This window comes from Pelophylax lessonae (assembly GCF_965119305.1).
Source record: "Pelophylax lessonae genome assembly, chromosome: 4".
Taxonomy (NCBI): domain Eukaryota; kingdom Metazoa; phylum Chordata; class Amphibia; order Anura; family Ranidae; genus Pelophylax; species Pelophylax lessonae.
The window spans coordinates 660,416,108-660,560,286 of NC_138771.1; the positions used below are offsets into that span (position 1 = coordinate 660,416,108).

Consider the following 144,179-nt stretch of genomic DNA (forward strand, 5'->3'; position numbering starts at 1 on the left):
TGCGTTTACTAACTAAGGGAAAGATTTTTGTCATTTTTGGTGTTTTTTTTTAACGAGTAATGGCGGCGATCTGCGATTTTTTTTTGCGGGACTGCGACATTGCGGCAGACAGATCGGACCCTTGACTGACTTTTTTGACACTTTTGGGGGTACCAGTGACATTTCTACAGTAATCAGTGCCATAAATATGCACTGTTACTGTAAACATGACACTGGCAGGGAAGGGGTTAATTTTCTTGGAGAGGGAGGGGTTAATGTATGCCTGGTGCTTACTAACGTGTGGGGGGGGGAGGGGACTGAGTGACACAGGGACAGATCGCAGGTTGAGCTATGCTGAACCCTGCAATCTGTCACTGTCTGTCACTTAGGAGATCCGCCCGCTTTGTTTACACAAGCTGGCGGATCTCCACACTCGATCCCTGACGATCGGGGTAGAGCTGCGGTGATCACCGCCGCTCCTCCCCTTGCCCGACTCCCGCTGTGACTGAATACAGCAGGAGTGAGCCTCTGGCGGCGCGCGAGCGCCGCCCACAAGGGGAGGAGCCCAGCGACGTAGGTCTACGCCGCTGGACGGGAACGAGCCACTGTGCCGCAGTAGAGGCACAGTGAGCGGGGGTAAAGTGGTTAAAAAGGGGCAGGATTTCCCAGTGACATCAGCAGTTTCTAGGAACACCACAGGTGCAAGCGCCCAACACTTCCTCCAGTGACAGTGGGAAGCTGTCATACAAAGACAAGGTGGAAATACCCCTTCTATATAGTGCTTATGCCGTTGTACAGAACACTGGTGAGACCTCACTTGGAGTATTGTGCGCAGTACTGGAGGCCATATCTCCAGAAGGATATAGATACTCTAGAGAGAGTTCAGAGAAGAGTTACTAAACTAGTACATGGATTGCAGGAAAAAACTTACCAGGAAAGGTTAAAGGACCTTAACATGTATAGCTTGGAAGAAAGAAGAGACAGAGGGGATATGATAGAAACTTTTAAATACATAAAGGGAATCAACTCGGTAAAGGAGGAGAGCATATTTAAAAGAAGAAAAACTACCACAAGAGGACACAGTTTTAAATTAGAGGGGCAAAGGTTTAAAAGTAATATGAGGAAGTATTACTTTACTGAGAGAGTAGTGGATGCATGGAATAACCTTCCTGCAGAAGTGGTAGCTGCAAATACAGTGAAGGAGTTTAAGCATGCATGGGATAGGCATAAGGCTATCCTTCATATAAGATAGGGCCAGGGACTATTCATAGGATTCAGATATATTGGGCAGACTAGATGGGCCAAATGGTTCTTATCTGCCGACACATTCTATGTTTCTATGTTTCTATGTTTACATCTCCCGCCACGCCAGGGGCCAATCCAAGGAGTAGTTTGTGCATTGTTCAAATACCCGAACATCCGAAGTTCGGTGTGAACCGACCAAATAGTCAAATAGTCGGCTCATCCCTATTAGACAAAATGCCGGGATAATTCTTTCTGGCTGGGTGAATTCTGAGTCCAGCAAATATTTAATAAATAGACCCCTTAGTATCTTTTTTGATGGAACCAGTTATAGAGCTGATTTACAAGTGCATCTCATAAAATTAGAATATCATCAAAAAGTTTATTTATTTCATGAATTCAATTCAAAAAGTGAAACTCATATATTTTCTATAGATGTGTTACACACAGAGTGATATATTTCAAGTATTTCCTTCTTTTCATTTCGATGATTATGGCTTACAGCGAGTGACACCCCAAAATTCAGTTTGTCAGAAAATTAGAATATTACATAAAAACAATAAAAAAAAAGGATTTTTAATACAGAAATGTTGGCTTAGTGAAAAGTCTGGCCATCAGTGCTTTAAGTGGGCCGGTATGCACTGGTACTCAGTACCGCCACTTCCAAATATGGCTCTTGAGTAGTGTTGAGCGAACACGGACTGTATTATTCGTGTTCGTACCGAATAATTGGATTTTTGTTACCCGAACATGGATCCGAAAACTTTACTGTATATTCGGGTAAAAATCCGTGTTCGGTCGTTTTATTTCCGGGTTTTGCATGCATTGGCGCGCTTTTCATGGCGGGCTTTCAACAGCCAATCAACAAGCGTTTAACTGGTGTGCCTAAGCCATCCCAGCCATGCCTACAAATGTATTAGTAGCTGTGATTGGCCGTCTGAAGCATGTGACCAAGTCTTTATAAGTGCGAGGCAGCGCCGCTGCGGCGTCATTCTGCTGTTTAGTTCAGGGACAGAGCACACATCAACGTGCTGGCTGCTGATTAGGGACAGACAGGAAAAAAAAAACATTTGTGTCCGGATAGAATTGAGGGACAGGTCGGAGTGTGTTAGGCAGGGCGAGTTGTAGGCATTTTAGGGCGAGGCTGCTGCTGATTTTTAGGGTCAGTGTGTTCTACAAACTACAATCGATATTGCTGTGTGGGGTGGGGTTTGCAGTCACCCGATCTACGATCATCATCTTATCAATCCTTTTAGGGAGAGAGTCTGCTGATTTTTAGGGTCAGACAGTGTGTTCTACAAACTACAATCGATATTGCTGTGTGGGGTGGGATAGGAGATGGTGTCAGTGGTCCACATCCATTTTGCTGTGTGTGGGCTGCTGTGAACACAATCTTTTTGGGGTGCAGTGAACACAATCTTTTTGGGGTGCAGTGAACACAATCTTTTTGGGGTGCAGTGAACACAATCTTTTTTGCCCACTGAGGAGGAGGGAGAAAAGTATTTTTCTATCAGTCACTGTGTGCAGCCTTTTTCCTTCAGCTGTGCTGTGCTGAGTGACTGATCATACACTGCTGTGTTCAGTTCACATGTGCTATTATTGAGTGGTTTCAAAAATCATACACTTTTTTTCTATTCCACTATTCAATATACAGCCTTGGGTTAAAAAAAATTAAATTGTGGCCTGCAGCAGAGCTGAATGATATTTGGGGTTTTTGGGGTTCATCTCATACTTCTGAAGATTTGAGGGTGCTGCCTGTTCCATACTCCTCCTACTCCTAATCCAGCCTTTTAGGGGTACAAACAATAGTAATTGGGGCCTAGTGTGCTTCTGTACGTGTGAGATACATACACTTTTTTTGATCATATTTTCTATTCCGCTACTCAATAAAAACCTTTGGGGATCAGTTAAATTGCGGAATAGTCTGCGTTGGTACGTGTGAGATCCACCTTTCCAAGTTTTTGGGGTTCATCTCATACTTCTGAAGATTTGAGGGTGCTGCCTGTTCCAAACTCCTCCTACTCCTCATCCTGCCTTTAGGGGTACAAACAATAGTAATTGGGGCCTAGTGTGCTTCTGTACGTGTGAGATACATACACTTTTTTTGATCATATTTCCTATTCCGCTATTCAATAAAAACCTTTGGGGATCAATTAAATTGCGGGATAGTCTGTGTTGGTATGTGTGAGATCCACCTTTCCAAGTTTTTGGGGTTCATCTCATACTTCTGAAGATTTGAGGGTGCTGCCTGTTCCAAACTCCTCCTACTCCTCATCCTGCCTTTAGGGGTACAAACAGTAGTAATTGGAGCCTAGTGTGGTTCTGTACGTGTGAGATACATACACTTTTTTTAATCATATTTTCTATTCCGCTATTTATTTAAAACCTTTGGGTATAAACAATTAAATTGCGGGATAGTCTGTGTCGGTACGTGTGAGATACACCTTTCCAATTTTTGGGGCACATCTCATACTGCCGAGGATTTGAGGGTGCTTCAGTCTGCCTCCTGCCTTTTCCAAACTCCTGCTACTCCTCATCCTGCCTTTAGGATACAAAAAATTGTAATCAGGGCCTAGATTGTGTTTGTACGTGTGAGATACACCGTTTTGTAAAATTTGTCCTATTCCGCTATTCAATATACACCCTGTTTGAGTGTAAAAAATTAAATTGCGGGATAGTCTGTATCGGTACATGTGAGATACACCTTTTTAAATTTGTTTGGCGCATCTCCTTCTACCGCCGAGGATTGCAGGGCGCTTCAGTTTTGCTCCTGTTCCCAACTCCTCCTACTCCTCTTCCTAATCCTGCCTTTAGGGTACAAAAAATTGTAATCGGGGCCTAGTCTGTGTTTGTACGTGTGAGATACACCGTATTATAACATTTTTCCTATTCCGCTATTCAATATACACCCTTTTGGAGTGTAAGAAAATTAAATTACGGCATAGTCTGTATCAGTACGTGTGAGATACACCTTTTAAATTTGTTAAAGGGGCAATGATCTGGTTCCCACCGAAACACTCCTCCATCCCAAAATATATACAAACAAAAGAAATTGGCCCACGGGACTTTGTATGAGGTACGTGTTTGGTGGCTAAAGAAATTTGAAATACACAATTGATAAAAGCAATACAATTTTATTGCATATATAAATGCACAGGTTGTAGAAATACAAATGATTGCATGTGCTCAATGGCGCATGCTTTAGCTCAAAGGCTGTAATATACATAGTATTCAACACAGGCAATATAAAATCAACAATTGACAGATAACTTGGTGTGGCCACTCATTTACAGGCATAGTATGGATGAGATAGTATGGCATTGGAATAATACTTTAAGATCTGACGCGTTTCGGGAGCACTATCTCCCTTCTTCAGAGATCAGTATATTCGGAATATCTATAAAAAGAACACTTTAATTTAGATATGCAATACCATTAAGATTGGGTTAAAAAGTCCAATGATGAGTATGAATACTCACAACTCCATGAGAATTAAATGGGAAATTGGATTTCCTTGTGGCAATGGCGTCTTGTGTCTAACCCGGGAGCTGAAGGATCCCAAATGTGACAGTCCGATATGGGGGTCCATGGTAGGTAAGTGGTAGATATATCAATGCGGAAGTAGCACCTCCCAACCTAATACATGTGAATATATATAATTTTTGTAATGATAAAGGGTAACAATTGTTGCCAATTGAAGATACCAAGCATAATATGTGTGGGATGGGAAGGGCTGGTGAGGGAAAAATTCCCAATAGATAAACATGAGCCAGGGAGAAGAAAACACCAAGAAGTGGAGGGAACAGGTGTTAGTGTAGTGTGAAAGAGGGTCAGGGATGAACAAGGAAGTGGTGAATAGCTGAAAGGAATTGTGAGGCAGCTGACCCAAAGGGAGTGAGTGAGAGGATAAAATAGATCAGAATGAGATAGTGAGAGAAAAGTGCAGTGGTGAACCTACCAATTGGATCCAGGGACGGCAGCACAGATGGGACCCTAACGTCATGCAGCGGGTTGGAAGAGATCAAAACAGAGCCGCAGCATCTGTGATCTCGTGGAGGAAAGGAACGCTCAGGGGCGGACCTCTCCGTCCCGTAGATGTAATGGCACGCATACAGCGTGGTGACGTCAGTGGATCACTGACGCACAGCGCTGGAGGTGCGGCATGACGCCGATGTACGGGTGGACCCGCTCGTCCCAAGAAAGGGGAGGAGCGGGGACAGCAAGGGAAAGAAGATGCCCTCTTTGTACATCGCAGCTCCCGGGGCTAGAACTTCAGCCATCCACCAACATGGGAAACATATTTGTGTCAAATTGGGTATAATGCATAACATAGATTGATCTCAATACATGGTAATGTATAACGTGTGAAGGAAATAGATTGATTGGAATAAACTTGCTAAAAGAAAGAGGGGCACCAAGATGAAATTTCCAGCCAAAAGGGAAACCAGATCATTAAAGGGCACAGTGGGTGTCTTCCACCCGAATATAAATGCAAAAGGGGCAATGATCTGGTTCCCACCGAAACACTCCTCCATCCCAAAATATATACAAACAAAAGAAATTGGCCCACGGGACTTTGTATGAGGTACGTGTTTGGTGGCTAAAGAAATTTGAAATACACAATTGATAAAAGCAATACAATTTTATTGCATATATAAATGCACAGGTTGTAGAAATACAAATGATTGCATGTGCTCAATGGCGCATGCTTTAGCTCAAAGGCTGTAATATACATAGTATTCAACACAGGCAATATAAAATCAACAATTGACAGATAACTTGGTGTGGCCACTCATTTACAGGCATAGTATGGATGAGATAGTATGGCATTGGAATAATACTTTAAGATCTGACGCGTTTCGGGAGCACTATCTCCCTTCTTCAGAGATCAGTATATTCGGAATATCTATAAAAAGAACACTTTAATTTAGATATGCAATACCATTAAGATTGGGTTAAAAAGTCCAATGATGAGTATGAATACTCACAACTCCATGAGAATTAAATGGGAAATTGGATTTCCTTGTGGCAATGGCGTCTTGTGTCTAACCCGGGAGCTGAAGGATCCCAAATGTGACAGTCCGATATGGGGGTCCATGGTAGGTAAGTGGTAGATATATCAATGCGGAAGTAGCACCTCCCAACCTAATACATGTGAATATATATAATTTTTGTAATGATAAAGGGTAACAATTGTTGCCAATTGAAGATACCAAGCATAATATGTGTGGGATGGGAAGGGCTGGTGAGGGAAAAATTCCCAATAGATAAACATGAGCCAGGGAGAAGAAAACACCAAGAAGTGGAGGGAACAGGTGTTAGTGTAGTGTGAAAGAGGGTCATGGGAATCCAATTTCCCATTTAATTCTCATGGAGTTGTGAGTATTCATACTCATCATTGGACTTTTTAACCCAATCTTAATGGTATTGCATATCTAAATTAAAGTGTTCTTTTTATAGATATTCCGAATATACTGATCTCTGAAGAAGGGAGATAGTGCTCCCGAAACGCGTCAGATCTTAAAGTATTATTCCAATGCCATACTATCTCATCCATACTATGCCTGTAAATGAGTGGCCACACCAAGTTATCTGTCAATTGTTGATTTTATATTGCCTGTGTTGAATACTATGTATATTACAGCCTTTGAGCTAAAGCATGCGCCATTGAGCACATGCAATCATTTGTATTTCTACAACCTGTGCATTTATATATGCAATAAAATTGTATTGCTTTTATCAATTGTGTATTTCAAATTTCTTTAGCCACCAAACACGTACCTCATACAAAGTCCCGTGGGCCAATTTCTTTTGTCTTTTAAATTTGTTTGGCGCATCTCCTTCCACCGCCAAGGATTGCAGGGCGCTTCAGTTTGCCTCCTGTTCCCAACTCCTCCTACTCCTCTTCCTCATCCTCCCTTTAGGGTACAAAAAATTTTAATCGGGGCCTAGTCCGTGTTTGTACGTGTGAGATACACAGTTTTGTAAAATTTGTCCTATTCCGCTATTCAATATACACCCTGTTTGAGTGTAAAAAATTAAATTGCGGGATAGTCTGTATCGGTACATGTGAGATACACCTTTTTAAATTTGTTTGGCGCATCTCCTTCTACCGCCGAGGATTGCAGGGCGCTTCAGTTTTGCTCCTGTTCCCAACTCCTCCTACTCCTCTTCCTAATCCTGCCTTTAGGGTACAAAAAATTGTAATCGGGGCCTAGTTTGTGTTTGTACGTGTGAGATACACCGTTTTGTAAAATTTGTCATATTCCGCTATTCAATATACACCCTGTTTGAGTGTAAAAAATTAAATTGCGGGATAGTCTGTATCGGTACATGTGAGATACACCTTTTTAAATTTGTTTGGCGCATCTCCTTCTACCGCCGAGGATTGCAGGGCGCTTCAGTTTGCCTCCTGTTCCCAACTCCTCCTACTCCTCTTCCTCATCCTGCCTTTAGGGTACAAAAATTTGTAATCGGGGCCTAGTCTGTGTTTGTACGTGTGAGATACACCGTATTATAACATTTTTCCTATTCCGCTATTCAATATACACCCTTTTGGAGTGTAAGAAAATTAAATTACGGCATAGTCTGTATCAGTACGTGTGAGATACACCTTTTAAATTTGTTTGGCGCATCTCCTTCCACTGCCAAGGATTGCAGGGCGCTTCAGTTTGCCTCCTTTTCCCAACTCCTCCTACTCCTCTTCCTCATCCTCCCTTTAGGGTACAAAAAATTTTAATCGGGGCCTAGTCCGTGTTTGTACGTGTGATATACACCATTTTTTTATCCTTTTTCCTATTCCGCTATTCAATATACACCCTTTTGGGGTAAAAAACATTAAATTGCAGCATAGTTTGCATATTTGACTGTCAGATACACCCGTGCGATACTGTTGTTGTTTTGTTCCGCTATTCAATAAACACCTTTCTAGGGCAAGATCATAAATTACAGAAATATGAGGAGACCGTCAAATAGGGGCCGTGGCCTGGGTCGTGGTGCTGCTGGTAGAGCTCCTGTTGCAAGGAGAGGACGTGGTCAATCTGTGCCAGCTACACGCACAAGTGAAATACCTTCCACAAGTGTGAGTAGGCGACAGAACCTGCAGCAGTATTTGGTAGGGCATAATGCGCCTCTAGACGTGATGAGGCCTGAAGAAGTACAGGCGATAGTAGATTGGGTTGCTGACAGTGCCTCCAGTTCCTTCACATTGTCTCCCACCCAGTCTACTGCAGAAAGGTCAGAGTTGGCACCTGCAGCCAATGTCCAACCGTCTTTCACCTCACCCCCTTGGAAATCAGGCAAGCAGTCTGAGCCCCAATCCATACAGCAGTCTCTTGTTCTTTTTGAGGACTCTGTCAGCAGGGTTTCCCAGGGCCATCCACCTAGCCCTGCCCCAGAAGTGGAAGAGATTGAGTGCAGCAATGTCCAACCACTTATTTCTCAAGATGAGTACATGCAAGGACCATCGCAGCACGTCTCCGATGATGACGAAACGCAGGTGCCAACTGCTGTGGTGTTCAGAATTGTGGAGACCGACAAGGAGGGCAGGGGTGAAGACTGGGTGGAAGATGATGTGGAGGACGATGAGGTCCTCGACCCCACATGGAATGAACGTCATGCAGGTGACCTGAGTAGTTTGGAGGAAGAGGCGGTGGTCGCACAGAGCCACCAGCACAGCAGAAGAGGGAGCAGGGTGCAGAAGCGGAGCGGCCGTGCCCTAGACACTACGCCTGCTACTGCCCAATGCAGCAAGGGAACGAGCGCACCAAAGTCAGCTCAAAGGAGTTCTCTAGCGTGGAAGTTCTTTAGAAAATGTGCTGATGACAGGACACGAGTGGTTTGCACCCTGTGCAATCAGAGCCTGAAGCGAGGCATAAACCTTCTCAACCTGAGCACAACCTGCATGATCAGGCATCTAAGTGCAAAGCACGAGCTGCAGTGGAGTAGACACCTTCAAAACCAAAAAATGTCTCTGGCTCATCCTGCTTCCTCTTCTGCTGCAGTCTCGGCCGCTCCAGCCACATCTGTAGTGATACCGGCACCTGCCATCCCGCAAACAGAGGATCTGTCAGCAACACCACCACCTGGGTCACCAACCATCTCCACAATGTCCCGTGAAAGCATTAAGCCTTCCATCTCCCAAACACTTGAGAGGAAGAGGAAGTACCCCCCTACCCACCCGCGATCCCTGGCCCTGAATGCCAGTATTTCAAAATTCTTGGCCTTTGAAATGCTGTCATTCTGTCTGGTGGAGACGCACAGTTTTAAAAACCTTATGTCGGTGGCTGTCCCACAGTACGTCGTGCCCAGCCGCCACTACTTTTCCAGGCAAGCCATCACTTCCCTGCACAACCAAGTGGGGGAAAAATCAGGTGTGCACTGCGCAACGCCATCTGTGGCAAGGTCCACCTAACTACCGATACGTGGACCAGTAAGCACGGTCAGGGGCGTTATATCTCCCTAACGGCACACTGGGTAAATGCAGTGGCGGATGGGCCTGAGATGGATAGCAATTTGGCGCATGTCCTTCCACCACCGAGGATTGCAGGGCGCTTCAGTTTGCCTCCTGTTCCTAACTCCTCCTACTCTGCTTCCTCATCCTCTACCGCCTCCTCATCCGGACAGCGTAACACCTTCACCACCAACTTCAGCACGGCCAGGGGTAAACGACAGCAGGCAGTTTTAAAACTTGCCTGTTTGGGGGAAAAAACCACACACCGCGCAGGAGTTGTGGAGGAGCATGGAACAGCAGACAAATGAGTGGTTGCTGCCAGCGAGCCTCAAGCCCGGCCTGGTGGTGTGCCATAAAGGGCGAAATTTCATAGTAGCTCTGGGCCTAGCCGGTTTGACGCACATCCCTTGCCTGTCGCATGTGCTGAATTTGGTGGTGCAGAGGTTCCTTAAAAACTACCCCGATATGTCAGAGCTGCTGCAGAAAGTGCGGGCCATCTGTGCGCACTTTCGGCGTTCTCACCCTGCTGCTGCTCGCCTGTCAGCGCTGCAGTGTAACTTCGGCCTTCCCGCTCACCGCCTCATATGTGACGTGCCCACAAGCTGGAACTCCACCTTGCACATGCTGCAAAGACTGTGCGAGCAGCAGCAGGCCATAGTGGAGTTTCAGCTGCAGCACGCACGCGTGAGTCGCTCTGCGAAACAGCACCACTTCACCACCAATAACTGGGCCTCCATGTGAGACCTGTGTGCCTTGTTGCGCTGTTTTGAGTACTCCACCAACATGGCCAGTGCCGATGACGCCGTTCTCAGCTTAACTATCCCACTTCTATGCCTCCTTGAAAAAACAATTTGGGCGATGATGGAAGAGGATGTGGCACAGGATGAGGAGGAGGATGAAGAGGTAACATTTCCAAGGCTTTCAGGGCAGTCATTCGCAAGGGGCTCCGAGGGTGGGTTCCTGCACCCACAAACGCCAGGGACACAATTGTCCAGCAGGGGCACAGTTCTGGAGGATGAGGAGGAGGAGCTGGAGGAGGAGATGGAAGCATGTTCACAGCAGGGTGGCACCCAGGCCAGCTCATGGCCATCACTGGTGAGTGGCTGGGGGGATACAGAGGACACGGACGATACACCTCCAGCAGAGGACAGCCTTTCGTTGCCTCTGGGCAGCCTGGCACACATGAGCGATTACATGCTGCAGTGTCTCCACAACGACCGCCGAGTTGCCCACATTCTAACTTGTGCTGATTACTGGGTGGCCACGCTGCTGGATCCCCTTTACAAGGACAACGTACCGTCCTTAATTCACTCACTGGAGCGCGATCGCAAGATGCGCGAGTACAAGCGCACGCTGGTAGACGCGATGCTGCTGGCATTCCCACCTGACAGCGGGGCCACAGTGGAAGCACAAGGCAGAGGAGGAGGAGGAGGAGGAGGAAGAGGTCGCCAACGCAACCAGGGCACCGCCAGCACCTCAGAAGGCAGGGTTAGCATGGCCGAAATGTGGAAAAGCTTTGTCAGCACGCCACAACAAACAGCAGCACCAGCAGCTCATATGGAACCTCTTAGCAGGAGGCAGCATTTCACCAACATGGTGGAGCAGTATGTGTGCACACGCCTACATGTAGTGAATGAGGGGTCTGCCCCCTTCAACTTCTGGGTCTCCAAGTTGGGCACATGGCCTGAGCTTGCCCTTTACGCCTTGGAGGTGCTGGCATGCCCTGCAGCCAGTGTATTATCTGAACGGGTATTTAGCACGGCTGGGGGCGTTATCACAGACAAGCGCAGCCGCCTGTCCAGAGACAATGTGGACAAGCTCACGTTCATTAAAATGAACCAGGCATGGATCCCACGGGACTTTTCCGTACCTTGTGCAGAATAGCGATGGATACCGACCTTACCCAGCCATTGTTCCATTTTTGCTCTTTCTCACTCTTTTGGGGTGTACCCTCATTTAAAATTTGTGAAAAGAAGCAGTGTTGGCTACCTCGTCCTCCTCAGGGCCAGATTAACGTAGGGGCTATTGGAGCTGCAGCTCCAGGCCCCTACCTTTTATATAGGCCCCGGGTTGGCCATATTCACTGTTTCCGCTCTTCTGTCACTTGTAAACACAGAAGTCTGGCTTCTATGCTCGCTTCCCCAGGCAGCACCCTCAGAACCTCCCCACACAGCGTGAAGGCCGGACAAGGAGGGACAGTTGCTGATGCATGGATGTGTTTATGGGCTTCAGAGACAGCATCCCATGTTGAATTAGGCATGCATGGCTGCACCCTTCCTCCTCTGGGCCCTTCAAAATTCTCAGCACCAAGCCCATGATGCTCTTAATCCGGCCCTGGTCCTCCTCCACCGCCGCTTCCACCTACACCGCCCATAGGTGTGCGCAGCCTATTGCATTAGGGTGTGCACCCCAAAGTTGAAATACACATGCATGTGTTTGCCTACATGTACATGGCCCCGATACATTACTCTCCCTGCTGGCAAAGAGAAATAGAGCAGAGCAGGTCCGAGGGAGATCTTTCCCATCTCCTCACTGGCAAACAGAGCGATAATGCTATGTGCCCTAGGTGATTAGGGTGTGCCCAGGCACATCCGGCACACCCTGTGCGCACGCCTATGAGACCGCCACATCCACCACCACCTCAACCTCCCTCCTACTCCATATGGGCCTCGTCCTTCAGAGATGAAGAACATTGTTTTATTTTTCTGTTTTTTTTTTTTTGTTGTTTTAAGTTATTTCCCTATCCACATTTGTTTGCAGAGCACTTGCCATGCTCTTAACTACGTTTTGCTGCCATTTGCAGCACTCTAGCCCTTTCCATTGGTGTTTTAGAGCCATTTTAGTGCCTGAAAGTTCGGGTCCCCATTGACTTCAATGGGGTTCGGTGTCCGGGAAAAGTTCGGCAAAAGTCCGGGACAGGGACCCGGACTTTTTTTTAAAGTTCGGCCGAACCCGCCGAACACGGACATCCAGGTGTCCGCTCAACTCTACTCTTGAGCATACCGCCACCTCTCCGTGCGCCTTAGCATACCAGTACGCTCATTTTGGACATCTGCGCCCTCAATTGCCCCCCCTCAAGAATATTTCCCACTCCAGAGCCAGACCAGTCACCACCAGTGAGTCCCCCTGCTCCGGAGTCCCAGCCCAGGCCAGGGGGGTGGTGCTCTGTGGGGACCCTGATGTGGGGTGGGGATGGCGACAAAATTTATAGGCTATAATAGAGTACCGGCACTTCTTTTGGGCCACTTAAAGCACTGCTGCCTATGTACAGTATAGGATGCACTCAATACTTGGTCGGGGCTCCTTTTGCATGAATTACTGCATCAATGCGGTTTGGCATGGAGGCGATCAGCCTGTGGCACTGCTGAGGTGTTATGGAAGCCCAGGTTGCTTTGATAGTGGCCTTCAGATCATCTGCATTGTTGGGTCTGGTGTCTCTCATCTTCCTTTTGACAATACCCTACAGATTCTCTATGGGGTTTAGGTCAGGCGAGTTTGCTGGCCAATCAAGCACAGTGATATCATGATCATGTGACCAGATATTGGTAGTTTTGGCAATGTGGGCGGTGCCAAGTCCTGCTGGAAAATGAAATCAACATCTCCATAAGACTAGTCAGTAGAGGGAACCATGAAGTGCTCTAGAATTTTCTGCTAGAGGGCTGCGCTGACTTTGGACCTGATAAAACACAAATCCAAGAGAGGACAGAAAAAGCGGGACTATATCGGCATATGTAGGTTGAAAGAATGCAAGCAAGTAAACCACTATGTAAAAAACATGTATAGCTTTATTACAAATTTAAAAGAACAAAATTAGTGACATGACATTCCGCTTTGCGGAAGCGATCGTGGGGGCCCTAGCCCAGTCACCAGCGGGAAAGCTGATCTGTGGGGCTAGCGACTCTGCGGACCTGCGAACGCTCCCCATGGACACAGAACGGCGGTCTGCTCTTGTAAACACAGCAGACCGTTGTTCTGTCAGCAATCAACACAGGGCTCCTGTGTTCCTTCTATTTAGGATCACAGGTCTCTGTGTTGATTCCATAAGCCCATCCCCCCACAGTTAGAAAACACCCTCTAGGCTCACATTTAACTCTTTGATCACCACTGGGTTAACCCCTTCCCTGCCAGTGTAATTAGTACAGTGACAGTGCATATTTGTAGCACTGATTACTGTAGTAATGTCACTGGACCCCCCAAAAGTGTCAAATATGTCAGTTAGGGGTCCAATATGTCCACCGCAATGTCGCAGTCCCGCTAAAAAACGCATTACTAGTAAGAAAATAAATAAAAATGACATAAATCTTTCCCCTGGTGTGTAGACGCGATAACTTTTGCGCAAACCGATCAAAATACGCTTATTGAGATTTTGTTTAACCAAAAAAATATGTAGCAGAATAAAAATTGGCCTAAAATGATGAAAAAAATTAGATTTTTACCTTTTTTTTTTTTTTATTGGGAATGTTTTATAGCAGAATGTGAAATATATGTATTAATTTTTTCAGAATTGTCGCTCTTTTTTTGTTTATAGCGCAAAAAAAAATAAATTTGCGCAGGTGATCAAATACCACCAAATGAAAGCTCTATTTGTGGGGAAAAAAAGACATCGATTTTATTTGGGTACAGCGTTGCAAGACTGCAAAATTGTCCGTTAAAGTAACGCAGTGCTGAATCGCAAAAATGGCCTGGTCAGTGGTCATTAAGGGGACAAATCTGGGTAAAGTGCGTGATATTTTAGTGATTGGGTGTGGATCTACTGTAGCCATGAATGGGTTTATATAGAGGAGATATTACTATGGATGATTGGTGAGCACCCCACACACATGCAGACTTATTCTCCTGTCTATGATCACTCCAGAGGTGAAGACTACATGGCATCGGGTTATGATGGTCCTGGTGATTCTCCTGGTCATGATGTTCCTTCTATTGCTCCTCCTTACCGGTCTGGTTTTGCACTGTGAGTATCAGTATTAGAATTACTGTCTTTGTTCTCTTTGTCATTGATATAGAAAAAAATGAAATAGTTATTGGCTGTGAATTGCAATGAAACTACTAATGTGCTGCTATGTGTATGACTAGACTTCCACCTAGTGAACCGCTGCAACCATTAATTGGTGACTTTGTATCTCTCTATCTCCCGTCTGATCAATGTTTATAAACAATGTTACTTTGCATCTCTCTATCTCCTGTCTGATCAATGTTTATAAACAATGTTACTTTGCATCTCTCTATCTCCTGTCTGATCAATGTTTATAAACAATGTTACTTTGCATCTCTCTATCTCCTGTCTGATCAATGTTTATAAACAATGTTACTTTGTATCTCTCTATCTCCTGTCTGATCAATATTTATAAACAATGTTACTTTGTTTTTCTCTATCTCCCGTCTGATCAATGTTTATAAACAATGTTACCTTGTATCTCTCTATCTCTGAGTCTGATCAATGTTTATAAACAATGTTACTTTGTATCTCTCTATCTCCCGTCTGATCAATGTTTATAAACAATGTTACTTTGTATCTCTCTATCTCCCGTCTGATCAATGTTTATAAACAATGTTACTTTGTATCTCTCTATCTCCCGTCTGATCAATGTTTATAAACAATGTTACTTTGTATCTCTCTATCTCCCGTCTGATCAATGTTTATAAACAATGTTACTTTGTATCTCTCTATCTCTTGTCTGATCAATGTTTATAAACAATGTTACTTTGTATCTCTCTATCTCCCGTCTGATCAATGTTTACAAACAATGTTACTTTGTATCTCTCTATCTCCTGTCTGATCAATGTTTATAAACAATGTTACTTTGTATTTCTCTATCTCCCGTCTTATCAATGTTTATAAACAATGTTACTTTGTATCTCTCTATCTCCCGTCTGATCAATGTTTATAAACAATGTTACTTTGTATCTCTCTATCTCCCGTCTGATCAATGTTTATAAACAATGTTACTTTGTATCTCTCTATCTCCCGTCTGATCAATGTTTATAAACAATGTTACTTTGTATCTCTCTATCTCCCGTCTGATCAATGTTTATAAACAATGTTACTTTGTATCTCTCTATCTCCCGTCTGATCAATGTTTATAAACAATGTTACTTTGTATCTCTCTATCTCCTGTCTGATCAATGTTTATAAACAATGTTACTTTGTATCTCTCTATCTACCGTCTGATCAATGTTTACAAACAATGTTACTTTGTATCTCTCTATCTCCTGTCTGATCAATGTTTATAAACAATGTTACTTTGTATTTCTCTATCTCCCGTCTTATCAATGTTTATAAACAATGTTACTTTGTATCTCTCTATCTCCCGTCTGATCAATGTTTATAAACAATGTTACTTTGTATCTCTCTATCTCCCGTCTGATCAATGTTTATAAACAATGTTACTTTGTATCTCTCTATCTCCTGTCTGATCAACGTTTATAAACAATGTTACTTTGTATCTCTCTATCTCCTGTCTGATCAATGTTTACAAACAATGTTACTTTGTATCTCTCTATCTCCTGTCTGATCAATGTTTACAAACAATGTTACTTTGTATCTCTCTATCTCCCGTCTGATCAATATTTATAAACAATGTTACTTTGTATCTCTCTATCTCCTGTCTGATCAATGTTTATAAACAATGTTACTTTGTATCTCTATATCTCCTGTCTGATCAATGTTTATAAACAATGTTACTTTGTATCTCTCTATCTCCCGTCTGATCAATGTTTATAAACAATGTTACTTTGTATCTCTCTATCTCCTGTCTGATCAATGTTTACAAACAATGTTACTTTGTATCTCTCTATCTCCCGTCTGATCAATATTTATAAACAATGTTACTTTGTATCTCTCTATCTCCTGTCTGATCAATGTTTATAAACAATGTTACTTTGTATCTCTATATCTCCTGTCTGATCAATGTTTATAAACAATGTTACTTTGTATCTCTCTATCTCCCGTCTGATCAATGTTTATAAACAATGTTACTTTGTATCTCTCCATTTCCCGTCTGATCAATATTTATAAACAATGTTACTTTGTATCTCTCTATCCCCTGTCTGATCAATATTTATAAACAATGTTACTTTGTATCTCTCTATCTCCCGGCTGATCAATGTTTATAAACAATAATACTTTGTATCTCTCTATCTCCCGTCTGATCAATGTTTATAAACCATGTTACTTTGTATCTCTCTATCTCCCGTCTGATCAATGTTTATAAACAATGTTACTTTGTATCTCTCTATAATCTGTCTGAGCAATGTTTATAAACAATGTTACTTTGTATTTATTTTTCAACCACCATTTTGACTGTTAGTTTAGCAGTCAAGAATTGCCAGTAAGTATGGGGGAGGAGGGGATAAGCAATTGGGCTGAAGGACAAGGCATGCTACACACTCCCTGTATACTTCCATGATGTTTTTGGATGTGTGTAGGATGTCTACAACTGGGTAAAAAGTCCCTGAGTGTCATCAAATCACACATCACTGCCAGCAAGTCATGGGACCCGGTGGTGATATCTGTGGGTGAAAAGTCCTTAGCAGACACAACCAGTCAGCGAGTCTTGAAAAAATGGAAGTTGGCTTTTTAGGATCATATTATTTGATACACTGTTTCTTTTTCTTTTTCCAAAACATAATTTTGTTTCTATTCTATTCTATATATTTAAAATCCCCGGCTTCATAATGTACGTTGTGGTTTCACATTCGTGTTTAGGAAAGATCATCGGCTTTATCTGAGAATGATGGAAGTTCCTCTTTTATCAGGAAATGTGTGGCATTGTCTCTGACGTTCTAACGTTATTCTGTAACTCTCATGAAGAATGTTATAACTCAACCGCAACCAGCGCTCCTGTCTGTCTGTGTACTGGGATGTAATGGTATGGATACATACACCAGTCATATTATACACTGCCCAAAAAAATTAAAAGGGACACTTTTTATTCAGAGTATAGCATCAAGTCAATGAACCTCCTGGGATATTGATCTGGTCAGTTAAGTAGCAGAGGGGGTTGTTAATCAGTTTCAGATGCTTTGGTGTTGATGAAATTACCAACAGGTGCACTAGATTGGCAACAATGAGATGACCTCCAAAACTGGAATGGTTTTACAGGTGGAGGCCACTTACATTTTCTTCCCTACTCATCTTTTCTAACTGTTTTTCACTAGTTATGCATTTGGCTAAGGTCAGTGTCACTACTGGTAGCAGGACAGGAGGCAATACCTGGACCCTATAGAGCAGGGGTCTTCAAACTATGGCCCTTCAGTTGTTCAGGAACTACAATTCCCATCATGTCTGTGAATGTCAGAGCATTGCTGCAGAGGTTGAAGGGTCGGGGGGTCAGCCTGTCAGTGCTCAGACCATACGCCGCACACTGCATCAAATTGGTCTGCATGGCTGTCGTCCCAGAAGGAAGTCTCTTCTAAAGATGATGCACAAGAAAGCCCGCAAACAGTTTGCTGAAGACAAGCAGATTAAGGACATGGATTACTGGAACCATCTCCTGTGCTCTGATGAGACCAAGATAAACTTATTTGGTTCAGATGGTGTCAAGCGTGTGTGGTGGCCACCAGGTGAGGAGTACAAAGACAAGTGTGTCTTCCTACCGTCAGGCATGGTGGTGGGAGTGTCATGGTCTGGGGCTGCATGAGTGCTGTCGGCACTGGGAAGCTACAGTTCATTGAGGGAACCATGAATGCCAACATGTACTGTGACATACTGAAGCAGAGCATGATCCCCTCCCTTCAGAGAGAGGGCCGCAGGACAGTATTCCAACATGATAATGACCCCAACACACCTCCAAGACGACCACTGCCTTGCTAAAGAAGCTGAGGGTAAAGGTGATGGACTGGCCAAGCATGTCTCCAGACCTAAACCCTATTGAGCATCTGTGGGGCATCCTCAAACGGAAGGTGGAGGAGCGCAAGGTCTCTAACATCAACCAGCTCTGTGATGTCATCATGGAGGAGGGGAAGAGGACTCCAGTGACAACCTGTGAAGCTCTGGTGAACTCCATGCCCAAGAGGGTTAAGGCAGTGCTGGAAAATAATGGCAGCCACACAAAATATTGACACTTTGGGCCCAATTTGGACATTGTCACTTAGGGGTGTACTCACTTTTGTTGCCAGCGGTTTAGACTTTAATGGCTGTGTGTTGAGTTATTTTGAGGGGACAGCAAATTTACACTGTTATACAAGCTGTACACTCACTACTTTACATTGTAGCAAAGTCTCATTTCTTCAGTGTTGTCTATCTATCTATCTATCTATCTATCTATCTATCTATCTATCTATCTATCTATCTATCTATCTATCTATCTATCTATCTATCTATCTATCTATCTATCTATCTATCTATCTATCTATCTATCTATCTATCTATCTATCTATCTATCTATCTATCTATCTATCTATCTATCTATCTATCTATCTATCTATCCCATATCTATCTATCCCAGTGATAATATATATGAATTTATAGAACAGTGATATACTGTGTTAACTTTGATTAAAAAAAAAAAAAAATGACACTACACTATTGCAGCATTTAAATGATAAATGATATACTGGTAAGTCCTGCAAAAAAAAATGTAAATAACTATATATGGTCTACGTATAAAGTGTTCACTGTGCAGAAGTCTTAACCACTCACGGGCACCACATGCATTGTTTGCAATATAATTCGTTTTTATGAACATCAGCTCCATCTAGTGGCCATAATTCTGTACAAATATATTTTTGTTTTGCTATATATATATATATATATATATATATATATATATATATATATATATATATATATATATACTTACACTATATTACAAAAGTATTGGTACACCTGATTTTGCACGCACGTGAACTTTAATGACACCCCAGTCTTAGTCCGTAGGGTTCAATATTGAGTTGGCCCATCCTTTGCAGCTATAACATCTTCACCTCTTCTAGGAATGGTCCAACATTCCCATAGACACACTCCAAAACCTTGTGGACAGCCTTCCCAGAAGAGTTAAAGCTGTTATAGCTGCAAAGGGTGGGCCAACTCAATATCGAACCCTTTGGGATGAAATAGAGCGGAGACTGCAAGTCAGGCATTCTCTCCAACATCAGTGCCTGACCCCACAAAGGTGCTTCTGGAAGAATGGTGAAACATTCCCATAGACACACTGTGTGTGTTGAGTTGTTTTGAGTGGACAGCAAATTTACACTGTTATACAAGCTGTACACTCACTACTTTACATTGTAGCAAAGTGTCATTTCTTCAGTGTTGTCACATGAAAAGATAGAATAAAATATTTACAAAAATGTGAGGAGTGTACTTACTTTTGTGAGATACTGTGTGTATTTTTATATATATATATATATATATATATATATATATATATATATATATATATATATATATATATATACTGTATAACATGTTTGTTATTTTAGTAGAAAAAAAACAAGACTTTATAATCACTTTAAGTATTTCAGGAAACTACAGCATTATGGCCACTAGATGGGGCTGTTCGTAAAAGACATTCATATTACAAACATTACAAAAAATATTCGTGGTGCCCAGAGGAATGGTTCAGACATCCAGACAGTGAATGTTGTATGGAGAGACCTCTTTCTAAGATCTCTTGAATCAAGAAAATTATATTTTTTCCATTGTTCTTCTTTCCTCCTCAGATAAAAGCATGGCAGAGAACGTATCACATCCCAAAAATAATGGTAAGTAGCTAAGATGTATGAATTTCCATCTACTTACTTCTGTAAGACAGCAAAATTAACCACAAGACTCTGTACTGGATCCTGTTCTATTATTCTGCTTGTAAGTGATAGACATAACTGAAGGGTTAGTGGGTAAGGTATGTCAGTGGGTAAGGTAAGGGTTGGTGGGTAAGGTATGTCTTAGTGGGTAAGGTAAGGGTTGGTGGGTAAGGTATGTCAGTGGGTAAGGTAAGGGTTGGTGGGTAAGGTATGTCTTAGTGGGTAAGGTAAGGGTTGGTGGGTAAGGTATGTCAGTGGGTAAGGTAAGGGTTAGTGGGTAAGGTATGTCAGTGGGTAAGGTAAGGGTTGGTGGGTAAGGTATGTCTTAGTGGGTAAGGTAAGGGTTGGTGGGTAAGGTATGTCAGTGGGTAAGGTAAGGGTTGGTGGGTAAGGTATGTCTTAGTGGGTAAGGTAAGGGTTGGTGGGTAAGGTATGTCTTAGTGGGTAAGGTAAGGGTTGGTGGGTAAGGTATGTCTTAGTGGGTAAGGTAAGGGTTGGTGGGTAAGGTATGTCAGTGGGTAAGGTAAGGGTTGGTGGGTAAGGTATGTCTTAGTGGGTAAAGTAAGGGTTGGTGGGTAAGGCATGTCTTAGTGGGTAAGGTAAGGGTTGGTGGGTAAGGTATGTCTTAGTGGGTAAGGTAAGGGTTGGTGGGTAAGGTATGTCTTAGTGGGTAAGGTAAGGGTTGGTGGGTAAGGTATGTCAGTGGGTAAGGTAAGGGTTGGTGGGTAAGGTATGTCTTAGTGGGTAAGGTAAGGGTTGGTGGGTAAGGTATGTCTTAGTGGGTAAGGTAAGGGTTGGTGGGTAAGGTATGTCTTAGTGGGTAAAGTAAGGGTTGGTGGGTAAGGTATGTCTTAGTGGGTAAGGTAAGGGTTGGTGGGTAAGGTATGTCTTAGTGGGTAAGGTAAGGGTTGGTGGGTAAGGTATGTCTTAGTGGGTAAAGTAAGGGTTGGTGGGTAAGGTATGTCAGTGGGTAAGGTAAGGGTTGGTGGGTAAGGTATGTCTTAGTGGGTAAAGTAAGGGTTGGTGGGTAAGGTATGTCTTAGTGGGTAAGGTAAGGGTTGGTGGGTAAGGTATGTCTTAGTGGGTAAGGTAAGGGTTGGTGGGTAAGGTATGTCTTAGTGGGTAAAGTAAGGGTTGGTGGGTAAGGTATGTCAGTGGGTAAGGTAAGGGTTGGTGGGTAAGGTATGTCAGTGGGTAAAGTAAGGGTTGGTGGGTAAGGTATGTCTTGTAAGATAAGTCATTGCCTTGATAAAGCGCATAGCGCGAAACATGTAGTCATGGCAACCATATAGCTTATGGTCCACCCTGGTTCCTAGTATTTCCCTGCAAGTTGCGCCTGTCCAGCTGATGTCACCGCTACGGAACTACAGCGGAGTCCTTTCCTCCTCGCGCCGGCTGGTTTCCGGCTTTGTGCACACAATGCTCAGCAGTCCTGGGAGACTAACCTCCTTGCACCGGTGTTGCTTGCTGCCAGGTGCCCTTGTCCACTCCAGCCCAGGGGGATGTAAGCATTTTATGTACTTTGTTTTTCGGTTATCAATACCAATACCAATAAACTGTTAACCCTTCCTATACTGGATGTTCACCTGACTTCTTTATCCATTGCATCCCGGTGTGGTTCATGCGCTGCCTTCCTCATGTACTTTTGTCATTACCGATATGTTGCCCATTGCATATCGGTATTGGCCGATATGGGCCAATATTCTGCACATTCAATCAAACAACCAATGCAGAGTGACCAGTGCCCCATCAATGCAGAGTGACCAGTGCCCCCATCGAATGCATTGTGACCAGTGCCCCCAAAAATGCAGAGTGGCCAGTGCCCCCAAGAATGCAGAGTGACCAGTGCCCCATCGAATGCATTGTGACCAGTGCCCCCAAAAATGCAGAGTGGCCAGTGCCCCCAAGAATGCAGAGTGACCAGTGCCTCCATCCAATGCAGAATGACCAGTGCCCCCATCCAATGCAGAGTGACCAGTACCCCCATCAATGCAGAGTGGCAAGTGCCCCCAACAATGCAGAGTGGCCAGTGCCCCCATCCAATGCAGAGTGGCCAGTGCCCCCAACAATGCAGAGTGACCAGTGCCCCCATCCATTGCAGAGTGACCAGTACCCCCAACAATGCAGAGTGACTAGTGCCCCCATCCAATGCAGAGTGACTAGTGCCCCCATCCAATGCAGAGTGACCAGTGCCCCCATCAATGCAGAGTGACCAGTGCCCCCATCAATGCAGAGTGACCAGTGCCCCCATCCAATGCAGAGTGGCCAGTGCCCCCATCCAATGCAGAGTGGCCAGTGCCCCCATCCAATGCAGAGTGGCCAGTGCCCCCAACAATGCAGAGTGACCAGTGCCCCCATCCATTGCAGAGTGACCAGTACCCCCAACAATGCAGAGTGACTAGTGCCCCCATCCAATGCAGAGTGACTAGTGCCCCCATCCAATGCAGAGTGACCAGTGCCCCCATCAATGCAGAGTGACCAGTGCCCCCATCAATGCAGAGTGACCAGTGCCCCCATCCAATGCAGAGTGGCCAATGCCCCCATCAATGCAGAGTGACCAGTGCCCCCATCAATGCAGAGTGACCAGTGCCCCCATCCAATGCAGAGTGGCCAGTGCCCCCAACAATGCAGAGTGACCAGTGCCCCCAACAATGCAGAGTGACCAGTGCCCCCCAACAATGCAGAGTGACCAGTGCCCCCATCCAATGCAGAGTGACCAGTGCCCCCATCCAATGCAGAGTGACCAGTGCATGGGGATTGGAGCGCCGCCTGATTACACAAAGAGCAGGGTTCTTCTGCTTACCCGGCGCGGGCGCTCTCATACGAAGTCCCGCCTCCTGTACCGGCCCCTATGATAGACGTCACCAGTGTGCTGTCTATAGGTAGGAGCCGATCCTGGAGACGGGACTTCGTATGACAGTGCCCGCGCCGGGTAAGCAGAAGAACCCTGCTCTTTGTGTAATCAGGCGGCACTCTAATCCCCATCCCCCCCTTCCCCTCCAGAGGCAGCCCTACCCTAAGAAAATATTGGTCATATCAGCCTAGTTTGTGGCCGATACTGATACTTTAAAAAAAGTGAATATCGGCCGCCACTTATGGGCCAAACCGATAATCGGTCGATCACGATTTTATTCTCCAGGGCAGTGAGTGCATGAGCATCATGGGAAATGCAGTTCTAAAACATCTGGGGTGCCAAGGTTCACCATCACTGCTCTAGGGTCTCTGCTAAAAATATATATATAATGTTTGGGGGTTCTAAGTACTTTTCTAGCAAAAAATACAGATTTTTACTTGTAAACAACTAATGTAAAAAAAAAAAGGCCCGGTCCTTAAAGGAGAAGTACAGGGAAAGCTTATTTGGTTGTACGTCTCCTGTGGATCAGGTGTGTAGTTCATTCTGCCTTCCTGTGACCCGTTTTCAGCAGACAGCGGGTTGAAGTCCACTGTCGGCTGATGTCACAGAGCCGGACCAGGCTGGGGCAAGATTGCAACAATAAAGCTGGGATCTGGCCAAATGCTTGGACTGGAAACAATCCACTGAGACCCTGAGCCGGCCGCTCCCACCCCTCTACTGCCCAGTGCTCCAGTGAGCACGGGGGTTGCAGAGCAGAGAGCGGTGACTGACCAGCTTTCTGCTCATGGAGCTCTGAGAACCGAGCAATCAGCAGTCTTTGATCGCACGGTTCTCAGTCTTGGAGCTGGCGGGGGACAGATGCTGCATCCACCTAGACACGTATGATTTTTGAAAAAAAAAAAAAAAAAGCCCAAATTAAGTGGGTAGTCTTGATCAGAAGCCCATGTGACAACTTGGGACGACAATTGGAAGACAGGGCTCGAGCATTCTATTGAAGGATGCCTATTTAAATATATTAAAATGGCTTTGGAAATGAGATTAACCGATTGCCGACCGCCGCAAGTACATATACTGCGGTGGTCAGCCCCGGCCAGGCAAAGTGACGTACTGGTACATCACTAGCATGTCACTTCCTTGTGAGCCAATAGCGGGCGAGCGCGCGCCCGCGGAGGCGCACGCCTGCCCTGGCTCGTTCCCTGGGAAGTCCGTGCGTGTGACCGGCGGACCCGATGTCCGCTGTGAAGGGAGAAAGGCAGGCGGTTGATGTAAACAAGCCGCCTGTCATTCTCCTCTGTGTAGGAATGGTGATCATACGGTTCTACTATGTAGGACCATTGATCACTGTTCCTACACCAGTAGCCATGTCCAATCACAGTTAGAAACACGCCCCTAGGGACACACTTAACCCCTCCTTCCCCAATAAAGTTAACCCCTTCCCTGCCAGTGTCATTTTGCAGTAACAGTGCATATGTATAGCACTGATTACTGTAGTAATGTCACTGGTAACCCCAAAAATGTCAAAAATGTCAGTCAAGGGTCCGATCTGTCCGCCGCAATGTCACTGTACCGCAAAAAAAATCGCAGATCGCCACCATTACGCATTAAAAAAAAAACACCAAAAATGACAGAAATCTTTCCCTTAGTTAGTAAACGCAATAACTTTTGCGCAAACCAATAAAAATACGCTTTTTGCGATTTTCTTTTACCAAACATATGTAGCAGAAAACAAATTGGCCAAAAATGTTAAAAAATTTAGATTTTTACATTTTTTTGGGGGGAATTTCATATAAAAAAAATGTGAAAAATATTGTTATTTTTGCAAAATTTACGCTCTTTTTTTGTTTATAGAGCAAAAAGTAAAAATCGCACAGGTGATCAAATACCACCAAAAGAAAGCTCTGTTTGTGGGAAAAAAAGGACGTCAAATTCGTTTAGGTACAGCGTTGCACGACCGCGCAATTGTCTGTTAAAGTCACGCAGTGCCGAATCGCAAAAAAAACCCTGGTCGGAATGGGGGTAAAATCTTCCGGGGCTTAAGTGGTTAAAGCATCTGTCAAAAAAAAAAATACCCATGCTTCTGTAAAATGAAGAAATGTTCTTGTGTCATTGGGGGAGTAGAACCTGGTGTTGGGATGCAATTGATTTCTACTGCTTTACTATAATTCCATATAAAAATGTTACCTACAAGAGTTACTACAGCTGAGATGGTTCAACATGAGACTCAATTTCTTCTCTTTTAGGCTCTTCCAATGTGATGTGTGGTGTGGACTGGACATGTTATGAGTCCAGCTGCTACTACTTTTCCTTAAATCTGAAGACATGGATGGCGGCCCAGAAAGATTGTGAGGACATGGGAGCCCACCTGTTGGTCATTAATTCCAAGGAGGAGATGGTGAGAGAACCAATGATGGGGAATAGTTGTATCTTTGAACTTATTTTGAACTTCAGCCAGAACAGAACAACAGCCCATGCTTGTCACGGTGGGATGGCTTCTTGGTAGATATGGAAAAGGGAGGTGTGACCAAGCTACAGGGGGCGGGTCGTCACAAAACTGCCATTTTGCCCCAGGAATCTATAATACACTATGGTCTCCCAAAATCATGGAAGTTTGCCAAATGTGCCCAAATGTCATGTAACTAGTCGAGGCAGAGTTGATGAGGACTTTCCATACACCTGTTGTCCTGTTTTACCTGGGGATGATGAAGGGGAATACCAAGAAGAGGGAAAAGTCCTAGAAGTCGCACATCTCTGTAAAACCCCATAAGAAGGTGTGTGACAGCCTTATGCTGGCCATACACGCACAGAATTTCGGCCGAAAATGGTCGTTTTAGGAAAGATCGTTCGAAAATCGGGCCGTTAGTGAACACAAGTTTACCCGACGATTTTGATTGTGTGCCCGGCTAATGTCGATGGATCCATAGCGAAAACTTTTATCGTTTCTACAAAAGTTGTTAAGTGTATGGTAAAATTGAAATTAAAATAATATTCTGACTAGTATTGTACATGTTATCGAATGATCATTATGATCATGAAAACGATTATGTAAAAGAGTTTATTCTGTAAGTTAGTGGCCAATTCGCTTTCGACTGACGAATAATCGTTCAGTCTGCAAATGGCCGAAATTCTGTGTGTGTATGGCCAGCATAAGTCCTACAAAATTCAGGGTCATTGCTGAGTGGTCATCAGCTCCTACTGCTTGTGACCTGATCCGGCGTGCATCCATATCCCACCTTGTTGACTCTGCTTGTTCCTTGACCTCTGTTGCTGACCCTGGCTTGTGACCTGACCTTGCTTCCTGCCTGCTGTTTTGGTACCTTCTTGCTTGGTTGATACTGACCTTTGCCTGACTCTAATTCCACTCCTGGTTCCTGACCCTGTACGCCTGCTGCCTAATTGTTGCCGACTCCTGCCCATCTGGCCATGCTCCTGCATTTGTCTGCTGCCAGTTTGCTTGCTGAACTGTCTTCAGCTCTGCTATCAGATCCTCTGAACTGGGTCTCCTGTCACTCTGTGCCACTTTATACCCTGTGACCCAGACTAAATTTACAGGTGCCCGGGCTCCAACCAGGCCATTTCCCCAGCACTTTTACTCCACCCACTGAGCTTAGTCATGACTAAGCTCTGTGGGTGGAGCGAAATGCATTGGGGGCGTGGCCTGGTTGGAGCCCGGGCTGAATCTGTGATATACTTTCTTAGGAGGTTCTGCAGAGATGTGCGACTTCCAGGTCTTTCCCTTTTTCCATTAGATATCTAGAGCTGTGAGGAGCCCTGCCCTTATCTGCACTCCAAGTGGTTCCTGCATAAGAGGACCTGGTGGAGCCTTGAGTGGCACTTGCAAATTTAGTCTGGGTCACAGGGTATAAAGTGGCACAGAGTGACAGGAGACCCAGTTCAGAAGATCTGATAGCAGAGCTGAAGACAGTTTAGCAAGCAAACTGGCAGCAGACAAATGCAGGAGCATGGCCAGATGGGCAGGAGTCGGCAACAATTAGGCAGCAGGAGTACAGGGTCAGGAACCAGGAGTGGAATTAGAGTCAGGCAGTGCTTTAAGTGGGCCGGTATACACTGGTACTCAGTACCGCCACTTCCAAATATGGCTCTTGAGCATACCGCCACCTCTCCGTGTGCCTTAGCGTACCAGTACGCTCATTTTGGACATCTGCACCCTCAATTGCCACCCCCCCAAGAATATTTCCCACTCCAGAGCCAGACCAGTCACCACCAGTGAGTCCCCCTACTCCGGAGTCCCAGCCCAGGCCAAGGGGGGGGGGGGGGGTGCTCTGTGGGGACCCTGATGTGGGGTGGGGGGGGCGACAAAATTTATAGGCTATAATAGAGTACCGGCACCTCTTTTGGGCCACTTAAAGCACTGGATTCAGGCATAGGTCATTAGACTTGGCCATTCTATGGATATGTTTATTTGTGAACCATTCCATTGTAGATTTTGCTTTATGTTTTGGATCATTGTCTTGTTGGAAGACAAATCTCCGTCCCAGTCTCAGGTCTTTTGCAGACTCCATCAGGTTTTCTTCTGGTCCTGTATTTGGCTCCATCCATCTTCCGATCAATTTTAACCATCTTCTCTGTCCCTGCTGAAGAAAAGCAGGCCAAAACCATGATGCTGCCACCACCATGTTTGACAGTGGGGATGGTGTGTTCAGGGTGATGAGCTGTGTTGCTTTTACGCCAAACATAACGTTTTGCATTGTTGCCAAAAAGTTTGATTTTGGTTTCATCTGACCAGAGCACCTTCTTCCACATGTTTGGTGTGTCTCCCAGGTGGCTTGTGGCAAAAGTTAAACGACACTTTTTATGGATATCTTTAAGAAATGGCTTTCTTAAAGGCCAGATTTGTGCAGTATACGACTGATTGTTGTCCTATGGACAGAGTCTCCCACCTCAGCTGTAGATCTCTGCAGTTCATCCAGAATGATCATCATGGGCCTCTTGGCTGCATCTCTGATCAGTCTTCTCCTTGTATGAGCTGAAAGTTTAGAGGGGCAGCCAGGTCTTCGTAGATTTGCAGTGGTCTGATACTCCTTCCATTTCAATATTATCGCTTGCACAGTGCTCCTTGGGATGTTTAAAGCTTGGGAAATCTTTTTGTATCCAAATCCGGCTTTAAACTTCTCCACAACAGTATCTCGGACCTGCCTGGTGTGTTCCATGTTATTCATGATGCTCTCTGCGCTGACCTCTGAGACTATCACAGTGCAGGTGCATTTATACGGAGACTTGATTACACACAGGTGGATTCTATTTATCATCATTAGTCATTTAGGTCAACATTGGATCATTCAGAGATCCTCACTGAACTACTGGAGAGAGTTTGCTGCACTGAAAGTAAAGGGGCTGAATAATTTTGCACGCCCAATTTTTCAGTTTTTTATTTGTTAACAAAGTTTGAAATAATCAATAAATTTCGTTCCACTTCATGATTGTGTCCCACTTGTTTTTGATTCTTCACAAAAAATTACAGTTTTATATCTGTATGTTTGAAGCCTGAAATGTGGCAAAAGGTCGAAAAGTTCAAGGGGGCCGAATACTTTCGCAAGGCTGCTTTTCTGATCAGTCTTCTCCTTGTATGAGCTGAAAGTTTAGAGGCCGGGAAGGTGCTCTGTGGGGACCCTGATGTGGGGTGGGGGGGGGGCGACAAAATTTATAGGCTGTAATAGAGTAGCGGCACCTCTTTTGGGCCACTTAAAGCACTGGAGTCAGGCAAAGGTCGGTATCAACCAAGCAAGGAGGTACTGAAACAGCAGGCAGGAAGCAAGGTCAGGTCACAAGCCAGGGTCAGCAACAGAGGTCCAGAAACAAGCAGAGTCAACAAGGTCAGGACATGGATGCACGCCGGATCAGTTCACAAGCAGTAGGAGCTGATGACCACCTAGCAATGATCCTGAATTTTGTAGGGCTTTAAATAGGCAACTAGGTGCCAAAGTCCATCAAGCATGTACACTCATGCTCATGAGCACACGCAGCATAGTAATGCTCCCATGCGCACATGCTTGTGCAGATGCACACATGATCCTAATTCTGTCCTGTGGACTGTTCTGCGAGCATGTTCTATTCTTTGAGCATGGGCTTGAGCACGGTTTTCCTGACACCAAATTAGGTACATGCGTTAGGTACATGGGTGAAACCAGATCACTAGATTTGGGGCATTAGTCTATACTCATGCAGCACGCCTAGGGGGGAGTCATACACTACCATAGTCTTGGGAGAGGACTGTATTTGATTTAGGTTTTTGGGGGTTTTTAATACTCATTGAAGTTTTTTTTTTTATAAAGGTGTCCTTGTGTTTGTGTACATATAAGCGTATAGTAAGCATATTAGAGTGTAAGCAAGTTAGGACCAAAGCCTGATGTGATTTGTTCAACCTATTCTGAAAAGAGATGTCTAAAAAATACTTGTACTGCAGAAGCTTTACCCAGAAACGCACAATCAACATTTCTAATGTTCCCTATGAGATTGCAAATCTTTACTTGAGTTTGGGTTTATATTGATGTCTCACATGAGTATTTTTTTGTGTTTTAAAGATTTTAATAGAGAAGTTTTCCTATGGCATGCTCGTATGGATCGGTCTTACTGACAAGGACAGAACCTGGAAATGGGTCGATGGGACTCCCTATGCCTCAAATGAAAAGTAAGATCATGAACTTTAAATGAAGTCTAATTTGATGAGGCTAGGTGTAACCAAAGAGCTGCGTCTTTAGATAACCAACGGTATATATGTACTGTACATATACTATATTTTTATATATCTATATTATATATATATATATATATATATATATTTATTTATTAGGGATAAACCGATCATCGGCAAGGCCGATATATCGGAGGCCGATATGCACTTTCCTCGATATATCGGTATCGGCCCCGGCCTGGCTGATATTGCCGATATTTTTGTGATGTCATTCTGCCTTCTTAGGCCACCTCCATCGCCTTGGACAGCCTCGTCTGGAGTCGGGACTAGTCTCACGGGAGTGTATTACAGCCATACACCCACCCACAGCAGCCCGGTGCCAGCCACCTACATCCACAGGCCCTGTACCAGCCAGCCACAGGCACTGTACCAGCGAGCCAGCCAGCCACCCACAGGCTCTGTACCTGCCAGCCACAGGCACTGTACCAGCCAGCCAGCCAACCACAGGCCCTGTACCAGCCAGCCACCCACAGCCCCTGTGCCAGCCAGCCACCCACCACAGGGTGCCAGACAGCCAGCCACCCAACGCCAGGGTGCCAGACAGCCATCCACCCACAGGCCCTGTCCTAGCTACCCACAGGCCCTGTACCAGCCCGCCACCCACAGCCCCTGTGCCAGCCACTCACCTACCACAGGGTGCCAGCCAGCCACCCACAACAGGGCGCAAGCCAGCCAGCCATCCATCACAGGGTGCAAGCCAGCCAGCCATCCACCACAGGGTGCAAGCCAGCCATCCACCACAGGGTGCCAGCCCCCCACGACAGGGTACCAGCAAGCCAGCCACCCACCACAGGGTGCCAGACAGCCAGCCACTCACCACAGGGTGCCAGCAAGCCAGCCGTTAAACATCAAACAAAAATGTTACATGTTCTGTACCAGATTTGGGTCAAAAATTGTCTTTATTTTTCAAAACTTTAAGTGTACAAAATATCTGCCCATATTGGCCGATGCCGATACGTTGTGACCAAAATATCAGTATCGGTATCGGCCCTGAAAAAAACATATTGGTCTACTAGGGGGCCCCTGACAGCCAACCTGACAGCCTCCCAAAATAAACACAATGGATTTAGGAAAACTTTGCATTTCATTTTGAAATCAAAGTCCCAGAGTCTGGAGGAGAAGTGGAGAGGCACAGAATCCAAGTTGCATGAGGTCCGGTGTGAGGTTTCCACAGTCAGTGATGATTTGGGGAGCCATGTCATCTGCTGGTTTTGGTCCACTGTGTTTTATCAAGTCCAAAGTCAGCGCAGCCCTCTAGCAGGAAATTCTAGAGCACTTCATGGTTCCCTCTGCTGACCAGCTTCATGGAGATGCTGATTTCATTTTCCAGCAGGACTTGGATCCTGCCCTCACTGCCAAAACTACCAATACCTGGTCACATGATCATGGTATCACTGTGCTTGATTGGCCAGCAAACTCACCTGACCTGAAACCCCATAGAGAATCTGTTTTTTTTAATTGGAATACTAAAATAAATTAATATTTTATATTAATTATTATATTAATATATTTTGATGATATTCTAATTTTATGAGATGCACCTGTATATGAACGGGGATGGGACCTTTAGGGTTCCAAACTGTCTTGGGTGGGTAGAACCTTCAATCCTGTGTCCAGGCTTTTAATGCTGTCAGGTTAGAAGCCATACTGCTTCTGCCACCATTTCCTAACAGCATTGTCAACTTTTTCACTGGATGTGTAGTGATGTCCAGGGCATTATTCTTTTAATTGGGGAAAAAGTTGGAGTTGGCAGGGTGCCAAGTGTGGACTACCATCTATTTATGAGGTACTGACAATTCTTGGACTCTGGGCAACTCACAAAGACCTGAACAAACATATCGTAAATACTTTGGACATGTGTGTACCTGAAAACTCCAAAGCGCCATCGTTGTGCTTACTGGAAAATCCCAGCTGTCATCTTGATAGCCCGGATTTCATTGCAATCACTAAAGCAGATCTTTTTTGCTTCTGTGGTAATACCTGCCTTCCTATGTAGCTACCATGGCAAAGGCAAAGAATAAATACTATAGGCCATATGTGTCAAACAAAAGACCCATGGGCCACATCCAGCCGCCTAGGCTGTGGCAGGTGGTGCTCAATATTTTGGTAGGGCGGCAAACCAACACCCCCATGGGAGATGGATGGTAAGGCGGCGATCAGAGGCATCCTTGCCTTAGGAGAGATGGTAGGGCTTCTGCTCCTTGCTCCAGGGCCGTTGCTTCTCCTCTCAGCCGAACAGGAAGTGGCTCCTAAGACCCGATTGGCTGGGAGTCTTAAGACTCCCTGGCCAATCAGATCTAAGGACTGGCCTCCTGATTGTCCAGGAGGAGAATCAATTAGACAATGGGAATATTAATTTGCTATTGTCACACAGGTGGGTGGGCTCATAACGCAGTGCTTCCAGGCCGTGGTTGCCGCTTACATGCCTCTGTGCGGCCTGATCATAAACCGGCTACGGAGCGGGTGGCCCCGTCGCACCGGGCAAATGCCTGGTCTGCCCTATGGCCAGTCTGGGCCTGCCCCCAGGCCATTTTATGTAAACCCTTGCACCTCTCCTGCAGCACCCTCCTTATCTCTGCCTTTAAACCTTGTCTCGGCAGTCGGCAGCAGAGAGGAAGATAGAATTCCTCCTCCAGATCCACGCTCCTCTGTGTATTGAAGATAGGTTTGCCAGGTTTTTTTTTAGTATACACTATAGGATAGTAATTGACCTGGGACACTTTTGACCACTTCAAAGAGTATAGTAATGCAGCGCACATATTACCCCCTCACCCTCCTTTCAGGCCTGTTCTGAGCCACATTCTTATCTGAATAATGTGTCTAGGTTTCAGGTGTAGTGATGGACCAAACACCCCCCTGTTCGGTTTGCACCAAAACATCTCAAACAGGGAAAAAGTTCTAGTGAACATGCAAACTCTATTAAAGTCTATGGGAAACAAGCATGAAAAATCAAAAGTTCTCATTTTAAAGGCTTATATGCAAGTTATTGCCATAAAAAGTGTATGGGGACCCGGGTACTGCCCTGTGGGACATGTATCAATGCAAAAAAAATGTATTTAAAACAATCATTTTTACAGGAGCAGTGATTTTAATAGTGCATAAATTGAAACCATAAAAGTGAAAAATTCCTTTAAATATTGTGCCGGGGGGGTCCCCTTAATATGCCTGTAAAGTGGCGCATCTGTACGATGTATGGAGCCTGCTGCAGCAATACTGACATTTCTAAAGGAAAAAATGTAATTTAAACCCCTTCAAGTCCCTTCGGGTCTGGTATGGATTTTAGAAAAAAAACGGCGTGCCCCCCCTCCCCCCCTGAAAATCCATACCAGACCATTATTTGAGCATGCAGCCTGCATGCAGGAAAGGTGGGAAAGAGCGAGCGCACCCCCCCCCCCAAACCATACCAGGCCACTTGCCCTCAACATGGGGAGGGTGCTATGGGGTGCCCCCAAAGCACCCTGTCCCCATGTTGATGGGGACAAGGGCCTCTTCCCAACAACCCTGGGCTGTGGTTGTGGAGGTCTGCGGGTGAGGGGCTTATCAGAATTTAACAAGGAGGCTCCCAGATACCAGCCTCCCCCCCACGTGAATGGGTATCGGGTACATTGTACCCCTACCCATTCACCAAAAAAGTGTGCAACAAAAATAAACACAAAATACAGTTTTTGACAAGTCCTTTATTAAAAAATAAATAAATAAATATTGTCCCCGATGTAATCCATCGTCAATCACGACGCTCGCCGCACCCGAAAAATAGAAAAAATCCAAAAACTCTTTGCCTCTTCTGAGGCGTCCCGCCAAATGACGCTCTTGAGCTTTGACAGCTGTTTTATAGGCAAGGGGCGGGGCCACCTGGTTACATCACCCGGTGGCAAAACCCCGCCTGACCTCATGTGACGCATTTGACGTCAGAAGGGGGCAGTGCCACCGGGTGATGTAACCGGGTGGCCCCACCCCTGTGATTGGCCAAAGCATACAGGTCAGGTGCATGCTTTGGCCAATCACAAGCACTTAATGCACTGCAATCGTGCAGTGCATTATGGGGCACTCATCAGCAGACAAACTTGCCGCCGAGAGCCTCCGGTGCTCGTGTGTTCGACTCGAACATCCAGCCCAACCCTATTCAGGTAGACTGAAACCTTGGCACATGATTCACAACCAGGGATGAATCCCGAGCAGGTGACCACTCTAATTGGAGACTGCTCAGACATGCTCTGTCTGAGAAGTCTCCAAAAAAGTTTCTTGTGGATAATATCATGATCCCACCCTTCTTTTAAACTTTAAACATCTGGTATAGAAGGGTGATTGGGCTCTGTACCAGTCTGCACCTTGCCTTCACAGCTTAAGTCTTAAGTAATTACTAATACCAGTAATAATCAAATGCAGAGGCAATTATTTTATATGATAAAGTGTTGATACAGACATAACCGGCCCCTTGAGGGCAACTATAACGCAGATGCAGCCTGTGATAAAAATTAAGTTTGGCACCCCTGCTATAGAGTGTCATCTAAGTGACATGTTCTCAGTCTGCCTGGGCTGCTGATATCACATTTTAGATGGTGGCAACCAACAACACGTTCCAGGCTTTTGGATGTCTACACAAGGGAGGTTTTTAAGGTAAATAACCCCTTATGGGAAGGCTGCTGTTGAAATAATGATCTGGTGACGGGTCTTTGAGGAGGAAAGGAATTCCTTCAAGTAAAGCACCGCATGTTTACAGAATGCTTTTATGCGGCAGTATGGCTTCACATGTATTTTGCATATATGTGCAGTGCAGACTCTAGTCTGGTCCCGCTGTTTAACCCAGATTTTGCTTATTTTAGTGAAAAGCAGCCAAACACAAGCTATTTCCATCCAAGTGCACCTAGTTTAACTCTGTCTTTCACACAGTGAGTAGGCAGATAGTGCCTTGACTGCTGGGAGCATAGGCCCAGAAACAAAGTTAACGTGGTAACAAACACCCCCTTGCCCCCTCCCCATATAAAAACCACGCTTACCACGATTAAGTTGGAAAGGGCAAGGCCACAGCTTTTATTTCGTCTCTAATACCAAACCAGTACACGTCTAGACCAGTGCCAGTCACAGTTGTACTGTGAGCACTCTTAGTCATTAACTTAACTTCTAAAAAGGGGTAAGGGGGAAGGGTCTGTCCTTACCATCAGTGCCTGACAGACAGCCTACCCCAGATTTACATACAAGGGCATAACCAATAACCGGAACTTTAGCTGCTGGCAAGGTCAAAAACAGCCATGAAAGCTGTGACAGACCGACCGTAAAACAGGGAGGGGGGGGGGTGGTCAGCTCTTCGATTCTTCTTAAAAGACCCAGAATTCCTTGGGAAGGTCCTCTTAACTGAGCTCAGGTCCAGCCCCATACCCAAGGCTCCATCCAGTCCTTTTGTCCCATGTACCCTCCTGCTTGATCCCAACTCCTGGCCATGCCCCCATCAGTCAAGGCTCTCTTTCCCTACAGGGATCAAGAGGCCTTCATTTTGTGGTTTTTATTATTTGAAGACCTGGGATGGGGGTCTAGATGAGCCTTGGGATACCCAGAACTAACAAACCTGCCTGAGGACACTATATAGTAAACTGTAACTGAGACACAAGAGTTTTCTATATAGGAACTTGAAAACAATTCAGCGCAGAAGGCTCCCACCATGGAAACAATCCTGGCTAGCAGGTCTGGAACAGTTTTTCCAAAGAAAAAAAGAAAATACGATGGCAACAGTCTTTCTCTCAGGATCTTTTTCAGGCCTACTCACTGTGTCACTGGCTATCTAGATGGGAGTCCAGTTTCAGCTGACACTGCACTCCCAACTAAAATCCTCACTGGATATTGCCCCAGCTGTTCCTGTGACTTGTGGGTGATTCTTCAGCTCCCTTCTGAGCTGGAATTATCCCGAACTCGCAGCTTTAAAGGCCCTGTAAGGTTTAACAGCACTTCCAGGCTGGGCCTTTCCAACAGGCTATTCCATGCTCCAGACATTGGCCCCCTGCTGGTCACTCCCCAGAACAGGGATTGGCTGCATTTAGGATCAGCCCAGGCTCCACCTGCTCTACCTTCTATTTTCCAGTACTTTCTGGAAATACAGAGGAGATAGCACCAAGAACAGACCAAATAACTCAATGTACCTACAACATACCTACCTATGAGCACCTAATTAGGAGGGTGAAAAAAAACAGGGGGGGGGGGGGTGTTGAGACTTTCTTATACATACAAACCAACATAAACTTCTTTAAAAATTAATTATTTATTAAAAAATTTTAGAAAAACATATCCATGTAAAACAATGTACAATCTTGACATATTTCTTGTTTTCCTTAAAGTGATACTAAAGTCTTGTTTTTTTGCCTAAAAATAACAAACATGTCATACTTACCTGAAAAGGAAACAGTGCAGCACTGATAAATACTCCAATCTTATATAGTCCATATGTGTAAAGTCCAATACGTATGTCACAATATAGGAGAGATGAAGAGGAAGACAGGAAGGCCCTTAGAAGTCACAAATCGGTGCAAAATTCACATGAAAAGTCCACAGGGTGACTGACCATCCAAAACGGTGCGATACACAACACAGAGATCCTCCACCAGGCTCATCTATATGCTCACCAGATTTGCCAGGGAGCCAAGCCTTGAATCAAACTCCTGTGGGCAAAGGGAATACCACCTTACAGGTATCGGGACATCCTTATCTTCCGAGTAGATGCACTAAATAGATTGCTTATCACATGGAGCCAGATAGATATTTCATAGTGTAGTATGATTTATTCAGGTATATAGTAAAAACATGTACACATTCATAAATAAAATCAAGAGCTAAAACTCACATCAGAAAGACCGTCGCTCCTCAGCACGGATGCGGCAGACGGACGCCAGTGTGTAGGCCCAGTCCTGGACATGTTTTCAACAGGAGTATGCCTATCACTGGCATTGTAAACTTACTTGTATTAAATAGTGGAAAGACCAGATGTTGGTAATTGCGGGACTGGAAGTAGTCACGGCGCCATTTTCCAGAAGACCGCCATTTTACTGATGACCGGAAGTGACCTCATGCCGTGATATTTCCGGTGTTCCGTGAAAAAACCTTACCCGTGAAAATTCCCTACCCTCGTCACTTCCGGTGAGGGTACATCATACATCAGCTGAGCCGCTTCCTAGTGCGCATGCTCACAGCTGCGAAGGGTAGGGAATTTTCACGGGTTAGTGTTTTTTCACGGAACACCGCCTCATTCATCAGCTGTTGCCGCGCGAAATCATCTCGGCTCCAACCCATCAGACTTCCCGTCATCTCTGTTTCAGGAAAATTACATCGGTAGCAGGTCTATGAAAATACAAATCACGGTTACAGTGTAACAGTCATTCATTTGAGACGCCGCACCTGCTGATGAGGGAAGTCTCAGAGATGATTTCATTTAGCGGCTGGGCATGGGCAGTGGGACGTGCTGCAACAGCTGATAAATGACGCGGTGTAAGGTTAAAAAACACTACCCCATGAAAATTCCCTACCCGCTGCAGCTGTGAGCATGTGCACTGGGAAGCTGCTCAGCTGTTGAATGACGTACCCTCACAGGAAGTGACGAGGGTAGGGATTTTTCACAGGGTAGGGTTTTTAACGTTACACCGGAGTTAAACATTAGCATTTTAATTCGGAACAATTCTCAATTCGACCACTAGGTGTCTTACTGATTAATTAAAGCGGAGTTCCGGCCTCGGGGGTCAAATTTAGATAAAAATACCCCCGGGACAGTCAGGGCTAGTACATTCCACAATGGAGAGCCTCTGAACTGTCCCAGGTCGCACTTACCAGTATGCCCAGAAGATGTTTAGCAGGGAATGCCATGCTTACACTGGAAGTGATGAGCGGGGCCGGTGCAGGCGCATTGACTCCTGGGAGCGAAGACGTTCAGCTCCCATGAGTCTTTGCAAACCGGAAGTGACGGCGCGGGCCACGGCCGTAGAGGGAGGAAGTGGCCCGCGTCCGGTATTTTCTTCAATATCAAGGTAGGTCTTCGTGCAATATTCGTGCACTTGCCGTAAATAGCGGTGTATACTACGGGGACTTCCGGGTTCGGCCGTAACCGGAAGTGACGTCACTTCCGGTTACGGCCGCACCCGGAACTCCCCGTAGTATACACCGCTATTTGCGCCAAGTGCGCGATTCATCTACAGCAAATGTGAGTTTTATTCTTGTTCTTCTGTGGCAATAAAGTGTTTATATACTTTACCATGGAGGTCTACCTTATATTTTTCTAATACCTATGTTAAATCGTGGGGATTTATATCGATCACCCCATCCAAAGGAAGGGATATCGAGGGACCCTTTAAATATTAGCTTTCACCTTTAAGGAGAGAAGGAGATAAAGAGGAAGTTATTATCCAGTGATACTCCAGTGGTTATATAAAAAAACGCCAATTTTGGTGTAATGTGAGGTGAGCGGCCATTGTACCTATATGTCTTTCTCTGGAGTCCCTGCTCACCCTGCATGATCACTGTTTTGGATATAACCAACAATCACAGAGATTTTTTTGGATTACCATCACCAGTCACAGTGTATATCTATTGTTTATGGTCACAGAGAAGGATCCACACCCCCTCTTGTGTCTGCACAGAATATTGCACTAAGACTTTATATATACAGTATATTTTTTTAGTGGATTTTTTGATTTTCATCTGGCACTTTATGTGATTTTAAATCTCACTTCACGTATATTTTTGATACCTTTATATATATTCTTCTATCAATATTTATCATCTATTTATATATATTAATGGCACTTTGATTCACTATCACTTTACTCACCCTGTGGATATCTTTTGTGAGATCACTTATTTATTTATTGATTTTACATTGATTGCATTTTATACTTTTGTATTTATTTTGTATTTGTTTTTTGTCACTTATGAACATGCAGTTTTATGACATCTAGTTATCTTTTGAAAATTAGAGCCGATTCATTATATACACCTTTGAATATCCAGTATTTTGGGAAAATACAGAATTGGCTGCTTCTTTTCCTCCTTCCCTCTCATCTGTATATATTATTTAGTTATTCATCTCTTGGCAGCGCACAGGCTCTTCTTCCCCCTTTTTTTAGCGATTGAATTGCATGCTAGAAAAATCCCCCATAGATATAGATCTAGATACAGAAAGGGGGCAAAGAAAAAACATTTTTTAAGGTCTTTCAAAATGAAAGGCTCGACTATAGCTTCTAGCTGTTGTCCAAAAAAACAATTGATGTCTAGATCTATGTTAAGTCCCCTGGGCACTGAACTTTTTAATTCATAGATCCATTCAGTTTCTTTCTTTGAAACCTCTAGTTTTTTATTCATCCCTCTTCAATGGTGTTGGATTACATCTATGCCCACAAATTTGAGAACACTAGCATTTTTGTTATGGAATCTATGAAAGTGAGCAGAAAGATGATTTTAAAAGTCTCTCTTAATATTATACACATGTCCCTCAGCCTATCTCGAAGGTGTCTGATGGTTCTCCCCACATACTGCTTAAAGCAAGGGCATTCAAGCACGTACACAACATGAGTAGTATTGCAAGTGATGAAGGCATCTATAGGATACGTCTTTTGTGTACCCGTTGGACTGAAAAACAGAACATTTACGTGTAGCGGTTCTGGTTTCTGTGCATATAGCACATTTTCTGCATTGAAAAAAAACTTTTTTAAGTTGGAGAAAAATGTTGTTCTGACTGGGGGATTAACAATGTTGGGTGCTATTTTGTCTCTCAATGTGGGAACTTTTCTAAAAACCATCTGAGGTTGAGCTGGTAAAATATAATTCAAAACCAGATCACTTCTGAGGATACCCCAATGTTTCTTAATGATTTTCTTGATCTGGTAATGCTGTATGGAGTACCCCGTAATAAAAGGGCAAACAGGTCCTCTTTGGACAACTTTATAATAACACATTGAACATAGAATTGACCTATGTGTGTAGCCAGGTGGAGGTAAACTTCCTGGATCTTACTCTGATTAACACTGGGTCTTCAATTGTAACAAAATCCTTTTTTAAAACTACTGATAGGAATGGGTACATCCCAATAAACAGCTGCCACCACCCCAGTTGGCTCAAAAACATCCCTAAAGGCCAATTCATCAGGATCAGGCAAAACTGTACCAACAAACTGAGCTAGATAGCAAGATATTAAAGTGCAGGTTCTTGGAGAAAGGATATGATGCCCGAAATGTACAGGATACCATCCAAATGGAAGCTAATATGGATAGAGCAGACCTACTTCACACTAGGCCCATAGAACCCCCTGCAAAAAGTTTTTCCCTTTTCATTTCAATAGTTTTTTTATTAGAAATTTTTCAAACATACAACAAGCAAGTTGCCAGAAAATACAAAGATCAGAGCATACAAACATAGCAAATAATAGCTTATACTTTAAATTAAGCAAAGTACCTCAAATCTGAAAAAAGATCGAGGAGTAGGACCCAAAGTTTAATCCAAGATCCTACGCCTAGGGCGCAGATCAAGGCCAGAGGAAACACGCCACGAGGCCCGGCACCCCACTGGGAGCATACTGTGCCCAGGCCCCATGACCCGCCCAAACCCCCTAACCAGCCCCTCCCCTGAAGACCTCCTGACCCCCCCACAGAATGATTCCCAAAAGAGTACACGTCCAATCTTTTAAACTTAAAATAGAGTAGGTGTCTCAGGGACTTGAAGTACATGTTATAAAAGAAAAGAAAAAGTTGAAACAGTCAACTTATACAACAGGTAGACTATCAACTGGACAGTCAAAACAGTGCCTCCGAATATTAGTCATCAATCAGGAAATACAAGTAACAGTCAGCAATGCTCCGGTTCAACTAGGATAGTTCAACTGCCAACGTCCCCATTGCTTCTGAAATGCAGGAAGGGAGTCCCGTGAGCTAGCAAAGAATTTTTCATAGGAGTGGATCGCTTTCACACGGTTGACAACATCATAAACGGTAGGAGTCCATGCTGACCTCCACGCCGCCGATATGGTCACCCTGGCCGCCATGAATATATGGGAGATAATGCATCTATGCTCTTTCTGGATTGCATGGATACCCAAATTAAGCAATGCCAATGCAGATGACATAGTAAGCGGGATGCCCGTTACAGATGCTATCAAGGCGTAGACTGAAACCCAGTAGCTTTTCAAGCACCTACACTCCCAAATATGTGCAAAAGAGTACCTCTGGACCCACAATCCCGCCAACATGAGTCTGAAGAGTCCTTGAACATTTTCACCAATCGAGATGGGGTGAGGTAGCTCCTATTTAGAAGTTTGAGTGCCCCTTCCCAATGATTGGTACAATGTGTATATTGATAGCTGGATTTAATGGCATCTTGCCAATCTATCAAGGAATATTCCAAGTTGAGGTCCCTTTCCCACTCCTGCATACACCTTGACTTAGTTTGACACCTGGGGTTCGTCAGTAGAACCATGAAAGCCCTTTAGACCTCATAGTCCTGGAGATGAGATATTCCCACACCTCCTGGGACACAGAAATACGTGTGGTGGGAAATTTCAGATGGTAATGGCGTAGTTGCGCTAAAAAAAATAAATTGGGGTGGAAGATAGAATTTGGGCATATGTAAATGAGCTCGGGATGGCATGGCGGGGGCAGTTTAAGAGGGAATAAGAAATTCGTATGAGGCAAGCGTTAGTTCCTTAGATATAAGTGGAGTCCCCGACAAGGCCCTCAGGGACCCCCAGCTAGCTACCGTAGCCCGAATGGACGGGACCTCAGGAATGTGGAGATCCCGACCAGTCTGCACCGCTAATAGCAAGGAGGGGAGATCCCTATTCGCCACCAAGGCCCTTTCCAAATGAACCCACAATTTATCAGAGATGGGGTTGAACCACTCCTTCACCTGATCCAATAAGGCCGCCCTGTGATAGCTGCGAAGGTCCGGCAATCCAACCCCCCCCCCCCGACACCTAGATTTGAGAAGGGTAGAGTAGGAGATCTTGGGCACCTTCCCATGCCATAGAAATTTCCGGAATAATTTCTCCATATTAGAAGAGAAGGAATTGGGTAGGATGATAGGAATTGTTCTAAAGTAATACAGGATTTTTGGTAGGACACTCATTTTAAGCGCACAATTTTCCCCATCCACGAAAGTTCGTATTGAGCTATGTGAGACAAATCTTGTTGTACTATATTAGTGAGCGCTGAAAAGTTGACTGAGTAGGTTGTGGCAGTCGGGAAGGACAAATCGATTCCTAAATATAGAAGGGATTTAGTGGCCCACTGAAAGGGATGATTCCTCCTCAGGAGCCCCAAGGCTCCCGAGGACATAAATAATGGCAAGCATTGAGATTTAGTAGTGTTTAGTTTGTAATAGGAGACAGCGCTAAAGGTGTCCAGGACCTTAGTAAGGTTTCTCAGGGAAGTTATCGGGGACCTAAGGGTAAGTATAACGTCATCCGCAAATAATCCTATTTTATGTTCTTTGTCTCCCACTCTGATACCTGAAATAGAAGGGTCACTCCAAATGGCCTCCGCCAGCAGCTCCATCACCAGGGAAAATATTAGCGGAGATAAAGGGCACCCCTGGCGGGTGCCATTCATGATATTGACGGAGTCAGACATGGCATTACTCGTATAGACTCTCGCCGAGGGTATTGTATACAAGGCCGATATGGCAGAGCAGACAGGGCCCCGAAGACCAAACTTGGAGAGGGTAGCTCTCAGGTACCCCCAGTGCACCCTGTCAAACGCTTTTTCGGTGTCGAGTGTCAGGAACACTGAGGGCACTCTACGGTCCTCCACCACTTTCAACAGATTAAACATCCATCTGGTACCATCAGGGGCCTGCCTGCCCGTAACAAATCCAACCTGGTCCGTGCGTACTAGATAGGGAGTTACCCGTGCCAGTCTCTGAGCCCATATTTTAGCGTACAATTTTAAATCTGAGTTTAATAAAGATATGGGACGAAAATTTTGTGGGATATCCGGAGTTTTCCCAGGTTTGGGTAACGCTACAATTATAGCTTGTAGCATCTCTGGGAGGAAGAAGGATCTAGTCATAGCTGCAAAGTTTTTCCCATTTATTACGGGGTACTCCATACAGCATTACCAGATCAAGAAAATCATTAAGAAACATTGGGGTATCCTCAGAAGTGATCCGGTTTTGAATTGTATTTTACCAGTTCAACCTCAGGTGGTTTTTAGAAAAGTTCCCACATTGAGAGACAAAATAGCACCCAACATTGTTAATCCCCCAGTCAGAACAACATTTTTCTCTAACTTAAAATGTTTTTTTCATACAGAAAATGTGTTATATGCTCAGAACCACTACACATAAATGTTCTGTTTTTCAGTCCAACGTTACACAAAAGACTTATCCTATAGATGCCTTCATCACCTGCAATACTACTCATGTTGTGTACATGCTCAAATGCCCTTGCCGTAAGCAGTACATGGGGAGAACCATATACCAGACCCCTTCAGGATAGGCTGAGGGAACATATGTATAACATTAAGAGAGGCTTTAAAGACCATCATCTTTCTGCTCACTTTCGTAGATTCCATAACAGAAATGCTAGTGTTCTCAAATTTGTGGGCATAGATGTAATCCAACACCACTGAAGAGGGATGAATAAAAAAACGCGAGGTTTCGAAGAAAGAAACTGAATGGATCTATGAATTAAAAAGTTCAGTGCCCAGGGGACTTAACGTAGATCTAGACATCAATTGTTTTTTAGACAACAGCTAGACGCTATAGTCGAGCCTTTCATTTTGAAAGACCTTTGCCCCCTTTCTGTATCTAGATCTATATCTATGGGGATTTTTCTAGCATGCAATTCAATTGCTAGTCACCCTATAGACATATGAGTTTTTTGCCCACACATCAGGACCTTTACATCATAGGGTGCAATACGACTAATTGGTTTGAATAGTGGATTGCCCGTCACCCACTTGGGGAGATGGATATTACCCATTTGAATTATATAGTTGTAAAGTTTCACATGATATTGTTCATAATTGTATATGATTCAGGTGACTTATTCTATACAGCTATATAATCATTTTTACTCTATGTATGGGATAGTGCATTTTTGAGATCTATATATCGCAGTATGTAAGATTTTATAATATACCTCATAGATGTTTTCTTTATGTAATTTGCTGATAAATGTTTATCATTTTTACAGTGATTATGTATGTGGAATTGTTGATCATGCATTCGATTTAATGGTCATTATGATATGAGAGAGGATAGACCAGATGAGGCTATTAACAAAATATTTTATCAAAGATATAACATTTTTTTAAATATTTTTTGTATATTCTAGAATATTTTTGGTGACTTTTTAAAAAATAATTCATTAAATCTATCTATATTTTTATTACATATTTATTTATTTTTTTATCGCATATATTTTATACTAAGCATTCATGTTATAATTCAATTGAGGACATTTTTGGTACTAGTTACAGTATATTAATTTATCAGTAAGACACCTAGTGGTCGAATTGAGAATTGTCACGAATTAAAATGCTAATGTTTGGCTCCGGAAGTATCACGGCATGAGGTCACTTCCAGTCACCAGTAAAATGGCGGTTCTTCCGCTTCCGGTCTTTCTGAAAAGGGCGCTGTGACTACTTCCAGTCCCGTAATTAATAACGTCTTTCCACTATTTAATACAAGTAAGTTTACAATGCCAGTGATAGGCATTCTCCTGTTGAAAACGTGTACTGACACTAAACGTGTCCAGACCTGGGCCTACACACTGGCATCTGTCTGCCGCATCCGTTCTGAGGAGCGGCGGACTTTCTGATGTGAGTTTTCGCTATTGATTTTATCTATGAACATGTACATGTTTTTACTATATACAGTACCTTAATAAATCATACTACACTATGAAATATCTTTCTGGCTCCATGTGATGAGCAATCTATTTAGTGCATCTACTTGGAAGATAAGGATGTCCTGATACCTGTAAGGTGGTATTCCCTTTGCCCACAGGAGTTTGATTCAAGGTTTGTCTCCCTGGCAAATCTGGGGAGCATATAGATGAACCTGGTAGAGGATCACTGTGTTGTGTATCGCACCGTTTTGGATGGTCGGTCACCCTGTGGACCTTTCATGTGAATTTTGCACCAATTTGTGACTTCTAAGGGCCTTCCTGTCTTCCTCTTCATCTTCATTCCTCCTATATTGTGACATACGTATTGGACTTTACACATATGGGCTATATATGATTGGAGTATTTATCAGTGCTGCACTGTTTCCTTTTCTTGTTGTTTAGAAGGCATATATTCACCTTTTTAGTGCCAGCAGCTTATGAACACATAGCTCTCACTCTCCATTGTTTTATATGTTTTATATGTCATATTTACTTGCTCTGTGTAGTAGTTTTGCACAGAGCAGCCCAGATCTTCCTCTTCTCAATTCCCTCTTTGTCTCTCCTGGCCCCTCCCGACTGATGAGTGCCCACATAGCAAGCTCCGTGTTTCCATTCAGACACGGCCTCGCCCCCTCTCTCCTCTAATTGGCTCATTGGGTGCTGCTTCACACAGAAGGTTTTTTTATCTTAACGCATAAAAAACCTTCTGACTTTACAATTCATTGCAGTATTATAATGAAAATTTTCAACATGTTTCCCCCACTGGGCTTCTTCAGGGGATGTTTTATCCACTAGTAGTCATAACACCTGTGATTAATCATATATAGCTTGGGTATTCAGTGTTGGCTATTCAGTAAACATTCCCAGTGATGTCAACAAATCGGGCTGTGTGTGACCACAGGAGGTATCAAGGAACCAGAAATGTCTAGTCCACATGGACGCTTGGTCCTCACAGGGGTTTAAAGTCAGGATGCAAAGGACTATGCAGTCTGTTTGTTACATCCTTCCCACGTGGCTCCGGCAAGGAGGGTGCTACATACCCATCACAAAAAGTCTGTTCAGTTGAAACAGTTTAGTGAGGTTCTTTCTTTGCTGGGTGGCTTAAAAGTGTGCCAGGGTTCCCTGTCTGTGCACACCATTCCCGTATTTGCTGGTTTTAAATTGCTCTCCTTGTTGCCACTGCTAAGGAATTAGAGGACACTAATGAAAAATGCATGTTATGTTGTGAGTTGTGTATGGTTTTATAATGTGGGGCATTTCCGGCATCTGGCAAATTGAGCATAGATACTCATAGATACTCATTCAGGACAACATATGGCAATGTAAAATTAAACACACACGAAACATGTGAAATGCAAGCGTAGGTTGGTTCTGAGAGGATTACAGAGGTCTTCCCTCTTTTGCAGGTGGTATAATCCAGTAAGCTGTTTTTCACTTTGGTTAGAGGTCATCTCTGTCTACTATCATCACCAGGGCTTTTTTCAGTGGGAACGCGGGGGAACGCAGTTCCGGCACCTCTAGCACTGAATGTTTACAATGGCAAGAGGTGCTGGGGTGTGAAGGGAGGGTTCACTGATGCTGGCTGCTGGAGTATCTATTGTTGCTGGAGGGGATCTATTTTTGCATGGCAATCAATTGTTGCTGGTGGAGGATTTTTTGTTACTGTGGGGTCAATTGTTGCTAGAAGGGATTTACTGTTTAAGAGTCTCCTGTTGCTGGCTGCTGGGGAGTCTATTGATGCTGGCTGCTGGGAGATTTGTTGTTGTTGCTGGGGGGTCTTTTGTTGCCAGGGGAGTCTATTTCTGCCGGGGGGGGGTCTATTGTTGCCGGGGAGGGGGGGTCTATTGCTGCTGGGGTGGGGTCTATTGCTGCTGGCTAGGATCTATTTTATTGCTTGTCTTGTTATCATGACCAAATTCCGTATACATTATTTAACACAACAAAATTATACTTGGCTCTATACTCTCTAAAAGGGGCCGTACTGGGAGTTGGGTAGGGGGTGGAACCAAGGAACGGTGCTCAGAGGTGGGTGGGGGTGGAACCAAGGGTCAGTGCTCGGAGGTGGGTAAGGGTGGAACCAAGGGTCAGTGCGCGGAGGTGGTTAGGGGGCGGAGATAAGAAGTGACTTAGAAAAGGGGAGTTCCTGCACCTATTCTCTGAGAAAAAAAGCACTGATCATCACTATCTCCAGCCTTTCTTGCTACAGTTTCTAACTTAACTTGTTTCTTTCAGGTTTTGGGACTACAGGCAGCCTGATAATTGGTCTGGGTATGAGAATGGACAAACGGAAGATTGTGCCACAATAGTACCAATCAGAAAATGGAACGATGACAATTGTTTCCGTAGAATCCCATACATCTGTGAGAAGAAACTTTCCTGACCTGGACATCAAAAAAGACCAGACTTCTATCTGCTAATCATTCCCTTTCCTCAACTAGACTATAGAAGAAAATATCCTGACCTGGACATTGAATACCAGATCTTCATTCAACTGCTAACTATTCCTCTTTATCTACCAGAGTATATAAGAATATATCCTGACCAGGACATCGGAGAAGACCAAAACCCCATCTGCTCATAAATATTCCTCATGTATCAGACTAAAATAAAACCTATCATGGCCTGGGCATCAAAGACGATTAGATCTCCATCTGCTAATTATTTCCTTTCTTCCACCAGACATAGAAAAAAAAAAACTTGACCTGAACATTGGAGAAGACAAGATCTCCATTTGCTAATCCTTCCCCTTCCTCAACCAAAATATAAATAAAAATATCCTCACTCAGACATTGAAGAAGACCAGATCTCCATCTGTTAAGCCGCACGACTATTTACGTCGGCAGTCAGCCCCTCACAGGCAGAGCGACATAGGGATACGTCGCTAGCCTTTGAGGGTCTAGGGAGCGAGCGTGCGCCGCCGGAGGCGCGCTCCCGCTCGGTCACGGACCCCCGCGCGCGTGACCGGCGGACCCGATGTCCACCGGTCACTCGCGATCATCCGTTAAAGCGGGAGAAAGGCAGGCGGCTAATGTAAACAAGCCGCCTGTCATTCTCCCCTGTGTATGAATGGTGATCATACGGTTCTACTATGTAGGACCGTTGACCACTGTTCATACACCTCAGGCCACAGTCAATCACAGTTAGAATCACGTCCCTAGGGACACACATAACCCCTCCCTCTAAAAAAAAGTTAACCCCTTCACTGCCAGTGTCATTTTACAGTAACAGTGCATATGTATAGCACTGATTACTGCAGTAATGTCACTGGTACCCCCAAAAGTGTCAAAAATGTCAGTCAAGGGTCCGATCTGTCCGCCACAATGTCGCAGTACCGCAAAAAAATCGCATATCGCTGCCATTACGCGTTAAAAAAAAAAAACAACAAAAATGACAAAAAACTTTCCCTTAGTTAGTAAACGCAATTACTTCTGCCATTGTAACTGTATAGATGTAAGTAAGATACCATATTTTACTATATATGTATTGATATTTATACTTTGTAATTTATAGACCTAAGTACTTTGTTCCGATTTATCCCTTAACGAAGGAACTTTCTATGTTCTGAAACATGTTGGATATGGATATATCAGTGTGAACACTATTGGGTTGGATACTTATCCTGACACCCTCCCGTTCTCCCTGATTGAACCTACGGTACACCTCTACTCATACAGATGGTTTATTGTTTTGTTTTTACCATGTGAAATTGTCACTTTTTATTATGTGAAATAAATATACTGCTTTTACTGTATTGATACTCCATTCTATTTTCTGTCTGCCTTTAAAGTCCCACTTGGGGGTTGTTTTCTCTTTCCTTTCAGAGCAAAGTCTGAAAGAGGTTCACTGGATATCAAGCCCCCTCCAACCTAGATAAGTCTCTTCTCTGCTCTCCCTTCCAGACGTCAGCCATCCTGAGAACCCCCCCTCCCCCTATTTCTAGGTATGGGGGAGCATGTGATCATTGGGACCGGTTGGTCTGCAAGTGTGAAAGGGGCCTAACACATCCACTTGATGTGCACCACCAACCCCCAGCACATCCATTGTTAAGCGGGAAGTGAATTGCTAGCTAGAGGGAGATCCCGCATGCACCACAGAGTTGATGATCGCCCCCCCCGCCCTCCTTCACTGCATAGTGAACTGCCAGCTGGAGGTACAGGGTGAGATGCCGGGTCATAGGGGCCCCCCACAGTGGTGGAACACCAGGGCCCGGTCGCAAGTGTGACTGCTGCGACTCTGGTAGTTCGGCTACTGGTCCGGAGTGGAGGTCCTTTTCCCACCCGAATGTCACTCAGGACCTTCAAAATTCTAGGTCCCAAAAAAGCCACTACTAATGCCGAAGGGAGTGAGAGTCAGTCCAGTCTTCTGTACAACTGTCCCAGAATACGTCACCCTGTATGGGTGAGTTGTGATGGGCCGAACACCTCCCTGTTCGGTTCGCACCAGAACATCTTGAACAGGGGAAATGTTCTAGTGAACATGCAAACTCTATTAAAGTCTATGGGATACGGACATGAAAAATCAAAAGTCCTAATTTTAAAGACTTATAAGCAAGTTATTGCCATAAAAAGAGTATGGTGACCCAGGTACTGCACTGGGGGACATGCATCAATGCAAACATTTTTTTTTTAAAAACAAACGTTTTTACAGGAGCGGTGATTTTAATGATGCTTAAAGTGAAATAAAAATGAAAAATTCCTTTAAATATCGTGCCTGGGGGGTCCCCTTAATGTGGCTGTAAAGTGGCGCATCTGTACGATATGTGGAGCCTGCTGCAGCAATACTGACATTTCTAAAGGAAAAAATGTCATTGTGATCGATCACAATCAAATGTGATTGATGATGAATTTACATCGAGGGACACAATTTTTTTTTCTTTTTAATAAAGGACTTGTCAAAAACTGTGATTCTGTGGTTTTTACTTTTTTACACTTTTTTTTGGTGAATGGGTAGGGGTACTATGCATTCTATATCTATTCACATAGGGGGGGGCTGGGATCTAGGGGCCCCCTTGTCCAGATTTGGATAAGCCCCCCACCCACAGACCCCGATAACCACAGCCCAGGGTTGTCGGGAAGAGGCCCTTGTTGAGGGCAAGTGGCCTGGTATGGTTCGGGGGGGGGGCTCTCGCTCGCCCCCCTTTCCTGGCCTGCCTGGCTGCATGCTCAGATAATGGTCTGGTATGGATTTTGGGCCAGACCCCACGCCGTTTTGTTTTTTTACATTTTGGTGTGGAGTTCCCCGTAAAAACTATACCAGACCCAAAGGGCCTGGTATAGATTTTGGGGTAGGCCCCATACCATTTTTTTTTAATTCTGTCATAGGGTTCCTCTTAACTACTTAAATACAGTGCACTTTCACCCCCTTCCTGCCAAGACCAATTTTCAGCTTTCAGTGCTCTTTGGCATCTATGGGAAATATTGGTCAAATTGGCATGGCACTGCTCTCTGTCTTTAACATTGGCGTCTATAGGAAATATTGGTCAGCTTGGCATGGCACTGCTCTCTGTCTTTAACATTGGCGTCTATGGGAAATATTGGTCCACTTGGCATGGCATTGCTCCTCGTCTATAACATTGGTGTGTTGTTTTGAAATATTGGCATGGCACTGCTCCCGAACCATAAGTGACAGGGACACAAAACTTGGGGAGCACTGGGAGAGGACCCAGGACTACAACATATCTATACATTAAAGTGGGGTATAACCTGTTCACTACACTGACTGCACTAAACTAACTCAACTCACTATCCACTAACTACCTCCCTAACCTCTATTATCACACACTATACATGGCTGCCGTGTAAGCAGCAGCCTTATATAGTGTGGGGCGTGGCCTTAGCCCCTGAGCCATGATTGGCTAAAGGCACCCTGCCTTTGGTCAATCATGGCTCCGACAGGACATTGTGCTATGATTGGCCAAAGTTTACGGGTCAGGTGCATGCTTTGGCCAATCATCAGCAATCAATGCACTGCAACAGCACAGTGCATCAGGGGGCAGGTGGCAGCGCTGAACAAATGGGGCAGTGCCGAGCGCCCAAATTGTTCGCATGTTCAGCGAACACATGAACAGCTTATGTTCGAGTCGAACACAGAGCCCATCCCTATGGGTGGGACCCCTGAGTACACCAACCTACCCCCCTTAAAGGGACGACAACCCAATTATGCCACATAGCACACGTCCAGGACCCAACCTTGGCGTCCTATACAATATATATATATATATATATATATATATATATATATATATATATATACACTCTCTCTTTTTAGATACGCCTCTTGATTTGCTTGGTAACACAAATTGCTAATCAGCCAATCACATGCCAGCAACTCAAACCAGTTAGGCATCTAGACATGTTGAAGACAACTTGCTGAAGTTCAAACTGAACATCAGAATGGGGAAGAAAGGGGATTTATTCTCTTCACATCACATTCTGTGGGAGGGATGTTGGAGAATTGTTTGATACCATTCTGGATCCAGCTCCCGATCTGCCGAATGGAGTTCATCTTCCTTTTTACTGAAAATTTTCTTTATGTTGTAAATTGTGGAAGTGGACCCGTCAGTAACTCTACATGAATTAAATTCCTGACATGTCACATAGAATTATTTGTTTTCATGGATGACATTCGATCTTCTGCTTTCCATATTCTCGTACAATTAACCTCTTATATACAGTGCCTTGCGAAAGTATTCAGCCCCCTTGAACTTTGCGACCTTTTGCCACATTTCAGGCTTCAAACATAAAGATATAAAACTGTAATTTTTTGTGAAGAATATCAACAAGTGAGACACAATCATGAAGTGGAATGAAATTTATTGGATATTTCAAACTTTGTTAAATAAAAAAATGAAAAATTGGCCGTGCAAAATTATTCAGCCCCTTTACTTTCAGTGCAGCAAACTCTCTCCAGAAGTTCAGTGAGGATCTCTGAATGATCCAATGTTGACCTAAATGACTAATGATGATAAATAGAATCCACCTGTGTGTAATCAAGTCTCCGTATAAATGCACCTGCACTGTGATAGTCTCAGAGGTCTGTTTAAAGCGGAGAGAGCATCATGAAGAACAAGGAACACACCAGGCAGGTCCGAGATACTGTTGTGGAGAAGTTTAAAGCCGGATTTGGATACAAAAAGATTTCCCAAGCTTTAAACATCCCAAGGAGCACTGTGCAAGCGATAATATTGAAAAGGAAGGAGTATCAGACCACTGCAAATCTACGAAGACCTGGCCGTCCCTCTAAACTTTCAGCTCATACAAGGAGAAGACTGATCAGAGATGCAGCCAAGAGGCCCATGATCACTCTGGATGAACTGCAGAGATCTACAGCTGAGGTGGGAGACTCTGTCCATAGGACAACAATCAGTCGTATACTGCACAAATCTGCCCTTTATGGAAGAGTGGCAAGAAGAAAGCCATTTCTTAAAGATATCCATAAAAAGTGTAATTTAAAGTTTGCCACAAGCCACCTGGGAGACACCAAACATGTGGAAGAAGGTGCTCTGCTCAGATGAAACCAAAATCAAACTTTTTGGCAACAATGCAAAATGTTATGTTTGGTGTAAAAGCAACACAGCTCATCAACCTGAACACACCATCCCCACTGTCAAACATGGTGGTGGTAGCATCATGGTTTGGGCCTGCTTTTCTTCAGCAGGGACAGGGAAGATGGTTAAAATTGATGGGAAGATGGATGGAGCCAAATACAGGACCATTCTGGAAGAAAACCTGATGGAGTCTGCAAAAGACCTGAGACTGGGACGGAGATTTGTCTTCCAACAAGACAATGATCCAAAACATAAAGCAAAATCTACAATGGAATGGTTCACAAATAAACATATCCAGGTGTTAGAATGGCCAAGTCAAAGTCCAGACCTGAATCCAATCGAGAATCTGTGGAAAGAACTGAAAACTACTGTTCACAAACGCTCTCCATCCAACCTCACTGAGCTCGAGCTGTTTTGCAAGGAGGAATTGGCATAAATTTAAGTCTCTCAATGTGAAAAACTGATAGAGACATACCCCAAGCCACTTACAGCTGTAATCTCAGCAAAAGGTGGCGCTACAGAGTATTAACTTAAGGGGGCTGAATAATTTTGCACGCCCAATTTTTCAGTTTTTTATTTGTTAAAAAAGTTTGAAATATCCAATAAATGTCATTCCACTTCATGATTGTGTCCCACTTGTTGTTGATTCTTCACAAAAAATAACAGTTTTATATCTTTATGTTTGAAGCCTGAAATGTGACAAAAGGTCGCAAAGTTCAAGGGGGCCGAATACTTTTGCAAGGCACTGTATATTTCACATAATTTCTCCCAGTTTCATTTCATACAGTTTCATTTCATACAGTTTCATTTCTTCCAGTTTCATTTCTCCCGGTTCCTCTTTTCTTTCCTTTGTATTTTCTCTCTTCCTCTTTCATCGAATATTATAGTTGCTTCTAGGTTTTTAGGAAATAGATCAGCAGCACTTTAGATGTTCTTCACATTTCCCACCACCAGTTTTGGGCAGAGTTGACATAAGATTTGTAATAATAAAATTAAATTGTAATAATCTTTGTAGTTCTGTTAAATGCATACAATAAATTATACATTTTTATGTGGATCCATATATCATTGGATGTGTCATTGGTGATATACGGTGCCTTGAAAAAGTATTCATACCCCTTGAAATTTTCCATGACATGACAATTTTTTTTTTTGTCATGTTACAACCAAAAACATAAATGTATTTTATTGGGATTTTATGTGATAGACCAAAAACAAAGTGGAAGGAAAATGGTAAATGGTTTTCACATTTTTTTTTACAAATAAATATGTGAAAAGGGTGGCATGCATTTGTATTCACCCCCTCCCCTTTATTCTGATACCCCTAACTAAAATCTAGTGGAACCAATTGCCTTCAGAAGTCACCTAATTAGTAAATAGAGTCCACCTGTGTGTAATTTAATCTCAGTATAAATAAAGCTGTTCTGTGAAGCCCTCAGAGTTTTTTTAGAGAGTCTTAGTGAAAAACCGGCATCATGAAGGTCAAGGAAAACACCAGACACATCATGAAGGTCAAGGAACACAGCAGACAGGTCAAGGATAAAGTTTATGGAGAAGGTTAAAGCAGGGTTAGGTTATAAAAAAATTTCCCAAGCTTTGAACATCTCACGGAGCGCTGTTCAATCCATCATGGGAAAATGGAAAGAGTATGGCACAACTGCAACCCTACCAAGACATGGCCGTCCACCTAAACTGACCAGCAAGGAGAGCATTCATCAGAGAAGCAGCCAAGAGGCCCATGGGAACTGTAGTGCTGTAGAGATCCACAGCTCAGGTGGGAGAATCTGTCCACAGGACAACTATTAGTCGTGCGCTCCACAAATCTGCCCTTTATGGAAGAGTGAGAAGAAGAAAGCCATTGTTGAAAGAAATCCATAAGAAGTCCCATTTGCAGTTTGTGAGAAGCCATGTTGGGGACACAGCAAACATGTGGAAGAAGGTGCTTTGGTCAGATGAAATTGAACTTTTTGGCCTAAAAGCTAAGCGCTATGTGTGACGGAAAACTAACACTGCACATCACCCTGAACACACCATCCCCACCGTGAAACATGGTGGTGGCAGCCTCATGCTGTGGGGATGCTTTTCTTCAGCAGGGACAGGGAAGCTGGTCAGAGTTGATGGGAAAATGGATGGAGCCAAATACAGGGCAATCCTAGAAGAAAACCTGTTGGATTCTGCAAAAAAAGTTGAGACGGTGGGGCGGAGGTTCCCCTTCCAGCAGGAAAACAACCTGAAACATACAGCCAGAGCTGCAATGGAATGGTTTACATCAAAGCATATTCATGTGTTAGAATGGCCCAGTCACAGTCCAGACCTAAATCACATTAAGATCATGTGGCAAGACTTGAAAATTGCTAATCACAGACGCTCTCCATCCAATCTGACAGAGCTTGAGATATTCTGCAGAGAAGAATGGGCAAAAATGTCCTCTCTAGATGTGCAAAGCTGGTAGAGATATCCCCAAAAAGGCTTGCAGCTGTAATTGCAGGAAAAGGGGTTTTAACAAAGTATTGGCTCGGGGGGGGGGGGGGGGGTTGAATACAAATGCATGCCACACTTTTCACAGATTTATTTGTAAAATAAAAAAATTGAAAATAAGAAAGAAAAGAGAATTGAATAAAAAAACTATTTATCATTTTCCTTTCACTTCACAATTATGTGCCACTTTGTATCGGTCTATCATATAAAATCCCATAAAATACATTTACGTTTTTTGGTTGTAACATGACAAAATGTGGAAAATTTCAAGGGGTGTGAATACTTTTTTAAGGCACTGTAATAAGGGGGAACAGATTGTAATGGAACTGACGCACACTGTGTCTGTGGGCTTCCTTCAGTATACCTCATCCTTCAGCCTTGAACATAGATATCAAATATTCCAGCTGTCCCCATACAAAGCTAGCCGACAACTTAGCTTGTATATGTTTTTGAACCTTCTCCTTTATTGAACATTCTCACACAGTTTATATACAGCATGGACCTCCCCTTCCTGATCAGATTACCACACATAGGTCAGGGGTTGCCTGATTACATTATCTTATGCAGAGGAAATTGTATACAGAAATAGAATTAACCTGAACTAATTATCTAGCCATCTGGACAGAAACAATATGTGAGTTCATTAACATTGAACAATGGGGCAGACAGGCTTAACAGAATCCACATCCCACTTCAATACACAGACAATGGGGAGAGCCTGTCTCTGACATTAAAGTTCAATACACATTATCATAAGTGTATTAGATTTTCATGAATCCATGCTGATTACTACTAATAATACCGTTTTCATTACTAAAGTCCTTTATATAGTCCCTTATCATCCCCTCCATTAGCGTGCATACTATTGATGTTAGGCTGACTGGCCTATAGTTCCCCGGCTGGTTAGCCTAGGCAAACTTTATAGCCTAGCCTATATGTTGTTTCCTTGCACAGCACATCCCTTAGTAAAAGCAGCACACACAGTACACATAAACACTGGCTAGACATACATTTAACCCTTTGATCGCCCCTGATGTTTAACCCCTTTCCAGCCAGTGTCATAAGTAAAGTGACAGTGCATATTTTTTAGCACTGATTACTGTAGTACTGTCATTGGTGCCCCCGAAAATGTCAGTTAGGTGTCTGATCTGTCCGCCGCAATGTCGCAGTCCCACTAAAAATTGCTGATCACCGTGCATATTTTTAGCACTGATCACTGTATTAGTGTCACTGGTTCCCACAAAGTGTCACAAGTGTCAGTTAGTGTCAGAATGTCTGCCGCAGTATTGCAGTCCTGCTATAAGTCTCTGATCACTGTGAATGTTAGAGATTTAGAGTTTAATATTATTTTAAGTCACGCACCTGCAGACCCCCTCTGCAGACCCCCACTACCACTGTCAGGGATGTGGTGAAGAGGTCTTTCCTTGAAAGGTACCTTCCCCATGTTGAGGGCACTTGGCCTGTTATGACAGGGAGTTCACCTTCACCCTCCCCCCCAGGCCAGGCTGATATCTCCTCTCTCTACTCCTTTGTCCACCATGATAAGAGGCTCCTCTGCTACTCACCCTGAGAAGCCCCCCCCCAAGAAGTCCAATGTAAGTGATGGTTCACTCTTGAACAAACAATTCCTGTCTAGCTCTAATGCTATTTTTGATGCACACCAATGTATTATAAACCAATCAGAGTCCAGGACTAAGTCAGGGATGTGATGAAGAGACCCTTGTCCTCATTAATATGGTAGCAAGATGCTTTGCCAGGGGGTCCTCCCTGGCAAGGTACCCTCCCCATGTTGAGAGCATTTGGCCTGTTATGAACGGGAGTTCACATTCACCCCCCCCCCCCCCTCTTCTTAGCCAGGCTGATATCTCCTCTCTCCACTCCATTGTCCACCATGATAAGTGTCTCCTCTCCTCTGCTACTCACTCTGAGAACCCCCCCCCCCCCCCACCATAAGAAGTCCAGTGTAAGTGATGGTCCACTCTTGAACAAACTTTTAATGTCAAGCTCTAATGTTATTTTTGATGCACACCAATTTATTATAAACCAATCAGAGTCCAGAACAAAGTCAGGGATGCGATGAAGAGACCCTTGTCCTCATCAACATGGGAGCAAGATGCTTTGCCAGGGGGGTCTTTCCTGGCAAGGTACCCTCCTCATGTTGAGGGCATTGGGCCTGTTATGACCAGGTGCTCACATTCACCCGCCTTCCTAGCCAGACTGATATCTCCTCTCCACTTCATTGTCCACCATGATAAGTGTCTCCTCTGCTACTCACCCTGAGAACCCCCCAAGAAGTCCAATGTAAGTGATGGTCCACTCTTGAACAAACTTTTAATGTCAAGCTCTAATGTTATTTTTGATGCACACCAATGTATTATAAACCAATTAGAGTCCAGAACTAAGTCAGGGACGCGATGAAGAGACCCTTGTCCTCATCAATATGGGGGTCCTCCCTGGCAAGGTACCCTCCCTATGTTGGGGGCATTTGGCCTAATATGATAGAAAAATAGCCTAGGCTATACACAGCGCTTGCCGCAGAAAAACAATTAACTGGCGAGCGGAGTGTTCCGGCTTGCGTTCCACGTGGTGCGTAGCGTGCTGACGTGCGTTCCACAACCTTGATGCGTTTCGTCACTTCCTGTCAAAAGTCAAAAGGCCTTTTGAAAACGTCACAGGAAGTGGCGAAACTCGTCAAGCTTGTGGAACGCACGCCAGCACGCTATGCACCACGTGGAACGCAAGCCGGAACACACCGCTCACCACTCTGCTAGGAGGTGTTTGTTAGCGGTTTCTTTGCCTGCAAACTTGGAGTTTGAGTCTTTCTTCGCTCCGATTTTTATGAATATTTGATGAATAAACTTTTAAAATGATAATGCACTATCTGGAGCCTTTCTTTTAACCCCATATCCTGAGGATCGAGATCGGGTAAGGAGGAAGCTAACCTGTATCCCACCAGGATCATCCACCAATGGGATACCCAATCCGGCCTGTACGGCCTCTTAGCGCTGTAGGTCCTAGTGCTATACAGCACATAGGACCCAACAATTCTGGTAAGTCATTTATTTCTACCACAAGCCACAGGAAAAGAGGAATCCACGTCACGAAAGTCACGAACTTTTATTTATTGAGCACGAAGCACTTTGCACCTGATCACTACTTGAAAAGACTTTATTTATTGAATTTTACATTTATTTTATTCACATATATTGATCACCACCGGAAAATACTTATTTATTTATTTATCAACTTTTTATTAATTTTCATGTGTTTAATTGATTTGTATTTTCACTTATACTGTAAAGATAAGTTTTCAACATTGTTCACATACATTAAGTTAATTGGTTTTCTGCGGCAAATGCTGTATATAGCCTAGGCTATTTTTCTATCATCCATTTTAAATCTACAGCTGTTGCCGCACAATATATATTTTTATATTTATATCTCACTAATTACACACATATTTTTATATTTCTATCTTATATTTAATCAAAACCTTTTCCGAGGCGCGGGGAGATACACTAGTATAGTGTTATCTTTTTTCTATTTGGCCTAATATGACTGAGAGTTCACATTCACAACCCCCCCCCCTCTGCCTGGCGGATATCTCCTCTCTCAGTCTCCACCCCATTGCACACCATAATAAGTGTCTCCTCCGCTACTCACCCCCTGAGAAGCCCCCCCCCCCCCCAAGAAGTCCAATGTAAGTGATGGTCCACTCTTTAACAACTCCTTTTTTTTGATGGGGAGTAATGGAAACCAATGTATTATAAACCAATCAGAACCTGCTGAGATTAACCATTCTGTTCATGATTGGGTATAAAATTCTGCACAGTAATGATATGCAGAACTCTACAGAACTCCAGACACTTCCCCTTCTTTGTGGCATTTTTAGGTTCCTAAAATCTGAACAGAGAATGAGGCAACATCTTCCTATAGGAACATTATAAATGAAGCAACAGCACATGGTGAGGACGCAGATCGCACAGCGCACAGAATCGAGCTTGTTCACAGGGTGCAATGAGGGGAACTGCAAATCTGGAGATGGAACCAGGTAGGTGGTGGACATGATAATTGATGAATATCGAGGGAATCCTGACAAAAATAATATTTTGTTTTCTTCACCATTTACCATCCCCCACCTGAAAACTACCCAATGGAACAGAGCGATTTTTATATTTCTGCTATAGACCTGATTATTCAGCAATAACTGCGTCATTATTTAGGATAACAAAGTAATAAATGTATAAAGTATATTGTTTTGAAGAAGGGCAAACACAACTTTCTTTGTGTGATATTTTCTTTAAAAAAAAATGTTATTTTGTGCAACTATTAGAACAAAAGTAAAAAAACTAAAAAAAAGCACACTTTTTTTTTTGACCAGCATTAATTTAAAAAATATATATAAATTACATAAATGGAGTAAAAGTTTTTTTTATTTTTTTTTATGTTATATGGTGGCAGCAATTGCCCATTATTAGTAGGTGCGTATATATATATATATATATATATATATATATATATTTTTTTTTTTTTTTTTTTTTTTTTGCATTAGTCCAGAGCATGGGGTTATCATAATAATTTTGTTAAAAACAAAATTGTATTACTTTAGATAAAAAGTAAAAATGTTATTCTAGAATTTTCTCTGTTTAAAAAGACAGAAAATTATTGTTCTGCTACAGGGAATGGCAAAGTAATTTACACTTAGGGAGATTTTTTTGTTTTTTTTTTTGGGGTTTTTTTTAAGTTTTGTACTTTTTTTTTTTTTTTAGTATTTTGTATTCTTCACCATTTACTATCCCCCACCTGAAAATTGCCCAATGGAACAGGGATTTTTATATTTCTGCTATAGACCTGTTTATTCAGCAATAACTGCGTCATTATTTAGGATAACAAAGTAATATATACAGTATATTGTTTTGAAAAAGGGCAAACAAAACTTTCTTTGTGTGATATTTTCTTGAAAAAAAAATATATATATTTTATGCAACCCTTAGAACAAAAGTAAAAAAAAAATGCACACTTTCTTTTTTTTTTCTTTTTTGACCAGTGTTAGTTTAAAAAAATATATATAAATGACATAAATGGAGTAAAAGTTTTTTTTTTTAATGTAATATGGTGGCAGCAATTGCCCATTAGTGGGTGTGTACATTGATTTTTTTTTTTTTACAATAGTCCAGAGCATTGGGCCATCATAATAATTTTGTTAAAAAAACATAGTATTACTTTAGATAAAAAGTAAAAATGTTATTCTAGAATTTTCTCTGTTTAAAAAGACAGAAAATTATTGTTCTGCTACAGGGAATGGCAAAGTAATTTACACTTAGGGAGATTTTTTTTTTTTTTTCCAATTTTGTATTTTTTTTAGTAGGATGCAAAAGTTCTTTTTTTTTTTTTTTTTTTTTTGGGGGGGGGGGTAATTTTGTTCTTTTTTTTTTTAATAGGATGTTAAAAAAAAACACATTTTTATTTTTTAAGTTTACACATTAATGGTTCATAAAATAGAAAGATAAAAACAGAATTATTAAATAATAGATGAAGGAAGAAGGGAAATTAAGTGCATGATGGGCAATTAATGTAAACAAAGGGTTAATACAAAGACAAGTTATATTTTAAAGAAAATACTTTTTTATGTGCCACATGGCTTAAACTAACAGCATCTGCAGAAGTTAGAAACAGAGGAGTTTCTGAAGTAACTGTAACTTCCTAATTCTCTATTTTGTGTCTAAACAATGTTACTTTGTATCTCTCTATCTCCTATCTGATCAATGTTTATAAACAATGTTACTTTGTATCTCTCTATCTCCTGTCTGATCAATATTTATAAACAATGTTACTTTGTATCTCTCTATCTCCTGTCTGATCAATGTTTATAAACAATGTTACTTTGTATCTCTCTATCTCCTGTCTGATCAATGTTTATAAACAATGTTACTTTGTATCTCTCTATCTCCTGTCTGATCAATATTTATAAACAATGTTACTTTGTATCTCTCTATCTCCTGTCTGATCAATATTTATAAACAATGTTACTTTGTATCTCTATCTCCTGTCTGATCAATGTTTATAAACAATGTTACTTTGTATCTCTCTATCTCCTGTCTGATCAACTGGCTATTGCGCGGTCATGCAACACTATACCCAAATTAAATGTGTATATATATATATATATATATATATATATATATATTGTTTTTACACAAATAGGGGTTTTTTTGGTGGTATTTAACCACTTGCCGACCAGTCACGTTGGCTGTACTGCGGCAAAGTGGCTCGTTATCGTCTGACGACGTAGACCATACGTCACCAGACATTCCCCTCTTTCGGTGGCGCACGCGCGCCGCTGGAGGCTCGCTCCCGCTGTATTCAGTTACAGCGGGAGTCGGGCAAGGGGAGGAGCAGCGGTGATCACCGCCGCTCTTCCCCGATCGTCGGGGATCTAGTGTGGAAATCCGCTCACTTGTGTAAACAAAGCGGGCGGATCTCCTAAGTGACAGGCAGGGTCAGATTGCAGGATTCAGCATAGCTGAACCTGTGATCTGTGCCTGTGTCACACAGTCACCTCCCCCCACACACGTCAGTAAGCACCAGGCATTAACCCCTCCCTCGCCAATATAAATAAACCCCTTCCCTGCCAGTGTCATTTTTACAGTAACAGTGCACATGTATAGCACTGATTACTGTAGTAATGTCACTGGTACCCCCAAAAGTGTCAAAAATGTCAGTCAAGGGTCCGATCTGTCAGCCGCAATGTCGCAGTCCCGCATAAAAAAAATCGCAGATCGCCGCCATTACTAGTTAAAAAAAAAAAACACCAAAAATTACATAAATCTTTCCCTTAGTTAGTAAACGCAATAACTTTTGCGCAAACCAATCAGAATACGATTATTGCTATTTTTTTTTACCAAAAATATGTAGCAGAAAACAAATTGGCCTACAATGATAAAAAATTTTGATTTTTACATTTTGGGGGGGGGGGGGGGGGGTTATATAAAAAAATTTGAAAAATATTGTTATTTTTTCAAAATTGTCGCTCTTTTTTTGTTATAGCGCAAAAAGTAAAAATCGCACAGGTGATCAAATACCAGCAAAAGAAAGCTCTATTTATGGGGGAAAAAAGGACATAAATTTAATTTGGGTACAACATTGCACGGCAGCGCAATTGTCCGTTAAAATAACGCAGTGCCGAATTGCAAAATATGGCCTGGTCAGGTATGGGGTAAAACCTTCCGGTCATAAAGCGGTTAAAAATACGCTCATTGAGAATTTTTTTGTCAAAGACATGTAGCTAAATACATTTTGGCCTAAATATATGACAAACATTTAATATATTGGATATTTTTTAACTGTCAAAGTAGAAAAATATTGTTATTTTTTCAAAATTGTTGCATTTTTTAATTAATATCGCAAAAAATTTAAAGCGCAGAGGTGATCAAATACCACCAAAAGAAAGCTCTGTTTGTGGGGAAAAAAAGGACGTAAATTTCATTTGGGTACGGCGTTGCATGACCGCGCAATTGTCAGTTAAAGTCCCACAGTGCCGAATCGCAAAAAGTGGCCTGGATGTAAGACAGCAAAATCCTCTGGTGGTAAAGTGGTTAACCACCGCTGTTTTTTTTTTTTTTTTTTTTGCTATATAAACGTAAAAAGACTGAACATTTTGAAAAATAAATACATTTTTTACTTTCTGTTAAAAAAATATCAAATAAAAGAAACATTATTTGTGAAGTTAGGGCAAAATGTATTCTGCTACATGTTGCTGGCAGTGTGTGGGGGCTGATCCTGCTAACACAACATTTTTAGGGACTCTTTATTATTGGGGACACCACCAAAAAAAAAAAAAACTTTCTAATTGCTGTTTTTACTGGTACCAGAGATAAACGATCACATGAAACTTCTAAAAATGTGTGTTTATTACAAAATTCCAATAAAATGGTAAAACCATAGAAAAAAAAAGTTCTTATATGCGATGTAAGCCATGACAGTAGCTATAACAGATTATCTTTGCTGTATGATCCAAGAGGTTGACGCGTTTCAAAACGACTAACTTTCCCTTAGGAAATTCATACCAAATACTGTGGGACTGATGTAGATTTTAATGGGGACTCCTTGAAAAAATAAACAAAAAAACCTCATAAGATCCATACCCAAACCTGCTGTAGTGGTGTAGTGGTTAACTCTTTCACCTCTCAGCAAAAGGGTCACTGGTTCAAATCCCACCCACGACACTACCTGCCTGGAGTCTGCGTGTTCTCCCTGTGCCTGCGTGGGTTTCCTCTGGGGGCTCCTGTTTCCTCCTACTCTCCAAAGACAGAGGTGTAACTAGAACCCTCAGGCCCCCCGGGGCAAGAAACCATGAAGGGCCCTCTGGCTGGGGCTCTTCCCACTGATCCTGGGGCCCTTTACTCTCATTGTGGGTCCGTTTATTACAGGACCCTTTCCCAAGTTCTGCAGTGGGCCTCCTTCCTGCCATCTTGGGGCCTCCCCACGGTGGTGGAATGCCAGGGCCGGGTCGCAAGTTTGACCTTTGCGATCCTGGAAGTTCACCCACTGGGGTCAGCAGTTTTTATTTTTTGGTAATTTAATTGTATTATTTTTTATAATTTTATTTTTTTTACAATGTCACTGACTATGACTCTGTCCATTCAGAAAAGGAAGACGCTGGTAAATTACATATTTACCGACCCCTACCTGGTTCTCTATTGTGACACATCCCCTGCAGCAGCTGGCAGGAGAGGGAAAGGTGCACAGTGAGGAGGGGGGGGAGGGGGCAGCACACCGGGGGGGGGGGGCAGGGGACCAGGGGGGCACACAGAGGCCCAGAGACAGCAGAACACAAGTGAACTGGATAGGAGGAGTGGTGGGGGCAGCACAGTGGGGGAGGGGCAGCACAGTGGGGGGGGGGGAACCAGGGGAGCACACAGGGGCCCAGAGACAGCAGAACACAAGTGAACTGGATAGGAGGGGCGGCGGAGGCAGCATACAGAGGAACCAATCTCCTCCATTTTCCTCCTGCAGCTACAGGAGGAAAAAGGAGGACAGTGATTTCTCTACATGCTGCCCCCGCCGCCCCTCCTATCCAGGTGTACAGGGGAGCTGCACAGACCCCCTGGAGCGTGGGACCCAGTTGCAATTGCAACCCCTGTAGTTACGCCCCTGCTGGTAGGTGAACTGGACCTGGTCTAGATTGGCCCTACTATGTGTATGTATGAGTTAGGGACCTTAGATTGTAAGCTCCTTGATGGCAGGGACTGATGTGAATGTACAATGTATATGTAAAGCGCTGCATGAAATGACAGCACTATATAAGTACCTGAAACAATAATATTTTGAGCATGCATCCTGACTGACCAGAAAAGAGGGAGACAAGTATATGTATCCCTCATGAACCATACCAAGCCACACACCCTTAACATTGAAGAGGGGGTGCTTTATGAATAAGTGATGCCCATGTGAATGATTATGGGGTACATAGTTGTAGCCCTAGAAATAAAGACACCCAAATCCTTTAATAAAAATCCAAACAAAAAGGCCCTTTGTTCTGATGCAGATCCACAGTAATCATGATGCCCATTGGCCACTGACCTGCCAAAAGAAAAAAAAACACAGTCACCACCAGTACATGCTCCTTCATTTTTCACCTGCTTAATGGAAAGTCCTAAGGAGGCCACCCACCCACGGCCACCCACCCACCACCCACAGCTGCCTGGTGCCAGCCAGCAACCCAGTCCCACCCAGTCCAACCAGCCAGCCACAGGCCCTGCCTGAGTCCTCCTCCGTCCAGACTGTACCAGCTCTCCAGCCACAGGCCCTAGGCCTGTACGTGCCAGGCCAGCCACCACACAGGGTGCCAGCAAGACAGCCACCACTGGGTGCCAGCCAGCCACCCACCCACCACACGGTGCCTGCCAGCCAGACAGCCACCCACAACAGGGTGCCAGCCAGCCACCCACCACATGGTGCCAGCCAGCCACCCACCACACGGTGCCAGCCACCCACCCACCCACCACATGGTGCCTGCCAGCCAGACAGCCACCCACAACAGGGTGCCAGCCAACCACATGGTGCCAGCCAGCCACCACAGGGTGCCAGCCAGCCAGACAGCCACCCCAACAGGGTGCCAGCCACCACAGGGTGCCAGCCAGCCACCATAGGGTGCCAGCCAGCCATTTTGTGTAAGCCTAAATGAGTGTCTGACTCTGAAAGTAGCATTACATTCACAGAGCTTCATTAAATCTGAATTGCATTTTCTAAATATCCTTCCCAGAACCGTCCTCATATGAAGGTCTCTGTTCCTCTATAGATCAAACCTCTGAGGACAATGCATATATCAATATGTGTGATCTCGATGTACAGAAGAAGACCAATAAAGAAAAAGTCAAAAGTAAGTTATTATAACGAGGGGGGGATCCTCTTCATACATTATAGACACCTGAGGACCCGAGTCTTCATTTATAGGACACATGTCTACTAATAGTAATACTGCAATCTATAACCAACAAGCCGATAAGCCCCCTGCCCACAGACCCCCACAACCACCAGCTAGGGTTGTAGGGAAGAGGCCCTTGTGCCCATAAAGCAACCAGAGCAACCAATCAAACATCACCTCTTACTATGTCTGTATAGAAGTAATAAAAGCCAAAATCTCATTGGTTGTCCTGCTTCAGTATAAATTTCACACACAAATATGATATATAATTATATGATATAATAGGATGTGATGTATGTTGTAGATTTATAGAGACAGTCCAAATTTTTACCTGAATTCGCACCTAAATTGGACCAGAAGATGCATAGGACACTTCTTCAATGCGGGACGCCGTTGCCCCGGGGCTGTGTGAACCGGCGCCATTGGGAGCCGGTCACACTCTCTTGTCATGCCAATTGGATGTGGGGAAACCCTCATCCATTTCGCATATTTGTGAAACGGGCCTTATAGTAAAAGATAATGATATGATATAATAGGATGTGATATAGACGTGTGCGACTTGTTTCGGTTTAAATATAAATACAGATGAGTTTTTGGTGATTCGGGTATAATTATTTAATCTCTAAGTTAAATAATAAAAAATTTTGATGAAATCTTTTTAATTTAATTTTGAAATATTTGTTTTCTAACAAATTCTAATTTCTCAAATTTGATTCAAATTTGGATCGGTCGAGAAATGATCCACCAATACGAATTCTGTGTGAAGAAAAGCTGGTTGTTAAGGAGCGGGCTCAGAAGCCAGCTGCCACGTCCTTAACACCCAGTGAGTCATCAGCTGTTCCCCACTGACAGATGAATGTAAACAAAAGAATGCAATGAAAATGCAGAAAAAAGGCCCCCAAAGCACCTTGTCCCCATGTTGATGGTATCATTTTTTTAGAGTCAGCAGTCGGCTTTCAGGCGGTAATGGCTGATGCGGCTCGAACGTTACCCCAGGGAGCGGGAGGGGACCCCCCCCCACCTCCCGCGGCTCTGCCTGGGTCTCCCGTCCCACCGGGTGACCCAAGCAACCAGCCGACACCTCCGCTAGCTGGTTGGAGTCCCGATCAAAGCCAGATTCGGCTTGGATCAGTTCTCCGATGATGTAACCCGAAAGCTGCGTCCATGACGTCACGTCCGGGTTATTCGGCCACTAAAGGCGCAGAATTTAAAAAGTTACTGTATTCAAAAATGCAGTTTTTGGCATTTTGAATACAGTAAAGTGCAGTGGAGGGGTTTGGTGTCTTTTAGACTCCCGATTCCTCCATAAAGAGTACCTGTCACTGCCTATTGCTGTCACAAGGGATGTTTGCATCCGTAGGTCAGATATGGATTTTAAGGGGAACCCCATGCCATTTTTTTTTTTAAATGGTTGCCATACCAGACCCTTATCCGAGCATGTAACCTGGCAGGCCAGGAAAGAGGGCCACATGCCCTAAACATGGCTAGGGTGTTTTGGGGCAGCTGGGGTTCTGCCCACCCCACCCTTCAGCACCTTGTCCCTGTCTTGATGGGGACAAAGGCCTCTTCCCCGCAATCCTGGCTGTGGGGGTCGGCAGGCAGGGGGTTTATCAGAATCTGGAAGCCTCCTTTAACAAGGGTCAACGAGGCCCTGACACCCCCTCTGTTGTCTGACAGTCCTTAAATGACTAAAGGGCAGAGCCACCCAATGACATCATCGGGTAACCCTGCCCTTTGTGACATCACATGCCCCGGTTGATGACATCAGAAGGGGTGTGGTCACCTGGTGCTGTCATTGGGTGGCCCCACCCCTTAGTTACTTAAGAACTGTCAGATGGCTGGAGCCTTCAACGGGACTGAAGCTTTTTTTTCTTTTTTCAGGTCGGCGGTGGGGGCAGCCAACATGATTGACGATGAATCCAAACGGGGGGACATTTTTTTAGATTTTTGATTTTTTAAAAAGGGAATTGTCAAAAACGTATGTTGTGTTTTTATTTACATTTTTCACATTTTTGGTGAGTAATTAGGGTGCTATGTACCCCATACCCATTCACATGAGGGGCAGGATCTGGGAGACCCCTTGGTAATATCTGTTTCCAGATTCCAAAAAGTCCCCCTGCCCGAAGACCCCCACAATCACCGGCCAGGTTTTTGGGGAAAAGGCCCCATGGTGACAAGGTGCTTTTAGGGGGCAGAGCCCCCTGCCCCAAAACACCCCCCATGTTGAATGCATGTGGCCTGGTATGGTTCAGAAGGGGGAGTGCTTGCTGGGCTGTATGCTAGGATAAGGGTCTGGTATGGATTTTGGAGGCGCCACTCATTGTTTTTTTTTTACATTTTGGCATGGGGTTCCTCTTAAAATCCATACCAGACCCAAAGGGCCTGGTATTAAGTGTGTGTGTGTGTGTGGGGGCGCACACTGTTTTTATTCTGCATTTTTCGTTGCCAGTATTCTTTTGTTTACATTTCAGCTGTCAGTGGGAAAAAAAACCATTGAAAGCTGGTGAGTCATTGGTTGTTAAGGACATGGCGGCCGGCTTCCCAGCCCACTCATTAACAACCAGCTATTCTTCACACAGAATTCAATCAAGTCAATTATTCTTCAAATCGTTCCGAAAATTTGGAATTTGTTAGGAAATTAATAAATGAAACAAGATTAAAGTGGTTGTAAAGGCTAAAGGAGCATTCTATGCATTAAGATACAAAGCCTTTTGTGTGCAGCAGCCCCATTCACCCCCTAATACTTACCGGAGGTCCCCTTAGATCCAGGGATGTTGCAGAATGGACACAGGGAGCGGTGGCTCGGCTCGAGTGCCCCCATAGCAAGCTGCTTGCTGTGAGGGCATTCAACAAGAGGGAGAGGCCAGGAGCACAGAATAGGGACAAGAGAAGAGGAGGATCTGGGCTGCTCTGTGCAAAACAACTACACAGAGCAGGCATGTTTGTTATTTTTACCTAAAAAAAAAAACAAGACTTTACAATCACTTTAGAAAAACAAAACTAAATGAATTCCGAAATGAATCAACAAAACAAAAATTGGTACCATAACAAATCTATCCAGAAGGAAACAAAACACAGTCTTTCATTCTGCACAAGTCTAATACAATATACAGTATCTCACAAAAGTAAATACACCCCTCACATTTTTGTAAATATTTTATCATCTTTTCATGTGACAACACTGAAGAAATGACACTTTGCTACAATTTAAAGTAGTGAGTGTACAGCTTGTAGAACAGTGTAAATTTGCTGCCCCCTCAAAATAACTCAACACACAGAAATTAATGTCTAAACAGCTGGCAACAAAAGTGACTAAACCCCCTAAGTGAAGGGGCCCAATTAGTCATTTTCCCTCCCCGGTGTCATGTGACTCGTTAGTGTTACAAGGTTTCAGGTGTGAAAGGGGAGCAGGTGTGTTATATTTGGTGTTATCGCTCTCACTCTCTCATTCTGGTTACTGGAAGTTTAACATGGCACCTCATGGCAAAGAACTCTCTGAGGATCTGAAAAAAAATAATTTTTGCTCTACTTAAAGTTGGCCTAGACTATAAGAAGATCTCCAAGACCCTGAAACTGAGCTGCAGCACGGTGGCAAAGACTATACAGCGTTTTAACAGGACAGGTTCCCCTCAGAACAGGCCTCACCATGGTCGACCAAAGGAGTTGAGTGCACGTGCTCAGCATCATTTCCAGAGGTTGTCTTTGGGAAATAGACGTATGAGTGGTGCCAGCACTGCTGCAGAGGTTGAAGGGGTGGGGGGTGGGGGGTGGTGGGGGTCAGCCTGTCAGTGCATCAAATTGGTCTGCATGGCTGTCGTCCCAGAAGGAAGCCTCTTCTTAAGATGACGCACAAGAAAGCCCACAAACAGTTTGCTGAAGACAAGCAGACTAAGGACATGGATTACTGGAACCATGTCCTGTGGTCTGATGAGACCAAGATAAACTTATTTGGTTCAGATGGTGTCAAGCGTGTGTGGAGGCAACCGGGTGAGGAGTACAAAGACAAGTGTGTCTTGCCTACAGTCAAGCATGGTGGTGGGAGTGTCATGGCCTGGGCCTTCATGAGTGCTGCTGGCACTGGGGAGTTACAGTTTATTGAGGGAACCATGAATGCCAACATGTACTGTGACATACTGAAGCAGAGGATGATCTCCTCCCTTCAGAGACTGGGCCGCAGGGCAGTATTCTAATATAATAATGACCCCAAACACACCTCCGAGAAGACCACTGCCTTGCTAAAAAAGCTGAGTGTAAAGGTGATGGACTGGCCAAGCATGTCTACACACCTAAAACCTATTGAGCCTCTTAGGGGCATCCTGTAACGCTCCTGCGTTTCATGTATGGTGTGGATTTTCAGCTGCAGAAATATTCCACTTCAGTAGTCATGTAAGAGAGATGCTGAGATACCATTCCCAACCTCAATGACTCATCATGTGTGGAAGGTCTTAATTCAGCTAGTAAATACACACACTCAACAAGCTGGTTCCTAGAGTGACTTTATGTATGTAGTAACACAGTGATGAAGATTTAAGAAACAGGTTGAGTGGAGGTGGTAGGTGACAGACACTTGAAGGTAAGACAGTAGCAGATGGGATGCAGGTAGGTTTAGCAATCATGTATGGTAGCAGATGACAGAGTAGCAGGTGGACATACAAGAGAGATCAACCCAGTGCAGGAATAAGTAGCAGTAGTCTTAAGAGCTAGCAATCTAGATATGCAGATGTGATAAATAGTCTTTACTATGCAGAGCTAGATAGTGTAAGCTTAGTATAAGTTTATAGAGGGTTCCCCTGCGGGGTACTTAGCACTAATAGCAATACAGCCGAAGGTTGGTTCAGGAGGAGCGGATGATCCGGAAGCGGGATGCAGGGATCAGCGCAGCGAGGTTCCGTCAGCGAGGTATGCTTGCAAGCACGAAAGCTTCAAGCCAAGTTAGCATCCAGGTAAGGATGTTTGAACGAACACATGTGAGTGAGAACCGGCGATTTAAATAGCCATCTAGTCCGGCGCTGAGTGATGACAGCTTCAGTCTTAAAGGTGTATGCGCACCTTTCCAAAAGAGAATGGTGGGGCGCATACACTTGTGAAAAGAGTAATTTAGGGTACCAAAGGTACCGGAACATTACACATCCTCAAGCGGAAGGTAGAGGAGCGCAAGGTCCTCTACCTTGTCATGGATGTTGTCATGGAGAAGTGGAAGAGGACTTTAGTGGCAACCTGTGAAGCTCTGGTGAATTCCATGCCCTAGAGGGTTAAGGCAGTGCTGGAAAATATTGGTGGCCACACAAAATGTTGACACTTTGGCCCAATTTGGACATTTTCACTTAGGGGTGTACTCACTTTTGTTGCCAGCGGTTTAGACATTAATGGCTGTGTGTTGAGTTATTTTGAGGGGACAGCAAATTTACACTGTTATACAAGCTGTACACTCACTACTTTACATTGTAGCAAAGTGTCATTTCTTCAGTGTTGTCACATAAAAAGATAGAATAAAATATATACACAAATGTGAGGGGTGTACTCACTTTTGTGAGATACTGTAAAATGTCTTTATGTGAGATAAGACTTCTGGAGGATCATTATACCGGCTGATACACACAGGATTATTCACTGTCCTCTCTGTTTGTAGTGATTCTGGCTGCCAGGAGTACACAGCACCGGGTGATACTGACCCTGGGGGTCCTCCTAATTTTGGCTTTCCTGATTTTGTTCATCCTCACTGGTGTCCTCTTCAATTACTGTGAGTATCTCTCTTATAACTATCGTTTAAGTTCTTGCATTAAAAATAAAGGACACATGTATTACCAGAACATTGGTTTAAACTCATTGTTTAGCTCTTCAGCAGACAGACAGTGGTATATTTTCTATTATAGCACCTGGGGGGGGGGGGGGGGGTCAACAGCTAGGGCACAAAGGATAGAGGAAGCAGCCTTGGGTCATGAAATGTCAAAATTGTGATAATTTGTCCTTATTGTGCTTCCCTGGTCTGTTCACCTCCGAACACTAATGACTACATTCAGGAATACAATTGAAGGGGGGAAGGCATTCAGAGGATGTAATGAAAACCGTTAAAGTAAAGGGGAAATGGTGTGGGGGATGTTATGGGAAGGACATGCAGGTAATGTAGGGTTCAGGGAACGCAGCTGATATGGGGGGATTTGGAGCAGGGGTTGTGCAAGGGATATTAGGGGAAGGGTGCATAGATTGTGTGGATGTAGGCAATGGATGCAGGGGATTTAGGCGGAAAGATGAACCGATGTTATTAGTAGAAGAGGGTGCTTGTAAATTTCAGGTGCAGGGTATATAGTGGAATGTTAGAAACCGTTTGTTAGAAACCGCTAATTGGCTAATACGCATGCGAGAATTAGCCAATGCGCACGTTATGCGTTCTCACGTTTGCATTGACCCAGACGTTTTGGCACCAAAGAAAGCCTATTTAAAGGCAGCTGGTGCATTTGCCCTTTGCTGTCTTGTCTACAGCTCTTGCCGTTGTTCCTGAACCTGTGACCTGTTTCCTGCTGATTTCCTGTTGACCTTTTGGCTTGTCCCTGACTCCGCTTGTCTGCTGCCCGTCCTGACCCCGGCTTGTTTGACCATTCTCTCAGGTCTTCCTTGTCTGTTTATTTGCCTTCGGACCTTGACCGGTTCTCCCTTGGTGGGGCGACCCTGAGGACCGCGACCTGGTAGCCACACGCAGCGAAGTCCATCCTCACCACCAGAGGCTCTGGCGAAAACCGGTGGATACTTAGATTCCGCACCTCAGGCTAGCCTGTGTCACTTACCTTGGGGGTTCCCGTCCAAGCTCGGCCCTCTAGCGAACATCGGGGCCTATCTCTGCTGTCAGGTTACCACCAGCACCCTAACAGGAATGTGCAATAGATATGAATTAAAATATTCAGGGGATATACAGTAAGTGGGTGGAAGGGGATGTAGGATGCAGGGGTTATAGGGGGAAGTTGGAACTAGGTATATACAGTAGAGAAAAGTACAGGGGAGATTCAAAAATCTTCTCCAGACCCCCTGTAGAGATGTACCGAACGGTTTGCCGGCGAACGGTTCCCGGCGAACTTCGAACGTTCGCGTTCGCCGCTGCGGGCGAACATATGCGATGTTCGGTCCGCCTCCTATACATCATCATTGAGGCAAACTTTGACCCTGAACATCACAGTCAGCAGACACATTCCAGGCCAATCAGCATACCTCCCTCCCACACCCTCCCACCTCCTATAAATAAGCAAGGGCAGCATCCATTTTAGATCATTTCTGTGTTACTGAGAGCAGGGAAAGTGCTGGTGCTGCTGCTGCTGTTATAGCTAGGGACAGTTCCCGGTCTTGTTAGCCAGTGTTCTTGGTACACTCCTGCTGTAAGGACAGCACCCCAAAAAGCCCTTCCTAGGGCTGGTATTTGAGGTTTTTTTTGGATATATATATATATCTATTGTCCCCAAAAGCCCTTTTGAGGGCTGGTATTTGTGTAATTTTTTTTGTTCTGTGATATATATATATATATATATATATATATAGTCCCCAAAAGCCCCTTTGAGGGCTGGTATTTGAGTATTTTTTTAATATATATATATATATATATATATATATATATATATATATGTAGCATGTCCAGAACCAGAAAAAAAGATCATATAGGTGTAAAAGGGGTTCCCACCATCCCTGTTCTACTGAAAAATTATCTTTTTTTTCTGGTTCTGGACATGCTACAGAGCTGAAACCTTACAGGTACACTTTTTAGACCCCCTAGACACTAAATCACACAAAAAAGTTCTTAAAAATTGTCATTTTTGATAGAGAGCCAATTATTGGAAAAAAAAAAAAAACTTAACAAAAAAAAAAATTTCTTTGGATTTATTGTCTGGGGGGTCTAAAAAGTGTACCTGTGAAGTTTCAGCTCTGCAGCATGTCCAGAACCAGATAAAAAGATCATATAGGTGTAAAAGGGGTTCCCACCATCCCTGTTCTACTGAAAAATTATCTTTTTTTTCTGGTTCTGGACATGCTACAGAGCTGAAACTTCACAGGTACACTTTTTAGACCCACTAGACACTAAATCACACAAAAAAGTTCTTAAAAATTGTCATTTTTGATAGAAAGCCAATTATTGGAAAAAAAAAAAACTTAAAAAAAAAATTTCTTTGGATTTATTGTCTGGGGGGTCTAAAAAGTGTACCTGTGAAGTTTCAGCTCTGCAGCATGTCCAGAACCAGAAAAAAAATAGAATCAGGGTTAGGGCTAGGGTTAGGGTTAGGGTTAGGGTTAGGGTCAGGGCTAAGGTTAGGGTTATTTTTAGTGCTTAGGGTTAGAGTTAGAGGGGTAGGGGTAGGGCTACTAACTCTAACCCTAAGTATCTCACCGTAACCCTAACCCTAGCCCCTAACACTAAACCTAACCCTAACCCTCTAACCATAACCCTAACCTTAACCCTAACCCTCTAAGCCTAGCCATAAAAATAACCCTAACCCTAAACCTAACCCTAACCCTAACCCTAACCCTAACCCTAGCCCTAACCCTAACCCTAGCCCTAACCCTAACCCTAACCCTAACCCTAGCCCTAACCCTAATTCATATTTTTTTCTGGTTCTGGACATGCTACAGAGCTGAAACTTCACATGTACACTTTTTAGACCCCCCAGATGCTAAATCCAAAGAAATTTTTTATTTTTATTTTTTTTTAATTTTTCCAATAATTGGCTCTCTATCAAAAAATTACAATTTTTAAGAACTTTTTTTTGTGTGATCCCTCTCCGGCATGCCACAGTCCAGGTGTTTGTCCCCTTGAAACAACTTTTCCATTACTATTGTGGCCATAAAGAGTCCCTGTGGGTTTTAAAATTCGCCTGCCTATTAAAGTCTATGGCGGTTCGCAATGTTCGCCGGTTCGCGAACATTCGCCGATGTTCGCGTTCGCCGTTCGCGAACAGCGAATTTTATGTTCGCGACATCACTAACCGCCTGTTACAAAGACCTAGTAGATAGCTTGGTAGCCTTAAGAAGATTAGAAACCAAGAGAAGAGACCCAGGCATCTCAACCTTTAAATGAAACATACTGTATAGGCAGTTTGGGACTTTAAATGAGGCACAAGCAGGAAATGCTTAGCGTCTCTATCCCTGTACATGAAAAAACTGAAGAAAAGGGGACTAAAAGAGGTGCATGGAAAACAGCCAGCCCCCAGTTTGATGTACTCACCCACCAGTCTGCCACCAACCGAATAAACCTGTCTAACAATGTAGGTTAAAAACAGGGGTTTCGTTGACACACATTTGCAAACGCATGTGTAAGCTGCAAGGCCCCTTCACGGCACCCTGTGTAACTTGCAGTCCGAAGTGAGTATACCAAACTAGGGGCTGGCTGTTTTCCATGCACCTCTTTTAGTCCCCTTTTCTTCAGTTTTGGCATGCCAACCTTTTGCCTTCAATCTCCAGACCAATAATCTTAGTCTACTCACATTTAGGTGAAAGACGTCTTTCAAGCACAGGGGGTTCCTTCTGTGCAGCAAAGGAACTGTGGAACAGGTCATCATTTCATACAGCAGTGAAAACCATGGTCTTCTGGGCCAGAATGTAGTGATGGCATTTACCAGAACCCCCTCCCACTGGATCTTCAGTAAGAACCTCAGAATCAGATGTGTAGGGGAATATGGGTACACAAACTTGAAGGGCCACAGCGGCCCTGTATATAAGGCTGCTACTTACACAGGGGCCGTATATAGTGTGTGACAATGGAGATTAGGCAGGTAGTTAGTGGATATTGTGTTCAGTCAATTTAGTGCAGTCAATGTAAAATTTTAAAATGTATGGATGTGTTGTAGTCATGGGTCCCCTGTCGGTGCTCCCCAAGTTTGGTGTCCCTGTCACTTATGGTTCGTGAGCAGTGCCATGCCAAGCTGACCAAGATTTTCCATAGACACCAATGAGTACTGAAAGCTGAAAATTGGTCTAGGCAGGAAGGGGCTGAAAGTGCCCTGTATTTAAGTGGTTAAGGGGAACCCTATGACAGAATTTTAAAAAAATGGTGTGGGGTCCCCCCATCAAAATCTATACCAGGTCCTTTGGGTCTGGTAAAAATTTTAAGGGGAACTCCATGCCAAAATAGAAAAAAAAACAGCAAGGGGTCCCCATCCAAAATCCACACCAGACCCTTATCCAGGCATGCAGCCTGGCAGGCCAGGAAAGGGAGGGGGGAAGCGAGCGCCCCCCCCCCTCTCCTAAACCATATCAGGCTGCTTGCCCTCAACATGGGGTGGGTGCTTTGGGGGGCTTGTCTCCATGTTGATGGGAACAAGGGCCTCTTCCCAACAACCCTGCACTGTGGTTGCTGGGGTCTGTGGGAGGGGGGCTAATAGGAATCTGGAAGCCCCTTTTAACAAGGGGGCCTCCAGATCCCGCCCCCCCATGTGAATGGGTAACGGGAACCAATTCACCAAAAAAGTATAAAGATTTAAAAACCACAGCAAACAGATTTTGGCAAGTCCTTAATTAAAAAAAAAAAAAAAAAATAGTGTCCCTCGATGTAAATCCATCGTCAATCATGACGCCGGAAAATTAAAAAACTCCTAGGAGGCTACCCTCCGTATGCCTGCTCTTCAGCTTTGACAACTCTTATATAGGCGAGGGGCAGGGCAACCCGGCTACGCCACCTGGTGGCATCGCCCCTTCTGATGTCACATGATGTCACGTAATGCCAGAAGGGGGCGGTACCACCGGGAGACGCAGCTGGATAGCCATGCCCCTTGCATATATAAGAGCTGTCAAAGCCGAAGAGAAGGCATAAGGTGGGTAACCTCTTAGGAGACAGACGCGTTGCGTTTGCAATTTTTCTATTTTTTTCCTTTACAACTCTAAGATGCCAGATAGTTTCCCCTCCCAAATGACTTCACCATGGTTGTCAAGGAACTTGTTTAGTTTCAGACACTTAGTTAACACTGTTTCATGAATATTGTAATCATCTGAGGAGCTACACGACAAACACAACCTTCCTCGCAGGATGTTGTTTTCTCCAGATTCGCCATTATGCCTTATCTTTTGCTCCTAATCTCCAGTTCTCCAATGTATCCCCATTTGAACGATTAGTCCTTGCTGGCCCATTAAAAAAGGGTTTAGTTTCAGACATCTATAAATTACAGAATGCGCACCCAATGGAAACTTTAGGCAAATACCATTATATGCCTAATTGGGAAGAGGCTATTGGGGAGGAGTTGTCTATATCTCAGTGGCAAATAGTTTGGTCCCAAGCAGCTTCAGTAAAAGCTCCATTTGCACCCTTTACAAAGAAGAACACATATAAAGTGCTCTACTTTGGTATATGACTCTGACCCATCTCCATTGTATGTTTCGGTTTCAGACCGGTGCTGGCACTGTCATAGAGATCGTGGCACTTTGCTTCATATTTACTGCCAATGCCCACCTTTACAACCTAATTGGAGGTCAGTACAGGACCTCCTCCAAAAACTGTTTAATATGGACTTCCCTTTTTGCCCCAAGGACTTTCTCTTGGGGTTACTCCCTAATAGATTGACCAAGCTACCTAAAATGATTGTGCCATATTCTCACAGCTGCTAGATGCCTTATAGCCCTCCAATGGAAGAGGCAAACACTGCCGACCTTCATTTAGCTGTACAGTAGGATAAAGAATGTGGAGATTAAGGAGTCTATGGTTGAGCTGCATAATGCAGTATGGAGCCTTGGCATTTGCGGGGAGACTCCTCGTGAAATTCTAATATTTTTCACTATCTGAGGTGTTGGTATGCTCTCGTCCTCCCAGGAATATTGGACTCAGGAACCTTTCTTATTCTGTATTTTTTTCTTTCTTTTGTTTTCCCTTTTCTTTTTTACTTCTATTCCTTGTTCTGACTGTTATTTTTGGAAGTTCGTTAAGGACTTTGTGTAACATTTTAGGTCCTCTTAGTAGGCCCTGCTAAGCTTTGGCTGGTTCCTCCTGGGATTGGCCTTGACTGATAATATTTCTGAATGCTAGATTGCTCATCTTGTTGGTCAAAAAAGTAATACTGTTCTTGAAGTTGTCTTGCTGCTATGATATTTCTAATCCTTTTGGACTACTGATATTACTGTGTATTGGCCTGTTTTGAACCCTGTAAGATGTCCTTTGTTTGTTGGTACCTATCTTTTTCTGCTATATTACAGGAATAAATTTAATAAAAATTGTCAATTAAAAAAAAGAAGTGTAGCACTGCCCCCTTGAGGACTGCTGGATAACACACTCTCGGGTCCCCCTGGGTAATTTTAGCAACACTGGCATTCACAGATTAACACTTTACTTCTTGGCTCAGTCAATGATCAGTCCAGGGGTATGTAGTTGTTTTCGGTGTTTTATTTTAAATATGGATGGGAAAAGGGAAGAGTGGGATACTCCAGATTTAACTATTCACAATGGATGAGGACTCCTGTCTGAAGATGCAGCCCTACTGCACACACAATACTGTTTTTCAAGGGTTTCCAGTGTCTCTACCCCTCCAGTCAGTTCTCCTGGACCTCTGGGTTCAGTTCCTCTCCTCTGGTCCCCAGGCCAACTGCCTGTGACCATGTGGCACTGCTACAGAGGAGGAGGCAGCCGCCATCCTCCCTCCAGGACTCTGCTCACCTGCCAAAGACCCCGCAGCACATGTGCTCCTGGCTTTTATACAGTATCCCATAATGCATCGAAACAGCCAGTCTCTACCAATCACAGGGACTGTATTAAAGCCTGTGTACCCATTGGTCAGGTTTCCTCCCACAGTCCAACATGCCTCCCCATTGGACCAGTTTAAAACACTATCTAGACCCAATGAATCACACACTGAGCACACTGAGCAGACCTACCTCCCAGACCCTGCTCTTTGGTAGGCAGAAAGCAATAAAGATTTTCCTGCTGCTCCTCTGATAGGCAGACAGAGCCAAAAACTATACTCTTTCACTAGGAGGGTGCTACAAAAGTTTAAAAACACATTGCATCAAAAACACCACACACCCCCACCCCAGGATATTAAAAGTCAGCTTCTCAGTTACCCCCAAGTATGCTGCAGGCCCTCTGTGCCATGCCTTTGTGCCATGACATATGCAGCAGATAGGATGGGCTAACTGTTCAGGCCGAGCATTGGTTCGGCCCTAAACAGTGCCCGTTGAGGTGTTCCCTGAACACCCACATTTTCAGGGCGCTCGGCAGGATATTCGCCCACTGTGTGCCCCACAATGCACTGCATGCTGCACAGTGCATTCTAGGGCCCTGGTTGGCTGAAGGGCACAGAGCACAGTGAATAGCTGGTTGTTAAAGAACAGGTCGGGAAGTCGGCTTATTAATAGAGATGGGCCAAAAAAAACACCTGTTTGGTTCACACCAGAATTCCCGAACTGGGAAAAGTTTGGCCCTGAACGGTGAATCCTATTGAAGTCTACGGGACCCAAACATAAAAAATAAAATTTTAAAGGCTTATATGCAACTTAACGGCCATAAAAAGTGTATTGGGACCTGGGTACTCCCCTGGAAGACATGTATCAATGCAAACAAAAATTTTAAAACAATCATTTTTAACCTGTTGCCGACCGCCCGCCGCCTTTTTACTGCGGCAGGGTGGCTCTCCTGCGCGAACGGACGTAGACCTATGCCGGTCGCGCGCCTGCAGCTAGGGGGCGAGCATGCGCTCCTGCCCCCACTCAACAGTGGGGAAGCGAATGCATGGGTCAGACGGCTTTTAACCTGTTGCCTGACACCCGCAATCGCTCCCCACTGAGAGAGAAGGACGGTCTGATGTTGTAAACACAGCTGACCGTTCTTCTCCCTGGAATGATCACAGAGCTCCTGTGATCCTTCTATATAGGATAACATGTCTCCATGATCATTTCACAAGCCACGCCCCCCACAGTTAGAATCACTCCCCTAGGCTCACATTTAACCCCTTAATCACCCACAATGTTAACCCCTTCCCTGCCAGTGTCATTAGTACAGTGACAGTGCATATTTTTAGCACTGATTACTGTAGTAATGTCACTGGTCCCCCCAAAAGTGTCAAAAATGTCAGTTAGGGGTCCGATCTGTTAGGGGTCCGATCTGTCTGTCTTGTGATTTTTGTTACCAAAAGCAGAAAAACAAATTGGCCTAAAATGTTAATTTTTAATTTTTTTTTTTTTGAGAATGTTATATAGCAGAATGTGAAAAATATTGTTTTTTTTTTTTCAGAATTGTTTTTTTTTTGTTTATAGCGCAAAAAAAGAAAAACACAGAGGTGATCAAATACCACAAAAGAAAGCTCTGTTTGTGAGGAAAAAAGGACATCAATTTCATTTGGGTACAGCGTCGCACGACTGCGCAATTGTCCGTTAAAATAATGCAGTGCCGAATCGCAAAATATGGCCTGGTCATTAACCACTTAAGACCCGGAGGATTTTTCTGCTCAAAGACCAGGGCCTATTTTGCGATTCGGCACTGCGTGACTTTAATGGACAATTGCGCGGTCGTGCAACGCTGTACCTAAATTAAATTGATGTCCTTTTTTTCCTACAAACAGGGCTTTCTTTTGGTGGTATTTGATCACCTGTGCGATTTTTACTTTTTGGGCTATAAACAAAAAAAGAGCGACAATTTTGAAAAAAATAACAATATTTTTCAATTTTTTTTTATACACATTAGCCGCCTGCCTTTCTCCCTCTCCAGCGGGAGATCGCAGGTGGCCAGCGGAAATCGGAGCCGCCGGTCACTCACGCTGGGATGTCAGTGAAAGAGCGGGGGCGCACGCTCGCCCCCTAGAGGCTCCTGGGTGAGCGACGTAGCCCTACGTTGGTTTGCCCATGAGAGCCAGACTGCCGCAGTAAATAGTCGTGCGGCGGTCGGCAAGTGGTTAAGGGGGCAAATCCTTCCAGTCCAGAAGTGGTTAAAGGAACAGTGATTTTATGATGCCTAAAGTGAAACAATAAAAATGAAAAATTCCTTTATAGTGCCTAGGGGGGTCCCCTTAGTCTGCCTGTTAAGTATTTGTACCATGTATAGAAACTGCTGCAGCAAAACTGACATTTCCAAAGAAAACAAAGTGACATTTAAATAGCAAGCAATACAATACCATTGCCGGCAACACAAAAATGTTAAAAACAAAACGGTGTAAGGCCCCCCTCCCCCCCCCCCCTCAATCCATATCAGCGCCACCATACTTTGCTAGGAGGCCATCTATTTGATGTTGATAGGGACAAGGGCCTCTTCCCAACAACACTGGGGTCTGCGGGCAGGGGGCTTATCAGAATTTGGAAGCCTCCAGATCCCGGCCCCCCAATATGAAATAGTAAGGGTACATTGTACTCCTACTCATTCATCAAAAAAAGTGTTAAAGTGATTGTAAGGTCTCTCTTTTTTCTCTATAAAAATAACAAACACAATAATACACCCACCTAAAACAAACCTTAGTGCTGCGCTAAATAAAATCATAAAAAACAATCAGAGAAATATAGAAATAAATAAATGATAACAACTGTTGGAACCTCAGTTGTGGCTATTCTAGAGGTAATGTGAATTATTAATACTTGTGATATAATCAGATGCTTCTTTTAAAAAACATAAAGTCCACGACTATGCAAATTTTATGTAAATATATTGTGATAATCCTCCCTGCCACCGACATCTGTGTTTTACAGGGTGCTCACTCTTCCTTCTCCTTTCATGTAGTTAAATGAACACATCCATGTGTCACCACGATGAGTGCGTGCCATGAGTGGGTGCCATTCAGAGAACGTTTTGTCAATAAATGCAAAGTGTTCTCTGACTGGACAAGGTGGAGAGGCGGGGAGTTGACATTATGCTCTCCACATCATCAAATCAAAAAAAATGAAAAAAAAATAAAAAATAAAAACCGGAAAGACAAAGACATAATGAGCTAGTATGCATCGTATACCAGCTCATTATGAAATACTTACCTTAAAACAAAGCCCCCGCAGTGCCGCCCACTCACTGCTGACACGGCATCCATCTAAACCTGTCCTTCCTTCCGGGTTCGCATCCCCCGGCCATATGATTGGCCGAAGCCGTGATGACGTCACTCCCGCGCATGAGCGCGGGAACCGCCATTCACAGCACAGGGCCCTGAAGGAATGGCACAGGTGGCCTTTCCTTCAGAGTGCATGCACCAGTGATGCCACTGGCTACATCCAAATTAAATATCTCCTAAATGGTACAATGGTACATGGTAAATGTTTAAGAGATATTTACAGTACCTATGGGTAAGCCTTATCTTAGGCTTACCTATAGGTACAAGTTACAGAGGAAGCTTTATTTACTCTTTAAGATTTATTATTTTCTTTAAATTAATAAAATGTAAAAAATTAAAAGTTTAGACAACATGTAAATAGAAATAAAAAAAATAGTGATGGGGGGGTGGGAAAATGGTTGGGTCTGGACCAAATTGCTGCTTTCAACACTATCCAATGATGAGTTTCCTCCCTATCAATCCAGATTCAGAAACCATTATCCCTCCATCCTTCATTATGACATTTGTACAGGGAGTCTCCAATGAAGCTCCAAGTGTTGATTCCCTCATCACTCTGTGGGATCTGAATCTGTTTCTCTCATCTACATTTTACATCTACATCTAACTTTGTTATTTGCTTTTTTTTTTTTTTTTTTTGCTGAAAGGTTTCCCTTTTATATGAGAAGGTGGTAATTGTGGGGTTAATTTTATTTTCAGTGTAATTGTTTCATGTTGATAAAGACTTTAAGAATAAACAAATTTTGCAGTCAGGCATTCATTTAAAAAAAATGTATGCTTTGGTTTCATGGCAGGCATTGTAAGCTTTCCATTTCTTTTGCTTTTTTTTTTTTTTTTAGATTTGTATTTTATTTAAAGATGAAAAACACCTAGACCATTTCAGTGCAATGCGTATTCTACTGTATCATTTTAGGTATTTTTTTTTAAAATGCATTTTATCAGGAGCGCTCTCATTTGTAAAGAAAAAACTGATAGTTTTCTGTTTCCTCCTCAGATAAAAGTATCAGAGAAGAAATGTCTCAGATGAATGGTAAGTGCATAAGGAATAGACTACCATTGAGTCTGCAAATGAGCCATCTCTTTAAAAGGCAATTACATTTTAGTGGAAAGTGCAGCAGACATAATTCTGTGGAGGAGGAGGTAGTAGAAGAAGATCCTGCATACACAATTCTGTGGAGTAGGAGGTAGTGGAAGGAGATTCTGCATGCATAATTCTGTGGACGAAGAGGAAGGTAGTGAAAGGAGATCCTGCATTCATAATTATGTGAAGGAGGTAGTAGAAGGAGATACTACATACATAATTCTGTGGAGGACGACAATAGTGGAAGGAGTTTCAGCATACATAATTCAGTGGGGGAGGAGGGAGTTGAAGAAGAACCTGCATACATAATTCTGTGGAGGAGGGGGTAGTGGAAGGAGACCTTGCATACATATTTCTATGTTGGAGGAAGTAGTGGAAGAAGATCCTGCATACATAATTTTAATGGAGAAGGAGGTAGTGGAAGGAGATCCTGCATGCATAATTCCGTGGAGGAGGGGGTAGTGGAAGGAGATCCTACATACATAAGTCTGTGGAGAAGGAGGGTAGTGGAAGGGGACCCTGCATACATAATTCTGTGGAGGAGGAGGTAGTGGAAGGAGATCCTGTATACATAATTCTGTTGAAGACTAGGGTAGTAGAAGGTAACCCTGAATTCAACATTCTGTAGAGGAGGAGGTAGTGGAAGGAGACCCTGCATACATAATTCTGTGGAGGAGGAGGTAGTGGAAGGAGATCCTGCAAACATAATTCTGTGGGGGAGGAGGGTAGTGGAAGGAAGCTCTACATACATAATTCTGTTGAGAAAGAGGTACTGGAAAGAGATCCTGCATACATATTTCTGTAGAGGAGGAGGGTAGTGGAAGGAGATCCTACGTATATAGTTCTGAGGAAGAGCAGGTAGTGGAAGGGAATTCTGCATACACAATTCTGTGGAGAAGGAGGTAGTGAAAGGAGACCCTGCACAGATAATTCTTTGGAGGAGGAGGGGTAGTGGAAGGAGATCTTGAATACATAATTCTGTGGAGAAGGACGTACTGGAAGGAGATCCTGCATACATAATTCTGTTGAGGAGTAGGGTAATAGAAGGAAACCCTGCATTCAACATTCTGTAGAGGAGGAGATAGTGGAAGGAGACCCTGTATACATAATTATGTGGAGAAGGATGTAATGGAAGGAGATCATACATACATACATACATACATAATTCTGTGGAGGAGGAGATACTGGAAGGAGATCCTGCATACTTAATTCTGTGCAGGAGGAGGTAGTGGAAGGAGATCCTGCATACTTAATTCTGTGCAGGAGGAGGTAGTGGAAGGTAACCCTCCATACATAATTATGTGAAGGAGGAGATAGTGAAAGGGGATCCTGCATACTTAAGTCTGTGGAGGAGGAGGTAGTGGAAGGAGACCCTCCATACATAATTCTGTGGAGGAGGAGGTAGTGGAAAGAAAATCCTGCATACATAAATCTGGGAGGGAGGAGGGTAGTGGAAGGAAACCCTGCATACATAATTATGTGGAGAAAGAGGTATTGGAAAGAGATCCTGCATACATACTTCTGTAGAGGAGGAGGGTAGTGGAAGGAGATCCTGCATACATAATTCTGAGGAAGAGGAGATAGTGGAAGGAAATTCTGCATACACATTTCTGTGGAGAAGGAGGTAGTGGAAGGAGGCCCTGCATATAGAATTCTTTGGAGGAGGGGGTAGCAGAAGCAGATCTTGAATACATAATTCTGTGGAGAAGGAGGGCAGTGGAAGGAGATCACGCATAGAAAATTATGTGGAGGACAACAATAGTGGAAGGAGGTTCTGCATACATAATTTAGTGGGGGAGGAGGTAGTAGAAGGAGACCCTGCATACATAATTCTGTGGAGGAGGGGGTAGTGGAAGGAGATCCTACATACATAATTCTTTGTAGAAGGAGGGTAGTGCAAGGGGACCCTGCATACATAATTCTGTGGAGGAGGAGGTAGTGGAAGGAGATCCTGCATACTTAAGTCTGTGGAGGAGGAGGTAGTGGAAGAAGATCCTGCATACATAATTCTCTGAAGGAGGAGGTAGTGGAAGAAGATCCTGCATACATAATTCTCTGAAGGAAAAGATAGTGGAAGGAGATCCTGCATGCATAATTCTGTTGAGGAGTAGGGTAGTAGAAGGAAACCCTGCATTTAACATTCTGTAGGGGAGGATTTAGTGGAAGGAGACCCTGCATACATCATTCTGTGGAGGAGGAGATAGTAGAAGGAGATCCTGCATACTTGTCTGTGGAGGAGGAGGTAGTGGAAGAAGATCCTGCATACATAATTCTGTGGAGGAGGAGGTAGTGGAAGGAGGCCCTGCATACAAAATTCTTTGGAGGAGGGGGTAGCGGAATCAGATCTTGAATACATAATTCTGTTGAGAAGGAGGTAGTGGAAGGAGATCCTGCATACATAATTCTGTGGAGGAGAGTAGTGGAAGTAGATCCTGCATACATAATTCTGTGGAGAAGGAGGGTGCAATGTCTGCAGTAAACATGATGACCAATATTCAAGACACTTTTGTCCAATTAGATGTCTAAATCTTTAGGTTTCTAAGCATTTAAATTAAATTAAAAATAATTGTTGTGATTTGTTTTTTTCTTTTCAGAACTGAAGAGTAATGGTAAGTATCTATTTCCTCTGTCTTTAAATCAATAAATTGTGTAATTACTGTAGATTTCCTGATTACATAGAAGTGAAGTTTAGTAGGAAATACAGGAGACATAATTCTGTGGAGGGTACAAAGTCTTCAGTAAAAATCATCAATATCCAATCTCTTTTGTCCAATCTGTTCACAATACCTTCAGGATTGAAAACATTTGCTCAAGTGAATCCTCATCAGGGAAAAAGTACATATGAATATTTTCTTTTTCATTGTTAGATAAAAATTTTAAAAGGAAATGTCACAAATGAAAGGTTATAGTAAATGACTGATGCCCCCAGTTTTGTTATCTATTCAGTTCTGTAATTTGTTCTCCTGAACACACAAAAGTACAGCAATGACAGAGACATAATTCTATAAAGGAGGAGGTAGCGGAAGAAGATCCTGCATACCTTATTCTGTGGAGGAGGGCGTAGTGGAAGGAGATCCTGCATACATAATTCTGTGAGAGAGGAGGGTAGTGGAAGGACACCCTGTATACATAATTCTGTGGGAGAGGAGGGTAGTGGAAGGACACCCTGTATACATAATTCTGTAGAGAAAGAGGTACTGGAAAGAGATCCTGCATACATAATTCTGTAGAGGAGGAGGGTAGTGGAAGGAGATCCTGCATACATAATTCTGAGAAAGAGGAGGAAGTGGAAGGAAATCCTGCATACACAATTCTGTGGAGAAGGAGGTAGTGGAAGGAGACTCTGCATACATAATTCTTTGGAGGAAGGGGTAGTGGAAGGAGATCTTAAATACAAAATTCTGTGGAGAAGGAGGGTAGATCCTGCATACATAATTCTGTTGAGGAGGAGGGTAATAGGAAGGAGACCCTGCATACAACATTCTATAGAGGACAAGGTAGTGGAAGGAGACCCTGCATACATAATTCTGTTGAGGATTAGGGTAGTAGAAGGAGACCATGCATACAACATTCTGTAGAGGAGGATATAGTGGAAGGAGACCCTGCATACATAGTTCTGTGAAGAAGGAGGTAATGGAAGGAGACCATGCATACACAATTCTGTGGAGCAGGAGGTAATGGAAGCAGACCATACATACATAAATCTGTGGAGGAGGAGATAGTGAAAGGAGATCCTGCATACTTAATTCTGTGGAGGAGGAGGTAGTGGGAGGAGACCCTGCATACGTAATTCTGTAGAGGACTAGGCTAGTGGAAGGAGATCCTACATACATAATTCTGTGGAGGAGGAGATAGTGGAAGGAGATCTTGCATACTTAATTCTGTGGAGGAGGAGGTAGTGGAAGGAGATCCTGCATACATATTTCTGTAGGGGAGGAGGGTAGTGGAAGGAAACCCTGCATACATAATTCTGTACAGAAAGCAGTAGTGGAAGGAGATCTTACATACATAATTCTGAGGAAGAGGAGGTAGTGGAAGCAGATCCTGCATACACAATTCTGTGGAGAAGGAGGTAGGTGAAGAAGACCCTGCATACATAATGCTTTGAAGGAGAGGGTAGTGTAAGGAGATCTTGAATACACAATTCTTTGGAGAAGGAGGGTAGTGGAAGTTGATCCTACATATATAATTCTGTAGAGGAGAAGGAGGTAGTCGAAGGAGATCCTGCATACATAATTCTGTGGAGGAGGAGGTAGTGGAAAGAGATCCTGCATACACAATTGTATTGAGGAGGAGGGTAGTACAAGGAGACCCAGCATACAACATTCTATAGAGAAGGAGGTAGTGGAAGGATCCCTGCATACATAGCACTGGAGAAGGAGGGTAGGGGGAAGGAGATCCTGCATACAAAATTCTGTGGAGGAAAATACAGTGGAAGGAGATCCTGCATACATAATTCTGTGGAGGAGGAGGGTACAATGACTGCAGTAAACATGACCAATATTCAAAATATTTTTTTTTCCAATTTGCTGACTATATCTTTAGATTTCTAAGCATTTGATTATGAGTCATTAAAAATAAATAAAATTAATTGTTGTGAATTGTTTTTTCTTCTCAGAAAAAAATATTGAAGGCACAATGTTGCAACTGAAGAGTAATGGTAAGTATTTATTTCCTCTGTCTTTAAATCAATTAAATTGTGTAATTAGATTTCCTGATTACATAGAAGTGAAGTTTTGTAAGAAATACAGGAGACATAATTCTGTGGAGGGTACAAAGTCTTCAGTAAAAATCATCAATATCCAATCTCTTTTGTCCAATGTGCTCACTATACCTTCAGGATTTTAAACATTTGCTAAAGTGAATCCTCATCAGGGAAAAAGTACATATGAATATTTTCTTTTTCATTGTTAGATAAAAAAAAATTGAAAAGGAAATGTCACAAATGAAAGGTTATAGTAAATGACTGATGCCCCCTGTTTTTTTTATCTATTCAGTTCTGTAATTTGTTCTCCTGAATACACAAAAATACAGCAATGCCAGAGACATAATTCTATGAAGGAGGATGTAGTGGAAGAAGATGCTGCATACTTAATTCTGTGGAGGAGGGGGAAGTGGAAGGAGATTCTGCATACATAATTCTGTGGGGGAAGAGGGTAGTGAAAGGAAACCCTGCATACATAATTCTGTGGAGAAAGAGGTACTGGAAAGATATCCTGCATACATAGTTCTGTAGAGGAGGAGGGTAGTGGAAGGAGACACTGCATATCTAATTCTGTAGAGGACAAGGGGGTAGTGGAAAGGGGCCCTGCATACATTATCCTGTAGAGGATGAGGTAGTGGAAGGAGAGCCTGCATATATAATTCTGTTGAGGAGGAGGGTAGTAGGAAGGAGACCCTGCATACAACATTCTGTAGAGGAGGAGATAGCGGAAGGAGACCCTGCATACATAATTCTGTGGAGGAGGAGGCAATGGAAGGAGACCATGCATACACAATTCTGTGGAGGAGGAGGTAGTGGAAGGAGATCCTGCATACTTAATTCTGTGGAGAAGGAGGTAGTGGAAGGAGACCCTGCATACATAATTCTGTAGAGGAGTAGGCTAGTGGAAGGAGATCCTACATACATAATTCTGTGGAGGAGGAGGTAGTGGATGGAGATCCTGCATACATAACTCTGTGGAGGAGGAGGTAGTGGAAGGAGACCCTGCATACATAATTCTGTACAGAAAGCAGTATTCGAAAGAGATCCTACATACATAATTCTGTGGAGAAGGAGATAGTGGAAGGAGATCCTGCATACATAATTCTGTGGAGGAGGAAGTAGTGGAAGGAAATCCTGCATGCATAATTCTGTGGAGAAGGAGGTAGTGGAAGGAGACCCTGCATACATAATTCTGTAGAGGAGGAGATAGTGGAAGGAAATCCTGCATGCATAATTCTGTGGAGAAGGAGGTAGTGGAAGGAGACCCTGCATACATAATTCTGTAGAGGAGTAGGCTAGTGGAAGGAGATCCTACATACATAATTCTGTACAGAAAGCAGTATTCGAAAGAGATCCTACATACATAATTCTGTGGAGAAGGAGATAGTGGAAGGAGATCCTGCATACATAATTCTGTGGAGGAGGAAGTAGTGGAAGGAGACCCTGCATACATAATTCTGTAGAGGAGGAGATAGTGGAAGGAAATCCTGCATGCATAATTCTGTACAGAAAGCAGTATTCAAAAGAGATCCTACATACATAATTCTGTACAAGATGGTAGTGGAAGGAGATCCTGCATACATAATTCTGAGGAAGAGGAGGTAGTGGAAGAAGACCCTGCATACATAATGCTTTTGTAGGAGAGGGTAGTGGAAGGAGATCTTGAATACATAATTCTGTGGAGAAGGAGGGTAGTGGAAGGAAATACTGCATATATAATGCTGTGAGGGTACAATGTCTGCAGTAAATATGACCAATATTCAAAATACTTTTGTCCAATTAGCCGACTATATCTTTAGATTTCTAAGTATTTGATTATGAGTCATCAAACATCAATAAAATTAATTGTTTTGAATTGTTTTTTCTTCTCAGAAAAAAATATTGAAGACACAATATTGCAACTGAAGAGTAATGGTAAGTATTTTTTTCCTCTGTCTTTAAATCAATCAAATTGTGTAATAAGATTTCCTGATTACATAGAAGTGAAGTTTAGTAGGAAATACAGGCGACATAATTCTGTGGAGGGTACAAAGTCTTCAGTAAAAATCATCAATATCCAATCTCTTTTGTCCAATGTGCTCACTATACCTTCAGGATTGTAAACATTTGCTCAAGTGAATCCTCATCAGGGAAAAAGTACATATGAATATTTTCTTTTTCATTGTTAGTTAAAAAAAGGTTATAGTAAATGACATATGCCCCCTGTTTTTTTTTTCTAGACATAATTCTATAAAGGAGGATGTAGTGGAAGAAGATGCTGCATACTTAATTCTGTGGAGGAGGGGGTAGTGGAAGGAGATTCTGCATACATAATTCTGTGGGGGAGGAGATTAGTGGAATGAAACCCTGTATACATAATTCTGTGGAGAAAGGCACTGGAAAGAGATCCTGCACACATAGTTCTGTAGAGAAGGAGGGTAGTTGAAGGAGATCCTGCATACATAATTCTGAGGAAGAGGAGGTAGTGGAAGGAGATCCTGCATACATAATTCTGTGGAGGAGGAGGTAGTGGAAGGAGACCCTGCATACATAATTCTGTAGAGGACAAGGAGGTAGTGGAAGAAGATCCTGCATACATAATTCTGTAGAGGACAAGGAGGTAGTGGAAAGGGGCCCTGCATACATTTTCCTGTAGAGGAGGAGGTAGTGGAAGGAGAGCCTGCATACATAATTCTGTTGAGGAGGAGATAGCTGACAGAGACCCTGCATACACAATTCTGTGGAGGAGAAGGAAGTGGAAAGAGATCCTGCATGCATAATTCTGTGGAGGAGGAGGTAGTGGAAGGAGATCCTGCATACATATTTCTGTGGGGGAGGAGGGTAGTGGAAGGAAACCCTGCATACATAATTCTGTACAGAAAGCAGTAGTGGAAGGAGATCTTACATACATAATTCTGAGGAAGAGGAGGTAGTGGAAGCAGATCCTGCATACACAATTCTGTGGAGAAGGAGGTAGGTGAAGAAGACCCTGCATACATAATGCTTTGAAGGAGAGGGTAGTGTAAGGAGATCTTGAATACACAATTCTTTGGAGAAGGAGGTAGTGGAAGGATATCCTGCATACATAATTCTGTGAGGGTACAATGTCTGCAGTAAGCATGACCAATATTCAAAATACTTTTGTCCAATTAGCTGACCATATCTTTAGATTTGCTAGCATTTGATTATGAGTCATCAAACATCAATAAAATTAATTGCTGTGAATTGTTTTTTCCTCTCAGAAAAAAATATTGAAGACACAATGTTGCAACTGAAGAGTAATGGTAAGTATTTATTTTCCCTTTCTTTAAATCAATCAAATTGTGTACTTAGATTTCCTGATTGCTTAGAATTGAAGTTTAGTAAGAAATACAGGCGACATAATTCTGTGGAGGGGGAGGGTACAAAGTCTTCAATAAAGATCATCAATATTCAATCTCTTTTGTCCAATCTGCTCACTATACCTTCAGGATTGTAAACATTTTCTCAAGTACTCATCAGGGAAAAAGTACATGTGAATATTTTCTTTTTTATTGTTCGATAAAAAAAAAATTGAAGAGGAAATGGCATAACTGAAAGGTTATAGTAAATGACTGAAGCCCCCAAATTGTTATCTGTTCAGTTCTGTAATTTGTTCGCCTGAATACACAAAAATACAGCAATGCCAGAAAGATAATTCTGTGGAGGAGGCGGTAGTGGAAGGAGATCCTGCATACATAATTCTGTGGAGGAGGAGGTAGTGGAAGGAGATCCTGCATACATAATTCTGTGGAGGAGGAGGTAGTGGAAGGAGATCCTGCATACATAATTCTGTAGAGGAGAAGGTAGTGGAAGCAGACCTCAAAGACATAGCTCTTTGTGAAGGAGGCAATGGGATGAGACCCCATGTATATATATATATAATTTAGTAGTTTGGGAGAATAGTGGGTAATGGGTAGTAGGGCACTTTTTTTGGGCATTGATGGATTTCCACACCTGCACATTTGAAGACAAAGTAAACTCTCTTTTTTTTTACTTGTACCTACAGGTAAGCCTATAATAAGGCTTACCTGTAGGTGCTGTGAATGTCTCCTAAACTTGCACAGTTTAGAAGATATTCAGAGTGCATGCAGCCAATGATGTCATCAGTGCATGTGCCATAAACAGAGGCTCCTGCATGCATCCGCTGGAGTGACGTCATTGCAACTCTGGCCAATCCATTTCTGGCCAATTTCCATTTACATTAAACATACAGCCAATCAATACTTTATCTTTCTATATACCACAGCTGGGCCTTGCAAGCATGGAAATATTTTCTCTTGTGAGTAATCAAACATCAAGGAATATTCACTTATTTGAATTATTTTCTATTCTCAGATAAACATATTGAAGCTGAAATTACACAACTGAAGGCTAACAGTAAGTATTTTATGCTCCCAGATTGTTATTAATTTGGATTTGCAATTAGTTCTCATGAATGCAAAAAAGTAAAGTCTAATGGAAAATGCATACATAATTCTGTGGAGGAAGAACTAGTGGAAGGAGGTAGTAGAAGGAGATCCTGCATACATAATTCTGTGGAGAAGGAGTGTAGTGGAAGGAGATTCTACATACATAATTCTGTGTAGTAGGAGGGTAGTGGAAGGAGATTCTGCATACATAAATCTGTGGAGGAGGTAGTCGAAGGAGATCCTGCATACATAGCTCTGTGAAGGAGGAGGTAGGGGAAGGAGACCCTGCATATATAATTCTGTGGAGGAGGAGGTAGTGGAAGGAGACCCTGCATACATATTTTCGTGGAGGAGGAGGTAGTGGAAGGAGATATTACATACATAATTCTGTGGAGGAGGAGGTAGTGGATTGAGACCCTGCATACATAATTATGTGGAGGAGAAGGTAGTGGATTGAGACCCTGCATACATGATTCTATAGAGAAAGAGGTAGTGGAATGAGAGATCCTGCATACATAAACTTGTGGAGGAGGAGGGTAGTGGAATGAGATCCTGCATACATAATACTGTGGACGAGAAAGGTATTGGAAGGAGAACCTGAATACATAATTCTGTGGAGGAGGAGGTAGTGGAATGAGATACTGCATACATAATTCTGTGGAGGAGGAGGGTAGTGGAAGGAGATCCTGCACACATAATACTGTGGAGGAGGTGGTAGTGGAATGAGACCCTGAATACATAATTCTGTTTAGGAGGAGAGTAGTGTAAGGAGATCCTGCATACATAATTCTGTGAAGGAGGAAGGTAGTGGAAGGAGACCCTGCATACAGTTTCTTTTTTTTTTACTGAACTCTGTTATGCTGTACATTGCCAAATTTCCTTTGAACCGTGAAATTTCAGCACATAAATAAATGCATACATGTTGGAGAAATGTCCAACTCTGCAAACAAGAGGGACTTCTAACTCTGAACCCATCCAGGGCACAAGGCACACTAAAGTCTACCAAGGCCAAAGCCAGTCAACCAAGTTCTTGGTGAGGGGCTCTCCCGTAGAGAGACCTCTCACAGATGGGATAAGGTTAAAGGACACAGAACTTCCCACAACATCAATGCAGGTTCCTATAACCTGCACCCTCCATCTCTGTGCATAAAAAAACAACAAACCTCACATGTAGTGTGAGTACCCATGATAAATAAGTGCCAAGTGTAGATACCCAAGTCAGGCCTTGCAGCCAGTATAAAAATGATCTCTCTCTCTCTCTCTGCTACTTTCTACATGTTATTCTAGGCTCTCTTTATCTGTTTCCTTGGAAACAAAATGTATTCTATACAGAGCTCAATAACTCAAGCCTAAATATACAGCACATACACAGCTGAAATAGTTAGGGAAGTAACTCATTCTTCTAATATCACTATCTGAATCAATTGTTATGCTTTAAAGGGAAACTCCGGTCAAAAATGAAAATTTTCCTATTAATAGTATGTTAAATATCTTTATCCTTGATGTTATTCATTTTTTGGGCTAGCTGCTTGTGTAGCTTAGAAAGTCTTATCTAAATTAGACAATCGGGCTTCTTCCTGTTCTTCACCAACAACGCTATCTCCCTTTATCTGAATTTTCTAAGGTGTCTTTCACTTCCTTAAAAAGGTTGTCGGTCTTTCTTAGACAGGCATGCCTAGACCTGTCCAGCCCCCCCCCCCCCCATCCCTTCTATCCTTCAGCATGATCTCCTCCTGTTTTCATAGCCTAGTTAAGGTTAGCAGCTTTTCCTGAGAGGGAGAGAGATGGAGTGAGAGGGGGAGAGAAAGAGAGAGAGGGTGGGAGAGAGAGAGGAGAAAGAGAGATAGGGGGAGAGAGAAAGAGGGGGGGAGAGGTGGAGGAGAGAGGGGGAGGGGGAGAGAGGGGGAAGAGAGAGAGAGGGAAAGGAGGGAGAGAATGAGAGGGAGAGAGGGGGGGGAGAGAGAGGGGAGGGAGAGAGGGGAGAGAGAGAGAGAGAGAGAGGGGGGGAGAGAGAGAGAGAAAGGGAGAGAGAGAGAGAAAGGAGAGAGAGGGGAGAGAGAGAGGGAGGGAGAGAGAGAAAGGAGAGAGAAAGGGGGGATGAGAGAGAGAGAGAGAGAAAGGGGGGCAGACGGAGGGGGGAGAGAGAGAGAAGGGGGAGAGAGGGAAGGGGGGAGGGGGGAGAGAGAGAGTGAGTGGAAGAGGGGGGAGAGAACGAGAGGGAGAGAGAGAGGGGGGAGAGAGAGAGGGGGAGAGAGGGAGAGAGAGAGGGGGAGAAAGAGAGAAGAGAGAGAGGGGGAGAGAGAGAAGAGGGGGGGAGAGAGGGGAGGAGAGAGGGAGAGAAGGGGGTCAATATATGAAAGAAATAAGGTACAAAGGAACATGTCTAAAAGTTTATAAGCATACAGATCCATTTCTATTCCTTATTACATGTGAGGAATGAGTTTTAGGCTCCGTTTCCACTAGTGCGACTTGTCATACGACTTTGGACATATAAAGTTGCATGACAAGCCAAAACACATTGACTGCAATGGCACCCATCCCCATCTATGCCACTTTGAAAATCAGCGACTTTGAAAAGTTGCCTGCACTACTTTGATGCAACTTTGATCCAGAGAGTGTAAAGTTGGATCAAAGCTGCCTCCAAAGTTTCACTCTAAATCGCACAACTTAAGAGTCGCACTAGAGGAAACATAGCCACTAGACTGTGACTTTGGAGTGCAACTTTGATGTGACTTTACACTCTATGGATCAAAGTTGCATCAAAGTAGTGCAGTTACCTTTTCAAAGTTGCTGATTTTCAAAGTCATATAGATGGGAATGGGTGCCATGGAAATCAATGGGCTGTGACTTGTCATGCAACTTTGTGTGTCCAAAGTCGCATGAAACGTCGCACTAGTGGAAATGTAGACTTAGTGTGGTTGCCTGTACTATGATCATTGTAGACTGTGAGCTGAGACCCCCAAGCACTTCCAGCTACACTGACAGTTCCCCCCCCCCCCGTGTCTAGCTTCCTTCTCCTATGGCAGTCTTCATTCAAAACCTAGCACAGCTATACTGTATATGCGCCCCTCCCACCAGGCACAGCTATACTGTATATGTGCCCCTCCCCCCCAGCACAGCTATTCTGTATATGTGCCCCTCCCACCCAGCACAGCTATACTGTATATGTGCCCCTCCCCCCCCAGACACAGCTATACTATATATGTGCCCCTCCGACCCCAACACAGCTATTCTGTATATGTGCCCATCCCCTCAGACACATCTATACTGTATATGTGCCCCCCCCCCATGTCCTGTGTGAATTATTCCTTCATTTTCCCATGAATTAGGATGTACAATGCTTCCTTACTGATGAGAGAACACTGGGTGGGAACCTATGATCAGCTCCTCCCATTCTGTATACGCCCACTGGCTACACAGAAACAGTGCCCCTCCCTGGAAGTGATGTCACTAGCTGTCAGTAACCACACCCACTTGCTGCTCTTGGACCCAGCAGGAAGAGGAATTGAAGTCACGTGACAGCTCTGAATACTGCAAAATAAAGTGAGAAAAACTGCCATTTTTTCATTGTGACACAGAAGGAACTCCGCCCACATTAATGATTGCAGGGGAGAACTCTGTCCACATTAATGATTGGAGGGGAGAACTCCGCCCACACTAATGATTGCAGGGGAGAACTCCGCCCACATTAATGATTGCAGGGGAGAAATCCGCCCACATTAATGATTGCAGGGGGGAACTCCACCCACATTAATGATTGGAGGGGAGAACTCCACCCACACTAATGATTGCAGGGGAGAACTCCGCCCACATTAATGATTGCAGGGGAGAACTCGCCCACATTAATGATTGCAGGGGAGAACTCCGCCCACATTAATGATTGCAGGGAAGAACTCCACCCACATTAATGATTGCAGGGGAGAACTCCGCCCACATTAATGATTGCAGGGGAGAACTCCGCCCACATTAATGATTGCAGGGGAGAACTCCACCCACATTAATGATTGCAGGGGAGAACTCCACCCACGTTAATGATTGCAGGGGAGAACTCGCCCACAATAATGATTGCAGGGGAGAACTCCGCCCACATTAATGATTGCAGGGGAGAACTCCACCCACGTTAATGATTGCAGGGGAGAACTCGCCCACAATAATGATTGCAGGGGAGAACTCCGCCCACATTAATGATTGCAGGGGAGAACTCCGCCCACATTAATGATTGCAGGGGAGAACTCTGCCCACATTAATGATTGCAGGGGAGAACTCCGCCCACATTAATGATTGGAGGGGAGAACTCCGCCCACATTAATGATTGCAGGGGAGAACTCCGCCCACATTAATGATTGGAGGGGAGAACTCCGCCCACATTAATGATTGCAGGGGAGAACTCCGCCCACATTAATGATTGCAGGGGAGAACTCCGCCCACATTAATGATTGCAGGGGAGAACTCCGCCCACATTAATGATTGCAGGGGAGAACTCCGCCCACATTAATGATTGCAGGGGAGAATTCCGCCCACAATAATGATTGCAGGGGAGAATTCCGCCCACAATAATGATTGCAGGGGAGAATTCCACCCACAATAATGATTGCAGGGGAGAACCCCGCCCACATTAATGATTGCAGGGGAGAACTCCGCCCACATTAATGATTGCAGGGGAGAACTCCGCCCACATTAATGATTGCAGGGGAGAAGTTCAGGTATTAGGCTGGACTTCCGCTGTAAAGTGGGTTGTGTTCTGAAGGAACTGTCACTCTGAGCAGTCACATGTCTTCTGCATAGTCTGATTACCCTTCCTGTCTGCGGAGAGTCTTGTCCAATGTTTCTGATTTATATTTACTTATTTATTTTATTATATTTTATCTTTTAGATTCTGGATTGAAAATGGATGTATTTGATCTGCAGAAATCAGGTAATTATGGTAAATCTATTAAAGCGTATGAAAAGATAAAGCATTTTTTAAAGACCAAAAGCAGAAGGAGTTACACCCTGTATATTTGTCCTGGTGACCGTTGTCACTTAGACAGGAGGTGATGAGAAATGTTGCAATGTTCAGTCTCTTCAGATTTGTGTTTTCTCTTTCCAGTTGCCAACATAACGGAGGATCTAAAGAAGATAAAACTGATTAAAAATAAAGGTAAATATTCTGCATCCTTTATGGGGTAGCACAGTGGCTAGGACCTGGTTAGCACTTCTACCTGGCAGCACTAGGGTCATTGATTTGAAACCAAACCACGGCACTACCTGCCTGGAGTTTGCATGCTCTCCCTTTCCCTCTGTGGGTTCCTCCGAGTACTCTGGTTTCCTCCCACACTCCAAAGAATGGTGGTAGGTAATTGGCTTCTGTCTAAATCAGTCCCAGTAAGTTTATGTATGAATGTGAGTTAGGGACCTTAGATTGTAAGCTTCTTGAGGGCAGGGACTGATCTGAATGTACAATGTATAAATGTAAATCATTGCACAAATTGACGGCACTATACGAGTACCTGTAAAAAAATAATACAAAATTATGAAACAGAATCCCAGAAAGTGATAGTTAGCTCCACCCTCCTTCTCACTCCCTGGCCTAATGCAGAGCTGATGCTATGTGTGCTCTAAAGTCAGGTCCCATGTGGTCCCACTATGGACCTTTATTATTGACATCCCACCATGGACTTTTATTTATGTGCTTCCACCATAAACCTCTATTTATAGGGTCCCACCATGAATCTTTACTTTTGGGGCCCCACCATGGACCTTTATTTATGGGGTCCCACCATGGACCTTTATTTATGAGGTCCATCCATGGACCTTTATTTATGGAATCCCAACCTGAACCACTATTTAGGGTCCCACCATCAACCTTTATTTCAGACATCTCTCTTTGGACCTTTATTTATGGGGGTTCCACCATTAACCTTTCTCTGGTCCTACCATGAACCTTAATTTATTGTAACACACCAAAGACTTTTATTTATGGGGTCCCACCATGAACCTCTATTTTTATGAAGTCCAACCAAGGACTTTTATTTATGGTCTTCCACCATGAATCTTTACTTATGGGATCCCACCATGGACCTTTTGTTTATGAGGTCCATCAATGGACCTTTATTTATGGAATCCCAACCTGGACCATTATTTAGGGTCCCACCATCAACCTTTATTTCAGACATCCCTCTATGGACCTTTATTTATGGAGTCCCACCAAGAACCTTTATTTATGGGTCCATTCATGAACCTTTATTGCTGGAATCCCAACCTGGACCATTATTTAGGGTCCCACCATCAACCTTTCTTTCAGACATCCCTCTATGGAGCTTTATTTATATAGTTCCACCAAGAACCTTTATTCATGGGGTCCATCCATGGACCTTTATTGTTGGAATCCCAACCTAAATCATTATTTAGGGCCCCACCATCAACCTTTATTTCAGACATCCCTCAATGGACCTTTATTTATGGGGGTTCCACCATCAACCTTTCTTTGGTCCCACCATGAACCTTAATTTATTGTAGCACACCAAAGACATTTATTTATGGTTGTTCCAGCATTGACCTTTATTTAGGGCCCCACAATGAACCTTTATTTATAAGGGCCCCACCATTAAACTTTATTTATGGGGTCTCACTACAAATCTTTATTTATAGGGTCCCACCATCAACACTAATTTATGGGGTCCCACCATAGACATTTATGGGGTCCATCCATATACCTTTATTTTTGGAATACCAACCTGGACCATTATTTAGGGTCCCACCATCAACCCTTGTTTCAGACATCCCTTTATGGTCCCTTATTTATGAGGATTCTGCCATCGACTTTTTTTTTTTTGGTCCCACCATAAACACACATTTAATCTAGCACACCAAAGACCTTTATTTATGGGAATTCCACCATTGACCATTATTTAGGGTCCCCCCATGAACCTTTATTTATGGGGTCCCACCATGTACCTTTATTTATGGGGTCCCACCATGGACCTTTATTCATCCTTAGTAAAGTCCATAGCACTCTGTAAATAAATACTGGAGTTAGAGTTTTTCCTCTTCATGTATTCACTCCTCTCTGTTGATTGGGGTGGCACTGATGAAGCTGTAGGGATGGCAAAACTGATCTCATTTGTCCAAACTGTGCCCAAGGGTGCCCATTACAATAGATCAGGTAGGTTTCTTCACCTGCTAATGCTTACTGTTACCTGGTAATCAACTTTACATTTACCTGAAACATTTAATGTCTTCACTGCTGTAAGGGAAGGGAGGTCCCCAGATTGAGATCATCAAGTTACTTAACTATCCACAGTTATTCCAAACACATTAGAGTTCCCCATTACACCATAGTCTGTAACATCCCTCTTTACATCAGAGTTCCCCCTTGCACTGTAGACTTCGATTTAAAGAGGATGATGTGGAGGGGGGACTCTGGTGACCACAGTGACCCCCCCCCATAGACTCTGTGTGGCCTGTTTGGAGCTGTTATACTGACCTCACCTCCTTCATTGCTCAGATGCAGGGCAGGCTCGGTCAGACAGCCCTTGGCTTTGATCCATCATCCTCTTCTCTTCTCCTCTTGGCACTCCCACTCCCCTTCTTCATATCACCCGCCTGTTCAGTGTAGTTTATCATCTCTAGCACCCTGTTTGGTCAGACTCTGCAAAAGAAGTAACATTTATCCCATATTATTGGCTTTGGGTGCCATATTGTTGAAGACTAACTCAGATCTATGTATATGAGCGGACTTCAACAAAATGGCGCCAGTAATGAAGAAATTAGCTTGGCAGGGGGTTGAGCTCCTGGTGAAAGAGATCTGAGAGGGAGATATCCCGTCCAGGCTGGTGTCTGGAGTGCGGCTCCGTGGACATTGTCTAAGATCTCAGCAGCTGGTGTGTGTGGAGTGCGGCTGTGTGCTGCCCCACCATCCTTCTTTTTACAGATGTCACTGCATGCCCACCTTGGCCCCTGAACACCATTTGGGCCTGTGGCCCTCCATGGTGGTAGAATGCCCGGGCCTGGTCACAATCAGGCCTTTATGACCCTGGTAGATCTGCCACTGAAATCAATAGATAATATTAACCTGTAAGTTTCCTCCCTCTCCTCAAGTACATCTTAGACCTTTTATTTCATGGCGTCATTGATAGAGGCAACCGGCCACCTTACACATTGACTATGTTCATTCAAAGTTTCATCAAGTCAACATCAATGTAGAATGCAGTAACTCATGATTGCACATCATCACAGTGTAAGATAACGCTTTGGGGTCTATGTATAAAAAAATTCACAGATGGAATGTCTTATCTATGATATTCAGAAAGTTACATTCTGATTGTGTTTGGTATAACCGTTATTCAGCTTCACTTTTTTCCCAAGCATTATTTTGGGTTTGAGATTTCAAAACTGCCTTCATAGTGTTCTCCTCTCTTCCCAGAGAACATCCAGGAGGATTCCTGCACCAGCTGCCCCAATGGATGGCAACTAATTAAATCCAACTGCTACTATTTCCGGCCCAATGAAGAAACCTGGACTAGGAGTAAGGAGGAATGTGAAAAGCAAAATGGCGTCATGCTAATCCTGAAGGACAAAGCTGAGCTGGTATGTGAGCTAGTACGTTTACCTTGGTTTTATCAGACCTCAGGACATGGTTCCAGTAATCCATGTCCTTAGTCTTCTTGTCCTCAGCAAACTGTTTGCAGGCTTTCTTGTGCATCATCTTTAGAAGAGGCTTCCTTCTGGGACGACAGCCATGCTGATCAATTTGATGCAGTGTGCGGCGTATGGTCTGAGCACTGACTGGCTGACCCCCCCACCCCTTCAACCTCTGCAGCAATGCTGGCAGCACTCATATGTCTATTTCCCAAAGACAACCTCTGGATATGATGCTGAGTGCATGCACTCCACTACTTTGGTCGACCATGGCAAGGCCTGTTCTGAGTGGAAACTGTCCTTTTAAGCCGCTGTATGGTCTTGGCCACGTGCTGCAGCTCAGTTCCAGGGCCTTGGCAATCTTCTTATAGCCTAGGCCATCTTTATGTAAAGCAACAATTCTTTTTTTCAGATCTTCAGAGAGTTCTTTGCCATGAGATGCCAGGTTGAACTTCCAGTGACCAGTATGAGAGAGTGAGAGCGATAACACCAAATTTAACACACCTGCTCCCCATTCACACCTGAGACCTTCTAACACTAACGAGCCACATGACACCGGAAAATGGCTAATTTGGCCCAATTAGGACATTTTCACTTAGGGGTGTACTCAATTTTGTTGCCAGCGGTTTAGACATTAATGGCTGTGTGTTGAGTCATTTTGAGGGGACAGCAAATTTACACTGTTATACAAGCTGTACACTCACTACTTTACATTGTAACAAAGTGTCATTTCTTCAGTGTTCTCACATGAAAAGATAGAATAAAATATTTACAAAAATGTGAGGGGTGTACTTACCTTTGTGAGATACTGTATATATACAGGGCCGCTGTTAGAAATCATGGGCCCCCATACAGCCTACCTGACAGGGGCCCCCCTCGACCGCGCCCTCGACCCCACCCTTGACCCCGCCCCTAGCCCTGTCAGTTATTAGGATATTTATTTGGCAGCTACAGAATTCCCTCTGGTTATTGACAGGGAAGTTCTAAAATTAGGCATCTCTACTTGTACTTCTCTAAATGTACATCATGTATAATACACTTATTACATACTTAAAGTGGGTGTAAACCCACTTTAAAGACTTTTACCTATAGGTAAGCCTATATTAAGAGTTACCTATAGGTGCTATAAATATCTCTTAAATAGGGATGATCGAATGGTTCGGGTCGACCATCGGTTCGACCCGAACATTGGGTGTTCGAGGTTTGGCTGAATTTAGAACTTTTTGCTGAAAAAGTTCGGAATTCGGCAACCAGAACCGACCAAAATGCAATAGTTCAGGAAATGGGCTTTAAAAGCCGTGATTGGACCAGAACCATTAGCAAAAGCCAATTGAGGGGGCAGGAGAATGCTAGGAATGTGATTGGAGTGACTAGGGGGTCCATAGTCCAATCATTAGTGAATACGCCCCCCAGTATATAAGATAGCCCCCGCCAAATTCCAAGCATTGTTATACTGGACATGGAAGAGAGTGGAAGCAGTTCTGTTAATTTTACATTAAAAGTGTAATTTAGCATTTATTAGTGTGATGAAAGGGATATCTAGTGTAGTTAGGGTGCTCTTTTACACTTTAGTTAGATGCAAAAATTTAGTCTCTGTAGGGAAAGTGTGAAGTGTCAGGGTGACCGTAATGTAGTGTAGGGTTAACTGACTGCTATGGCAGGGTGACCAAACCCTTCCATATCAGGGTGACCGTAATGTAGTGTAGGGTGAACTGACAGTGACTGCTATGGCAGGGTGACCAAACCCTTCCATATCAGGGTGACCGCTATAGAGAAAAGATAGTTTCTCTCAAGTCACTTTCGCTGCAGTAATATGGCTTCGCCCCTGTCAGCTTGCTTTTTGGCTGCAGGCGTCTATAGTGATTTTTTGAGCACATGTTTGGAGTCAGGCATGACATCTGAACATGTGTATAGGGGGTATATATACACTACCATGGATGTATATATACACCTGCACATATATAGGTGTGAAAGGAGCAGAAAACACTACTTGGGCTAATGAAATAATTAACACCAATATAGTTATGCTCCTATCACACCTATATATGTCTAGGTGTATATATACATATAAGTATCGTCCTCTGAAGAACCCAAAAAATGCCCAAAAAAACGCTAGCGCCAAAAAAAAAAAAAACGCCCAGGTGTGTTGTTGCAGGCATTTTTTGGGGGTTTTTGGAGGCAGGCAAAACATCTGAACTTGTGTATACGGGTATATATACACACATACTTATATGTATATATACACCTAGACATATATAGGTGTGATAGTAGCAGAAATATATGCTTGCGCTAATGAAATCATTTACACTAATATGGCTCCGCTCCTATAACACCTATATATGTCTAAGTGTAAAATACATATAAGTGTGTGTGTATATATATACCACTATACACAAGTTCAGATGTTTTGCCTGCCTCCAAAAACCCCCCAAAAAATGCCTGCAACAACACACCTGGGCGTTTTTTTTTGGCGATAGCGTTTTTTTTTGGGCATTTTTTTGGGTTCTTTGGAGGCAGGCAAAACATCTGAACTTGTGTATAGTGGTATATATACACACATACTTATATGTATTTTACACTTACACATATATAGGTGTGATAGGAGCGGAGCCATATTAGTGTAAATGATTTAATTAGCGCAAGCATATATTTCTGCTACTATCACACCTATATTTGTCTAGGTGTATATATACATACATGGGTGTGTGTATATATACCCCCTATACACATGTTCTGATGTTTTGCCTGCCTCAAAAGACCCCACAAAATGCCCAAAAAACGCTTGCTACTAAACCGGCAAGGTGTGAAAAAAGAGAAGCCACTAACCTGTTCTATAAGTGACCTAATACAAACAATCTTTTTTTATGGTTCTGGATATGCTACAGAGCTGAAACTTCACAGGTACACTTTTTAGACCCCCCAGATACTAAATCCAAAGAATTTTTATTTTTTTTCAATAATTAGCTCTCTATCAAAAATTACAATTTTTAAGAACTTTTTTTTGTGTGATTAATAGTCCCTGGGGTATGACCCAGAACCCTAGGCACTTTTTAGGGGCATTTATTGGGTTTTAGGGCTTCCAAATTGTGTTTTTTGATTACCGAAGTTCGGGTCCCATTGATTTCAATGGGGTTCTGAAATCCGGGCCGTTCGGATGTTCTGGCCGAACCAAACTTTTGAAAAGTTCGATCATCCCTACTCTTAAACATGCACCGTTTAGGAGATATTTACAGTGCATGCAGACGTCATCGGCGCATGCGCTCTGAAGGAACGGCCACCTGTGCTGTTCCTTCAGAGCCCTGTGCTGTGAATGGCAGCTCCTGCACGTATGTGCGGGAGTGATGTAATCGCGCCTCCGGCCAATCAAATGGCCGGATGATGCGAACCAGGAAGCAGGACGGCTGGACATGTCGGCCGTCCTGTTGCTGAGTGTGCGGCACTGCGGGGGGCTTCGTTTTAAGGTATTTCATAATTACTGTAGCTAGTATGTGATGCATACTAGCTCATTATGCCTTTGTCTTTACAGGGTTTTTTTTTTTCATTTCTTTTTTTGGGGGGAGTTTACTTCCTCTTTCAAGCGGAGTTCCGGCCACAGAATCATTTTTTTTTTAAATACTACCCAAAACAGTTATCCACCGCCCTTCATACATTCGCTAATCCGGTTTTATACATTTAAATAATAGATTGACAATCATTAAATCTTACTTTATAAAATGTTAGCAGAGCACCGCCATCTTTTTGCTGGTCACCCGAAGCCGCTGTTTGCAAATATATGCCCTGCTTCCTCTTTCTAGATGGAGGGGGCCGATGAATGCAGCGCGAAATCTCGCGCATGCCCAGTACTATGCGATCGGCATAGTATAGGGACGCCTTTCATCGCGTTATTTCCTGTTTTCAAATAACGCGATGAGAGGAGTGGCCGGCCACCTTCGTCACTGCCCATTGCATCCTGGGAGTGATGAAGTCACGGCAGCAGCCGAGGAGGGAGGAAGTTGAAGGAAAGGTGAGTATATTTTCTTCTGTAACAAGGTAAGTTAAAAAAAAAAAAAAAACGGGAATATCCAATTCTTTTACAGGTGACAATAAGGAAGCGGATGCCACAAAATCTAAAGTAACAATTTTGTGGCCGGAACTCCGCTTTAATAACCATTACTATAATATTCTAAACTTATACATATTATAAAGCAGGAGAGATGTCTTATTTTAGAAATGTTTGCAACTAATTAGCAGGGATGAGCTCAGGTGTGTTTGGACCCGAGTCTGACCCCGCCTCCGCTATCCTGCCAGGAACCTGTCACAGTGCCTCGATGAATTACAAAGATGTCTCCCGCGCTATCATGTATTCCAGTATAAAAAAAATTAAAGAAATATGAATATATATATATATATATATATATATATATATATATGAAATAAAGCTGCTGCTGTCACTTAGAAGCTTATCCTTAGCCTGTGATGATTTGCAATATGAGGTATAGTGCAGCGCTGCCTCGTACAAAGTGCAATGTGACTAAAATAAATAATAAAAGTGTACCTTGCTATGAGTGGTTTTATCATTATAAATGCAATATTGGTGTATCCGTGTTATAACATTTCATAAAGTGCATAACATAATCATGAATACAAGTATTACATATACATAGTAAAAAATGGTGATGATAAAAAATAATCAATAAGGTGCTCAGTGTCCATACAATTGTGGAGTAATGGTGCTCTAGATTTCAAAAATAATTTTTCCACATATATCCGTGTCACCAATGAAAATCCATATCCATGAAAATAACAATGCATCCAATTGTATAATCCGGCACAGCTATGTGTTTCCTGGTGTGGACGTCACTTCTAGGTACGCTCCGTCTCTGCCCTATGCGACTTCTTCCCAGCCCGGACATATAGCGGCGCCGGATTATACCATTTTAAATGTGAGCCTGTATGTTACTACTTTATTAAATACATTTTAAAATACCATATATACTCGAGTATAAGGCGAGTTTTTCAGGATGTTTTTTCATGCTGAAAAAACCCCCCTCGGCTTATACTCGAGTCACTGTCTTTCTAAAAATGGCGCTGCCCGGCTCCGACGTGTCACTGCGCATGTGCCGCATGCCCGGGAATAGCCGAACGTGTACAGGCTTTCCCGAGCATCGGTGGAGCATTTGCGGTGATGTATTGGTGCCGGGCGGTGCGATTTTTAAATCGAAGGCGCCTCACCGACAGGTAAGTGAGATTCATGCAGTGCTGCGGGCATGGTACAGGACATTCTTCTGTACCATGCCCGCAGCACTGCATCTCCTGTGCCATGCCTGTACATACTGTGTCATGCCTGTACTTACTGTGCCATGCTTATACCTACTATGCCATGCCTGTACATACTGTTCCATGCCTGTACCTACTGTGCCATGCCTGTACATACTGTGCCATGCCTGTACCTACTGTGCCATGCCTATACCATCACCTGTACTATGCCTATACCATCTCCTGTACCATGACCTGTGCCATGCCTGTACCATGACCTGTGACATGCCTGTACCATGACCTGTGACTTGCCTGTACCATCACCTATGTCATGCCTGCACTTACTGTGCCATCCCTATACCATGACCTGTGACATGCCTGTACCATGACCTATGCCATGCCTATACCATCACCTGTGACATGCCTATACCATCATCTGTGCCATGCCTGTACCATGACCTGTGCCATGCCTGTACCATGACCTGTGCCATGCCTGTACCATGATCTGTGACATGCCTGTACCATGATCTGTGACATGCCTGTACCATGACCTATGCCATGCCTGTACCATGACCTGTGACATGCCTGTACCATGACCTATGCCATGCCTATACCATCACCTGTGACATGCCTATACCATCATCTGTGCCATGCCTGTACCATGCCTGTACCATGCCTGTACCATGACCTGTGCCATGCCTGTACCATGACCTGTGCCATGACCTGTGCCATGCCCTTACCATCACCTGTGCCATGCCTATACCATGACCTGCGCCATCTCCTGTACCATGCCCGCAGCCTCTGTTTTGGGTCTCGTGTTGGTCCAGTTGGGTCCAGTAGCTGCTGCATTTCCCACCCTAGGCTTATACTCGAGTCAATAAGTTTTCCCACTTTTTTGTGGTAAAATTAGGGGCCTCGGCTTATATCCGGGTCGACTTATTCTCGAGTATATACGGTACTACACCATGGGAGGATTTCCTATGTCCCTTACCTCTAAGAGCCTAAAAGATGCAACAGAGGGTGTAGTGGAACGAGTGACACCGTATGGGCTATATGCATCCAGAAACCACCCCACTCTAAAAAGGCTGTTAACAAGAAAGTAAGAGGCCAGTCACACTGGTTTGGTGGCACTACACTGAAGATCACCATCACTTTCCTCAAGACACCTATAGGTGAAGGGATTCACCATCTACACCCCAATAGGACATTTATATTCCTATTGATCTGTTTGTTTTACACAATTTTAGGCAAATATATATATATAATTCTTTTCACTTACTATATGGATTTTCATTGGTGACACAGATATATGTGGAAAAATTATTTTTGAAATCTAGAGCACCATTACTCCACAATTGTATGGACACTGAGCACCTTATTGATTATTTTTTATCATCACCATGTTTTACTATGTATATGTAATACTTGTATTTATGATTGTGTTATGCATTTTATGAAATTTTATAACACGGATACCCCAATATTGCATTTATAATATTTAACCACTTATAGGAAGGCACACTTTTATTATTTATTTTAGTCACATTGCACTTTGTAAGAGGCAGCGCTGCACTATACCTCATATTGCAAATCGTCACAGTGCCTCGCCACATAAAAGTGTAGCCGAATGGGAGAGATGTCGGTGTTTTGGGACAGATGTCGGTGTTTTGGGACAGATGTCAGGGTTTTGACATCTGTGCCTGTTCAGTTAGTGTCAGCATACTCCCCGCAATGGACAGGGGTGGACTTGTGATGACTCTGAGAGGCCAGATGTAGATAGACTTGTGTCCGTTTACATCAGGCTACCTCTGATCTCTCACATTTATGTCTGGAAAAAAATAGAAAAGGACGCAGTCGTTTTCTATTTTTGTTTTCGGACCGGAATGGACACAGAGGCGGGTGTAAGTCCATTTACATCCAGACTCCCGTGCACCTACATTGATCTTTCAATCAGGTCCGCATGAAAAACTGGCAGGCGGACCTAATTGGAAAGCTTGGGTGAAAGTTTCCTAAAGGGGAATGGTAAAAACACAGCGCAATTGATTGTGTTTGCTGCCCCTGCAAACAGAAATGTAAACTAGCATCTTGCTGTGTGCCTATGATCACCATCACTATGATGACAGCACAGCAGGTGCTGTATGGCTGTCACAGTGTGTCACATGGTTGTTGGGTGCTGACTTTGTTATGGCTGTACAGTGTATGGGTCCTTTCACACAGTCCGTCAGTCAGACGGACTCAGTTTTTCTCAACCGGGGATCAATCCGCCAATCCCCCCCGCTGAGCAGGCGGATGGCAGCTCTGTCTCTGTGCTGTGTGCTGAGACGGAGCTGTCAGGTCCCCATTCTTCTGTATGGGGGAATCGGATGAGAATGTACCATCTGTCCATTCTCATCTGATCCAATCCGCTGGATGGATGGAAAATAGGGTTTCCATCCGTCCGGATTTGATGGATTGGATGTCAGCGGACATGTCTCCACTGATACCCGATGCCCCATAGACATGCATGGGGGGACCATTCAGATCCTCCAAAAAAACAGACAGGCAGATCTGAACGGTCCGCCTGTGTGAAAGGGGCCTTAGTCTCTAACACACAATACAGCCATAAGTTAACAGTCAGCACATAGTGATGGTGATCATAGGCACACAGCAGGGAGTGTGAAGACTGTACCTTACTATAGAGTAGCCTGTGTCAGTGTGAGTGCAGGGGGCTGCTTGCCTGTGTACTTTTTCCACCCACCATCAGTCTCTGCCTCCCATCAGTCTCTTCCTCCCATCGGTCTCTACCTCCCATCAGTCTCTACCTCCCATCAGTCTCTGCCTCCCATCAGTCTCTGCCTCCCATCAGTCTCTACCTCCCATCGGTCTCTGCCTCCCATCAGTCTCTACCTCCCATCAGTCTCTACCTCCCATCAGTCTCTGCCTCCCATCAGTCTACCTTTTTTATCAGTCTCTGCCTCCCATCAGTCTCTGCCTCCCATCAGTCTCTACCTCCCATCAGTCTCTACCTCCCATCAGTATCTGCCTCCCATCAGTCTCTACCTCCCATCAGTCTCTGCCTCCCATCAGTCTCTTCCTCCCATCAGTCTCTTCCTCCCATCAGTATCTTCCTCCCATCAGTCTCTGCCTCCCATCAGTCTCTGCCTCCCATCAGTCTCTACCTCCCATCAGTCTCTACCTCCCATCAGTATCTGCCTCCCATCAGTCTCTACCTCCCATCAGTCTCTGCCTCCCATCAGTCTCTTCCTCCCATCAGTCTCTTCCTCCCATCAGTATCTTCCTCCCATCAGTCTCTGCCTCCCATCAGTCTCTACTTCCCATCAGTCTCTACCTCCCATCAGTCTCTGCCTTCCATCAGTCTCTGCCTCCCATCAGTCTCTACCTCCCATCAGTATCTGCCTCCCATCAGTCTCTTCCTCCCATCAGTCTCTGCCTCCCATCAGTCTCTACTTCCCATCAGTCTCTACCTCCCATCAGTCTCTGCCTTCCATCAGTCTCTACCTCCCATCAGTCTCTACCTCCCATCAGTATCTGCCTCCCATCAGTCTCTACCTCCCATCAGTCTCTGCCTCCCATCAGTCTCTTCCTCCCATCAGTCTCTTCCTCCCATCAGTATCTTCCTCCCATCAGTCTCTGCCTCCCATCAGTCTCTACTTCCCATCAGTCTCTACCTCCCATCAGTCTCTGCCTTCCATCAGTCTCTGCCTCCCATCAGTCTCTACCTCCCATCAGTCTCTGCCTCCCATCAGTCTCTGCCTCCCATCAGTCTCTACCTCCCATTAGTCTCTGCCTCCCATCAGCCTCTGCCTCTCATCAGTCTCTGCCTCACGTCAGTCTCTACCTCACGTCAGTCTCTACCTCCCATCAGTCTCTGCCTTCCATCAGTCTCTGCCTCCCATCAGTCTCTGCCTCCCATCAGTCTCTACCTCCCATCAGTCTCTGCCTCCCATCAGTCTCTACCTCCCATCAGTCTCTGCCTCCCATCAGTCTCTACCTCCCATCAGTCTCTACCTCCAATCAGTCTCTGCCTCCCATCAGTATCTGCCTCCCATCAGTCTCTCAGGCTTCCTCCTCAAAGCTGGCACATGAGGGGGAGGAGCAGTCCGGATCTACATATGAATCAATCCGCCGGCATATACAGTGTACAGAGGTCATCTGGGACTGTGCAGAGCTACATGCGGCACAGGATTATCTGCCTGCACTTGAAAATGAAAAAAAAAAGTCCCTCCTCTGCTGTCATCTCCTGGGCTCCTCTCCTAACTTCATGGGGCCCAGTAAATTGTAACTTTACACCCCGGTAAGCAAGGGGGTGTTGGGATGTGGTTAAGTCCTGTTTTATTTTGTTTTTTGCTAAAAACTAATTTTACAGCTGCCGGGCCCCCCTATAGTGCTGATGGAGCCTGGGCCCGGTACAACAGGGCTGGATGTACTGCCCTATCAGCGGCCCTGTATATATATATATATATATATATATATATATATATATATATGCACATACATACACACTACATTACCAAAAGTATTGGGATGCCTGCCTTCACACGCAAATTAACTTTAACATACAGTATATAAACATAAAAATATTAAATAATTCAATGATTCATAAAGTGCAACAATTCATCCAGTGCACAAATTGCATAACATATACATTTTTTGCATAAAGTCCAATAATCCATAAAGTGCAGAAATTCTTCCAGTGAAAGTATTCCACCACAAAAATGACAAAAAAGTGCTGAACAAATCTTCTTGCTTCAAAAGAGCCAGTGCTTAAAGCAGAGTTCCAGCCTTTTCACTCACCTGTCCAACGGTCCAGCGATGCGGCCGCCCGAAGCCTCAATCCTCTCCCTCTGGTCTCGGTGGCGCCGGCATCACTGCTGTGGGCACCCGGCTGTGACAGTTTGCGGCTTCACAGCCGGGTACCCACTGCGCATGCGCGAGTCGCGCTGCGCGTCTTGATTGGCCGGAAATCTTCTGGGACCTCTGACATGTCCCAGAAGATTGCAGGGAGGGAGGGCGAGAGGAGAACTTCCGTTCAGGGCGCCGCGGCACTCCGAGCGGAAGTGGGAGCGGGTACCTGTCAAAACTAGGTACCCGCTCCCCCCCAAAAAAAATGACATGCCAAATGTGGCATGTCAGGGGGTTAGAATACCTAAAGCGGAAGTTCCACTTTTGGGTGGAACTCCGCTTTAAATTTTTCCTTCACCCGTTAATGTGAGGGTAACTCACCAGAAATCAGAGGGCCTCCAGGACCCAGCTCGCCCCTAAAATTTGCAAATAGCCTCCTTAGATGGATGGTATCATTGTGATGGGTGGCCTCCCTGGGCCTCCCTGGGCTCAGAGTAGTGTATTATAAACTTGTCCCCCAGTCAGGATAATTAAGCCGTTTCCCCAAAAAAATTAAAAACAATGCAATGCAAATCAATGAACGGTACACTCACATTCTGTACACTCACTCCTGTTTAATTTATTCATAAATGATCTAGAGGAGGGGATATCGAGTACAATCTCAGTATTTGTGGATGATACTAAACTAAGCATGCCAATATCTTCTATGCAGGATGTGGAAACCTTACAAGCGGATCTGAACAAAATAATGGAGTGGGAAACTACATGGCAGATGAGGTTTAATGTTGAGAAATGTAAAGTAATGCACCTGGGCATCAGTAATGCGAAAGCAAGCTACTCACTAGGGGGGGAACCTCTGGGTGAGTCTAGGATGGAAAAGGACTTGGGGGTACTGGTAGACAACAAGCTCAGCAGTGGCAAGCAAAGCCAACAGAATACTGGGATGTATAAAAAAGGGATTCACTCCAGAAATAAAGAGATTATTCTCCCGCTCTACAAGACTCTGTTCCGGCCACATCTGGAGTATGCTGTCCAGTTCTGGGCACCGGTCCTCAGGAAGGATGTGCTGGAACTGGAGAAAGTCCAGAGAAGGGCAACAAAAATAATTAGGGGAATGGAGGACATCAGCTATGAGGAAAGACTACAAGCACTGAACTTATTCTCTCTGGAGAAGAGACGATTGAGGGGGGATATGATATCAATGTACAAATACTGTACTGGCGACCCTAGCATAAGGAACAAACTATTCAGAGAAAGGGAATACAATAAGACACGTGGCCACTCACTAAAACTAGAGGAAAGGCGGTTTAAGCTTAAAATATACGTAAGGGGTTCTTCACTGTAAGAGCGGTAAGGATGTGGAATTCTCTTCCACAAGCAGTCGTATCAGCAGGGAGCATCGATAGTTTCAAAAAACTATTAGATGGGCACCTTAAAGACCACAACATACTGGGGTATACAATGTACAGTTAACAGCAAACACACACACACATCATAGGTTGAACTGGATGGACGGATGTCTTTTTTCAACCTCACAAACTATATAACTATATAATTTAAAAGTGCCCAAATCAGCACATTCAGACAGCAAAACAGCCAGGGTAAATATGCCTGAACGCCTATTGGTTCCAGCGTGCATTTCAAGGTTCCAACAGGGGGCAGAAGTGACGAACCAGAAGTAGTAGCCGGAGCAACCTCAATGCATTTCGCGACACTGCGTCATCAGGAAGTATACTCTGAGCCCAGGGAGGCCACCCATCACAATTATACCATCCATCTAAGGAGGCTATTTGCAAATTTTAGAGTTCGCTGGGTCCTGGAGGCCCTCTGATTTCTGGTGAGTTACCCTCACATTAACGGGTGAAGGAAAAATTTAGGCACTGGCACTTTTGAAGCAAGAAGATTTGTTCAGCACTTTTTTGTCACTTTTGTGGTGGAATACTTTCACTGGAAGATTTTCTGCCCTTTATGGATTAACCTCTTCCCGACCTCCCGCCGCAGACATACTGCGGCAGGCTGGCCCACCTGTAGGTATACGTCGGTTGCGCGCCTGCAGTTAGTGGGCGAGCACGCGCCGCTGGCAGTGGGGACTCCGATGCACGGGGCTGGCGGCTCTGATTGCCGCTGGGCACCCGTGGTCGTTCCCCGCTGCGAGAGAAGGACGGTCAGTTGTTGTAAACACAGGCGGCCGTCCTTCTCTCTGGAATGATCACAGAGTACCTGTGATCCTTCTATATAGGATCACAGGTCTCTATGATCATTTCACAAGCCACGCCCCCCCACAGTTATAAAACACTCCAATAGGCTCACACTTAACCCCTTGATCACCCACTGTGTTAACCCCTTCACGGCCAGTGTCATTATTACAGTGACAGTGCAGATTTATAGCACTGATTACTGTAGTAATGTCACTGGTCTCCCCAAAAGTGTCAGAAATGTCAGTCAGGGGTCCAATCTGTCCGCCGCAATGTCGCAGTCCCGCTAAAAATCACAGATCGCCGCCATTATTATTAAAAAAAATAAAAATAAATAAATAAAAATGACATAAATTGTTCCCGTAGTTAGCAGATGCGATAACTTTTGCGCAAACCAATCAAAATACGCTTATTGCAATTTTTTTACCAAAAATATGTAGCAGAAAACAAATTGGCCTAGAATGTTAAAAAGAAAATGTGATTTGATTTGATTTTGGGAATGTTATATAGCAGAATGTGAAAAATATATATATATTTTTTTTTTTTTCAGAATTGTCGCTCTTTTTTTTTTTTTTTTTTGCTTATAGCGCAAAAAAATAAAAATCACAGAGGGGATCAAATACCACCAAAAGAAAGCTCTATTTGTGCGGAAAAAAAGGACATCAATTTTATTTGGGTAAAGCGTCGCACGACCACGCAATTGTCCGTCAAACTAACGCAGTGCCGAATCGCAAAAAATGACCTGGTCATTAAGGGGGGCAAATCCTTCCGGTCCAGAAGTGGTTAATGCACTTTATGCAAAATTTATTTTTTCTGCAATTTGTGCACTGGATGGATTTTTGCACTTTATGAATTATTGAACTATTTGATATTTTTATGTTTATATATTTTATTATTTATTAATCTGTTTATTCAGCACTAGCGTTTTTAGATTCAGCACCTCAATTTATTCTTTTTTTCTATATATTTCTGATGACTTTTTTTATTTATTGATCCAGGATTCTCTGCTGCCAACCATAGGAGGTGGGAGATACTGGTTAGGACTGAGGAGGGACAGTGGAAATATCAATCGTTGGCTGTGGGCGGATGGGAGCAGTCTTACATACAGGTGAGGTCTTCCAGGTGTGATGGAAACACTACATAAGATTAAACTCTGACACCAGCATTTACACCTTCTGCTGGATTATAAACTTCTCCATGCTTTGTTTCAAGAGAGTCACCAGGCCCCTCCTGGAATCCAACTCCTTCCTCCATCAGAGTCTCCATCCCTGGCTCTCATTTCTGGGCAGCTTCCATCTACTTCCAGGCAGGACAGCTTGTGATCCAACCCCAGACCTCCATTAGTAAGCACATGTTAGGCCCCAAACATGTTGGGAAGTCACCCTCTAGGAGCACCTCGAGAGAGTTACTAGCCATGATCTTCACCAATAACCAGTGGGGGCGGATTCTGCCTGCAGGCCTTAGGGCAGTGATGGAGAACCTTGGCACCCCAGATGTGGCTGGTATAACAGATAGTGGGGGTGCACGCATGTGCCCGATTGGCCAGAGGTTGAGCTTATTAGCGGGTCACCTGCGATCGCTCCCCATGGAGACAGAGCGGTGGTGTTCCGATGTAAACAGGGCAGACCGCTGTTCTGTCAGTGATGAACACAGGTCTCTTTGCTCATCCTATGAGTCCATCCCCCACACAGTTAAAAAGCACCCCCTAGGGACACATTTAACTCTTTGATCGCCCCTGGTGTTAACCCATTCCCTGCCAGTGTCTTTAGCACAGTGACAGTGCATATTTTTAGCACTGATTACTGTAGTAATGTCACTGGTCCCCCTAAAAGTGTCGAAAATGTTAGTTAGGTTTCCGATCTGTCCGCCACAAAAATCGCAGATCGCCGCCATTACTAGTAAAAAAAAATAAAATAAATGAAAATGACATAAATCTATCCCATAGTTTGTAAACGCGATACATTTTGTGCAAACCAATCAATATACACTTATTGTTTTTTTTTTTTACCGAAAATATGTAGCAGAATACAAATTGGCCTAAAATGATGAAAAAAAATGGATTTTTAATTTTTTTTTTTTTCTTATCGGGAAAGTTTTATAGCAGAAAGTAAAAAGTATAGTGTTTTTTTTTTTCAGAATTGTCGATCTTTTTTTGTTTATAGTGCAAAAAAGAAAAAACGCAGAGGTGATCAAATACCACCAAAAGAAAGCTCTATTTGTGGGGAAGAAAAAGTACATCAGTTTTATTAGGGTACAGCGTCACACGGCCACGCAATTGTCAGTTAAAAGAACGCAGTGCCGAATCGCAAAAAATGGCCTGGTCATTAAGGGGGTAAAACCTTCCGGTCCTTAAGTAATTAAAAGGTATTGTTCTTGTTTTTTACAGTCCCTGGAATACGGGAGAACCCAATAATGACAAAGGTGGAGAACATTGTGCAGAGATCCTAGGAGGACCACAATCAATGAATGATCGGAACTGTGAGGACAAAATTGGCTACATATGTGAAAAAGCATGGAGCTGCTGAGATATACAGTCTACTATCCCATACCTGTGATAAAGATCAAATGAAATACATATCTCATCCGTTTATTGTCTGCCCATTCCAGTCTGCAGCTTGTCATAATGGTAATAGGAGGTTAGCTTCTGGGAAGGTTCAGCAAAGGAGTCTTGCATGGAGAGCGTGCCTACAGGCCATAGGGGTTGAGTACATTACTTATTGTTTTCTTTGAAACAATTGTACCTGCTAATTCCTGGTCTTTCTGAAGCTCTCCACAAGTGGTCCTTGGCTCTTGGACAACTCTTCTGCTTGTGAGGAGCACCTGATTGTGTCAGGTTTATGGTGAAATGATTTTCTTTCCACTTCTGGATTATGGCCCCAACAGTGCTCACTGGAACATTAAGAAGTTTAGAAATCCTTCTGTAACCAATGCCATCAGTATGTTTTGCAACAATAACTCTGCAAAGGTCGTGAGAGAGCTCTTGGCTTTTACCCATAATGAGATGTTTCTTGTGTGACACCTTGGTAATGAGACACCTTTTTATAGGCCATCAGTTGAGACTGAACCAGCTGATATTAATTTGTACCGACAAGGGGCAGGATTGCTTTCTAATTACTGATTGATATCAGCTGGTGTCTTTGATTTCCATGCCTTTTTGCACCTCCCTTTCTTCATACGTTCAATACTTTTTTAATTTTATTAAACATAACTTCATTTCTGAATGTATTTGTTTTGATTTCTGTGTATGTATGGATTTCATGTGTTGTTACTGACATGTGGTGAAAATGTCATGTCAATGGCACCTTTAGAATTATATTTACCCAGAAAAATGATGACTTGTTCAATACTTTTTTTACCCGATGTATCTGTATATATTTTACTGTATGTTAACCACTTGCCGACCAGCTGCCACCTATATATGGCGGCAGGTTCCCTGTATGGCAGTTCGCAGGATCGATCCTGGGGGCGCGCCCACTCCTCAATGGGGAAGCCAAGGCACGGAGCCGGCACCCATGATCGCTCCCCATGGAAAGAGAATGGCGGTTTGCTGTTGTAAACATAACAGACCGTTGTTCTCTCAGGAAGCAATACAGAGCTATTGTGTTCCTCCTATTTAGGAACACAGGTCTCTGTATTGATTTCACAAGCCCATCCCCCGTACAGTTAGAAAGCACCCCCTAGGGACACATTTAACCCTTTGATCGCCCATACTGTTAACCCCTTCCCTGCCACTGTCATTAGTGCAGTGACAGTGCATATTTTTAGCACTGATTGCTGTAGTAATGTCACTGGTCCCTCCAAAAGTGTAAAAAGTGTCAGTAAGGTGTCCGATCTGTCCGCCACAATGTCGCAGTCCCTCTAGAAATCACAGATCACCGCCATTACTAGTTAAAAATAAATAAATAAAAATGACATAAATCTTTCTCCTAGTTTGTAGACGCAATAACTTTTGTGCAAACCAATCAAAATACGCTATTGGGATTTTTTTTTTTTACCAAGAATATGTAGCAGAATACAAAATTGGCCTAAAATTATAAAAAGTTAGATTTTTTTTTTTTTTTTATTCGGAATGTTTTATAGCAGAAAGTAAAAAAAGGTATATATATATTTTCAGAATTGTCGCTCTTTTTTTGTTCATAGCGCAAAAAATAGAAAAATTGCACAGGTGATCAAATACCACCAAAAGAAAGCTCTATTTGTGGGAAAAAAAGGACATCCATTTTATTTGGGTACAGTGTGCAATTGTCAGTTAAATTATTGCAGTGCCAAATGGCCTGGTCATTAAGGGGGGAAAACCTTCCGGTCAAAAAGTGGTTAAAAAGACCAAAGGGGGCAAATAAGAGAAGTTCATTGGTGGGGTTTACATACCCTTTAATTCCAAACTCCCAACCTAAAGTGTTACTAAACCCAGGAGCCTGCAGTCACTATATCTGTTCTCCCACAGTACTAGACATGTGCGGTTCGTTACGTTTTATATAAATATTCTGACACATTTTTCTATATTCGCCTATTTGGATATGTTCCAATACCCGAATTACAGTATAAACAAAGTTTACTGAATGCTCTGAAAAACCCAACAAAATTTGTCTGAATTTCAGAAATTCAAATTGAATTTTACATCAAATTCCAGTCGAATTTGAACTGTAAACATATTTAAGAAGTTGCCATGGGGGCTAAATTAGGTATAAATATGGCTAATCTGTTCATGGCCAAGTGGTAGGAGGACATCATCTATACCAATAAGAGACCTGAGTTGGCCTTTTGGGGTAGATACATAGATGACGTCCTCCTCCTTTTGGAAGGGGACATGCCCACATTGGTTGACTTCATAAAACAACTGAATGCAAATTCTTTGGCTATTTTGTTACAATTTGAGGCTAGTGCCTCTGGCATTCATTTTTTGGATCTCAATATCAAGGTTAAGGGGGGCTCTTCGGTCACATCAACGTATTTCAAAAATACTGATCGCAACAGTTTTATTGGCCATGGAAGTTGCCATTATCCCTCTTGGCTTCAATCTGTCCTCAAGAGTCAATCCACCAGATTGAGACGTAATTGTACGTTCAAAGATGACTTCAGAAAACAGGCTGATTTTCTCAAATCCAGGTTTCTGGATCGGGGATATCAAAACCATGACCTTGATAGAGTTATCGGTGAAGTTGAAAATAAGGATAGGGTGGATATCTTGGGGGGTAGGAGGGCCCAGGAATCTACTACCAATAATTTCAATTTCATATTTGTTACCTGTAGACTCTATAACCTTCACAAAGACCAAAAAAATTAAAAATGACTAAATTTGCAAAATTTTAAAGCCAAAACGAATAAAAATGCATTTTTTTTTTACAAAATGTTTGGTCTTTTTTAATTTATAGCGCAAAAAAAAAATTATTAAATACCATCAAAAGAAACCTCTGTTTGTGTGAAAAAAAGGATGAAAATGTCATATGGGTACAGTGTTGCATGACTGAGTAATTGTCATTCAAAATGTGAGAGTACTAAAAGCTGAAAATTGGTCTGGTTAGGAAGGGGGTTTAAGTGCCCAGTGGGTAAGTGGTTAAGGGGGAAAATCCTTCCGGTCCAGAAGTGGTTAAAATCCTGCTGGAAGCAGAACACCTGCACTTTTTTTAAACAATTCTCACCCTTTTATTATCATTCACCTATCAGCCAAGAACCCTGACAGCTGAATGGGCCAGGCGGGGAGGAGTCACTGGTTGTTAGGAGGCTGGCAGCTGCTGGCTTCCTATCAACTAGTGATGACCTGCTGCTAAAAAATCCATACAAATTTGAAATCACATGTACTTGTCATACAGGTGCCAAAAATTGGGCCTTTGCTGTTGGTGGTGCCTGAACACCATAACCAAGGCCTCGCAGTTACTCTTGCTTGGTGTAGGAATGGGACCTGCTAGTAAGAATTCCATACAAATTTGAAATTGCATGTGATATAGAGGTGCCAAAAATTGGGCCTTTGCTGTAGGTAGTGCCTGAACACCGAAACCAAGCCCTCGCAGATACTCTTGCTGGGTGCAGGAATGGGACCTGCTGGTAAGAATTACATACAAATGTGAAATTGCATGTGCTATACAGGTGCCAAAAATTGGGCCTTTGCTGTAGGTGGTGCCCGAACACCGTAACCAAGCCTTCGCAGATACTCTTGCTGGGTGCAGGAACGAGACCTGCTGGTAAGAATTACATACAAATTTAAAATTGCATGAGCTATACAGGTGCTAAAAATTGGGCCTTTGCTGTTGGAGGTGCCTGAACACTGTAACCAAGCCCTCGCAGTTACTCTTGCTGGGCGCAGGAATGGGACCTGCTGGTAAGAATTCCATACAAATTTGAAATTGCATGTACTACACAGGTGCCAAGAATTGGGCCTTTGGTCTTGGTGGTGCCTGAACACCGTAAAACCTCACAGTTAGCAGGGCACAGGGACAGGGCTTGCTGTTAAAAATGACATACAACATTTAAATTGTATGCACCTGTCATAATCAGGCCTTGGGGGTTGGTAGTGACCTAAACCAAAAACATTGTTGGAAGCTAGCAGAATAAAGGTAGAGGAATAGGATAGGCACCATATGCAGTCTTCAAGGGATGGCAGACCCCCAGCAAATTCAATCAGTTACATCAGCATCCGGGGCCTGATAGCTCTTGTTGATCCAGGACTGGTTCATTTTGATGAAAGTCAGCTGGTCAACAGAGTCTGTGGATAGATGCACTCTTTTGCCAGTCACAAAACCTCCAGCAGCACTGAACGTCTGTTCGGAAAGCACGCTGGAAGCAGGACAGGCTAGTAGCTCCATTGCATGCAGCAAGTTCTGGCCAGTGGTCCATCCTCAAGACCCAGTAAGCCAGTGGATGCGCAGCTGGAAAGGTCTCCAAGTCTGCTCTTGTGCCTAGATAATCATGCACCATATGATGGAGACGCTGGCGATGGTTGCTTAAACCTAACAGCTCTGGGTGCTGCTGAGGACAAAGGAACTGTTTAAAGGCATCGGTCAGCCGGCCGCCTTCTCCACCGCTCCTCCTTTGGCTGAACAATGCCTCAGAAACACGTCCGGAGAATGTTGACCTCCCAGTGTCTGGAAAGGCGGTACACAAATTTTTTTTCAAGGCCTCCTCAAGATGTTTCATCCTCTGCTCCCTCTGCGAAGGCAGGATGAGCTCTGCAACTTTACCCTTTTAACGTGGATAAAGAAGGGTTGCCAATCAGTAATTATCCCTCTCTTTGATAGCACGAATCCTCGGGTCTTTTCGCAGGCTTTGCAGAATCAGGGAGCCCATGCAACGCAAGTTGGAGGAGGCATGAGCTTCTGAGTCCTCTGGGTCACTAAGGATGACATTGTCAGCAGGAGCAACCTCTTCCCAACCACGTACAACTCCTGTGGTTTCTGGGGAATCAAAAGCATCCCTTGAAGACTGCTGTATGCTATCCTTTTTCTCTACATCCACGCTGCTGATATCTTCCTCCTCTTCCTCCTGTGTGTTTTGTGGCCCTGCAGAGATATGTAGGCGCTTGGGGGTTTAGGTGTTCATATAGCAACATAAATGAATAAAAACAAGTAGCAAAAGGTACAGTACTGTATGCACGGAGAGGGAAAAGCACAGGGGGATTTTTAGTCCATGTTCATATAATGGTCTTTGGAGGAGGTCCGTGGGTCAAGACCAGTACCTGGGGTGGGTGTCCGAAGCTCAGGGCCAGCTCATTCAGCAAGAGAGAAGTCAGCTCTAAATCGAATAAGAAAGAGCGCCTCTGAATGCAAAGTAGTGGTTTATTATACAAAGATTACACTTACATCTTAGTAAGGATAAAAGCATCTGTCCAGTTCCGGCGGTTCCGAGGTGGAGTTGGAGGTTCCGCAAAGTCCCGGGAGGCCAATGATCCAGACAGCCAGGCCAGCTGACCATGTGAGTCCGGGCGGGCGGAAGACTGCGGCCGTGTTGCGGGAACCGGAGGGCGTCTGACGTCAGCAATGGAGATAGCAAGATGGCGGAGTAGGCTTAACGACGCGTTTCGGAGTCTGCGCCAAAACCCGGGCGGGGCATGCACACTCCTTTTTCAGGTGAACAAGCCATCTCTAAAAGGAAGTCTTATGTAAGCAGCTGCTGGGGGCGTGTATCGGAACATTTAAAGGAGCAATGAAGATCTAAAAGGGGTAATACTAATGGGACAACTCTAAAGCAATGACAAGCAACTGAGATCATCATAATATTACGATGTAAACATAGTAATGGGGGCAAAAACTATCTGTGCAGAGAAATACTGGGGAATATAACAACAATTACATAGATAATCATGATAAAATGTACATTTATGTGTTAAAGTTAATACAGTAAATGCAGAAGAAAAGAACAATAGCAATACCAATAACTGCTGTAGCTAAGGGCAATGAAATGGCAAGTTATTTAGGGGGATATATACTATACTGTACTTTGATAGTATACTATGATTGGCTGGGGGTGAAAGAATGTGTTAAGAAGATGTCCAGGCCTATCATACAAGGGCGGAAGGAATAGTTGGGGGGGGGGTTGGAAGGGTGTGGCAAAAAAAAGTGGTGTCAGGAGTATAATAACAGCATCATGATAGCTTGGCAAGAGGCATTAACAATAAGTATGATATAACAACATATTGGGACTAACGTATGGCAGGGGGGTGGGTGGGTGGGGGGCAACCATACTTACTATGTGTAGTCTTGAGGGAGAGAAAATTGTGAGAGGGTATGTATGACTGAAGATAAAAAAAAGGAACAAAACCTGAAATAGTAAAATGTGACATTAGAGGTGGAAACTAACTTAGGTCATTATATGATAGTATTTATGTCTAGTTCCTCGTTCAACCCGTTAGGACTGAGTGAATCTAGGGTATAAATCCAATAGGTTTCTCGTTCACATAATAATGCAAAGCGTTCAGCTTCAGGTAGGTTTTTGGGTATGGATTCTATCACCCAGACCCGTAGGCCTGAGGTGGATCGTTAGTGAAATTCTAAAAAGTGTCGGGGCACACTATGCTTGTCACAGCCTGTCTCTAGGAAGCGTCTGTGTTGACAAAACCGTTGTCTTAAAGGGCATATGGTACGCCCAACGTACAAGAGCTGGCATGGGCAAGTGAAACAGTATACCACGTGGTCTGTGGAACAGTTGTGGAAATTAACAAACTGATAGGTCTTTCCTTTGTGTGTAAAGGACTTTTGACCATGCTGGACAAATTCACATGTTTTGCAATGGGTTTTTTTTGCACTGGAACATGCATTTAAGGGGTATGAGGCAGAAGGGGTTGGATTTTTGAGGCTTGCGCTGGCTGGGTGCAATTTTATTTTTAAGGGACGGAGCTCTACGGTACGTGATACAGGGTTTTTCATGGATACTGGAGGAGAGAACAGGGTCTTGTTTAAGAATGTTCCAGTGATTGGAAAATATATTTTCCATACTTCTGTATTGACCATGGAATCAGGTTATAAAACGGATGGTGGAGTTGGAGGTGTCCTTTTCTTTCTTTGAGGGTTTTCCAGGAAGATAGGTATTGTAGGCCTGTTAAATAAGTGGCTTGGGGTATCCCTTTTCTAAACATTTTGTTTTGAGGTGGTTGCTTTGGGAGATGTAATCGCAGTCTCTCGTACAGTTCTGTCTGAGGCGACAGAACTGGCCTTTAGGTATGTTTTTAACCCATAAGGGATGGTGACAGCTGTTGTAGTGGAGGTATGAGTTCCCTGCTGTGGGTTTACTGTAATTCCCGGAGAATATGGTGGAACCCTCATGGTCTAGCTCTAGGTCTAGGAAAGCCAGATGTTCATGATGCCAGACGTGGATGAAGGAAAAGCCCAAGGAGTTATTGTTGCAATATGAGACAAAGTCATCAATGGTGGTGGATGGGCCATCCCAGATGATGATTATATCATCAATATAAAGGCCATAAAAGATGAGATGCTGTATGTATGGATTGTTTTGCCATATATGGGATGTTTCCCAAAAGCCCATGGTTAGGTTGGCATAGGATGGTGCAAAGTTGGCTCCCATTGCGGTGCCGGTGATTTGGAGGTAGTAATCTTCTTGAAACAGAAAGTAGTTGTGAGTTAAGCAAAAGGAGGTGGCGTCTAGAATAAATGTGGCTTGGTCAGTATTATTCATTTTGTCCAGGGCTAGGAAATGTTGTAGTGCTCATAATCCGACTTGGTGTGGTAAGGATGTGTACAATGAGTTAACATCTAAAGACAACCAGAGTTAGTTGTCATCCCAGGAATATGGAGATAAGAGTTCCAAGAGGTGGGTGGAATCCCGTATGTATGATGTGAGAGATTTCTCTAGAGGTTGTAAAAATACATCAACGTATTGAGAGAAACCACTCGTGACACTGTCCATGGACGCCACTATGGGTCTACCGGGGGGGATGCTGTAGGTTTTTGTGGACTTTGGGCAGGTGGTAAAAGTATGGAGTCTTGTAATAATCTTTTTTCAAAAAGGATACTTCTTTCGGTTGGATAACTTGAAGTTGGGGAGCTGTGGTAATAAGCTGTTCTGCTTCTACTTTGAACAAAGGAAGTGGATCTTTTGTTAGTTTGTGGTACTTATTGGTGTCTGAAAGGAGTCTGACAGCTTCAGCAATGTAATCGGCTTTGTTCTGAAGAACAATGCCTCCTCCCTTGTCCACTGGTTTGATGATTATTTCCGGGTTATTGGTGAATTTATTAAGGGCCAGTCGTTCCCCATGGCTCAAGTTTTGGGAGGTGCGCTTGTGGGAGGACTGGTCACATAATTTTTGCAGGTCTGAAAAGACCACTCTGTAGAAGGCTTCAATATAGGGGGCCTTTAGAGCGGGTCGGGTAGAAAGTGGATTTGGGGTGTAAGCTAGTATGTTGGACCGAGGGAGAAGTGGAGGGGTGTTGGGTGTACAGATATAGTTCAGGGTCTATATCACTGGATATGTGGCCCTGCAGGAATTATATCTGCATAAAGGGGGCCATGTGAGGAAAGGAAGTCCTCCTCTTCCTGCTGCTGTTCTGCCTCAAGTGCCCTGTCCATGATTCCACGTAGCATGTGCTACAGCAGGTAGACTAGCGGGATAGTGTCACTGATGCATGCATCGTCCTGGCTCACCATCCTTGTGGCCTCCTCAAATGGTGACAGGACGATGCATGCATCCTTAAACAAAAGCCATTGGCGTGGCGAAAAAAAGTCAAGCTCCCCTGACCCTGTCCTTGTGCCATACTCACACAGGTACTGATCGATGGCCCTCTGCTGCGTGTGCAACCGCTGCAGCATTGCCAACGTTGAGTTCCACCTGATGGGCATGTCACAAATGAGGCGGTTGGTGGGCAGGTTGAATTCCCCTTGAATGTCAGATAAGCGATTACTGGCATTAAAAGAATGGCGGAAATGGCCACAGACTTTTCTGGCCTGCCTCAGGAGATCTTGGAAGCCCGGGTATCTGCTGAAGAAACGCTGCACCACCAGATTCATAACATGTGCCAAGCATGGAACATGTGCCGTTATCGCACACAACCATTCCTGGCTCAAGCTGTCATGGCGTCAACCATCACTGAGCATGCCCCTGCAGAGCTGACAGAATCTTTGCACCAGTGTGACTCCTATCCCCTAGACAGACCAACTGAAGCACAGCATGGAATCTTTTAGCCTGACTGCTTGCGTAGCCTGTTGAATGCTTAGGGAGCATTGCTGCTACAGAGGACAATTGAGCAGAAGAGGACATGGAGGAGGAGGTGGTGGAGTAGCCAGATGTGGCAGAACCAGCACCAGCTTTTTGGAAGCATGGTGGCAAAACAAGCATTAACACCAAACCCTGTCCTGCATCCTTCCCAGCTGCCAGCACAGTTACCCAGTGCGCTCTGACAGAAATATAACGTCCCTGTCCATGCCTGCTGGACCAAGAGTCAGCAGTAATGTGCACCTTCCTGCTGACCACTTTGTCCAATCAGGCCAAAAAATCTACCTTCCACATGACTGTAGAGAGCCGGAATGGCATTACGTGAAAAGAAATGCCTTTTTGGGACCTGCCACTGTGGTGCAGCACATTCAAAAAATTTGCAAAAGGGAGCCGAGTCTACTAGATGAAAAGGCAGCAACTGTAATGCTAGCAATTTGGCCAAGCTAGCATAGCTGGGGCAGTATTTCTTTCTATGGTTCGAATACTGGAGTAGTGAAATTTGCCTACTGCTCAAATCAAGCGGTGGTGTACTGCTAGCAGATTGGTGCAAGTCTCTGTGCCACTCATTGCTATACCATCATCCCTCTCAATGCTGGTATTTGAGAAGGCATGAGGTATTGTAGGGTTACAGATCACAGATGAGGAGCAAGGTGATGTATGCTTGTTTTGATCTGGTGCCTTTTTCAGGTGCTGTTGCCAACGGACTGCATGGCAGGTCATCATATGCCTTGTCAAGGCATTTATGGATAGTGTAGGACCCACTGATAATGGGGTACTTTGACGTAGTGGTGGGCTTGAGCACAAGATGGCCATATGATAGAACTAAATCCCCATTTTTATTTATTGATTGCCTTTATATTTGATAATCATTTCTTTTGCATGTGTGCGCTATTCTCTTTAAATATGCATGTTGCTTGGTTTTTTTGCTTGGTTTTCATAGCTGCACCAGCTTTAGAAATGCATGTTCAGGGTGTGCCCCCCCAGCTCTTTGTTTGTTTGTCATGTATTCGGTCTGACCAGAGTTCTGGGGTTGAGCACCCAACCCTCCCACACCTGTACTTTGCTATCAGTGTCCACTAGCAAGCAGATATAGGAGTCCCTTATAGTGCAGTTGCACATCTCTCCCAGTAAGGAGTAAGTATCTCCAATGGTTTAGAGAGGCCGGATTCATCCTTCTTTTTATGGATAGTGTAGGACCCACTGACAATGGGGTACTTTGACATAGTGGTGGGCTTGAGCACGATATGGCCATATGGTGGGACTAAAACCCCATTTTTATTTATGGATTGCCTTTATTTTTGGTAGTCATTTCTTTTGCATGTGTGCGCTATTCTATGTAAACAAGCATGTGGTGCCCAAGCGGCTGGTGTTCTGGCCACGCCTGATCCACTTTAGACAGATGTTGCAAACAGCAACGCTGCGGTCTACTGCACAGATGCTGAAAAAAGCCCACACTAATGAACTCTTTGGAGTCTGCTAGGATTTTGCAGCACACTGCACCCGTGGAGCTCTGTGCTGTGATGCAATAGGTTGGCTACTGCTATGGCGGCCCCTGGAGCACATCCTGCCTCATTGGAGTTGTGCGTCCTCCTCATCCTCCCCCTCCTCCTCCTCTTCCTCCTCTATCCTGTCAGGCACCCAAGTACAGTCAGTGACCTCATCATCCCCTCCCTCCTTGTCACTGGAGCAAACTTGGCAATATGCTTCTGATGTGGCAACATGACTGCTGGTTTCTTGTCCGTCATTGTCACCCCCCCTCTCTCTAGGCTCACATTATTCCCTTCATAAACCTGGGAACCAACATCACAGCTTTTAAATTGTTGCGCATCCTCCAGCAGCATGTCACTGACACTATGATCGAATAGTTCAGGTGACTCCTCTGTGCATGATGGTGGGGCGACTGAAGGAGTAGCTGTGGAGAAGGAGCCTATGGAAGGGGCCGCTTTGGCAGCTGCGGTGGAAGAAAAACTACTGGGAGCGTGGGTGTCAGAGGAAGAGGAGGATGAGGATGGCTTATTGATCCACTCCACCAACTCTTCCACATGTTGTGGATGAATAGCACGGGCAGCACCGGAAATAAAGGACAGTCATGCCACGCCTGCAGAGGATGCATTATGTCGTCTGTGACCACCACTTTTCACAATGGGCATAGAGGCTGCTTGCCCTCTTTTCATGGCCTGTGACCATCGGCCTCTCCTTGTCGGCCTTTCGGACATAATGTTGATACAGATCAATATAGGGTATATACGCAACTGACCAATAGATACTCAATGACCTGATATGATGTAATCAATAGCCCTATAGATGAGATGTTCAGGAAAAGTGGTTGTTGGGCGCTTCTGACCAGGCAAGAGGGAAGGGAGTCCACCGCTGTAGGGGGGGCGCAGGGGATGCTCCAAATTCTTGTTAGGAGACTGTCCTGAATGACAGGGTACAAGGCGATAAGTCCACTGAGGGACTATATGTCTGGGTGATTGAGGCGATTCCAAAAGGTACCTCTGAGGCCGAGAGGTTCAGGCGTCTGTGCAGTAGGGAAACTTACTGGATATACGCCCTGAATGTTCTGGCTCCCGGGGGACTGAACGAGGAGTTAGATATTAATACTATCCTGTGAGTCAGTGCATTTTTATTATTCTAATCTTTTCTTCTTTTTTCTTTTTGTCTTCTTTCCTTCCCCTTCCCCCCCCCCTGCCCTTCCCCTCCCCTCCTCTCCTTTTTCTCTCCCCACCCCCTTTTTTCTTCCCCCCCCCCCTTCCCTCTCCCCTTGTTTCTCACTTTTTTTCCCCTCATCCCTTCCCTCCCCCCATTCTCTCCCTCCCCCCCCCTTTTTTTTTTTTTTTTTTCTTTTATCCCCATTTTGCTAGTATTTGAGGGTACATACGTATACATGTGTCTGCACGTGTTTTACGCCTGCATGCATATGTGTACGTGTTTTAAAACAATTCACAGTTTTTTAATAAATTTTGCTTTTTATCCAGTGTATTTTTCCTTTAGCTATCTGGCACTTTTTTGTGCTTATATATTTTACGGATCATGGAAAATTAACCTTTTTTTGTGAGTACATGATTTTTGGATTTATTCAGGAGCTTGTGCCTTTCTCTTATTTATTAGGCAGCCCTTCTTTTCCCTTGTACTCCAATACAGAGTGATATATGTATATACATAATTAATTTTTAGCTTTATGGTGTGCTAGTCATTTTTCAGTACATCTATCATAGAGGACGTAAAAATACTTGTAATAAGGGGGGGTGTGGCGACCGCCGTGTAATATGGCCGCTTAGCACCGGAGCTCCTGTCCTCACCCAGCGACACTCGGATCCACAGCCCGCCACACACGCTGCACGAGCCCATCGTACACGGGTACAGGAGTGTGAAGGTCCCCTGCACACCGCAAGCATGGCCAGGAGGCACACCAAAGCACCAGTCGTCAAGAAACTGTCCGATTTCTTCAGACCGGCGGCCCCTGGTCTCCCGCAAAATGGCGCCGGCGCCTCTCCACTGCCACAACGTGTCCGTCCTCTAGCGGCGGACACTCACGCTGCATCAGACGGCGCAGCGGAGGCTCCGGAGCGGACCTGCTCGGCTCCACAGATGAGACCGTCCCGCACACAAGATTCCTCTCCATCCACGCCATCGACACAAAGCCCAGCTAAATCCAAGCCTCGATGGGAGGAAAGCGGACTGAACTCTGACTATCCAGACATGGAGGTGAGCAACCAGGCCAGCGCATGTCATACACCCTGGGCCTATGTGCCCCCTCCAGACCCTTTTGCAGCGGTCACCACCACAGGTCAGCCAGTGTCAGACACCACCTTAAAGGACATGATGTCATTGTTGAACAACTCCATGCAGGCTAATATTGCGGCATCCATCTCTTATTGTCAGAAAGAACTGCATGGCTTAGGTGACAGAGTCCATAACCTTGAGGATAGAATGGAATAATTTACCTCCTCATATAATGGCTTAATTGACTCACACATGTCCCACCAAGATGAGATCCATAAAATCCAGGCCAAACTAGCGGACCTTGAAGACAGGTCCAGGCGAAACAACCTTAAAGTTCGGGGGGTCCCGGAGTCTGTCCAACCGAATCAGCTCCCCTCTTTCGTGAAAGAACTGTTTCAGAAAGCTGTTCCAGAACTCACTAACGACGATCTAACCATAGATCGTATACACCGCATCCCTAAGCCTTCCTTCCTCCCACAAGAAGTGCCCAGGGACGTTCTACTTAGGGTGCATTTTTTTCAAGCCAAAGAACGGATCTTGGAAGCCTTCAGACGTAGGGACCGTCTGCCTGACCAACCTGGCTCTTTTCAAGTTCTTCCGGACTATTCTCAATACACGCTGCAACAAAGGCGTAATTTGAACTCTATAACCAAAGCACTTCGCAACCATAAAATTGTGTATAAATGGAAATACCCAGCACGGCTGAGCGTGACCCACCAGGATACTACATCCCACATTACCTCAGTGGACCAAGGGATTCGTCTGCTACGCCAATGGGGAATCGTCCCGGAATCCACAGACACCCAACCCAACAGACAGGCGCCTCAACCCCGCCATGTCCAACCCGAGTGGACCGTCGTGTCAAGGTCTTCACGCTCCAGATCGCGCCACAAGTGACTGCAGCGTCCTACACCCTCGCTGGGTGAAACAGGCCCTCAATGCTGATTGAGCACCCTTCATCGTGCTCGCAACCCCCAATACCTCTGCAACATCCGTTGCCCACATGGTCGTAACAGACCAAGTATTTTTTACCCTTTTCTACTCCCTTTTGTTTTTTTTGTGTGTCGTCGTTGTTATCTGTTGCCATCTCTTACAGTCTCGCTCTGCTGACCATGGTTTGGAACCCATCATTGACTCTTGCACGAATGTTCCTTTACCACCTTGCCCAGAAGCGGGACAGACCAGTCTCCCCGAGTTCCAGTGCTGTTACAGCATCGTGATGCAGACCACCAGATGCAAATATCTCAGGTACTCTACATTACTTACATGCCACTCAAATCCCATGTCACTGTCCGATGTGTGCCCCATGCACGGAGGTAGACTTCCACACTTACTCCCCACATTTCTCCTTACTCATTTTGAAGCATTTCGTACCCTTTACCCACCACCGCAATGTCGTTGCAACTACTCTCCTTGAACGTTAAAGGGCTTAACCACCCTGTGAAACGGTACTCTATGTGGAAGGAGGCAGTTAACTCAAAGGCGGACATCCTGGCGATCCAGGAAACGCACTTCCAACAAGACCGTACCCCTCGCTGCTCACACCCGGACTATCCCCATGTTTTTCAGGCCTCCTGTACAGAGAAAAAGCGCGGCGTGATGCTGGCTATTCGCTCCTCCGTATCCTTCACCTTCTCCAAGCTGGTGCAGGATGTGGAGGGCTGATACATTATTATAGTATGTGTTATTGATAACTGTCCGTATACCTTGGTAAATGTTTATGCGCCTAACAGACACCAGTTGAAATTTTTGCGGAAACTGTGTATGAAAGTGAACAAGCTTAAAATGGGCAAATTGATCATATGCGGTGACTTTAATCTGGTGATGCACCATGACATGGATTCCTCGTCCAGAGGACAGTCGAGGCTGCCATCCCTTGCCAACCTCGCACACACGGAGGGTCTCCATGACGTGTAGCGTTACCAACATGCAGAAGAACGTGAGTACTCCTTTTTTTCTCAATGCCACAACTCCTACACTAGGATAGACATGTTCCTAGTAGATTCCTCCACAATGCCTCAGATAATAGACACCTCAATCTCCCCCATCACATGGTCTGACCATGCTGCAATCCTTATGTCCCTCTCGAATGGCCCCGCCAACCCCTCTTCCTTCGTATGGCGCTGTAACAATTCTATTTTATCTGACCCCGATTCAATTAAAACCATACGGGATAGGCTGCAAGAATTCTTTGACATCAACGCCACTTCTGACATATCCCCCTCCACATTATGGAATACCCATAAGGCGTTTGTTAGGGGTGTCCTAATCCAATTAGGAGCCCATCTTAAGAAGAAACGCCAAGCCAAAATGCACAGCCTTATAGAAGAGATTCATTCCATTGACGCGGTGAACAAATCCTCCCCCACGAATGACAACTCGGCCCGACTAACTTCCCTGCGCTCTGACTTGCGCAGACTCCTCACAGAACAGCATGACAAAATGCTCGCGCGACTCCGTCTCCGGTACTATTCATCCCACAACAAGGCAGGTAAATTCTTAGCCTCTAAACTAAAAGCCAGGAGACTTAAGTCAAAAATCGACTATAACTCTCATCCACACACGGGCGTTAAGCTGACACATCCTCAACAAATCGCAGATGCGTTTGCGGACTATTACAGTTCATTATACAACTTAGGACTAGATCCAGATACCAATCAACCTACTGACTCGACTATCCAAGATTTCCTTAGCCGTGTACACCTCCCGACACTAACTGCTGACTCACTGGCGTGTCTCAATGAACCGATCACGGAATCCGAACTGACCAAAACTTTACAAAAACTACCCCTTCGTAAAAGCCCGGGCCCTGACGGATTATCGAACGAATACTATAGTTCCCTACAGGACATTCTGACCCCCCATATGCTACCCTTGTTCTCCGCAGCCATCTACACTGGTACCCTGCCCCAAGAAATGCTCCAGGCTAATATTATCACCCTTCCCAAACCCGGAAAGCCCCCAACATCACCAGCGAACTTCAGGCCCATTTCGTTGCTAAACAATGACGTTAAAATTTATGCCAAAATTATTGCCAACAGACTGGCAATAGTCCTCCCGACGCTGGTGGCGGAGGACCAGATGGGATTCGTGAAGGGCAGACAGGCACCGGATGCCACAAGGAGGGTGATAAACCTGATACATCACGCGGAATGTGCCAAGACGCCTTCTCTGCTTCTCTCCATAGATGCAGAGAAGGCGTTCGACCGAGTCCACTGGGGATACATGAATGCAGTGCTGACTCGCTTTGGATTTTCGGGTCCGATCCTGTCTGCCATAATGACCCTTTACTCCTCCCCGTCGGCCAAAGTCCTCTCGGCGGGCGTGCTCTCTAAGCCTTTCCCTATCACGAACGGTACCCGACAAGGGTGCCCGCTATCGCCCCTCATATTCAACCTACTGATTGAACCCTTGGCGGCGTCCCTTAGGCAGAACCCCCTTGTCTCCGGCTTCAAATTCCCTCGTTCCCACCATGTTATCACACTGTTTGCGGATGACGTAATTCTTAGCCTAACTAACCCGCTTATCTCCCTCCCAGCTACACACGGCGTCCTCCAAGCCTTTAGTGATGTTTCGTACTATAAAGTGAACTTTCACAAATCCGTTATCCTAAACATGGGCCTAAGTACCAGGGTCAAGACACATCTCCAATCAGACCTGCCATACACATGGTCAACCTCTCCCATAAGATACCTAGGTATCAATCTTACCTTTCCCACAAACAATATAGTGTCATCCAACTTTTCTCCTCTCATTTCTGAAATATCTGGGGACATCGCCAAGTTCAAATCTGCAGAACTATCATGGACGGGCAGGATAGCAGCATTCAAGATGGTCTGCCTCCCCAAAATATTATACTTGTTCCGAACTCTCCCAATTCCAGTCCCCCACAAATTCATTTCTTCCTTAGAAAGGATTTTGCGCACGTGTGTGTGGCAGAGGAAGAGAGCGAGGTGCGCATACTCCCATATGGTGAGACATAAGTCGGTGGGCGGCCTGGGCTTCCCTGATCTCAACGACTACTACCACGCCTCTAGATTAACACCATTGAAACATTGGTTCTCCTCACCAGGGGGCATCCCATGGATCCCCATTGAAACTTCCCTATCCAAAGTGGAAGACATGAGTATATTACTACTTGCGGATTGTTGGAAGCAGCTCCCACTTCGCTCTCTCCCTCTCCCTACTCAAGCAACACTACTATCGTGGAGATACTTTCTAACAAAACTCCCCAAAACACAATTGTCTGTAACATTAAACCTTCCGCTCAAAACTCTCCAAGTACTGCTCCCGTGCATTACCCTCTCTAAATTCACGTCAGCTGGCGTACGCGAGATAGCTCAATTATTTCGGGGTGACGAACTCGAACCATTCTCGCTTTTACAACAAGAATTCCAACTACCCACCCAAACTGCTCTCTTGTACCATAGCATCTCCAGCTTCCTACGTAAAACTCCCCCTCCCAAGTTGCAACTACCTCCTCTGATATGGCAATTCCTCTCTAACCCTCAAATGCATGTAAAAGGTATATCCTTGTTTTACAACTCCCTCGCCCAGAAAACCACCTTCTGTAGAACACCGCATATGATCAAGTGGGAATCAGATCTCAAAAGGGTTCCCACTGAGGCACAGTGGAAAATGGCTATTAGTGCCTCATTCAAGTCTACCCAATGTGTGTCTCACTGGGAACAGGCACAAAAACTTCTCACGCGCTGGTATCTAACGCCTTATCGTCTTTCTAAAATATACGAAGATCAGAGCCCTTTGTGTTGGAGAAACTGTGACCAAGTTGGGACAATTTTCCATGTTTTTTGGTTATGCAAGGGCCTGACCAGCTTTTGGGGAAAGGTGTTCGAAATGATTTCTATGATCGCGGGCACGGTGCTGCAACCCGATCCTGCTCTAGCTCTTCTAAATTTGGGTCTCGATCTAGTACCACCCCACACTAGAACGGTCGTGGTCCACATACTGATAGCGGCCAGAACCGCTATAGCCCGCTATTGGAAACAGTCTGCAGTACCTTCCCACTCAGAGGTAATCAACCAGGTTAACTGTCAATATTCACTTGAGAAAGCATATGCATTTTCCATCCTTAGGGGTCCGAAATTCCACAAAGACTGGTCGACTTGGTCAAATAGCCGCTACTTTGTTCAATCCTGTTGAGAATATAAGTACTTCGGTATGCTACTAGTTCTAAATTATGTTTTGTTTCACTGTGATATGGCATATGTTCGTGTTCGTGTTCTTGTTTATTGTTCATGTTGTACTTCAACGCACTATTGTATACCATGACATTTTTTTGAACATACTGTCATTTTTCTGTTGTTCCGTGTTATATGTAACAATATTCAATAAAAACTATTGAAAGAGAAAATACTTGTAATAATACTTGTAATGTATACTGTTTGTTTTTAAAATATTTGTACATTAATAAGCCCCAGTATGAAATTCATTGTATTACCTAAATGTATTGTGCGGACTCTCCAGAAGTGCTGGCTTTGTAGCTGGTTCTGCAGAGTATTGCGCCGCCCCTTGTGTTGATTTTAATGCTAATTGGTCGTAGACTGCCGTATTTAAACCTGGCACCAGGTGGCAGTCACTTACGCTTGAGGAAGGAGCCGAGTGCGCATGCTCCGAAACGCGTTGCGTCATTTCCGGGAGCCTGCGTTCCATTTGCGGCTTCCGGTGTAACCAAGTCTTTGACCAGCTTCCTGTGACGTCACCTCCGGACCGGTGGACGGCCGGATCGTGCGCTGGAGACGCTGCGATACGGACTGCAGCTTACCCATGTGTAAGTCACTATGTATTTTGTGCAATAAATTGTTTGGCTAATTACAGTGGCGCCTGTTCTTTTCTTTTTACCTATAGATGAGATGTGCTGCTTATAGGATGTACGCAAGTGACGGATTAACATATCTCACTGATATCTGATGTAATCTATAATCCTATAGATGGATGATCTGTGAATATTATAGAATGTTCCATGACTGACCAATGAATACTCTGAATGATATCTGAACTGATCTATAATCAAATAGGTCTGTGAATATTATATAATTTTTCCACCACTGACCAATGAATACTCTGCATGATATTTGAACTGATCTATAATCAAATAGGTCTGTTAATATTATAGAATGTTCCACGACTGACCGATGAATACTGTGATTGATATCTGAACTGATCTATAATTATAGATGGCCTTGCGGTTCGCCCAGCGGTCGGTTCGCGGCAAACTTTGCTTGTTCACTGTTCGCCGAACATGCGAACATATGGCGATATTCGCGACCGCCATATTCATTTAAATTGTGAAGAACTTTGACCCATGACACATCCATCAGGTGGTACAGGTTTAGACATTTCAGCACATGGACATACCCCCTACCTTATAAATAGACCTGAGCTGGCTGCCATTTTACATTCTGTCTTTTGTCAATGTAGGGAGAGGTTTGCTGTGTGGAGTAAGGACAGACTGTTAGTGACACAAATCGCTAGCTAATAGGTCCACAAAAGTCCTTTTAAGGACTGGTATAGGTGTACTACTGTTTGGTGTGCAGTATATAGGGGTGTAATACACTTATAATATACTTTCTAATATAAAAAGCATATTATAGTGGATTTGTATTGTGCAGCATTGTGACTGGTGAGCGGTGTGTGACAAACACAATAACTGGTGTGATAGACCAGTGCCCCCCCAAAATGACAGATTGAAGCGGGGTGTTATATATACTTTCATAATAGTGTATTTGGGTACTGCAGAAATGTTGCCTGTTTTGCTGCGTTCCCTCTGCTACACACAGTGACAAACATTATTGGGAAAAAAGTATTATAACTGGTGTGATATACCAGTGGCCCCCCCTAAAACGACAGATTGAAGCGGAGTGTTATATAACAATATACTTTCATAATAGTGTATTTGGGTACTGCAGAAATTTTGCCTCTTTCGCTGTGTTACCTCTGCTACACACAGTGACAACATTTTTTTTTATAACTGGTGTGATAGACCAGTGGCCCCCCCAAAACAACAGATTGAAGCGGAGTGTTATATACCTTCTTCCACATATACTGCGCTTCTCTAGAGACTTTTGTCACAGGGTCATTTAAAAAATGACAGGCAGAGGAAGAGGCAGGCCCTTCCGCAGGGGTGGTAGGGGTAGGGCAGGAGCGCCAAGCCGGGGCCAAAGTGGGAAGTTGCAGAAGGCGCGTTTGATTATGAAAAAGGACGCACCAGACTTGGTTGAGTGGCTCACTCGGCCTTCCTCTCCTGACCCTCCTCATCCTCTCTATCTGCACCCTCTTCACTCTCTGCTGTGTGCACCCCCAAAGACACCACCACCAACACCAACACCACCATATACCCTCCGCTTGAGTCACTGAATTATGTTCCGATCCATCACAAGACATTTCCGATGTGCAACTATTCTTGGCATCAGATCAGGAAGAGGAGGTAGCAATAGCCGCCACTCAGCAGTCTGACGACAGTACCCAGATCAGCCCAAGGAGGTTGGTCCCCGCTGTTGCTGTCTACTCCGAGATCTCGAATGTTAGTGGTGGGGAAGGTGACGTTGATGAGGACGTGTCTATGGACGTAACGTGGGTGCCCACAAGAGAGGAAGAGGAGGGGAGTTCAGAGGGAGAGATGGACCAGCAGATAGGGAGGAGAAGCAGGCGGAACTTATATTGCACAGGAGGGACAAACTAGACTGCTAATGTATCAGGAGCGAGACATCAACCATGTACGGGCACATCTGGCGCTCCCAGGACGCCGGCACATGGCTCCGCAGTGTGGGCTTTTTTTAACGTGTCCGCTGCTGACAATAGTGTTGCCATCTGCAGCCTTTACAGTCAGCGCATAAGTCGCGGTAAGCCCAACACTCACCTAGGGACGGCCGCCTTAAGAAGGCACCTGGACTCCCATCACCGAGCCCAGTGGGAGCAACGCTGTCAGAACCCACAAAGCCACACTCCAGGCTCTCACCGTCCAGCCTATTCTCCTTATTCTCTCTCCTTACAATTAACCTCCACTCCACCTTCCATTATGCCATCCTCACATTTTTCTTGAAAAAGGCAGGCTTCTGTGGCCCAAATTTCCGAGCGTAAAAAAATGATGACGTCGGATAACCCTCTTGCCCAACGGTTGACCGCTGGCTTGTCGGAACTGATAGCCCGACAACTACTGCCATATAAACTGGTGGACTCGGAGGCCTTTCGAAAATGTGTGCCCATTGGAACACCACAATGGAAGGTCCCAGGAAGGAAATATTTCTCACAGAAGGGCATCCCAGAGCTATATGGCCATGTTCAGCGGCAAGTGAATGTATCTCTGGCACACAGTATCGGTGCCAAGATACATCGGACCACAGACACGTGGTCTAGCAAACACGGGCAGGGAAGGTATATAACTTTTACTGCCCACAGGGTGAACCTTCTGACGGCCGTCAAGCGTGTAACCCATGGCACCCATGTAGAATTGGTTTTGCTGCCACGGATTGCATGCAGGCCTGCCTCTTCTTCTTCTCCTCCTACTACATCCTCCCTCTCCTCCTCGGCTGACTCCTCCTTTTCCACTGCTACCATCTCTTCTGCTGCACTGCCCAAGATCCCTAGAACCTTTTCAACATGTCTGCCAATCTGCTGAGCGTGCTGAAACAGGGCAAAATTACACACGTGCCATGCATGGCACACGTCCTGAACTTGGTCATGCAGCGATTCGTTGTCAAATACCCTGTTGTCCAGGACGTCTTGCGGCAGGCCAGGAAAATCTTGGCCCATTTCAGAAGATCTTACACAGCCATGGCTCGCCTTGCTGACATTCAGCGGGGACACAACCTGCCCGTCAGACGTCTTATTTGTGACTGCCCGACGCGATGGAACTCAAACTTGTATATGCTTAATAGGCTGCTCCAGCAGAAACGTGCAGTTAACGACTACCTGTACAAACTCTGTGGCAGGACAGGTTCTGGGGAGCTTGGTTTTTTTCACCATGCCAGTGGCTGCTCATGCGCGACGCATGTAGACTTCTGTGGCCATTTTATGAGATCCCCAAACTGGTCAGTCGCAGTCAGGGTGCCATCAGTGACATTGTACCTTAAGCCTTCTTTCTGGAGCGTGCATTGCATCGTGTCATTGATCAAGCCATCGAGGAGCAGGAAGATGAGGAAGTCGCAATGCTGGATGAATTCCCAGGGGGGCTACTCCATCTGAGACAAGTCAACAACAGGAGTCTGAAGAGGAGTCAGAGGAGGATGGTGACGAGGCAGATGAGGAGGAGAAAGAAGAGCATGCTTTAAACCTGTCTGGGATCCCTGGTGTTGTCCGTGGTTGGGGGAGGAGAACGAGAACGACATTATCCTGGATGATGGAGCCAGGCCACAACACCACTTCCAGTTTAGTGCAAATGGGGGCCTTCGTGCTCCAGTGTTTTAAGGGGACCCCCGTATAAAAAGCATAAAGGCCAAGGACCAGTACTGGGTGGCAACGTACTTAGACCCCCAGTACAAACCAAAAATGGCGGAAAGTTACCACCATTACAGAGGGCTGTCAGAATGCAGCACTTCCAGGCCTTGCTTCGAGAAATTCTGCCTTCTGCTTTTACGTGCGCTGGCAGAGGAATTTCCACTCACAGAGAAACAGTTGCGAGTACCAATCCAACAGCGCCTGCAAGAAGAGAGCGGTTTGAAGATGTGTTGGTCACTTCTGATATGAAATCATTCTTTCAGCCGACCCATCGACAGCTGTCCTCTGGATCCAGCATCAGGGAATGCCTAGACCGACAGGTGTCTGACTACATTGAGGTAACAGCCGATGTGGACGCTCTGAGAAGTGATGAACCCCTGGACTACTAGGTGGGCAGGCTTGACCTCTGGCCAGAGCTTGCACAATTTGTGATGGAACTGTTGGCTTGCCCCTCGTCCAGTGTCCTGTCCGAAAGGACGTTCAGCGCAGTAGGGGGGATCATGACTGATAAGCGCACTCGCCTAGCTCACGACAGTGTTGACTACCTCACATTTCTAAAAATGAATGAGGCATGGATCTCAACACATGTGATCAGTAGACCATGTTTGATTCAAATTCCTCATGACAGGCCACAAATATCGGCCACCACCAATAACAATTCATTGTCCCTGTCTTAGGTAAATACAGCGGCATAAAGGCCTTTTATGTCTGTTGAATGCCTAATTATTGGGGCCTGTAATGGCCGACACTTATTTATCCTGTGAATGCATAATGTACCTCCAGCCACAGAATACAAAGTTCTTTGCTGTCAGGTGAACTACTGTTGGCTAACTTTGGGGGCCTGTACTAGCCGACACTTACTTCTGTATCCTGTGAATGCCTAATATACCTCCAGCCACACAATACAAAGTTCTTTGCTTTCAGGTGAACGCCTGTGGGCTAATTTTTGGGGCCTGTACTGGACGACACTTACTTCTGTATCCTGTGAATGCCTAATGTACCTCCAGCCACAGAATACAAAGTTCTTTGCTGTCAGGTGAACGCCTGTTGGATAGTTTTGGGGCCTGTACTGGCCGACACTTACTTCTTTATCCTGTGAATGACAAATTTTTCAGACTGGAATTGAAAATCAATGGGTCTGTAAACGTTCCACTAAATTGTGGAACGGATACGGACCCATTTTACAGACGTATATGTATTTGAAATGTATTTAACGGCTGCTGTCAGTTCTGGCTGATTTAGGCCGAGCTATTACACTAAAACCAAGCAATATTACAAAAAACAAAGTACACTTTATAACTGTATAAACGATTTATATAACTTAAAAAAAAAAAACATTTGAGCGAGTTTGCGCGATTGCGTTCGCGAACCGTCCCATCAGATGTTCGTCCATCACTATCTATAATCAAATAGGTCTGTGAATATTATAGAATGTTCCACGACTGACCAATGAAAAATCTGACTGATATCTGAAGTGATCTATAATCAAATAGGTCTGTGAATATTATTTAGTCACCCATTTAGTTTGGCCATTCAAAAAAACACCAAATAGCCCTAAAATGGTCCAAATATTTATTCAGACCAACACAAAGCTAATTCCTAATGGACAGCGATGCACACCATTGTATTATACATTGTTCCAAAGCCAGAAACCCCTTTTAAAGTTCAAATATCCAGGTCAGTAATATTTTACAGAAAATACAGAAATGCATATACTTCCTCTTTGCGTGTTTGTGGCATTTCTTGTTCCTAAAACCAAAATATTGTAAAGGGAACAAAATTCTAAAGAAAACAACAGATATTGAAGCCGCAGATCGTGCAGAGCACAGAATCCTGTTTGTCCGCAGAACGCAATGAGGAGAAGTGAAAACCTGGAGATGGTCTCAGGTAGGTCATAGATGTGATCATTCATTAATGAATAGTGAAGGAAAGAGTTTAGTATCCTTAAAGGGTGTGTAATTAATGAGCTCCTCTTATTTGCTCCCTGTTTGTCTGGTAAGAGCCCATTCACACTAGCACGACTTGTGAGGCGACTTTTGTAGCCCCAGGTCGCTTGACATAACAAAAGCAATGTTAATCAATCAGTGCCGTCTTAATTGGCACTACTAAAGTCGCTCCGACTTCAGAAAAGGGTCCTGTACTACTTTGAGGCGACCTGTGATCCGACTGTCCCATATACTTCAATGGGAGTCGCCTCCTTATCTTAAATGAAGCGACTTGTTATCAGACTTTCCAGGAAGAAGAAAGAGATTAGCCAGGCATTCCCCACAGACAAAGTCGCCTATCTCTTCAAAGTAGTGCACAAGTCTCTTCCAAGTCTCTTCCAAGTCTCTACTGAGCTGGCCAGAACCACCTCTGGAGGGAAGCTATTGCACATTTTCACAGCTCTTACTGTGAAGAATGCTTTCCATATTTGGAGACGAAATTTGTTTTCCTTCAGACATAAAGAGTGCCCCCTTGTCCTCTGTGATGACCTTAAAGTGAATAACCCAACACCAAGTTCACTATATGAACCACTTATGTATTTATACATGGTAATCATATCCCCCCTTATGTATTTATACATGGTGATCATACCCCCCCCCCCTTATGTATTTATACATGGTAATCATATCCCCCCCTTATGTATTTATACATGGTGATCATATCCCCCCCCCCCCCTTATATATTTATACACGGTGATCATATCCCCCCTTATGTATTTATACATGGTGATCATATCCCCCCTTATGTATTTATACATGGTGATCATATCCCCCCTTATGTATTTATACATGTAGATCATATACCTCCTTATGTATTTATACATGGTGATCATATCCCCCCTTATGTATTTATACATGGTGATCATACCCCCCCCCCCCTTATGTAAAATACATGGTGATTATATCCCCCATTATGCATTTATACATGGAGATCATATCCCCCTAATGTAAAATACATGGTGATCATATCCCCCCCTTATGTATTTATACATGGTGATCATACCCCCCCCCCTTATGTATTTATACATGGTGATCATATCCCCCCCTTATGTATTTATACATGGAGATCATATCCCCCCCCCCTTATGTATTTATACATGGAGATCATATCCCCCCTATGTATTTATCCATGGTGATCATACCCCCCCTTATGTATTTATCCATGGTGATCATATTCCCCCTTATGTATTTATCCATGGTGATCATACCCCCCTAATGTAAAATACATGGTGATTATATCCCCCCTTATGTATTTATCCATGGAGATCATATCCTCCTTCTCCACCGCTCCTTTCTTGACCAACAGAAGCCTCAAAACTATGTTTACGACCAGAGTCAGGAAAGGTGTTATATAAACTCCTCTTTAAGGTGTCCTCAAGAGATTGTATCTTCTTCTTCCTCTGTAGGGACAGGATAAGTTCAGAGACATTCCCCTTGTAACTGTTGTCAAGGAGGGTTTCCAACCAATAATAATCTTTCTCCTTGAGAAGCAGACTCATCTGAGTCACTGAGGATTACAGTATATGGAACTGCCTCCTCTCAGCCATGTACTAATCCCAAGGATTCTGGTGATGGAAAACCATCTGTTAAGGGTTGACGTATGTCTTTCTCTGCTTCAATACTTCCAAAACTGCCAGAATCCTCCTTCTCCTCCTGCTCCCTCTCCTCTTGCGTTTTGTGTGGCATCACAAGAATGGTGTCTGATTAAATCAGGCTTTAAGAGGAAAGAAAGTCCTCCTCTCACTCCCGCTGCTCTGCCTTAAGTGTCAATAATGCCACTCAGAATCTGCTCCAGCTGGAACGCAACAGGGATTGTGTCACTGATACATGCATTGTCATGGCGTACCATCCTTGTTGCCTCCTCAAATGGGGACAATAAAGTGCATGCATCCTTTATCAGCAGCCATTGACGTGGGGCCTGAGCCTTTCGTTGTGCCATACTCACACAGGTACTCATTGACGGCCCACTGCTGTATGTACAGCTGCTGCAGCATTGCCAAAATCGGGTTCCACCCGGTGGGCATGTAACAAATCAGGCGGTTTATGGGTAGATGAAATTCCCACTGGATTTCAGCCAACCAAGCACTGGCTGTGTATGACTGCCTGAAATGGCTACAGACATTTCATGTGCCAGGCATGGCACATGTGTCAATTTTTCCTGTCTAAGCGCAGACAGGATGATTGTGCCATTATCGCGCACCACCATTCCTGGTTTCAGATGGTGTGGTGTGAACCACCTCTGAGCCTGCTCCTGCAGAGCTGCAAGAATCTCTGCTCCAGTGTAGCTCCTGTCCACTGTACACAGAGCAGAGGAAGCACCGCAAGGCACCTTTTAGCCTGACTCATTGAATAGTCCCTTGAATTCTTAAGGGGTAGTGGTGGTTCATAGGACAATTAAGCAGAGGAGGGCATGGAGGAGGGGGAGAAGGGGGTAAAGTTGACAAATCTTGCAAATACCGTGTCCCTGACAATGCTTGCTTGACCATGTGTCGGCAGTAATGTGGACCTTGTGGCTGACTTCCTTGCCCAATGATGCCACAACATTGCCTTTGACATGACGGCACATAGCTGGAATGGCCTTACGTGAAACGTAACAGCAATTAGGAACCTGATATTGTGGTACAGCAAATTCTGCAAAATCACGGAAGGGGGCTGAATCCACCAAATGGAAAGGCACGAGTTGTAAAGCCAGCATCTTTGACAAGCTTGAATTTAGATGCTGGGCATGGGGGTGGGAGTGACTGTATTTTTTTCCTCACAGCAGATTGGACAGAGAAATTAGCCTGCTATAGTCTACAGCTGGTGGTGTGCTACGGACAGATGTGCTGCAAGGACCTGGGACACCCTTCACTATACCTTCATTCCTGTCAGTGGAGGCTGCTAAGAGGTCATGAGATATAGCAGGGGTAGACTGGAAAGTTGAGGTGTGAGGAAGAACAGAATTGCGTCTCTTTTGCGTGGCTTTCAGGTGCTCTTGTCAACAGGCTAAGTGGTGGGAGTTTAAATGCCTTCTTAAGCATGTGGTACCTAAATGGCTGGTGTTTTTTCCATGCTTGATCTGCTTGAGGTAAAGATTGTGAAATGCAACAAGGCGATTAGCACATGTGCTAAAAAGGCCCAGACAGCTGAGCTGTGGGGAGTGGGCCGGGAGATAACAGCTCCACAATGTGATAGAATAGGGTGGCTGCTCTCTAATCTTCCATGATGGCTGCCTCGTTGGGGTTGTGCCTCACCCTCACTTTTCTCCTCTGCTCTATCTGGCTCCCAAGTCACATCAGTGACCTCATCATCATCATCCCCTCCATCCTCATCATTACTGGAGCCAACTTGGCAATACACTGCGTCTGGAGGAACATGACTGCCAATTTGTTGTTTACCAGTGTTCTCCCCTCTCTGTAGGCTCATGTTCCTCTCTTCCTCAACCTCAGAACCAAGATCTGAATCAAATAATGGCTGTGCATTGTCAAGGAGCAAGTGGCTGTTCAAATACCTTAGCTGACTCCTCAAAGCATGATGCTGGGGCTATGGCAAGAGTAGCTGTGGACAAGGAGGCAGAATAAGCCACTCTGGCAGCTGCGGTGGACTGCACACTAGTCTCTGCTTGGATGACTGCGGAGGATGAGGTTGTTTTTGTAAGTCAGTCAACCACCGCCTCTGCATGCTGTGGCTGGATAGCATGGGCAACATCACTAAACAAAGAAAGTTATGCCCTGCCCCAGACATGATGGGGAGGGGCTTATTAACAAAATGTAAAAAGATGGGGAAATGTGTACATGGATGCACTTTAATTAATGGAATGTGGTATTTGGGAGTCGAAACACCCCCCGGTTCGGTTCGCACCAGAACACCGCGAACAGAGGAAAAGTTTGTTCGAATAAACCAATCCATATGAAGTCTATGGGACTCGAACCTCGAAAATCAAATGGCCTCAATTTGAAGGCTTAAATGCAAGTTATTGCCCCAAAAAAGTGTATGGGAGTCCGGGTCCTGACCTGGGGAACATGTAGCAATGATAAAAAAAAGTTTTTCAAAACAATCGTTTTTAAAGGAGCACTGATTTACTGATTTTAATGAGGCTTAAAGTGAAACTATAAAAATGAAAAATTCCTTCAAATTTCGTGCCTGGGGGGTCCCCTGAATTTGCCTGTAAAGTAGTGCATCTCTACCATGTATGTAGCCTGCTGCAGCTTTACTGACATTTCTATAGCAAAAATGTCATATACAAATATACATACAAATTTCAAATCACATGTACTTGTCATACAGGTGCAGAAAAATTGGGCCTTTGCTGTTGGTGGTGCCTGAACACCGTAACCAACCCCTCACAGTTACTCTTGGTGGGTGCAGGAATGGGACCTGCTGGTAAGAAGAAAATTATGATTTTTACATGTAGGAGAGGAGTGTCAGAATTGGCCCGGTATGGAAGTTGTTACATTGTCTCACTCTAGTAGCTGAGATTTCTTGTTACAAATTATATCATATTTTATACAAGGTTTTGTAGTAATTCAACCTCCATACATTTTCCATCCAATGTGCAGATCATAAGAGTTGTATCACATTTGTATAAACTCAGAAAATGCCAAAAATTCTGCTGACACTTCATTACACACCAATGACTAACGTGATACTAAACACACACTGTGTAACTTACATTCTCTCTTCCTTTTTTTACATGGAGATGACGACACTGTAATTCTTTTCTGACACTTGCTGTTTACAAGTGAAAATCTGTATTTTTTGTTAGAAAAGAAAAATTACTTAGAACCCCCAAACATTATATATATATATATATATATATATATATATATACATATATATATATACATATATATATATATATATATATATATATATATATATATATATATATATATATATATATATATATATATATATATGTATATAGGTGCATCAAGATTCAAACAGCTCACAAGCTAAAGACTCCTTCACGCACTAGCAGCGCTAAAAGTCCATGTAATAAAACATGAATCAATAAATAAATAAATGAATGGATGA

General features: G+C 44.0%; 3 protein-coding genes across 3 annotated transcripts; all 3 read left to right on the plus strand.

Annotated features, from left to right (window-relative positions):
• Positions 1–14,557: 14,557 nt before the first annotated feature.
• On the plus strand, positions 14,558–47,213 carry LOC309553987 (asialoglycoprotein receptor 2-like; the record flags this gene model as incomplete). Its single annotated transcript, XM_082255507.1, has 5 exons — positions 14,558–14,627; positions 20,339–20,380; positions 25,514–25,665; positions 29,813–29,919; positions 47,066–47,213. 5 exons carry the CDS (start codon positions 14,558–14,560, stop codon positions 47,211–47,213), a joined length of 519 nt encoding a protein of 172 aa, XP_082111633.1.
• Positions 47,214–58,857: 11,644 nt separating this feature from the next.
• LOC309553069 (uncharacterized protein) lies at positions 58,858–91,449 on the plus strand (the record flags this gene model as incomplete). Its single annotated transcript, XM_082253968.1, has 5 exons — positions 58,858–58,908; positions 65,122–65,238; positions 70,913–71,023; positions 82,249–82,284; positions 91,376–91,449. Exons 1-5 carry the CDS (start codon positions 58,875–58,877, stop codon positions 91,447–91,449), a joined length of 372 nt encoding a protein of 123 aa, XP_082110094.1. The 5' UTR covers positions 58,858–58,874.
• A 544-nt stretch (positions 91,450–91,993) lies between these two features.
• LOC309553070 (C-type lectin domain family 4 member G-like) lies at positions 91,994–115,143 on the plus strand (the record flags this gene model as incomplete). The annotated part of the gene is made up of 6 exons (XM_082253969.1): positions 91,994–92,030; positions 96,323–96,364; positions 96,539–96,589; positions 99,854–100,017; positions 113,339–113,448; positions 114,727–115,143. The coding sequence occupies 6 exons, from the start codon at positions 91,994–91,996 to the stop codon at positions 114,863–114,865; spliced, it is 543 nt and encodes a 180-aa protein (XP_082110095.1). The 3' UTR covers positions 114,866–115,143.
• Positions 115,144–144,179: the final 29,036 nt, after the last annotated feature.